The sequence below is a fragment of the Sphaeramia orbicularis genome, chromosome 11, assembly GCF_902148855.1.
Source record: "Sphaeramia orbicularis chromosome 11, fSphaOr1.1, whole genome shotgun sequence".
NCBI classification, from domain to species: domain Eukaryota; kingdom Metazoa; phylum Chordata; class Actinopteri; order Kurtiformes; family Apogonidae; genus Sphaeramia; species Sphaeramia orbicularis.
Window position 1 is genome coordinate 51,129,344 of NC_043967.1, and position 121,896 is coordinate 51,251,239.

The following is a 121,896-nucleotide window of genomic DNA, read 5'->3' on the forward strand; positions in this document are numbered from 1 at the left end:
GGCCACTTATAGAACCGATGGTGTCAACGCAAAGTTAAAGCGAAATGATTAATGACGTTATTAAACAGTTTAGAGAGGTTGTGTGTTCCTCTGGCTGCAGCCAATTGAGAGTGATTTGTGAAGTGAAACAATGAAGTGGAATGAACCAGGCTGCGTTGGAGTGTGTGTGTGGGCGTCGCTTTGTGTTTTAGGAGAGTGGAGTGTGTGTGTCGGTACGTGTAGTGAAAGATGACGAAGGTGTGTGTGTGTGTGTGTGCGTTCGCGGGTGGGAAGGTGTGCGGGTGAGAGAGACAGAGCAAGACATTCAAAGGTCAAACTGGGGACAGGTGGAAATAAGCCAATAAGCCAGAATCTCATTTCCTGTGAGCTGAAGGGGAGAAAGAGCGAGAGCAGGAGAGAAAAGGGGAGGCAGAGGTGGCGAAAACAACTCCGGAGAGAAGGAAGGGCGCCATTGATCGGGTTCGAGATCGACAAAAACAATAGAACAAGAGACAAGGAAAAGACGCAGAAAAGGACAGCGGTAGAAGGTAAGTACTTTCACATAAGTACAAGTATTCCCCTTCTGCTGCAAGGTTAGAATAGTTTTACATTTTTCATTATAGTTTAGTTTTATTAAGTTTTGACTCTTCTCTAAATCAGTTAGTTTTAATTAGTTTTTAGAGCAGGTTTGCTAGTTTTTATAAATTTTCGTTTTTTTCTAAATGCTGAGTTTTAGTTTAGTTTTTTTTATATCTTTTCTCTTCTTCACCGTCGAATTCAAATAAATCTCAGACAGGACTCTGCTGTTTTCTCCCAACTTTATTCTCCATGTTTCCAGGTAGAGTGGGGACCAGAAGACGACTGGAAACCACAAGTGACAAGAAGTGACGGACCGTTAACTATCATACGGTGCCAGCAGCTAAAATTGGTTGAGGGAAATTAATCGATTTCATATCAGTCTGACATTGATAACGACGAAAACGAAGGGACTTTGATCCATAATTTTTATACGTTTTAGTTAGTTTTGTAAACACACAATACAGTTTCAGTTAGTTATTGTTTTTTTCTTTTAATTATAGTTTGGTTGTTTTTTTTTTTTCAGTTAACGAAAAGGTTTTTACAATTCTAGTTTCTGTCATTTCGTTAGTTTTCGTTAACGATAATAACCTTGTTCTGTTGTGTTCATCTACTGAAGCAAATATTGTCTAAAAACCTGAGTTGATTACACTTTTTATCACCTTCAGATGCAGTAAAAACCTCCAAATGTACCGATTTGAGTGTTTGATAAACTGATGCCGAAGTTTTTTTTCGAATGTACAAAAAATACATCATGAATTGCCAAACAGCTACATTTGGACTGAACGTTCCAACATGAAAAACAAGGTTGAATTTAATACACTTTGCTGGAATATCACAGATAACATTGATAATTCTTTCCAAAACTGACAAGTAATGTTAGCCAAACAGCAACACACCATCGCCAGCTCATGCCAAAGAACACAAACACACACATAATGAATAACTGCTTCTAAAACAGTGTCTGGACGTTTGCCATTTACATGGTTTTTTCAGGTGCTAAACTGAATGAATGATAATAAATGGACCTTGAAATGAACCTTGTTTTTGTGTATTAGGGTCGTTTATGTAGTTTTTGTGTCATTATGTTGCAAATGAAGCCTCTCATGTGCATTTCCCTTGGCTTTGGTGAACTCATTCATTCATTTGTTCATTTCCTGTTGGGTCATGGCGAAGCTGGAGCCCATTCTGCTACTATCACTGAACAAATGTTTGCTAGGTTGATTTATACAGAAACAAGCATTTACATCTACGGGTGATTTAGAGTGACCAGTGAACCTATTAAAGTGCATGTCTTTGGACAGTGGGAAGAAGGTTTATTTCTTTGAGTTCTGGAAAAACATACTCAATCAAACTACTCGATCTACAGCACGTGGTGAGTGCAGGATTCTGAGACACAAAACAGCGTTTGCAAATTCAGCATTCTCATGTGTGGCCATGCCACAGTGGAACACATCACCAACAGAACTACCGTACTTTACGGACTATGAGCCGCTACTTTTTTCTCGTTTTGAACCCTGCGGCTTATACAACGATGCAGCTCGAGTATAGATTTATACGGGCTAACAGCCTCCAGGGGGCGCTCCAGCAGGAAGCGCAAAAGTGAGACAGACAGGTGGAAGAGGTGATGAAGAGGAGAAGTTTGAATCTTAACTTTTAACAAACTTTTTTACGGGTCATGCACAAACCCTCATCATGGAAAACACACGAAGAAATGCATCTGATGCAGCTTTGAAGTTAAAAGCAATCGATGTGTCTGTAAAGAAGGAAATAGAGCTGCAGCACGGAAGTGCCATTGAGCAATGACGGAGAATAGACGTAGAAGGAGTGTGACGAAGGCTTCGAGGCTGTTCAGCTCCAACACTGAAGAAGACGACTGCAGTGGTTTAATGAGTAGAAGGAAGATGAAGATACAGATCAATGACTTTTCTGGGTTTTTGAACCAGTTGTGTTCCTGTCGTTTTACTGCCGTGTTCCAGGCACTGTTTGGAAAAAAGCAGTTAAGGTATGGAAGTAAATATTTAAATAACACTGGTCAACAACAAATTTATTGTTGAAGTTTTTTGAGCTGATTTAGGATAATTTTGGTGTGCTGAATCCAAAAATCACATTCATTTTGCTCAATCAGGTCAACTTTCTGAACTATGCTACATATTGGCTTTTGAACATTTTTGCTTACATTTATGGGCATTTTCACATCATATGATACAAAATTCTTTCATATTTCTTGCAATAAACGAGTTCTGAAGATTTTACTTTTGCCAATTTACTGATTAATGTTTTTTTTAATATTACAGGTGAATGAAATGGCTTCGACTAGAAGATCTTGCAAAAATAAGCCTGACGTATTCTGCTACATCTGCGCTGAATACACCATTGTACCTAACAGGAATCCTGTTAGAAATGATTTTTTTTTTCTCTTAAAACCTATTTTGGGTGAGAACTATATAAAAAAAATCAGCTGATAAAGTCACAAAAATGTAATCAATTTTGTGAGAAGATCAAATTTTTCAAAATCAAATTAGCAAAAAAACATGACCTGATTGAGAAAAACAGATGTCATTTTTGGATTTAGCGGTGCAAAATGGTCCTAACTCAGGTGAAAAAACCTAGACAACTTGCAAAAAACATTTCTTGTAACCCAGTGTAATCTTTCTGTTTACCATCTGTCTGTGTAAATATCTCATGTCACAACGTGGACACCTGAAGCTTACAGTCAGGTGCAGCTTATATTCCAGTGCGCCTTATAATACATAAAGTACAGCACTAACAATTACAAACTATCACACATTCTCCCACATGGTGAAAAAACAGTTACTGTCAAACCAAACCTGTAGACATAATGTAATGTGATGTAAACATGTTCAGAGTGTGTGTGACAGACTGCAGTGGGACATAAGACTGAATGGTTGGATGTGAATGAATATTTTATATAAATGGAGTTATACATATGAATTTTTTTACTGTTCTTTAATGTTTTAGTTTTTATTAATGTCTGGGTTTTTTTTAATGATATACAGATGGCGTTATAAATATGCATTTTTTATTTATTTTTTTTTTATTTTTTTACTGTTTTTTAATGTTTTAGTTTAAATTAATGTCTGGTTTTTTGTTGATAACATCAGCCTGCCCAGGGACTACAGGTGGAAATTAGCACTAGTGCTACAACCTCAAACACTACATCTCTCCTTTTTAAGGTTCATGTATATTGTGCATTGTCCCTGTCTAAATAAATAAATAAATAAATAAAATGAAAATGAAAGAAGCTGCAGAACCTGGAGAAATCCCACCAACATGCAAAACACACACACACACACACACATATCCTGTAATTTCTCGCTTGTCCAGGTCATTGTTCATCCTTATTTGTTTTCGAGGTTTAACTGGACTAGTTTTGTTCTTGAAGATATTTTGTCCCTTATCCAGGAGATTTCTGAAGCTCACACATCATACCCACTATCGACTCTAAAAGCATGAACAGGACACCTGACAGCTGTAGACATGATGAGTTCCAATATTTTTATCCTTATACTTTATATACATCAACATTTCCTTCAAGTTTTTTGTATTCAGAAAATCTTTAAGTTAAGAGAAGGACATTATAATTTAAGAGGGATGTTTGTGTTTGAAAAGTGTAAAGTAAGAACAAACGTTAAATATCACAGTGTTTCAGTTATTGGTGTCAAGCTATGGAACGAATTGAAGGATGAAGTGAAATTGTGTAGCTCACTGTTGAGTTTCAAAAAGAATTTAATTGGTCAAATTATGAAGGGCTATGAGAGTAATATGTTTACAAAATAACTTATTACACTGAATGTAGTATAATTCAAGTTTAAGTATTTATCTGCTGCAACTTAAGGTGTGGACATGGACTAAGGGTGTAAATAGGAGAAGCAGAAATAAGCCTCCGGCTTCAGCTTCTTCCTTTTTCAGTTACAAAAAGTGGTTTAATTTAGCTGGTTGTTTCTTTTTTATATGTAGGTGTTTTGTTGTCTTTTTTATATGTGTGTGTTTTGTATCTTGTATTTAACTGAAAATAAACATTCATTCATTCATTCATTCAAGTTTAATGGCAGATTTTTCTTCCTAAGTGAGAGTGAAGAAATAGATGGTTTGTCGAAGATGTGGTTGAAAATTCTTATTTACAGTCAGAGCATGAAAAATATTTTTTGAAATTTACAAGTAGAAACATTTAAAATCATAGTCATAGATTTAAAAAAAAATAAAATAAAAATCAATGTTTGAGAGAATGAAGTAAAAAACACCTTTGAGGCATTTTGGAAGCAAAGATAAGAATTTAAACCAAACTAACCAGTGCAATGCAATGATATTTATCACAACATAAAACTATATTATGGCATTCGTCATTGTTTTGTATCCCAGAACCATCAGAAAAGATACATCTGAATTCAACGTGTCCACATACTTTTGTCCATACAGTGTATGACTTGGGCAATTATACTATGAGGCTAACAATATGGAATAAACAAACAAACAAAAAAAACTTCACAGACCCCTCCCCCACTAACAAAGAGAACTGATAAAGTCTCTTGGATGAGACTAAATATTTTGCAAGACAAAATGACTGCGTTTCCCAGTTGAGAATATTACCTTCTTGATACAAACAGAAATCACACAATAAGACCATAACAGATTAATACACTTATGTAAGACCAGTCAGTAATAAGAACGCAACTGGGATTTTTCTGTCAGTTTACAAACTAAACCAGTCTAGTTGAACTTTGAAAACAACTAAGGATGTTCCTCACACATTTGAGTCAATCCTGAGATTGAACCTAGGACCTTCTCACTGTGAAGTTAGTGAAAAGGTCCTGAAACAACACAAAACAACACTCTTATAATTAGGAAAATTTACATAAACTTTTCTATCATTATTTTACCAATATTAGTGACCCAGTAAAAATTTGCTCCATGACAGTTTCTCAAATCGAGGTCTTGTTCCAGAGTCAGAGAAGGACGGAGCAGGAGGTCAGCAGGTGGGTCAGGCCAGTACGGGTCTGTGGTGGTGATAGAGCTGAACCATAAAAGGTAAAGCTCTCAGTACCAGGGTTCTAATAGTTTTGGATTTTTCATTATAGTTTAGTTTTATTTAGTTTTGAGTTTTTTTTCTCTAATTCAGTTACTTTTAATTAGTTTTTAAGAGCAGGTTTGCTAGTTTTTATTAGTTTTCATTTTTTCTAAATGCTTAGTTTTAGTATTCATTTTAGTTTTGTCATATCTTTTCTCTTCTTCTCTGTTGTATTCACATAAATCCCAGACAGGACTCTGCTGCTTTCTCCCAACTTTAGTCTCCATGTTTCCAGGTAGAGTGGGGACCAGAAGACGACTGGAAACCACAAGTGACGGACTGTCAAGTGTTGTATGGTGACAGCAGATAAAATTGCTAGAGCAAAATAAATCGCTTTCATATCAATCCGACATTGACAAAGGCGAAAACGAAGGTAATTTTATCCATAATTTTTATACGTTTTAGTTACTTTTGTAAGCACACAATACAGTTTCAGTTAGTTATCATTTTTTTCTTTTAATTATAGTTTTTATTTATTTCAGTTAACAAAAAGGTTATAGTTTCCATCATTTCGTTAGTTTTCGTTAACGATAATGACCTTGATCATGATACTGTCAAAAAGGCAATTTTTTTGTTTCTTTTTTTTAAATGATTATTAACTTGAAGAATTGAATTACACCAGAAATCTGCACAAATACTAAACACATTTATATTTGATCCCAACAGGATCTAATGCTATATCACAAAATATTCTGGTGTTCAAACTGAAATGATGTTTTACAGACATTACAGTTTCAGATCCTGTTCAAATGTTCATATTCTATTAGTTCAGAACATTATTTTAGTTCAATCCCAAAGGAACTAACATTATTTAGTAAGAGTGTCAAATAATAATAAATTTAAAAAAAAATAAAAAAAAAATAAAAAAAAAAAAGAACCTCCACAATATCTGCATTTGAATAAATACCTTAAACTATCGATACAGTACTTTTTAATATCGATACAGTATCGTGAAATGAATTATCATCATATATTGCAGAACTGATATTTTCTTACACTCCTAGTCTGTGGTGGTGATAGAGCTGAACCATAAAGGTGAAGCTCTCAGAACGTTCCCAGACTCATCTATGGTCATGGGCTGGAGGTTGTGACCGTAAGAACGTATCGCCTCCACCATCAGCAGAAATGGGCTTCCTCCTCAGCACGGCTGGACTCTGGCTTGGAGATAAGGTGAGGAGTTCATCCATCAGAGAGGAGCTCAGAGTGGAGGAGCCAGAGGAGGTGCTTGGTTTCACTGGAAGGTCTTTATCTCTCAGCTGGGAACACCTCAGCGTCCCTCTGGAGGAACCAGAGGTGGTGGGCTTCACCGCTTAAGAGGCTGCCCCCACGACCTATGAAAGCAGAAGATGGATGGATGGACCCTTGTTGTGACCCTGAGGTTGTAGTGTGTATTTGTGTTTTTCCTCCTCTCCACCTGTGGGAGGATCTCCTGAAGTCCATGAAGTGGTAGATGATTGGATGTGGGCTGAGGGCGAATTTCACTTGATGCCCCCTGGGTTTGTTTCTCTGAACAGATCATGTACTTACTGGGATTTCATGTATCATTGGAGTGAGATTCAACCTCTGTCTTTATGTGCAGACTGTAAAAAAAACGGAAGATTCCTTAGAAATAACCGTTCATTAAGAGCAGGGGTGTCGAACTCATTTTAGTTCAGGAGCCACATTCAGCCTAATATGATCTGAAATGGGCGGGGCAAATAAAATAATAACAGAGAAAAAAAAGTTTAATTACGTTATGAAAGTGTTTCCATCTACAGAGTTTCCTTAAAAATGTGAAAAAACGGAAATATAAAGTAAAATCTGTGCAGTTTTTACAATATTATGTCTGAGTTTATCATTAACACATGTGGATTAAAACTTACAGTGGATCTACAAATACACAAAACATTTAGAAACAGGCAGAATATCGGTAAAATTATACTTATTTCTTTTAAGACGTTTGGGGTTGTTCATATCTGTTCAGGTTATTCACATTTTGTGTGAATGGATAGTTTGTAAACATCAGCATTTTTATGCAATTTTACTTTTTACATTAAAACGAGAAAAATTGAGGTGTCGTTATTTATAGGAAATTATAATAGACTTTTACTGGTCTGATTGACTTTAGATCATATTGGTATGAATGTGGAACCTGAACTAAAAAGATTTGAACATCCCTGATTGTTAATATCTTCAGCGTAATTTTTGCATTTCAAAAATTCATCCCACAGCCCACACTGGACCCTTTGGCGTGTCGGTTTTGGTCCACAGGCCTTATGTTTGACACCTGTGATTTAGAGGTTCAGATGGGAGTTGTTTTTTTTTGTTTTTTTTTTAATTCCAGTTTTCTGCTGTTTTTGGAAGAGAAAGATAAGATTACTGTATTTTATTTTGCATTTCTGTTATTATGTATGTAGTTTTTGTTGCAGTGGTTTTGCCCACCTTGAATCTGTACTTCAATTTTGTTCAGAAATGAACCGTTTAGGCGCCGGAGACTTTTTTTTTTCTCCTTTCTTTTTATTATTATTAAATATTTCAAGATTTCAATAATTTACTTACTAAACCAGCTCAGGATCATGCCTTTAAAACTCTATTTTCTTCTTCACTTTGAACAGAAATGTGCCATGGAATGGTGTTAGGACTGAAGGTGCACATGTCTGCCATCTATTGGTGGGAGGTGGTAACAAGATTTGGCAACTACAGTCTACTCTCGTTAAACCGCCCGCCGTTATACCGCCATTTCCGCCTATCGCCATCCGCCAGCCCAGTTCCATGCACAAACAACACTTATACCATTGATTTCCCAACCGTTATACCGCCAGCGTGATTGCCATCGAGTACACATAAATTTTAACAATGCACTGAAACAAACGCGCCAGACGCTGATCGCGACAAGCTACGAGCAGGTCTACGGAACGGCCACCGTTCATTTATCGCAGAACACTCAGTAGGTCAGGATGTCGGGAAGAGGACGTGGGATTAAGCCAAAGCCTCAAGATGATGGGGTGTCATTTCCCGACACGGTATAATAATGCTTAAAATGTTTCCCCACTTTAAATGATCCCTTACAACATAACAGAATCAAGATTTATTTAGAAACGCAATTAGAACGGGTTAACGGAGGCAGCATAGACATCATATAGTAAAGACATGCACATTATGGACGCAACCCGTTGTAACGCCATTTTCGCTATACCGCCAATTTGGCCGTGAACGGAAGTTGGCGGTATAACGAGAGTAGACTGTATCTGAAACTATGGTCTGTTTTTTTTTTTGTTTTTTTTTTGTCTTTATTTATTTTGAACATGCAAAAAAAAAACCAAAACAAAATAAAACATTCAAATGGACAGAATCTATCTCCAAGCACATACAAGTCTGAATTTTGCATGGTCGAAAAGGAGTAGGAAGAAGTTTATTCTACAAATCAAATACAAATTGAGTGATACACAGCCTTACATTTTTTCATGAGTTAAAGTCCTTTTCAGATGCTTTTTAAACAATGATAAAGTAGATGTTGATTGAAGTTCAGGTCTTAGATTATTCCACAGATTTGGTCCAAGATATTTCAGAGAATACTGACAGACTGAAGTTCGGCAGTACGGAAGAGAAAATTTGCTTAAAAATCGTGTCGGAAAGTTGTGAATAACAGAAGACAACATAAAGAAACTGTGAAAAACTTTAGGAAGAATATGAGTTAAGTGAACATATTTGTACATGAAGACACAGGTCTGGTAAACGTTCACATCAACAACTGAGAGAAGATTGAATTTTTTTGAAAAGAGGAGCAGATGAGTCGAGTCTCCGAGAAAAACTGATCATTCTTAAAAATTTCTTTTGAATTAAGAGAACCTTATTGAGATACGTGGGACAGGTTGCCGCCCAAACAGTATTGCAATAAATAATGTAAGGATAAATTAAGCAATAATAAAAAGTCAAGAAACAAGAATGATTTATCAATGAATGAACTCTGTTCAAAATGCCAATTGACTTCATGACTTTTTTTACAGAGAAGATTAATATGAGATTTCCAATTCAATTTTTCATCTACAATAACACCCAAAAATTTTACGTAAGATACCTGGGTTATTTCAAAGTTATCTATGAATATTTTGTTGTTTTCCTTGTTACACTTCTTATTTTTGTTACAAAATATGATTAAATTACATTTTTGGGTATTGAGAGAGAGTTTATTCTTCTGAAACCATCTAGAAATTTTCCTAATTTTAACATCAAACCACAACAAACACATAATACAGTAACTGAATTACACCCAACAATATGATCATGGCAGTCCAGTCATACAAACAGACTCAACAATTCAACGATTATCTTCAATAATTACAGCAGATTTATCAGTACATCATTCAAAAACAAAAAGGCCTCATTGTCATTCTTAAATACTGTACCTCTCAAGAATAATTTTTTTTAATATCTTTTTTTTAGACTGAATTATGTTTGATATTTGTTTTATCTCCTTTTATCTTTAATTCAGTTATGCTGCTTGTCGCAATATTATGACTATGGTGCTAAAAGGGTTCCTCCTCTTCATCCCCTATGGAACAGAAGGCTTCAATGAGCTCTGTCCATCGTGATATAATAATTATCCCCCGCTAAGAAGGTTGATTATCGTTAACTCTTAGGTAATACCAACAGAGCGGAGTTTCTTTTATGTGAGGCTGTTTCCCCGTAGGCTGAATCTAACACCCTAACTTTGGCGAAGGCAGAACTAAAGCATGGACAGTTCCTGTATGGGTCAGTGAAATCTCCTTCTTTCAGAGTTTTTTCTTTTGGTCATTTTGCCTTCATGGGATAATACAGGGAAGGAGAGTTGAAGAACCCCAGCTGGGAACTGAACCACGGAGCCACCGCTCAGAGCAATTTACCCATGTGGTGAAGGCCCTCCCCAGTCTGCTGCTGGGTCGTCACACTCTCCTTCTGAAGCTCAATAAACTCTTTGAAAACCTCTCTTGGATTCAATGGAATATAATTTTCCACAAAGCTGAACTCATAACGATGTGAGTTTTAGAGACGTCATTCTCACAGGACAAAACTACAAACATGATCAGAAAGAACTTGATGCAAAAGAAGCGGGATAAAATATTAACCCATAAAGACCCAGCGCTACTTTTGTGGCAGTTCCCAAATCCATTTTTCTCTTTTTTTTTTAACCTTAATGTGAATGTATAACCTGAAATTTGACAAAAGATGCTTTGAAAAATGTCTTAAAAGTCAAAAATTTGGCTTAAATGAGTGATATTTTGCTTTTTTAAATGGAATTACGCATTTAAAACATTTCCCTGTGGTCTCCATAAACTGTAGATGCTCTGCTTGGGTCTGAATTCTTCATTAATTTAACTCCACAGGTCCATCTTCAACAATATTTATGACTAATGACACCAGAAAGGTGGTTTTGAGCGCTGGCCCTTTAAATGCACATGAGCCACTTCAGGCCCCGCCCCCTCCAGGTTGTTGCTTTCTGTCCCATTCAGCCACTTGTGTTCGTTAATACAACCAACAACTGAACACGTTAGGTAGTCGGCTCGAAGTTTGGACTACAACCGCTGCTGCTGATCAACAAGAATGTCGTACTCGGAGAAATGTTCGTCGGAAGTCTTGACCTTATATGCGCAAACGTCGTAATGTAACAAGTTATAAAACATAACAAATTAAGCAGGAATTGAAACAGGTTGTAGAAATCCACTCGATATATGAATATAAAGATAGCTTTGCAGCACCTGGAGGGTTCAAATTCAATCTGTATGAACTATTAGGGTCCAAATACACAAATAAATGAAGTGAACAGAATTAAGGAAGATTTCGCTCACTCTGGATTTCTCAAAAAGTGGACAAATTATAATAACACTGGGTTACAAAAAAATGTTTTTTGCAAGTTGTTTAGGTTTTTGCGACTGAATTAGGACCATTTTGCACCGCTAAATCCAAAAATGACATCTGTTTTTTCTCAATCAGGTCAGGTTTTTTTTGCTAATTTGATTTTGAAAAATTGGATCTTCTCACAAAATATAATAATTAATACCAAAATAAGATTGGTAAGCACACTTTATGAAACTTGTGACTTGATTCCTGTTAGGTACAATGGTGTATTCACCGCAGATGTAGAATACGTCAGGCTTATTTTTGCAAGATCTTCTAGTCGAAGCCATTTCATTCACCTGTAATATTAAAAAAAAACATTAATCATAAATTGGCAAAAGTAAAATCTTCAGAACTCGTTTATTGCAAGAAATATGAAAGAATTTTGTATCATATGATGTGAAAATGCCCATAAATGTAAACAAAAATGTTCAAAAGCAAATATGTAGCATAGTTCAGAAAGTTGACCTGATTGAGCAAAATGAATGTGATTTTTGGATTCAGCACACCAAAATTATCCTAAATCAGCTCAAAAAACTTAATAAATTTGTTGTTGACCAGTGTAATAGATGTTTTTGTCACTAACTTCTGAATAAAAAGATTGACAACAGAATTATGGAAGATTTCTCATACCCCTCCATTTGTAGAGTGGTCCTAAAAAACCTCCTTTTCAAAGGCCAAACAGCCCTCCCCCTTAGCCTCATATAGAACCAAGACACCCCTACCCCTTCTCATGAACGTGCAAAATGGAGGGTGGGGCTACATGAGCGGGCTAAGGGGTGAACTGGGATGGGCCTGAATGTTCACCTGCTGCCTTTTCTATCCAACCCAGTGAGATGTACCACTGGAATGAGACAAGGTTATAATACTTTTGGATTTTTCATTATAGTTAAGTTTTATTTAGTTTTGACTTTTTTTTGTCTAATTCAGTTAGTTTTAATCTGTTTTTAGAGCAGGTTTGCTAGTTTTTATTAGTTTTAGTTTTTTTTTTCTAAATGCTTAGTTTTAGTATTAATTTTAGTTTTGTCGTATCTTTTCTCTTCTTCTCTGTCGTATTCAAATAAATCCCAGACAGGACTCTGCTGCTTTCTCCCAACTTTAGTCTCCATGTTTCAAGGTAGAGTGGGGACGAAAAGACGACTATAAACGACAAGTGACGACAAGTGACGGACCGTGAAGCGCTGTATGGTGCCGCTAGCTAAAATTGCTAGAGCCAAATAAATCGCTTTCGTAGCAATCTGACGTTGACAAAGATGAAAACAAAGGGAATTTTATCCATAATTTTTATATGTTTTAGTTTTGTAAACACACAATACAGTTTCAGATAGTTATCATTTTTTCTTTTAATTATAGTTTTTATTTATTTCAGTTAACGAAAATATTTTTACAATTCTAGTTTCTCATTTTGTTAGTTTTCGTTAACAATAATAACCTTGGAATGAGATCATCAATATTAATATGACTTTACCTGTCAGTGGTCAGAATGTTATGGCTGATAGGTGTACTCATCATGCATACAGTAATAGAAAATATGACCATTTATTTAACCCATTCATGCATAGTGGTCATTACAGTGGACAGCTATTCTCCAGTTGTTCTATTGTTTATTCATGGGTTTTGTTGTTTTAGTTCCATATCAGCCAACACAGTGGACTCTTCTGCATCATCCCAAACACTGACATTCATACCAATACTGTAACTTTGCTGCTCTTGATAAACCTGATCTGCAGTAACATGTTTGAGTGTAAATCAATTGCTAACTGTTATTAGACTGTAATTAACAGTTTTCTGAAACAAAAAGGTTTTTTTTTGCATATCCTCCTGAGACCCAGCAATGCATTTTGTCCTCTATAGGAGACAAAAGTTTGACAGTTTAACTTAAATGCTGTCCATTACGAAGGACATTCCATTTAAAAAAATAAAAAAATAAAATAAAAAAAAATAAAAAAATAAAAAAAATGATTTTTAGAATGTATCTGAAAAAACTTGCATAATGCAGATTCCAATCAAGACAATTTTTTACTGTAAAAAAACTAAAATTGTCAATTTCCTGGGTCTTACAAGGATATCATCTTCATGAAATGAGTAATAACTAATATTAGAGTATGATAAAAATGTGTGAAAACGTCAGATTAGTGGCATTAAAAATGTTTTTATTTCATATTTTTCTCACAGTATATCACTTTCTGATGAGTTTTAAATTCACGTTTCTTTGCCTCAAAAATTAAACGCATGGTGTCCAGCTGAGTGGACATTTTTGTAACTCCACAAAAAAAAATTTCAATTGCATAGTTTTTTTTCATGCCTAAAGAGGAATATAAACACTTAGAAAAAAATATTGATTAAGGTTCTCATAATTCATACATGAAAGGGTTAAAGTACATTTTGATGATAATACTCGGCTTTACTTGAATAAAGGGAAAGCAAAGGAAAGGAGGAAATTCAATGAAGAATGGAATGGGAGAGCCAAATGGATGAGAATGGAATAAGCCAGTTTAAAGGAGATGAGGAGACATAAGAAGAGCAAAACAAGACGGTGGGATGAGAAGGGGAGAGTGGAAACCGAAAGAGGCGATGAAAAGATAGGAGACTAAAGGATGGGGAAGATGAAAGAGCAAAGTGGGAAAGTGAGAGGCTATTGGGACCAATCGACAGCTGCTCCAGAGACCCTATTAAAGCTGGGCCAATAGAGAGAGGGACTGGAGTGCACATACACACCTACACTGCACATATACACACACACACATCCAGCCAAACAACATGCCTTTTAACTCACATATATGGAACACACGGAGATGGCGATCCAGTCTGCACACATTAGCACTGTAATACCTGGGACTGCATGATCAGAATGAGTCACGGTGCACAATAACAGGATACAAACACATAAGTGAACTGACTAATGTGGCTCTTTGACTGAGAAGACACTGACGGCAAGTGGAGCTCTGTGATGCACTAAAACAAGTCATATAGCACCATCACCCTCCACTCAAAGCCCACAGTGTCCCACCGCCGCCTCTCACTCACAAGCGTCTGAAATAACATTGGATGTGCTCTGAGTGTGGAATAATGAAAACGTATGATTTCCACTCGGGGTGTAATGTGCAGGGAGTGGCTCTACACATTCATTTGGTGGTGTTCATCCTCTGCTGCCTGCCTCCAGTCCCCATCTATGTCCTGGATTGCACCAGGCCTGCACTGCCCCCTGCTGGTTTGTAAAGGAAGAGCAGCCGAAATCTGGGAAAAGTGCAAAGTTTTCCTTTTTTTTTTTTAATACCTTTTTCCCTTTTTATGTGCCTATCCTCTGGTTGTCTGACATCTCCAATCTTCTAAATCCTAACTTACATGATTTTCTTTATGCATTTCTTTTTTTCCCCCCTCAGTAGCTCTTGGAAAAATGTCAGAGACCACTTCAAATTTCCAGGCCTGAATCCCACTGAAAACCTCTGGAATGGAATCAAGAGGAAGATGGATGGTCGCAAACCATCAAACAAAGCCGAGCTGCTTGCTTTTTTGTGCCAGGAGTGAAGAACCAAAAGCAATGTGAAAGACTGGTGGAGAGCATGCCAGGATGCATGACGGATGAAGAGTGAAAATCAGGGTTATTCCACCAAAATATAGATCCATGAACTCCCCTCAGGTTAAAAAAAACAAAACAAAACGCGTACTGTGTTGTTGAATAAGCATCACAAACTTGTTTTCTTTGCAAATTTGTGCTCTAAATGACAGTATTCAGAAGAACTGTGGTCTGTAGGTTCCACCATAAACCAATGTTCTACTCACATATCTATAAATAGTAAAAGCAGTGGTCTTTTATGTTTTTTTCCAGAGCTGTATATGACTGATGGAGGCTTTGTACATCATGTAAGAACAGAGGAGTGGTTTCACTGAACAGAGAAACACATGGAAATGTTGAAAACGTCCAATAGCCCTGGCCCTGTGGGATTCCATAGACCCCAATTCCATTCCGCCCCAGATATTTGTATTAGGAGATGGATCAGTCTTAACAGAAGGAGACAGACACAGTACCAAAAAAAAGTAGGATTCTCCCCAAAGGTTGGAAGATGAGGTTTTTCCTTCAAGAACTGAAAACTAAAGCCATTACAACAGTATTGCACACACGGAGCCACTTTTACACCATTTTGGACTGAAAGTGATTCTCAGAAGGAACCAGTTTGAGCATTTTCCTCTAATCCCTTTGTCTATAGTCTCTGGTTCTGTCAGAGGATTTGCACTGATAAGAAATCAAAGTGAACTGTGTGTATCTGCAAAGCGAGACCTCCACGTATTAGACTGAAAGCAGTCAAATCTTCTGTTAAAAAAGGTGTAAACTTTTGTGTAGTCTTTTCTTCCTTTCTTCTCTTATTTCTGTATACTATACTACCTTTTTTTTTATGATTTGAGTTTCTTTATCATTATTTATGGTTTCTGTTTTTGATTTTCTTTTATGTTTTTCCTTATTTATTTATTTTTTTTTTTTTGGCCTGTGGGTTGGGTGGGTGGGAAGGGATGGGTGTTGACAATCAGATATGTCATTCTTGATTGCGCATTGACTGTTACGAATTGATATAATGTCTGTTGTGTTAATTGAAAATGTTCAATAAATATAGTTGGGAAAAAAAAAAAAAAAAAAAGGTGTAAACTTTGGTGAAGATTGGACTTATATTTTTATCACCGAGGCATATAGTTAACTTTATGGAGTACTTTTCCATACTCACATTTTTAAAAATCTATTATAAATTTTTCTTTTTGGACGCAAAATATACAGCTTCATCACAATGAACAATTTGTGAGGATGACACCAATGTAAGAGGGCAAAATAGTGAAAAAAAAAACAAACTCTTTGGGCTACATTTTGTGCAGATTTGCAGGTTTTATATATGACCTCTTATTCTACGCTTGGACAAAAATTGGATTTACTGATTGTTAAAACTAGTGGCATTGTACCCGTGGTGCCATTGTACAATAGCATGAGAGGCTAAACTCACCCAGCATACCTCACAACATTTGAATACAGACATAAAATTGTGCCTAGTTGATAGTCAGGTAATGTTTCAATTCATTTGGCGAGTTTGGCGGTGATCGGGCCTGTGAAGGCTGAGGGAAACCCGTACAAACGCCCTCCTGTTCTGCAACATCGATCGGACGGACGTCGGACACAGAACGTGCATTATATCATAGGATTCTGATTCGATACAATGGACTGCAAATAATTAGTGGACAGAAGAACCGTGACATCAGGCATTGGTTTCTGAACTGCTCTTTTGAAGCCTGTAGTATACAGTTGGGCTGCTGCCATGTTGTCTTTTTTGAGCCAAAAGTGACCGTATTTGGACAAAAGGGGGTGGAGCTACAGGAGCCCAGCAGGTCAGAGGTCAGCTAAAGCTAAACACTAGCTTACTGATTGTAAAATGCAAAAACTTCATTACAGTCTAGTTAGTGGAATCTGAAACCACAAAAACAGTCGCTGAGAAAAAAAAGATTTTATTAAACAAACCAAAAGTCGGACAGTCACACACACAGCTGTCATACAGACCTGTCAATCAATGTCAAAGCTTCTGTTTAACCTGAGATCAGATTAACAGGTGAAAAAATAAAAGAGGGAAAAAATTGCCTATTAGATGTTCCAAACAATCCGTAGACTGGAAAGTGTCCTGGAAAAAAAACTACTTACTTCGTACTTTCATAAAGAAGTTAACTGCAAGTCTACAGGAGCCAGGGCTTTAAGGGTCACCCCCAGTGGCCATCAGGGGTATTACAACTTTAAAGGTGCTAAAGCACAGGTGTCAAACTTCAGTCCTCGAGGGCCGGTATCCTGCATGTTTTAGATATTTCCCTCTTCCTTCCACACCTGGTTCAATTAATGATCAGCTCATCATCATGCTCTGCAGAAGCCTGATAACGATGTAATGGCTTCCAGGTGTGATGGAAGAGGGAAACATCTAAAACATGCAGGATACCGGCCCTCGAGGATCTGAGTTTGACACCCCTGTGCTAAAGCATTAGTTTCTTCATGGAGCTCAGGTTCTAGTTCCTTGGCTGATACAGATACTAACCCATAAAGACCCAGTGCTACTTTTGTGGGAGTTAATTTGAATTTTTCTCTCTATTAATTCTTTTTTTACTTGATTTATCACTATTTATCATAATATTATCCTCTCCATTTTGCATTTGTTTCGGTGAAAATCAGGTATTTTTCTATATTTATTTTACTGATCATGTACTTTAATCATCATTCTGAGATTACAGTTGAGGGTTATCACACCAAAAACAGAGAAAACTTGAGAAAAACTGGCTTTTTCAGTCAAATCTATCATTAACTGAACATAAACCAAGTGTCTCCATCCACTATCATTGATCAACTCAATGGGTTTTACAGGTGAATTGATGTTGTAGAAGATGACTGTGTTTCCACGTTCACTACGAAGCCTCTGAACGTCCACATGGGTCATATCTGATGACCATGAAAAAATGAAAAACTGCATTTTACACCAATTATTTACATGTATTGATAAGATTAGTGGATCAGAAGTTCTTAAACATTTTAGATCAGTAGATGCTTTTGGACACTGGTGTATATTTGGGTCTTTATGGGCTAATGGTCAAACTATGATCTGTGATGACTACGAGGCCATCTGACTTTGTTTATTTTGTTTTTGTCTTTACTTACTGTCACAGCTGAGGAAATGATGATCCTTTATGCAGTTTATTCAGTAAAAACAGACAGTAGTGGATAGTAGGTCAAACAATAGGAGAAGGTGGAAGCAGATGAGCTGAAGACTTACCAGACAGTGGTTGGAAAAGCAGTGGAGGTGCAGGAGGATCTGAGGAGCAGGGTTAAACAGGCTGGAAATTCACCAGGAATAATCAGCAAACACATCCACTAAGACGGACGAGGGACAGATGTAGAAGAACTCCAGCATGGGAGGTTTAGACAACTGTCCAGTGAAGCTGACTGGGAACACTGGGGCTTTGAGCTGTGGCTGATCATGATGGAAAACAGGTGTGTCCATCTCCAACACCTCCATAACACCACACCTTCATGGGAAAAGAGGCTACGTTCAGACAGCAGGTCTTAAAGGAGGGATATTTAGCTTTTTTACCTCCAAGGAGGTTATGTTTTTGCCGGCGTTGGTCTGTCTGTCTGTCTGTCTGTCTGTCTGTCTGTCTGTCTGTCTGTCCATGTGCGAGATAACTCAAAAAGTTATGGACGGATTTGGATGAAAATTTCAGGAAATGTTGATACTGGCACAAGGAACAAATGATTAAATTTTGATGGTGATCGGGGGGGCACTGATCTGCTTTGGTGGAAGTCTGCGCTCTCCGGGTGCTTTTCTAGTTTAAAATGGAATTCTTCATTTTCAAACATTTCCCTGTGGTCTACATGAACTCTAAATGCTCTGCTTGGGTCTAAATTCTTCATTAATTCAACTCCACAGGTCCATCTTCAACCTTATTTCTGACTAATGACATTAGAAGGGTGGTTTTGAGTCCTGGCCCTTTAAATGCACATGAGCCACTTCAGGCCCCGCCCCCTCCAGGTTGTCGGCTGTGCTGCTCTGTCCCGTTCAATCAACAACTGAACATTTTAGGTAATCGGTGCAGAGTTTGGACATATTTTCAGTTTTCACTACAACTGCTGCTGCTGACAAACAATTATGTTGTACTCGGAGAAATGTTCCTTTGAAGTCTTGACCTTATATGTGAAAATGTCGAGACATAACTAGTTATAAAACGTAACAAACTGAGCAGGAATTAAAACAGATTGTAGAAATCCACTTGATTTTTGCCAAAATGAAAATAAAGATAGCTTTGCGCAAACTTTATGAACTATTAGGGTCCAAATACATAAATAAATGAACCAAAGACTGATAAAAGTGGGTTTAGATAAATATGACCCCTTTAATGCACAATTCAGATTTTTAGGTGAAATCCAATTTTTATGTGTACTCGTTCATATTACACATTAAATGAGTTTTGAGTATGAACTGAATGCGACCCTGAAGTGACCCGCATGCACAAAAGAGGTCCTGACGTAATACGTGACCACACAGACACACACTGTGTTTACAGAATTAAATCTGCATTTCCTGCCACTTCTCCTCCTGGGAAACAGAATTGTAACGTTTGTCGCATTTCAATGACGTAAAGGTCGGATAAATAAATGTGTCTTGGCCGTTCAGACTGAAGTCGCATTGCAAAATATCAGATACATATTAGATAACAAATAAGACTATTAGTATTATTACAGTATATTGTTGTGTTGTCATTATTATCATTATTATAATAATTATTTGCTCTCTCACTTTTTCTCCCCCCTTCCCTTTCTCACTTTCATTCACCCCCCTTCCCTTTTCCCTATCACCCCTAATCAATCCATATTGTTTACTTGCTCGATTTGCTTTTTATTTATTGTTTTTTTTTTGTTTGTTTTTTTTTGGTTTTTTTGACTATGTCTCATTAACTATATCACTAATAAAAAAAAGTTTTATTAAAATTTAAAAAAAAAAAAAAAAAATTTGCAGCAGATTTGGGACTGAACAGATCGGATACAGGTCACATATGGGCAAAAAAATCAGATTCGGGCCACATTTGTCTGCAGTGTGAACATAGCCAGGGAGAGTAAACACACAGGGGAAAGAAGGGCTGGAAGACAAAAGGGAAAAGACAGAAAAATCGACTAGAAATACAGAACCCTGATAACTTACTCTCCTTTTCCAAAGAAATGAAAAACTCTACATCACTTATTTGAAGCTTTTATTGCATTTGCCGTTAAACGAATACAGAAAAACCTCACAATACGAGCTTTGTTCATTCCACAACAGAGCTCATTTGACAGTTTACTCATTTTACAAATCAATTTTCCATATCGAAATTAATTGAAATATATTATATATATTGCAATGGACAGCCTTTTTTAAGTAAAACTGTCAAACTTTTGTCCCCTGCAGATGACAAAAATACACTGCAGGGTCTCAGGAGGTTAAATTCTCTTATCTTCTCTTCATTTTACATCGTCTTTTTTCAATATTCCTGACTAAAATGATTAAATGTTTTGTTGTGACCTGAAGAAGCTCTTATTTTTATGTCAAAGATGGATGTTCAGCCTGTCAGTGTTTTCATTTTTGCTGTGATTTTGATGTTTGGATTTGTCTGTCATCAAACTATCAAATATGACTGATATCCAAAGGCAGGTGCAGTGGTATTTTTACTGTGTTTTTGTTAATCTTCTGTCTTTTAGGAGCAGACGCCCGCTTCTCCAGCTTTTACTTGAAGCAGAATCAGAAGTAGTGGATCAGTGCAACAACACCCTGATGACAAAGAGAGGAAAAATGATCCAGCGTATGATTGTGTGTGCGTGTGCATGTGTGTGTGTGTCAGTGACAGGCCAAAGAGCTGATGGATGATGAATATGGTCTTTACAGTTTCAGCCCTCAGCTTTCATCTGGCTGTGACCTCTCCCTTTTCGCCGGCATCAAGATAAGATAGAAACACCCCCACTTTTTGGCGGCTGTGTGTCTTGCATGTGAAACACACCACACAAACACACAAACTCACACTGACACACACCTCCACTGTCTCCACCTTGGCTTCAAATGAACAGAATCAGCTTTTCACCTTCTCTCTGTCTCGGGCCATGCATCATCAGGGGAGAGAAGGTGCCGGCTGTTATTACAGAACGGCTTCTTGCAGAACCCCGGCCCAAAAAAAAAAAGAGAGAGAGAGAGAAAGGGGAGTGTTGCTATGGAAACAGTTCGGACAAATGTAATTGTCTCCCTCCATCTTTGCAGGTCAAGGCAGCAGGCGTTTCAGCTCCATAATCTCTCCGTCTCCTCTGTATCTACCCACTGGCCTACGAGGGTATAATAGGTTTCCTGGAGCTGCGACTTACAAATACCCTGTATAATATATGGAGTGATTTCATAACCTGTTGGACTGCACTGTGTGTGTTTGAGTGCGTCTCTCTGTGTATATGATCGTATCTTATTTGCTCTGAAATGAGATACTGTATCTTAACAAGTCTGGACTAAGATGACAGCCAGACACTAAACCTCAAGACAAAACACAGAAGTTTCTGGCCTTTTTATGACTTTTCCATTAACCCATAAAGACCCAGTGCTACTTTTATGGCACTTCCCTAATGGATTTTTCTCTCTATTTAACCTTTCTAAAGTAATTTACCACTGTTTATCATAATATTATCCTCTGTATTTTGCATTTTTCACTGTAAATCATGTAATCATTCATTTAGATCAGGTGTCTCAAACTCATTTTCTTTCAGGGGCATTCATTTGATCTCCTGTGGGCTGGACCAGTAAAATAGTAACATAATAAACTATAAATGATGATAACTCCAAATTTTTGTCTTTGTTTTAGTGTAAAAAAAACAACAACAACATTAAATTATGAAAATACTTACTTTTATTAACTATCCAAACAAAAAAATGTGAATAATCTGAAAAAACTGAAATTTCTTAAGAAAAATAAGTGCAATTTTAACAATATTCTGCCTCAACTTATCATTTCTACATGTGCATTATGGATCAGATCTACAAAGACACTATACACTTGGCAAAACACAGAAAATAGTGAAAACTGAGCTTAACCCTTTCATGCATGAATTATGAATGAATCTCAGTCAGGGTATTTTTATTCCTCTTTAGACATAAAAACAACAATGCGATTGATTTTTTTTTTTACAAAAAGTTACAAAAATGTCCACTCAGCTGGACACCATGTATTTAATTTTTGAAGCAAAGAAACATGTATTTAAAACCTAATATCAGAAAATGATATGGAAAACTATGCAATAAAAACATTTTTAATGCAGCTAATCAGATGTTTTCTCACATTTGAACATACTCTAATACTAGTTATTATTCACTTCATGGCGATAATATGCAAAAAAACAAAAACTTTTCATAAAAATACCTGTTAATTAAAGTCTAATGACAATTAGCTATTGATTTACACTAAAACATGTCACTGCAGATCATGAACAGCTAAGTTACAGTAATGGTATGAATTGCATTGTATGAGATGGTGCCTAAGTGTCCACTGTGTTGGCTGATATGGAAATAAAACAACAAAATCCATGAATATACTAGAGAACAGCTGGAGAATAGCTGTCCACTGGAGTGACCACTATGCATGAAAGGGTTAATTTTCTTTAGACATGTCAGGTTGTTTATATTGTTCAGGTTATTCACATTTTATTGTTTCAGGATAGTTTGTAAATGTAAATATTTTCATAATTTAATGCTATTTTTTGCACTAAAACAAAGACAAATATTTGAAGTTGTCATTATTTATAGGCAAAATCTGGAGTCATTCTTTTTTGTGGGTTCTTCTGCTGTTATTATTTGACTGTAGATCATATTGGTCTGTATGTGGAACCGGAACTAAAATGAGTTCCACAGCTTTGACTGTGGAATTTTTGCACTTTACAAATTCATCCATTGGAACCTTTGACAGGCCACATCTGGCCCCCAGGCCGCATGTTTGAGACCCCTGATTTAGATGCTCATGAAAAGTCAGAGTAAATTCAAAGGTTATTCTATCAAAACAAAGACAACTGAAGAAAAAGAGACTTTTTCAGCAAATATATCAATAACTGAATGTGAAAACAAGTGTGTCCATTCACTGTCATTGATCCAACTCCATGGGTTTTACTGGTGAATCAATGTTGTAGAACATGACGGTGTTTCCATGGTAACTGTGGAACCTCTGAATGTCCAAATGGGTCAAATCTGATGATCACGACCATTTTATTTGTTTTTGTTAATTTTGTGGCTCATTTTCCCATGTTTAATAGTATTTTGTCAATTTTTATCATTCATTTTTGTTCATTTTATTGATACCTTTGGCAGTTACTGTTGATGTTGTTGCTTATTTTATTCTTTTTTTACTTCATTTTAGTGATTTTTTTTTTTTTCCACATTATTTTTATCATTTGTAAAACATGTTAGATCAGTAGATGGTTTTGGTTAAGCTAAGTCCATAAAGCTAAAGTTACATTTCATTTTACCTGATACATTAATTTACTTACTTTGAATTAGATAAATAATCATTAACATTTCTCTTAAATTTTCTTAAACTTAAAATCAGCTGCAACACCCTTAATAATGTAGTATTTCCTATGTGGTTCCATGGATGCATGAGGGCTTATTTGGTGGATTTTTAAAATTAATATCACATTTAATATTGCATTTGTTAGAAATAGTCTTTAGTTTCTACAATTAAGCACTTTCATAATGTAAAATTTGAAGTTGACATGCATGTGCAGCTGTGACATAAAATTAATTTATCATTTCAAGATATTTAATCAACATAGAGACAGACAACCTGTTTGTTCATAAAGTTTGATCACGATTAACTCAATACCTGAAATTTGAAAGGTTCAATATGTAAGACCTTATGTAATGAAGTTTGTGGTGTGTTGGGAGTTGACTGTTTTTTTTGTCATTTACCGACTCCATTTCTCTGGTGTTGTACACTTTAACAGCTGCACAGGAGCAGAAAAAAGGGCAAAAAGAAACTTCCCAGTGACTCCAAAGGGTCACTGTGACCATGGATGTAGGCAACGTGGACAGATGTTAGCTTTGAAATAACACCCACAAAAATGTAGCCTCCAGCTTAAAACAAACTCCAGCATACTGTAGATTTAAGTAAATAAACACATAGTGTCACATAGTCATATAAAAACTTCAGAGTATAAAATATAGTTTGGTTTGGCACAAAAATACATTTCACTGTGCATTACACTATGTATGACTATGTGACAAGTAAAACCTAATGCTTGTGTTTGGACGTTATTATGGGTAGTTATCTGTTAAAACCCTTTTTGGACTATTTTTTTTAACCATAAAAGGCCTAAAAAAATGTCAGTAACCAAAAGCATCTACTGATCTAAACTGTTTAATACCTGTTGATGCACTAATCCTATCAATACATGTAAATAATTCAGGTCAAATACAGTTTGTCATCTTTTCATGGTCATCAGATATGACCCATTTGGATGTTCAGAGGCTCTGTAGTTGCCATGGAAACACAGTCATCTTCTGCAACACTGATTCACCAGTAAAACCCATGGAGTTGGATCAATGACAGTGGATGGACACACTGGCTTTATGTTCACTTAATGATAGATTTTGCTGGAAAAGTCACTTTTTCTTCAATTTTTTCGGTTTCTGATAGGATTTACATTTCTGATTGACATGATCTGTAAATTGAATATAGGAATATACATTGTTTTTAGTGAAATAACACAATATATGGAGGAGAATTTTATAATAAATTGTGATAAATCAAGTAAGAAAGGTTAAATAGAGAGAAAAAAATATTTGGGAAGTGACACAGAAGTGGCCATTGAGTTTGATAATTACAGTGGTTGTAGATGCTTGTTTTTACTTGAAGTTAATGATATATTTTGCTGAAAGTCCCTTTTTCTTCAGTTTTCTCTGTTCTGATACAGTAACCTTTGAATTTACTCAGAGCTTTTACGAACATCTACATGGTCGGTAAATTAAATATGGGAAAATACATGATTTTTACTGAAAAACACAAAATGCAGAGGAAAATATTACAATAAATGGTGATAAATGATTCAAGAAATATTTAATGACAGAATGAAGTTGCTATGAAAGTAGTTTTAGGTCTATGAGGGTAAATTGTCTTATATGTAATGAGCTAATAGGCTAAAATAAAAGCTTAGATGATCCTGTTTAGATCATTATTGTGAGAAACACCTCATTTACTCATGACGAAGGCCTGGTTTGAGAAAGATCCAACTATTGGTGAAATAAGACATGAAAGAATGTAAACTGGAACTGGGAGAAAGGATAAATCTGAAAATAAAGATTTGTGATGATCATACACGAGTTAATTTGCAAATATCTGACGACGAAGGCAGAGAAAATAAAAAAATAAAACACTGAATGAAGTTGTGCATCAGAGGGTTCAGCGCCAACAGAACTTGACTGGGTTGAAATCATGTGTTGTGAACTGTACATATGTCGACATCCGGCCGATGAGCGAACTCGGCAGTAATAAATATAAGTTCATGCATGGCAGACCCAGATAAGACAAACCCATTATGAAGTGAATAAATAAATAAATAAATACAGTGCGAGATAACAGCGTTCGATTATGAGGATCCACTCTTTGCTTGTTGACTCGTTCTACTCTGTGATATTACTTCAAAGAACCCAATAATGGAAACCACGGCCAGATTTATCACATCTCTACATGGTATCGCCAACACAAAAGGCCCAAGAAAAACAAAATGTAAATCTGTTATCAATGTTTCATCAGTCACATCTTTGGTGTATGCCCGCGTATGAATGTATGATTATTAATTGAGGCCTTGTGTTTTAGATCACAGCCTGTTGGAGAAGAAAAAAAGTGGAGTTGTGGATATGAAAAACACACAGACGATGCACAGATAAACCTTTGAATATTCTTTATTTGCTCCCTGACACCTTTGATGCAGATGCAGACGGTGTTAATTCTGTACAAAGTCAAACTGTGCTGTACTCCTGCATTTGATTGTGATAATTAAAGTGAAGACAGTGTGAAGCTCAGACCGAGGTGGAGGTGTTGATGATGTTGACGCTCAAAAAGTGATTAAAAAACTTCAGTGTACAAGTCTAAACAATAAACAAAACCATTAAGTCAGGGCGTGAGTGTGAAATCGTCAGTGTGATGTACTGTAGAGTCGTGGGAAAAAATTATAAGACCATCAGAAGTCATCAAAAACAATGGTTATGCAGTCGAGTACTAACACTTGTGTGTATCATGTGATTAAAACAGGCAAAAGAAAACATGGAATGTCTAAAAACACAAGTACAATGACACAGCTACTGATGTAAGAACTGAAGTGATTTTGGTTATTATCAAGAAAACATGGAAAATGGAGAGATATCAGCTCTGAAATTACACTCTTATCAGATATTTTTGTTGTTATTGTAAGTGACATAAGTGTGTATATGAAGGAATAAATCAGTCAGAACAGGTACAGGGTCTTTCTTATAACGTTTAGTGAGCTCCAACGCACAGTACAATCCAAATCCACTCTCCGTCTACCTCATTAAAAACTGCACCCCCCGAGGCCAGGGGTGTCAAACTCATTTTAGTTCAGGGGCCACATCCAGCTTAATATGATCTAAAGAGAGCCGGACCAGTAAAATAATATAAATAATAGCATAAGAACTGATAAATAATGTCAACTTCAAAGTTTTTTCTGTTTTTGAGTAAAAAAAAAAACAGAGTCAAATTCTGTCCTGAAAATGTTTACATCTACGAACTGTACTTGAACATAACATGAACAAATATGAGCAACCTGAAAATTCTGAAGAAAAATAACTGCAATTTTAACAATATTATGCCTTAGTTTTATCATTTATACAGGGGTTGGACAAAATAATGGAAACACCTTCACCTCAAGATGATAATGCCCCAATCCATACAGCTAGAATTGTTAAAGAATGGCATGAGGAACATTCTAATGAAGTTGAGCATCTCGTATGGCCGGCACAGTCCCCAGACCTCAACATTATTGAGCATTTATGGTCAGTTTTAGAGATTCAAGTAAGACGTCGATTTCCACCGCCATCGTCTCTAAAAGAGTTGGAGGGTATTCTAACTGAAGAATGGCTTAAAATTCCTTTGGAAACAATTCACAAGTTGTATGAATCAATACCTCGGAGAATTGAGGCTGTAATTGCCGCAAAAGGCGGACCTACACCATATTAAATTATATTTTGTTGATTTTTTAAGGTGTTTCCATTATTTTGTCCAACCCCTGTACATGTGCGTCACAACTTACAGATCACAGTGGATCTACAAATACAACATTTAGTAACAGGCAGATAACACTGGTCAACATCAAATGTATTGTTTAAGTTTTTTGAGCTGATTTAGGATAATTTTGGTGTGCTGAATCAAAAAATCACATTCATTTTGCTCAATCAGGTCAACTTTCTGAACTATGCTACATATTGGCTTTTGAACATTTTTCTTACATTTATGGGCATTTTCACATCATATGATACAAAATTCTTTCATATTTCTTGCAATAAACGAGTTCTGAAGATTTTACTTTTGCCAATTTATGATTAATGTTTTTTTTAATATTACAGGTGAATGAAATGGCTTCGACTAGAAGATCTTGCAAAAATAAGCCTGACGTATTCTGCTACATCTGCGCTGAATACACCATTGTACCTAACAGGAATCAAGTGATCAAATGATTTTTTTTCTCTTAACCTATTTTGGGTGAGAACTATATAAAAAAAATCAACTGATAAAGTCACAAAAATGTAATCAATTTTGTGAGAAGATCAAATTTTTCAAAATCAAATTAGCAAAAAAAACTGACCTGATTGAGAAAAACAGATGTCATTTTTGGATTTAGCGGTGCAAAATGGTCCTAATTCAGTTGAAAAAACCTAGACAACTTGCAAAAAACATTTTTTTGTAACCCAGTGTAATTGTTAAAATTCCACATACTTCTATTTAGACATTTCAGGTTGTTTTTTTTTTTTAATATTAAAACCAAGAAAAAAGTTTGTGGTTTTCGTTATTTATACTTTATTCTGATAGTATTTTACTGGTTCTGACCCACTTTAGATTGAATTGACCTAACATGATTTTGACACCATTGACTGTTAATATCTTCAGTGTAATTTTTTGCATTTCACAAATTCATCCCAGGGACCGGATTGGACCCTTTGGTGGGCCAGTTTTGGCCTGTGGTCTACCTCATTAAAAACTGTTCCCCCCTAGGCGAATCCCTGATAACAGAATATCAACTTAACATTACCATAAAATGATATATATAAACAATCCTACAGTAATTACATAAGAACATGCTAAAACCATGTCTGTATAACATCGTCATAAACATGTCTTTACTATTACTGTGCTTATGTTTACCCCAGAATATTTGCTTATTATTAGCATTTCCCATTTTCACTCTTACATTATCATTATATTTGTCCAAACAATGCACCTTTAGTTGTACCAGACATTAAAATGAACAAGAAATTGAAGAAAACAAGGAGTGGTCTAATAATTTTTTCCATGACTGTATATTCAGAAGATGGTACAGACTAAATGCTGAAGATAAAGAGGTAAACTGTGATGATCAGAGCATGTTTTTGGTCAAACTTCATCAGTGAAAGTGGTGACAGACAGATGACAGACTTGTCTTTGAGGCAGCGCAAGAAAAAGAATGTAAATGTAGACGTTAGAGCAGAGGGGTCAAACTCATTTCAGTTCAGGAGCCACATCCTCCCAGTATGATCTGAACTGGGGCAGACCAGTAAAATAATAACATAATATATAAATAATGTCAATTCCACACTTTTCTCCTGATTTTACTGTGAAAAAGTCAAATTACATGATGAAAACATATCTACAAACAGACCTTTAAAAAATTGTGAATAACATGAACGACTGTAAATGTATTTAAGAAAAATGTGCAATTTTAATAATATTTAGCCTCAGTTTATCATTTACACATGTGCATTACAATGTACAGATCCCAGCAGATCTACAAATGCACATTAAAATTACACTTAATACATTTCAGATTATTCAGTTTTTGTGAAAAGACAGTTTGTAATTGTAAACATTTTCATGTAATTTTGCTTTTTTTTTTTTTTTTTTTTTACGCTAAAAGAAATAGAATTTTAAGTTATTATTTATAGTTATTATATTATTTTACTGGTTCCGACCCACTTGAGATTGAATTGTGCTGAATGTGGAACCTGAACTAGAATGATTTAATATCTTCAGTGTAAATTTTGCATTTCACAAATTCATCCCACGGGCCACATCGGACCCTTTGGTGGGCCAGTTATGGCCCATGGGCCGTATGTTTGACACCTGTGCATTAGAGTGTTCCTATAAAAGACAGTCTTATTAAATGTGATGATTTAATGAGGTTTGCTTCTTCATGATCTTTCCACATTTTTCCATTATAGTGAGTTTATGATGAGCTTCAGTCATATTCAGTACGAAACCAAACGTCAGATGAATGTAGTGACACAACTGGACCTGCATTTGTACTTAACTGAAATGTTTAATTACCAAAACAGTTAATTCTATTTTTATTGGACTATTAATCAACTAGTATCAGTTATGTTTTAGCCTTTCAAATGGGATAATCTGACCTCTTGTTTTGTTTGTTTTTTTGTTTGTTTTTTTTTTACATCATTTACTTTCATTTAGTGGATGACTTCAACATACAGAACGCCAAAGCCCCGCCCCTTACGCTGTACCTCAAGGGACGCAACTTCAGAAATATATCAATGACAGTCAATGGAGAAACCAATAATACACACATTTACATGTTTGTTAACTTCAAAGATACTTTTACAAGCCAAGAAAGTTGTGGGTTTTGGTAAAGACAGTACAGAATTGTCTAGTTTTGTTAAACAGCTCAATGGACTCTGCCTTTGCAAACATTGCCTGAATCTTTTAGAATAAGGAGAAAAATTTTTTAAAAAAAAGGTGAAAATGCATCTAGTCTGGTCATGATGAAGCTGCAGAAACATCAGACTTTAACAGTTACAATGTCACCTCTGCCACCTTCAGTTTTTGTAATTTTTATATAGGGTGTCCCAAAAAATTTGACATCATTTCATCACCTAATAATTTGTTTAAAATTTGTTTGGTAAAAAAAAAGTGTCATTATTTTTACTGTTCTGCCTTCAGGAATAGACATGAGGTTTACTCCAACAGAAAAGGCCTTCTGTGTATTGAAGTACGCCCAAACTCAGTCAAATGTGAATGCGCAACGTGAATTTGTTTTAAAATTTCATACAAACCGATTGCACTTAATGTATTTATTGCATTTTAACTGTATTTTAACTGCGTTTTAAATTGCATATTAATTGTTTTGTACTGTAAAGCACTTTGTGACTCCATGTCTGTGAAAAGTGCTCTATAAATAAACTGTACTTACTTATAAATAAGCACCAACAGGAAAGCAGATTTGGACATGGCATAAGAAGTTTAGAGAGGAAGGCTGATTGTATGAGTTTCCAAAATAAATCCTTTTAAGTATCATTTCTGCTGACCGTGTAGTCAATCCGATATGGACATCTAAAATGATGTGAATTTTTTTGGAACACCCTATACATGTATTTATGTGTTTTCAGTCTGATATCTCCACGGTTTTATAACAAACTTCAACTTTCTTGACTTTTAAAGTTATCTTTCAAACTGGCAAAATTAATAAATGATGGCATCCAGAAATGATCTCCCTCTCCACTGACAGTTATTCATATTTTTTCAGGTTTGCCTTTTTGAGTTGCCAACTTATTTTGTTACTTGTTGCACATTTTAATCACGTATTTAACAGTAAAACTAATACGAATATTAATCCTGATTAAAAATACTCAACCTTCGCTCCGATTAAAAATGTCATCATAAGAAAATTCCCACCTTAAGAAAATGACAAACATGTACATAACATTAAATACAAGCTCCAAATCTGAAAGATGATTTTTGGGACATATTTTTACTGCCTGATGACATTGGACAGAAAAAAAAAAAAAAAAATCACACACAAAAAAAAACACAAAACAAGTGATGAACATAGATGAAGCACTGCTCAACAGAACCAGACAAGTCCTTAAAACCTGTATTTGATATATTACCTCTACATAATTGATAATGTGTTACTGCAGTGTGATGCTGAACCACATCACCGAAAAAAAATTGCATTGGTTGTTTTTATTGTGATATGCTGTCAAATAAAACTGAGCTTTTTTTTTCCAACACAGGGTCGATACACTCAATTTATTCATGAGAAACTACACCGTAAAGACGTTTTATTTGGGATTTCACCATGAGATTGTGGAATCCCATAAATTGAGAATGAGGTGACCCCAAAGCAGCCACTAGATGCTTTTCTTATGTTGTTTAATGAACCGTCCTGCTGAGGAGGCAGTGAAGCAGCAGGAGAGGCTGCATCATTAGTCTGTAAGCCTCAATGAAGCCAGAAAAAAAAAAAAAAAAAAAACTAACTCCACTGTTTAGGAAGAAGTAATTAGTACGACTCTGCAAAGTTGCAATGCACAATCTGAGAGAAAAAAAAAAAAGGGTATTTGTAAAGATTTTTTGGGGAATTTGATTTAATAAATGTGTGTTAATCATCATATTTTCTACATATTCTCATGCTCTCCCTTCACCTAAAGCAGCTGCAGGTCTAGTGGTAGTAGCAGATGCTTGTACACTAAACAGACCGTCACTAAATCAATCCAAAGAAACGACATTTTTAACCGCGACCATCATGAGAGCGGCTCAGTCGGAGCTATCGAGGAGACTATTCCAGCAGTGCAGGCTTTTAACTGCTCATTTGTTTATCTGGTTTCGATCCTGGTGAGCAAATCTAAGTGGAAACTTTATGTTAAATAAAGGAGAAGGTGCTTGAGTCAGGATAAGAATTTGGATTTCTACACCTAGTTTGATTTGATTCCACTTGAAGAACAGCGCCTGAGTAAAGATCATCTGTTCCACCAAAAACGTCCACTTTGGCCCGAAACTTCAGTCGTCGGAGGATGAAGGCGGAGAGCGAGCGTCGTCCGGATTCACCCCGTAAGACCATCTCCGAGTCTCTTTATCCCGTCACATCAGTGGGTATTTTCAGTGGTAATGAGTCCTCCAGAACTGCTTCAGCCACACTCGGCCCCTCAGACGTCTTCAAACTGTCCCCCGGTACAACTTTCCCCCCTAAAATCCAGCAGCTGTTGCAGCAGAAGTGCCTTGAAATGTTTGATTAGTGTCCCGAGAGCGCCGCTCATCAGCAGCGGCGATGGAAGCCTGCTGACACGTCTCCTCGCTTTTAATTGTCAAGAAAAACCCAACACGGCCGCTCGCAGACAGCTGCTGCCGTCCCGGAAAGCTGCACCAAAATATTTCATCCATTTCTTGTCGTCGCTCAGGTGGGGATCGACCAACCCGGCGGAGTTTTCGTTTACGGGGTGAGTGGGGTTTTTTTGGCCGCGGTAACAACTTGGACAGAAGACTAAAGGTCCACTGAAGGTTTGAAAAATGGTGAAAGAGGCTGCGCTGAGAAAGACTCCAGACATGGCAGCCTCGTTTTTCTTCCTGACAAGCACAGGCCGGCCACAGACTGGTACAGTTAGAGGTTACTCATCCTTTCCCACCTGTAGGGCTGGGTAATAAACTTAGTACATCTACAGCCCAGACTGACATCCTTATATCATCACAAATTCCAAATTTCAGTGAGTAAATCTCATCCACCCATGAGTTAAAAGCAGAACTGTACAAATATCCATTAATGCTGGTGACTATTTTGCCTGTTACAAACACCAGTCTCATTTGTTCCACCAGAGCTTCACAAAGCACCAAAACTATTTCAATTCCTCCTAAGAACATGACAGAACGTTATGTTTTCTGCCACTGCTTCTGCAATTTTATGCTTTTATACATTTTTATTTCTCTCTATTGTGTTCCAAGGTCACGGAAAATAGGTGCGTTTTATGTTGTTGAACTCGTTTTAATGGAAAATCCCACGGTGCAGAAACACACAAATAAAGAAATGAAACATAATTTAAATGCAAGTATTTTTAGTAAATCTGTTCATATTTTTTTACTCTATGAATTTGATTTAAGTGTATAAATGCATAGGAGATGAAAACTAGCACCAAGGGCATGTATTATGTTGTCATTTTCTTTTTGTGCAAAAGGATTTTCAGCGACTACTTTTCAGGAATCAGTGTTTAAACCACAGTTTTTTGGTTGCATGTTTTTGGATATTACCCAGCCCTACTCACACTCCAATAAAACCGGACCTTTTCAGTTCCATTTTATCCAAAGCCTGAGCCATAAAAGACCAGAATGTGATGACAGAGGCAGGCTGGATGTAAAAAAAAGTGTGTGAACTCTTGTTTCAGGGCTGATCGTCGATGCGGTGACCATTAGAACAATCAACCCGACTTGGAGCAAAGAAGAAATAAACGTATCCGTGGATTTGGCTCATTTTGCCGCCCAACGTCAGCGGCAGCCGCAGTGGAAGTCAGCGTTGGGGTCGCGGAGCAGCTTCTTGCGGTCGATGTGCAGACAGTCTATGTGGTACCAGGCGTCGCACACGTCGCACTGGATCCACTGCACCGTGTCCTGCTGGGGCAGCCGACACCGCTGGGCGGCACACGGCTCCACGCCGCCACCCATCACTTCCTCCTCATCATCGTCATCATCGTCGTCGTCTGAGGAGGAAGAGGAGGAGGAGCCGGAGGAAGACGAGGCTGAGGAGGTGGATGAGGAAGAGGAGGAGGATGGAGAGGGCAACGAGGGGCGGGGAGGGAGGGGGTGTTTTCTGGGCCGCCCCCGACGTTTACTGCAAAAAAATAAAAGAAGAAGAGTCGTAAGATTAAAAGGAAAGACTGAGCAGGACAGTTTAATGGGCTTGTAATTACAAAGGATTACATTCTGCAGTAAATACTGGTTATCTGCACAAGTACAAGAGTAATGAATTGTAAGACCTTTTTAATGCTCCAAGAAGGGAAAGTATTAGGCCACACTTTAATACAGTGGTTCCCAACGTTTTTTGGCTCATGACCCCATTTTAACATCACAAATTTCTGGTGACCCCAGACATTCAAAACACAGACATTTTTTTTTTGCTAAAATTAACTTGTTTTTGATCATGTAATGGTTTGCTCTACTATGTTGCAAATAAAGGTTAATTTTAGATGACATTTAGTCTATATAATGTATATTATTATGGACGGAGGCAGTAAATCCAGGTGTAGATTACTGCACAAAGTGAGAATTTTATTTTCCTCGGTCAGGATATGTACAGTCAGTCCATCTTGGATTTCCAAAGCTGACAATTAATACTGAACAAACAAGAACTGAGAATATGAATTATGAAAGAGCTGCAGCATCTGAAACTGACCACAATGAACATTTGACAGATAAACAGAACCACAGTGTTTCAGACTCACACTTTGTCATGTCTTTTATGTATTGTGATTGTTTCTCTCAACTTACCATATATTTTTTCTTAGTAATTTTTTAAATTTTTTTATTAATTACTAGAAATTTTAGGCGACCCTATTTGAATTCCAGGCGACCCCCCCCCCCCCCCCCCCCCCCAAGGCTGAAAAACACTGCTTTAATACAACTACAGTTTTACTGTTTGTCAGTCAGACACAGACATGAAGAAGCAGAGCGTCTGGAAATGACTCTGGTTTTATTCCATGACTTATTTTGTACAAATATTTACCTTCGAGTGTGATTGACAGACTTGAGATTCTCCCTGCATTTGCCATTTTGCAGCAGTTATACATTATACTTTTTTAAAAATTATCAGTATTTTATACTTCTAATGTCTTTAAGGTTCTACTAATTTTGTTGTATCTGCAAAGTACAATGATAATAAAGACTTTTAGTTCTGTGCGTTTCATATGTGTACAAATAGAAATAGATTTTTGAGGCACTGATGGTAAATATAACCCAAATCAAATACCAGCTGAAAAGTCTCCTGTCCTATACTTTCAGACGTTTCAGATATTATATGTTTGTGTTTCTGTTGTTTCAGTTTGAGGCTGTTTGAAAGACTTTATGTCCAGTTTTAACAAAGGGACACTGGATAAATCACATGATCAATGGGAGAAGAAAGATGAGAAAAAGTTGTCAGACAAGGGATTCATTTTCAGTAAGATACCGGATGATCTGAACATTTATTGAAAAGGAAATAATTTAGAGTAAAAGAAGAAGAGCAGAAACTACTGATCTTATCTCATTAGTGGTATTGAATGTGTAAAATATTCACCTGACAAGGAACTAAATGTGTCATATAAAATCATTTAGTGTAAGGAGTACAATATTTGTCTCTAATCCAATCCAAGTTTATTTATAAAGCAATTCAAACAACCACAGTGGACCAAAGTGCTGTACAGGAGACTAAAAGCACAATAAAAATTAATAAAAGCATTTAAAAAACCCATTAAAATCAAATAAAAATAGTTAAATAAAACAAGTTAAAATATAAAACACAAACAAAATACCAACACTGCACGAGTGTTAAAAGGCCAAGGAGAACAGGTGGGTTATAAGAAGAGATTTAAAAACAGGCGAGGAGGAGGCCTGTCTGATACAGAGGCAGGTCTCTGGAGGTGTAGTGGAACAGAACTATAAAGTATCATAACAAGGAAATAATTAAGTAGAAGTATCTCAAATTTGTACTTAACCCCAGTAAAGTTCAAATTTCAGATACTTGAATTTCCTTATTATGATGCTTGAGTAAAAGGTACTCTGTTAATCCATCACTGCAATGTGATTCTACTTTTGACATAGTTTATGTAATTATAGGACACTGGGTTAATGACAGAGTTGGTTAATTACATCTGCATCTATATGTTAAGTCAGAATTTACACATGCTGTTAATTCATAATGGTCTTTATAGTAACAGCAGAGTAGAAAACACTTCTAGAAAATGTCATTAAATGCCACAGTTAGAGTCATGTGCATCTATACGAGGCTTCTCTGATGGAATAGAACCATGTTTGATAGTGTACCTGGTCTGGTGGTGGAACCTGTTGAACTGCACCCTCCCTCTGTCCTCAGTCCGGATCCTCACCGAGGGCGAGGCCAGGCTGTAGTTCTCCCCTCCGACCACCAGGGGGGAGAAGACTGGGGAGCTGTTGGCCCTCCGCCTGCCCCTGGGTGCTGACGGGGAGCTGTGGGCGCTTTTCTGTTGTCTGAAGGCTGTGATGTTCCCGTGCATGACGGTCTGGACCCGGTACGTGGTCTCCACTTCCTGTCTGTGTCCGGCGGGGGCGGCGTGGTTCACGTGCAGCAGGTGGTGGTTCAGTCGGCTGTTGGTCATGGCTCCGTGGAAGCTGCCGATGGTCCTGATGCCCACGGGGAAGGGCTTGGCCTCCAGGGGCCGCCTGACTTCACTGTGTTTCTGCAGCGGCAAAGCCTGAGGCGAGTGGAAACCCTCCGACTCCGACTTGTAGAGTCGCCGCCTCTTCTTCCCCCTCGCCCTCTGTCCGTCCTCCACGACTCCTCCCAGAGCTGTTTCAGAAATTAAAGATTGACTTGAACTCAAGGCTTGACACATCAATTTCTGTTTTTGTTTACATTTTCATTTGCTTTTATTTGCTCTAGACTGGGTTTTTGATTCCAGTTTTACAAGTCACTTGAGTTTTCAGAATGGACTAGTTTTAGTCTTTCCATATTTTATGAGGAATGGTTTATAGAAGCAGAAAACAGGGAAGGATGAAAGAACACATGATATAAAATATTCACAAACTACTGATAATCCCATTGTTGTGTACTGAGACCCCAAGTACACAGTTATGCTCCTCCCCTCTGTGTTAATCTCATGTCAGTGTATTCTCTACTGAACTCAAACGGAGATACATGCACATGTGTGACTCTCACTGGTCTCTGTTCCTTCATTAGTTGTAATCACAACGAGTATAGTGAGTATACAACACCCGCTACTCAGCTGCTTTGGCTAAAAAGCTACGAAAACTTAATACATTTTATTTTCTACTAATGTTTAAGTTAATGTACTTTAAAGATGAGATGAAAAAAAACTTTCATGTAAAAACATTCAAAGTTCAATTTTACTAAAAGTTACGCAATCCAATATGGCCACCACCCTGTTACACCACAATATGCAAATTAGATGAGTAAATTCACTCCCTTCAGATCAGGGGTGTCAAACTCATTTTGGTTCAGGGGCCATATTTAGCCCAATTTGATCTCAAGTGGGCCAGACCAGTAAAATAATGACTTAACTATAAATAATGACAAATCCAAGTTTTTCTTCTTGTTTTAGTTCAAAAAAACCCCTATTACATATGAAAATATTTACATTTTACAAAAAAGATGTGAATAACCTGAAAAAAACAGAAATTTCATTTGAAAAATTAGTGCAATTTTAACAATATTATGCCTGGACTTATTATTTATACATATGCATTACACACAGTGTTACATAAACATTTGGTAACAGGCAGAATATTGTTAAAATTTTGGAGTTTGGAACTAAAATTTGAACAGTTACTACAATATTAGATCTTATTATTAACACAACTACAGAACACAGTGGATCCATAAATGCACAAAACATTTAGTGACAGGCAGAGTATTGTTAAAATTGCACATTTTGGGTTGTTCATCTTTGTTTTTATTTATGCATCTATTTGCATTTTATTGTGAAAGAATCGTTTTATAAATATAAATATTTTCACAGTGTAATGTTATTTTTTCACTTAAATTTTTTCCACATAATTTTTCACAAAGAAAAATTGTAGTTGTCATTATTTATGGGTTATTGTGTTGTTATTTTTACTTGAGATCATGTTGGTCTGTATGTGGAACCTGAACCAAAATGATTTGGACAACCTTGACTGTTCAGGTTAATTTTCGCTCTTTCATCCCATGGGCCGGAATAGAACCTTTGGCGGGCCAGATTTAGCCCCCGGGCCGCATGTTTGACACCGGTGCTTTAGATCATACCCAATATTTTTCTCATTTACAGTATGACTTTATCTCCAACCACTTCCAAGATACAGCATTTTGAAATCTTAATATTAAACTGTAATAAAAAACTCTACTGCCTAAAGGGTAAACACTGCTGACAACTCTTAAACACCTTTATAAAACTTGCTTTTACTTTCACACACCTACATTTTTCTAAGTGTATTAAATCCCTTCTTTCCTATAATAAACCACCAGCTTCCATGTGTTTATCTAACCCTCCGTGGGTCATCGTAGTGTCCGTTTCACGGTTCCGCTGATCCTCACTCACCTCCTCGACTCCTGGGCTCGTCTGAACTGTCGTCTTCCAGCAGAACCGTGTGAGCAGACTTCCTCCTGCTCCTGGAGGCAGCGGGGAGGGATTTGTTTGAAGGCACTGACACTGCAGCGGAGAAGGCTGGAGGTGTGGAGGGAGGGAGCAGGGAGGAGAAGCCCACGGCGAGGGGAGGCGAGGACGAGGAGCCGGGGTCGGAGACGGTCCCCTCGTGGCTGTGGCTCCTCTTAAAGGTCCAGGCGCTGCCCTTCATCTTGCTCAGGCTGCCGATGGAGTTGAGGATGACCGTGGCCCGGTTGATTGACAGCTTGGACAGGTCCAGGTTAGCCGCGACTTTACGATCCAGGTTGGTTCTGATCCGATCCCGGATGTCAGAGGAGAACGTTCCCGCCTTTAGAGTCAAAGAAACAACGATGAAACGGAGGTACAACTTACACCTGTGACCAAAAAGGACTGTTTGGTGGTGCATGTGTCATTTAATAGTTTGTGAAGAATTACATATAGAATAGAATAGAATAGAATAGAATAGAATAGAATAGAATAGAAATTGTGTGCAGTGACATTAAGAGCGCTACACCAGTCAGTGCAACATTGTTAATAAAAAAAAAACAACAATACTTCAGAAAATAAGAAATAAAGTGAGTATAAAATTACAAAACCTAAAAAATAAGATAAGAAAGTAGAATATACAATTTAACAAAAGCAAAATAAGAATAAACCTCGAGTAGAAAAAAAGTTAAATACACATAAAATATTAATAGACACAGTATTAACAGTATGTATGGAAACAGTATATTTTGATAAATATTATATTGTTATTGCAGGATTATTGCATGACATATGTGAACTCATGAATGGTTCTATCACAAGAACATATTTGTATTTTTTTTCTAGTTTGATGCATCAATTATAACGTTACGGTAGTGATAGAATTACTGACCTAGTACAGTGTCCGTGAGGCAAGGATGTGTTTTATGTCAGGTTTTACACTGACAGCTTAACACTGTGTGGGAGTGTTTTAGAAATTATTGGACCCACTCTTTCATCTCCTACGCACATATCTCTTTCACGGATATGCAAAGAGTTTTACTGATCTGAGTCTAAACTTTGAAGATGGAAACGGAAAAATTTGACTTTTTCTTTACAATTTGATCTGTGAGTCTGAATGTCCACAAACCCTGGATTAACTACAGAAAATTTACACAAATCTAACTTCATTTGATAGGTTAAACGTTACACCATCAACACATTCAGATTGTTTCCTAGTGTAAATTTCATTTAAATGACAATGAAAGTGAATTTGTCAATAAATAACTTACATAATAAGGACTTATGGACTTTACTGGTGAGTCTATATGTGCAAAGAGAGCAATTTATTTTTCACATTTAGAATTCAAATCTATGTTTTACTGCAACACTCTACATTCGGATTTCAAAATGAGAAATTATAATTCCAAATTATATTTTAATTGTGCATTCATTGTTATTTATTATTGTGGCTCAATTACTTTCACTGTTTTAACTGACTTGTTTTATTTTTTTTTTAATTGATGAATGACTGAGCAGCACATACACCTGAAGTACCATCTCATCTAATCTTATCGTTTTACTGTTCAGTCTCTAGTTTGAAGATGAGAATCTTTGTCTCTGATAAGCTAATGTATTTTATGCCTTTTCGCTCATATTTGCATTGTCTACACTTGACTGAACTGGTTAAATGGTAAAGAAACACATTTCTGTGCTCAACAGGTAAAAAACTGTTTTTATTCCGTTTCCACAGCTGTGAAATTAGAACAAAATGTTACCACTTCAGACAGTCTGATCTGCATTTCTGAATCCCCATATGCCTCCTTAATCGCTCTTAAATACAGTGCATTAAAGCAGAAAATGCACAGATGCACAGTTCCACAGTATTTCTATGAAACAGGAGAGTCCATGATTTATTCAGACACACTGAGCTGAGGGGATGGAGTTCGACTGAAGAAATGACCCAAAAATAGTCTTAAAAACATAACACAAGATGACATTTTATGCAAGTCTGTAACTGTACTCTTCAAACTGCACAGATGGATAAAGTATTACCTTAGGAATTGTGATAGCATCAAAGTCCAGGGGGCGAACTTTGACTTTCTGAAAGAGAAAGTAAAACTCTGGGCTCCCTGGAGCAGACTGTCCGCCAAAGACCAGCGTGTCGCCATCCGAGAGCTCCCATTGGATGCCCGGCTGGAGGCGGACCTCATTGACCCAGGTGCCTAGCAACGAAACAGCTCTGAAGTTAGCTCTGGTTTAACCACGGCCGAATGAAAGTCGTGACAGAACACACTTTTATGATGAGTCCAAACACGTCGCCTACTGCAGAACCAGATCATCAGAGAACTTTTAATGCAACAAACAACCTTTTATTCTAACGTGTTGCAAACAAGGGAGAATAAATCAGCAAGCAGATCTGCAAAATACTGACATTTGCCGCCTCTCAGTGTGTTTACAGCTTCCAGAATTGAGGGAAAATGTAAAACAGTCTGTGAAATGGACCTAGAATTGGGGAGCGGGAAGGCTACGAGGCAATCAAACGGCCATGACAGCGCAGCACAAAATGAGAAATGCACTTTGAATACTAAGATGTAATTTTAATGGCAAAAATGAAAAATGTGTGAAACAGACTGTGAAATTACTTGAAAAATTAGGCGGTAAGAGCACAGTTTAGATTTGGAGGCTGTCAGACACAGTCCATCGCCCTTAAGTGAACTTTTTACTCTTAATCTCCACCCTCACCTTATAGCGGCTCCTTTGCTCCGCAGGTTTGGAGTATACTTAGATAAGAAGATATACGACCACTACATACATATTAGGGGTCGACCTACGGTTCTTTGGGGGATGATACAGTACGATTATTCATCAGATGACTCAGATTACACATATTTAGAAATGATGGAGAGTTCCAGTAAAAACCTCTAATATAAAAACTTTTAGAAATGCCTTTAAACTGACCGTCAGGGCAAATGAAGCATAATTTAAGCAGTATTTCAACATTATTTAGGGTCAGATTTCACATTAAACTAGAGGACGAATAGGAAGGTTAATAAATGTTCAGTCATTTTAATGTTTTTATGTTGATAGGCTATTTATCTCAATATTACACACTTTCCCAAACTCTTAATTTCCAAACTCAGATTTTCACATAATATTTGACATTTGGGCAAACCCAGCTTGATTTTTATTATGTAAATTGTGGCTTTTTTGCCAAATAATTTCCCGACTGTGCAGCTCCAAACGCCAAGAGACGCGCTCTGTTTGTCTGATCTCTTTTACAAAGTCACAATTTTACATTTCAGAGAGCATTAATTGTGTGGAACAGAGCTGCAAAGATGAGTTGATTTATTATAATGTATGAACTATTAACATAATCACCAACTATTTTGACAAACAATCATTATTTTAGTAACTATTAATGTATCACCATTTATTATGTTTTATCCAGGTCAAACTCCACTGGTTTTGTCACTAAATCAAATGTTACAGACGATATACTATGGAGCCTCTAAACGTCTATATCTGATGGAGATGAAAAAATGACAAACTACCTTTTACATCAATTATTTACATGTATTAATAGGATTAGTGCTTCAACAGGTTTTAAATATTTATCAGTAGATGTTTTTGGTCGCTAGCGGTTGTTTAGGCTTCAGATAAGAGGTAAGACAAGACTTCATTTATCCCACCATGGGGAAATTTCACAGTTAACAGCAGGCTTGTTTAGACTTATACATATACAGTGCAAAAGTAACTGAACTAAACGTGTTGTTAAGGTTAAAGTCACTATTTAGTGTGACCTCCGACCCCATGAAAAGAAGTAGCACAAACTTTTAGAAATATCTGACGTGTTGAATAAAACATCAGAAAATTAATGCCATAAATCTCATACTGTCTGAACTAAAGGGTTAAAGACATGTTAAGTGCAAAGGGAAGTCGCACTAAATACGATCACTTTGGATTTATAGATGACGATGAATGAAACCCAATTATTTTGTTCATTTTGTTGATCATTTTGTTCACTTTCATTAATTTGTTGATTATTTTGCTCATTTTTGTGTATTTTATTGATTATTTTGTTAACTACTTTTTTATTTTTGTTAAATTTGTTGATTATTTTGCAAATTTTTACTCATTTTGCTCATTATCTCATTCAACTTGTGATTAACTTGTTCATTTTGTTGTTTTTTTGTGTTCATTTTTGCTTCATGTTGATTTTTTTCCCCTCAATTTCTGGCTCATTTTGCTTATTTCCACCAGATTTGTTACTGGTACACAATATATTCATATTGTCTAAACAAAAGTTTTAAGACACATTAAGTGCAAAGGGAGGTCGCACTAAATATGACCACTTTGCTTTATAGAAGGGGTCTTTTTCCCTGAAACTTTAGTTTTTCCTGCTGTACATACTTCACATATACCCAGGTTGGATCTTAATACAGAGACTGACGAATGCGTATGTGTTTAATGACGATGAAAGTGCATTTTACATGAATTATTTACATGAACTGATAGGATGAGTGGCTGAAAGGTTATTAAATATTTTAGATCAGTAGATGCTTTTCGTCTGCGGTGGCTGTTGAGGTCATGAGTTAAGTATCGTGTAGTCGTCAAGGTTATTATTGTTAACGAAATCTAAGGAAACGACAAAAACTAGAATTGAAAAAACATTTTCATTAAAGGAAATGAATAAAAACTATAATTAAAAGAAAAAACGATAACTGAAATTGTATTGTGTGCTTACAAAACTAACCAAAACGTGTAAAAATTATGGATAAAATTCCCTTCGTTTTTGTGGGATTGATATGAAATCAATTTATTTCGCTTGAGCAATTTTAGCTGGCGGCACCATACGACACTTAACGGTCCGTCACTTGTTGTTTAGAGTCTGCTTCTCATCCCCACTCCACCTGGAAACATGGAGACTAACGCTGGGAGAAAGCAGCAGAGTCCTGTCTGGGATTTATGGGAATACGACAGCGAGGAAGATAAAAAATATGAAAAACTAAACATAATACTGAAACTATTCATTTATTCATTCATTCTCTGAACCTCCTGTATCCTCACTAGGGTCATGGGGGGGTCACTTGGAGCCTATCCCAGCTACTTATGGACGAAGGCGGGGTACACCCTGGACATGTCACCAGTTCATCACAGGGCTGAACATATAGAGACGAACAATCACTGTCACATTTACACCTATGGACAATTTAGATTAACCGGTTAACCCAGGGGTGTCAAACCTATGTTATTTCAGGGGCCACATAAAGCCCAATATGACCTGCAGTGGGCCGGATCATTAAAACAATAACATAATAATACATAAATAATATCAATTCCAAAATTTGTATGTCTAATTTCTTTGTTTTAGAGAGAAAAAAAGTAAGATTATACTATCAAAATTTCTACATCTACAAACTATCTTTTTAAAAAAATATGGAAAAACATGACCCATGACCAAAATGAAATTTATTAAGAAAAAAAGTGCAAGTTTTACAATTTATGTCATTATTGGGCCTCAGCTTCTCATTTTTACATGTTCATTACAACGTACAGATCACAGTGGATCTACAAATGCACAAAACATTTAATAACAGACAGAATATTGGTAAAATTACTCTCAAATCTCTTAAGACATTTTAGGTTGTTCATATTTGTTCAGGTTTTTCACATTTTTTGTAAAAGGCTAGTCTGTAAATGTTAACATTTTTGTGTAATTTTACTTTTTTTACACTAAAACAAAGAGAAAAATATGTGGTTTTCGTTATTTATACTTTATTATGATAGTATTTTACTGGTCTGACCACTTTAGATGGAACTGAACTACATTTATTTTGACATCCTTGATTGTTTATATCTTCAGTGTAATTTTTGTATTTCACTAGTTCATCCTGCGTTTGACCTGCATGTTTAACACCCCTGGGTTAACCTATCAGTGCATGTCTTTGGATGGTGGGAGGAAGCCGGAGTACCCAGAGAGAACATGCAAACTCCACACAGTAAGGTCCCACCCCCATCGACCGGTGTTGGAATTGAACCCAGGACCTTCTTGCTGTGAGGTACGAGTGCTATCCACTGCACCACCGTGTCGCCCAAAAAAACTAAAACTAATAAAAACTAGCAAACCAGCTCTAAAAATGAATTCAAAGTAACTGAATTAGAGAAAAAAAAAACTAAATAAAACTAAACTATGATGAAAAATCCTAAACTATTATAACCTTGGTAGTCGTGTTCATGAATGGCCCCTGTTCTCACCGTGGCTGCTCCGGTCCTTGACGTGGACCCTCCATCCTTCCTCCTGTGACACCGTGTCATCAGAGTTCCCCTCCCTCTCGGCGTGCAGCTCGGCGTGGATCCTGGACACGGATGCGGAGTCCAGAGTGACGTCGCACAGCTCCGCCGCCCTCCCGAGGCGAAACACCGACTGGCTCAGCGCCGGCCGGAACGTGTACAGATCCCGCGCCGAGTCCCCGCCCGACGACCCGATCCGAAGCAGCTGGAAACACGGCTGCACCTCGGACAACATGACTGAAGGGTCTGATTGTCTGACACCCCCAACCTGTGACGGGCCCCGAATTACAGGAGGCTGTGATCCATTGTGGGATACGATTAAAAGCTACTGGTCTGGAGTTGAACTTAATACATTTGTGTTTGACCAGTGAGTGTTGAGTGCAAGCATTTAGTTATATGGAGAGATAAAATATTCACAAATGGTCTAAAAGCTCTGAGTGAAGGTTACAGGCAGGTACAAGCAACAGGTATTTGCATTAGTATGGGAAGCTGATGACTTGTGCCCTGCTGTGAATACATGAATAAATAAAGAGGATATGGAGAACTATATAAGCTGGTGAAGTGTGGAAATGAGATTCTGCACTCTGTTACAGACCTAAGCTCAAACAGACTAAATCCCCCTGCGGAGTGGAGGCTTGAAGACGGTGTACACGAGAATAAAAAGCTTTAGTAATGTGGCCAGTCCGTTTGTTACACCGCTGCTAATTCTTCAGGTGCGACAGACACTCAAATCATGAAAAGTAACCCTGACAGCTGCGACTTTAAATGACTTCCTGTGTCTAACATGGGGTCAGATGAGTCTGCATGGAGGACTGAGTTTAAAATCCCAGGGTATCGTCTCACTGGTGGGAAAATCTGACAGGATGTAATGGCTGAGGACTGTCTGATGTCTGATCTGAGAGAGAAAAACAACAGAAAAATACATTCAGAAAACACGACTTTTGCTGAATTGTGTTTACAAAAGAGTTCGAGGATAACACGACACTCAGATTCGTAGGGGTGTGTATTAGCATGAATCTGGTGATGCGATACAAATCACAATCCTATGATCACGAAACGATATATCCTGATACTGTTAAAAAGGCAATTTTTTGTTTGTTCCTTTTTTTTTTAAACATTATTTCCTGGAATAATTGAATTACACCAGAAATATGCACAAATACTAAAGACACTTTTATTTGATCAGAACAGGATCTAATGCTATGTCACAAAATTGTTCTAATTCTCCTAGTTTCCAAATAAACTAACATCAGCCACTCTCAGACAGTAAAACGTGCTTTTAGGATGCTTCAAATAACTATTATTTAATAAAACCGTGTTAAATAATAATAAATAAGATATAAATAATAAAGAAAACCAAAAAACAAAAATGAACCTCCACCATATCTGCATTTCACAATACATACAGTATTGTGAAATTAAATATCACGATATATTGCAGAACCAATATTTTCTAACATTTTCTACAAATTAGGCTTAAATCGAACCAAAATGTACTAAAAAAGCAAAAGAAACCAACCACTGACAACATATATTTGTACATGTATTTGAGTTTCATTGAAAAAACTCATTTCTTTTTAAAACAAAGGTTTCTATAAGTTTTAAGTTTGTTTTTAGTTCTGACTTTCATCGTGTTTATTTATTTTAGTGTAGCTGTATGGCTGCGATTTCCATTTTGTGTAACTTCTTTAACTCTAACTTTTTTTTCTGGTTAAATAAAGGTTATAATAATAATAATAATAATAATAATACTGTTTTTAGTTGAAGCCCACATTGTTAAATTCAGATACAAACACTGAAGGATCTAGTGTCATATTTACGTAAAATGCCACATAGTCACACCTCAATCCCAGACACATGTAAAACTAGACAAAATACACACATAACTAGTTTTTAATACGATGCATTTTGTATTCAACACCCAGGACGTCCATGTACTTTCATTTATCATTCACATTTCGTGCTCCTTCATATATCTCCTCCTGCAGAATTAATCAAATTGCAATTTTAGAATCGTCCTGTGCAATTATGTAATCACAAAAATGGTCCAGATTAGGAGGATTTAGGGTGATATGACTGAAAAAACTAAACACAATCTCTGTGGGATGGTGATTTATTGTATTTACCAAAGAGAGGTAGAAATTATTATTGAGAATTAGGTTTTTTTTAAATGGTAATAGGGGTTTTATGTTTGCCTTGACATTTCTAAATGATTTAGCCTATCTTCTTTCCTGGTATCAGGCACTTAAGGGCGACATTTCAAATAAGAGGCTGATTTTAATATCTTACCTGTTATAATAAAGGTTAAAAATAATAGAACAAGCAATCTCAAGTCAAAAATCACAATATTAGCCTCAATAATCACAATATCTCATGCAGCCCTACACTCTGCATTATGAAGCAATGCAAAGTATGTTTGTGCCACTACTTTTGTCTTTTTCTCTTCATGCACTGACTTTAATATTCTCTTCCTTAGCCTAAATAAACTACTTCAGTCATAAACTTCTTAGATTAGCGGACAGCAACACTACAAACATGGTCATTTCATAGAATATAATAATTTGTTATAAAATAATCTACCCAGCAATTTATGTACAGCAGTTAAAAACTTTAACAAGTGCAGCAGGAAAATGAAATAGAACCATTGAATGCAGCAGTAAAATAAATACAAACACTATGAATGACAGGAACACTGTCAATAGGTCATTCCTGGTGCATTATGGGTAATTTATCTGAGAGTTTAAGCAGGTTTTCATGAAGGAAGTGGACTTGTTGTGGATTCTTTTCACAGTATGGTTGTTGTAGGTGAAGTAAATGAGTCTTAAAGTGTGTGTCTGTCATTTTGTCCACATTAGTGTAAACAGTGTGTGAACCGCATGGAGGCTGAATGACACATCATGAGACCCGGACACAAAGCACCGAACCCCGGCTGAGCTCCGAACACATTTACAGCCAAATAAACCCACACATGCGGATAAAGGTGCACATATTTACACCAGCAGGGCAAAAGAAGACGGACAGCAGTGAGTTCAAGTCAGAATTCTGCTTTTAGCCGTTGGCTTTAGCTAGCTGATGTTCCTTCAATGCAGGACGGAATGAAAAGTCACTTACACCAGAAACTGCGCATCAACGACTGCGTCAATCCGCAAAAACTCTGCGCAAAGTCCAACCAGAGGATGCGACTCCTCAGCTTCGGAAAAGTGCACTCTTTCACGGGTTTTTCTCCGCCGTCCTTCTCCGCTTTTTCGGGGATTCTTCTTTCCTCCCAGGAGGAAGTGCTTTGAAATTTGGCGCGCCACTAGCGCCAGTCCCGGGGCTTCCTTGCGCTATAACATACGTCACTTCCTGCTCCGCCCTGATTGGCCCGAGGCCAGGGCGCCTTTCTGCGGAGCAGCCCCGAGGGAGGAGCGGGTGTGGGGCCCGGGGTCAGACCCACAGGCCTGGGGCTGGAGTCCACCAAGGAGGGTTATGTACAAGTACATGTATGTATGAGGTACAAATATATGTATATAAGTACAAATGTATGTATATAAGTACAAATATATGTATATGAGGTACAAATATATGTATATGAGGTACAGATGTATGTATATAAGTACAAATATATGTATATGAGGTACAAATATATGTATATGAGGTACAAATGTATGTATATAAGTACAAATATATGTATATGAGGTACAAATATATGTATATGAGGTACAAATGCATGTATATAAGCTACAAATATCTGTATATAAGGTACAAGTGTATAAGCTACAAATATCTGTATATAAGGTACAAGTGTATAAGGTACAAATATCTGTGTATATATGACAAGTATCTCTATATATGGTGCAAATATCTGTGTATTTATGGGCCAAATATCTATATATAAGGTACAAATATCTATGTATATTAGAAATATCTGTATATAAGGTACAAATATCTGTATATATATTACAAATATCTGTATATATGGTGCAAATATCATTGTATATGTGGGCAAAATATCTGTATATATGGCATAAATATGTGTATTTATGACAGAAATATCTGTATAAGATACAAATATCTGCATTTATGGTGTAAATATGTGTATATTTGGTACAAATATGTGTATATATGGTGCAGATATCTGCATTTATGGTCCAAATATCTGTACATATGGTACAAATATCTGCATTTATGGTGCAAATGTGTGTATTTATGGCACAAATATCTGTATACATGGTACAAATATTTGTATATAAGGTCCAAATATCTGTATTTATTGTACAAATATCTGTATATATGGCACAAATACCTGCATTTATGGTACAAAAATCTTTATATGTGGTGCAAATATATGTACTTATGGCACAAATATCTACATGCATGGTGAAAATATTTGTATATATGGTGCAAAAGTATTTATTTGTGGCACAAATAGCTATATTAAAGGTGATAACATCTGTATGGAGCAAATATTTGCATATGTGGTGCAAATAACTATATATAGTGGTGCAATTATGTGTGTGTGTATGGTGCAAATATATGCATTTCTGGTGAAAATATGTATATTAATGGTTAAAATATCTATTTATTTGCCTCTACAGTACTCTACATAACTAATTTATGCTATTTTGTGACCATTTTCGCTATCGTACTAAATCAGTATCATCTAAAGACATTGGTGATAAATTATGAATATACTGGGCAAAACTAGCACCGTTGCCATGGTGATGCTTGAAATATTTGGGCTTTTTTTTGAAAAATTGTTTCTATTATTCATTGTGAAAAACAAATGGTTCTCAGGTACTTCATCCAATCTGCTCCAAATTTTACACACTTCACATCGGTATTGAGGCCGTTGTCATGGCAGCGCAGAGAATTTCAAGCTTTCATAGTGCAACAGGAAGTGGTAATTTCAACATTCTTTATGGAGTCTGCTCCAGATTTTATATGCCAGGTTACAGACAAAGTCTCAACATGTGCAGATGTTAATAATGCACCCGCTGCCATGACAACAATGTGAATATCAAAAATTTTCCATGAAACAGGAAGTCATTATAGCTCCATTGTACTTTATCCAGTTTTTCCCCAATTATCGCTACTATCACAGCATACATTATTACTTTTTACACCCATTGTCATATTATCTGAACCTCAACATACATGAACATAAAATAATAATAATGTAAGGCTTTTAGAGGCAGTGCTCACAGATAGGCCATGGATTCAGAATGATATAAATGACTGTTTCTTTACTGTTTAATTGTTTTTCAATATTTGCCCCAGGGACAAGTTTCATTCAGTGAAGTGTGAAGAACATCATAGAGTCCACTCATTTAAATTACAAATTTATTCAACTTGTAGCACTGACCTTGTCTTTAAAGAGCTCAGTTTTCAGATCAGGATGTGAACTCTTGAACTGGTTTATCAGGGAAACAATAAAAGACTCTCCCAGATCTACTCTGACCTACTCCTTTCCTGACATCATCTAAAAATGTCTTGTTAACCTCCACTGAAATTCAGATTAAGCAGGATCAAAACTGAAGCTCTCAATTCATTCTCTGTTGAAAATTCATTTAATTGGAATTATTCATTCATCACAGAAAAAGAGAAGCTTTACAAAAGTGTGCAGAATGACAAAAAATCCTATTATAGAGTATATAAATAATCATCGACATATTCTTAGAGCAAACAAGAGCGTTGTCGCTTGTTCCTGACAGTACAGTGAAGTATTGTAAAAGTCAAAGATGGCATGTTTAAGATGTCAACGTGAGATTTCATTAAAAGTGAAAGAAATAGGTAACAGATAAACAACCGACCAGATTAAAAAAAACACAGGTATCTCCTTTTACTTTCACTTCCACATCTAAGTGTGCGTGGTTGTTAAGAATACACACCTCCATTCACTGAACATGTTGATTGATTCATGACAAAGTTCATCTATATTTCAACAAATCAGTCAGAACTTATATGCAGAATTAAACAGCAAACAGGCAAGTTAAGGTTGATGCTGTTCTGAAAACAAAAGATGGAATGTGCATCAGTATGAGGAACTAAACATTAATAGTAATAATCGTGCATACATTCTTTGTCTGTGTCAGTTTTAATCCACTTTTAGAGTTTATACAGGTCTGGAAAAAAGTAAGAGACCACTAGTTTGAAGTAAAATGAACATTTTTGCTTCTATAAAAACCTACTGGAAGCATTTCTCCCAAACTGCATAAACTATAATCATCTATTTGCAGAAAATGAAAACAACGCAGCCTTTCCAGACGTTGTACAATGCCAAGAAAACAAGTTCATACTCATTAAAAAACACACAAAAAGAATGTTGCACAAATTAATTCTCAGTGCAATAACCCTCATTTTCAGTCACAGCTTTCATGTGTCTTGGCAAATTCTGCTCCAGTCTTTCACACTGATTTTTTTCCCTGTTTTTTTCCGCTTCTGGAGCTGAAATACAAGCAGTTTGGCTTTGTTTGATTCCTCGTGCTGATCTTCCAGTGTTTATCAATGAGGTTCAGGTATGGAAATTTGCAGTTGTCTCTTAATTTTTTTTCCAGGAATGTATATTTAACCCATAAAGACCCAGTGTTACTTTTGTGGCTGTTTCAAAATATTTTTTTTATTTATATTTAAGTTTTCTTAAGTGATTTATCATAATTTATTATGACATAATCCTCTGTATTTTGTGTTTTTTCAATGAACATCAGGTATTTTCCTATATTTAATTCATTGATCATGTAGATGTTCATTAAAGCTCAGAGCAAAGTTGAGGGTTGTTGTATCAAAACCAGAGAAAACTGAAGAAAAAGTGACTTTTTCCGCAAAATAAATCATTAATTGAACATAAACCCAGCGTGTCCATCCACTGTCATGGATCCAACTCTGGTGAATCAATGTTGTAGAAGATGATGGTGTTTCCACGGTAACTACAGAGCCTCTGAACGTCCAAATGGGTCATATTGGATGACTATAAAAAGATGAATAACTGCATTTTACAACAACTATTGACATGGATTGATAGAATTAGTGGTTCAGAATAGAGCTGCAACCGATTAATCGACTCAAAGTGATCCAAAAAAATCATTCAACCACAATTCTCCAGAATCAAAGCTTTGTTTCCTTCCTTTCTCTGCTGTTAAACATTGGTTCCACTGTTGTGTTTCACACGGACGCTTATTGTGACGCACAAAGAAGCTTCATTTCAGGAAAACTGCAATAGAATATCTCCCCTCAATCAATTCGAGTCAATTAATCGAATCGGGAATTTTTGCATTGACTTCAAGCACCTAGTCGATTAATCGGTTGCTGCTCTAGTTCAGAAGTTATTAAACATTTCACATCAGTAGATGGTTTTGATCACCAGTGGATGTTTGGGTCTTTATGGGTTAACTCAGGCTTTGTAATTCTAGACAGTACATATTCTATAAAAGAAACAAAATGAGCAACATCCTGAAGGTATAAGTCTGATCTCATGTTTGTTAAAAAGGCAGATTCTCCTTTATAGTACAAGTCGTCCTAGCACTATAAGGATATACTGAAATATTCTAACCCATTATCGTCATCTCTGTCTGTAGTTAAAACAGAAATATTATTCCATTACAGAAAAAAATCCAGACACAAAACAAATTCAGTGAGAAGCGAAGCAAGCAACTGAATAATAATATTGACAATAACAATACTTCTCTTCACTGAGCCATGGGTTAAAACAAGCATTAGGATCTGCCTCTGGGTTTCCAAAAAAATAGTTTTTACATTTAGAGACATTAATATGATGTTAATCAAAGTGAAATAACCACTGTTTCACTCAGTATTTTGGATTAAATCCTTTAAATATCAGCTTCATGTCTGAGAAAGAGGCTCTTTTCTGCATTTTAGAGAGAATGAAAAGAGAAATTAAACAAATACATCAGTTTTATTTAAAGAAAACCGATTAATGCCCTTTAAAGTATCTGTATTTGCATGTTTAGTTTGATTCAAAACGGGAATGGCATGATTATAACACAAGAAAGTCAGTTACTGTAGTTTATTTGTCATTTTCCTCTTTTAATGATTAAAGAGTATTTGAATAACTTTTTTTTTTTTTTTTTTTATTATTACTTTTCGGACATGTCACATAATAACATTTGTTATATACGCCACTGTGCAAATGCATACATAAAAAATACTAAGAATTTTATTCATATATGCTTAAAATAACAAAAATATACGAGTAAGTTTGTTTTGTTCAGTCCTATGCAAAAGGTTTAATCTACCATGGGTTTGTTGTTTTAACAGAGTTTTAATGACCACAAATATTTAATTCTCAGGATAAATAAAGTTCAGCTCTTTTGTTCAAATAATATGTGATTCGTTTTTCATTTTCATGTGTTTTATGCCTGATATCATTCAACATGTCGAACATTTGTTACAGTTTCAGTTACATTTCTGACTTCAGCCTGTACAAACCAGTTAGTTCTGTTTTTCTGTTTGCTTTTAAAACTCTGCACATACTTCCTGTATGTTGTTCTAGTATCAAAAGAGAAGGGACTGAGAAATAAACATCTGCTCATTTTAACCCTTTAAGACCTGGATCTATTTTTGTGGCCACTTTCAGAAGCATTTTAGTGATTTATCACCGTTTATTGTACTATTATCTTCTGAATTATGCATTTTTCAGTGAAACTCTGGTATTTTCTTATATTTAATTCACTGATCAGGCAGATGTTCATAAAAGGTCAGAGTAAATCCAAAGGTTATTTTTTTAGAACACAGAAAAAGTGAGTTTTCAGCAAAATATATCATTACCTGACCATAAAACAAGTGTTTACAACCACTGTCATTGATCAAACTCCATGGGTTTTACTGGTGAATCAATATTGTAGAAAATGACGGTGTTTCAGTGTTCTTAACATCCCAATGGGTCATATCTGATGACCATGAAAAGATGACAAACTACATTTTACATTAACTATTTACTTGTATGTATAGGATTAGTGGATCAGAAGTTTTTAAAGACGTCAGATCAGTGGATGCTTTTGGTTACTGGTGTCTGTTTAGGGCTGTGAGGGTTTAAACCGGCAAAAACAACAAAGTTAAAGGTGGTCAGAGAGTTTTTCACTGTCCTGTAGTTTCCTGTTCATTCTTTCTGTTAATATTATTGAGAAGAAACAGACGGTAACGGCTAATTTTGCTGTTTAACCCATAAAGACCCAGTGCTATTTTTGTGGCAGCTCCCAAATTAATTTTTCTCTATATTTAACCTTTCTTAACTGATTCATCTCCATTGATTGAAATATTATCTTCCTTGTGTAAATCATGTATGTTCCTGTTGTTTAATTTACAGATCATGTAGATCAGGGGTGTCAGACTCATTTTAGTTCAGGGGCCACATTCAGCCCAATATGATCTGAAGTGGGCCGGACTAATCAAATAATTACAGTGAAAAAAGTAAAATTACACGATGGAGATGTTTACATCTACAGACTATCCTGTAAAATTGTGAAAAACATGAACAAACTGAAATGGCCTAAGAAAAATAAGTGCAATTTTAACAATAATATGCCTGTGTTTATCACTTATACACGTACAGATCACAGTGGATCTACAGATACGCAAAACATTTAGTAATAGGTAGAATATTGGTAAAAAATACACTTATTTTTCAGGTTAGTCACATATTTTGTGAAAGAATAGTTTATAAATGTCAACATCTTCATGTAATTTCCCTTTTTTTTTTTTACACTAAAACAAAGAGAAAACTGTAGAGTTGTCATCATTTATAGATAATTATGATAGGATATGACCCACTTTAGATCATATTCATTTGTACGTCTTTTACTTTACAATATCTGCAGTGTCATTTTTGCATTTCACAAATTCATCAGACCCTTTGGAGTGCCAGATTTGGCCCACGGGCTGCATGTTTGACACCTGTGATGTAGATGTTCATTAAAGCTCAGAGTAAAGGTAAGGGTTATTATATCAAAAACAGAGAAAACTGCAGAAAAAGTGACTTTTTCAGCAAATATATCAATAACTGGACATAAAAACAAGCGTCTCCATTCACTGTCATTGATCCAACTCTGGTGAATCAATGTTGTAGAAGATGACAGTGTTTCCATGGTAACTATGGAGCATCTGAACATCCAAATAGGTCATATCTGATGACCATGAAAAGACGACAAACTGCATTTTACACCAATTACTGACATGTATTGATAGGTTTAGTGGATCAGAAGTTATTAAACATTTTAGATCAGTAGATGGTTTTGATCACCGATGGAGGTTTGAGTCTTTATGGGTTAAAAATAGAAATGTGAATGTAAAATTGTACTGTTACACTTACAAACACCCAAAGCACATACATAGATATGATGGATGTATAGAATACATACTGCAGTTCTATACATCCTTTGTGCAAATCAGAGGCGTAATAGATGATTGACAGCCAGAAAACACAGGTATTTTCCTTCAACTGTCACTTCAGCTGAACTCCTTTAGTGACAGCTGGACGGTGATGGAAACCCAGAGGCAGACCCCGGCAACAGGTGAAAGACTGATGACATCCGAATGGACCGAGGCCGGCTGTACAGAAAAGTGCAATTTATATTCTTACTATCATTACTACCTACCAGCATCGCTCCTGCTGTCCCACAAGCAATCTACAGGTCAGCATGCTGCACTAACTCTTAGGTATACACTGGGACAGCAGGTATAGGCTATAATATCAGACTAAAGAGGAAATATAAGCTTTTTTTTTTTTTTTTAGCGAGACTAAGCCGTTTTGGTGCGAAATGTGGCACAACAAAAACTCCTGTTGATGAAATGTATTCAAGCGTGTTCGTTCTTTAAAAGAAAAGTGTGTGGTTTGTTCAGTCCGGGATGATTTACTGAAGATTGGTCACAAAGTCAACATTATTTTGTGAAAATAATACATAATTTGTACGAACATTTTCTTTTTTTTTTTTCTGTATAAAACATTCTCAGGTGCTGTGAGTATCATGGTGGGAAGACGTGATAAAATACTTGAAAGCAGATGGAGTATATGTAGTGTAGTTATGAATAATATACACTATGTGGACAAAAGTATGTGGACACGTTGAATTCAGGTGTTTCTTTTCTAACGGGTCTGGGATACAAAACAATAATGACAAACCTTATAATATAGTTTTATATTATGGTAAATATCATTGTATTGCATTGGTTAGTTTTGTTTAAATTATCTTTGCTTCCAAAATGCCTCAAAGATGGTTTTTACTTAATTTCTCTCAACATCTACTTATTTTTTTTTTTTTATCCATGACTGATTTTAAATGTTCTACCTCTAAATTTCTAGAATATGTTTCATGCTCTGATTGTAAATAATAATTTTCCACCCCAACTAACCATGTTACTTAAAAAGAGAACTCTCCCATTAAGCTTTAAGGAAATATTAATGTTTATATCTCAAATCAGCATGAACAGGACACCTTACAGCTGTAGCCATGATGTGTCCCAATATTTTTGTCCACATAGTTTATAAACATCAACAAAACAAACCAATGCAATAATGTTTTTCCGAATATAACACTATATTATGACATTTATCATTATTGTTTTGTATCCCAGACCCCTGTTAGAAAAGAAACTCCTGAATTCAACATATCCAAATACTTTTGTCCACATAGTGTATCTCAGAGTAGGAGTGTTGCTCAGGTGTAACCTCCAAGACAACGTCTGCTGTCATAAAGTGTTTTCACAATAAAATAGAGTTAACCGAGCTTAGGTTCAGGGATCAATGGTTTTCAATTATTATCAGCAATTTTCTGCCTTGAATCAAAAGATAATAAGTACTTGAGCTGAGAGCGTCGGAGTGAATTAAAAGTAATTGATGTGAGAGTCAGAAACTTCGGTTGACAGTTCCTTGAGTATTTTGTGCTAAAGAAAATTCCGATTATAATCAGAGGTATTAGCGCTCTTCCACAGTGCAGACGTTATTTCATGGTTTTTCATCAGATTCTTTGGAGAAGCGCAGAACAGCAGATTAACAGAAGAGCAAATCTACCAGAAAACCAAAGAGTACTTCATTAAATCTCCCCGCTACACACAGATCAGCACTTCTGTTCTGAGAGGCTTCCAGAAAAGCGCCTGATGGGTAATGAAACAAAATGTCAGACTGAGGTGGAATGACAGGGAGTGAAATCCTCTCATGAAGCCTCCTGAGATCCACAGACTTTGACCCGAGGTCCTCTGAGATTCCATTCTTCTCAAAGGTCAGAGAAGTCATGACAAGAACGACTTCATTTCATTGCACTGAATGTTTGGTTCTGTCTCATAGGCTGTTATTAGACTAACAGGGTGTCTACAGGTGTCAAACTCCTACATTCAATGATTTCATGTCATTTAAAGGTCATTTTTAACTCAATTTTAGACTGATTTCTTCGACAAGTCATCTTTTTTAAGCTCATTCATTGCAGGTAAATATAAAGTCAAGTGTTAATATAAATTTAGTCGATATGGTCTGATGCAGAGGTAGGTTTTATATAGGAAAACGGCAACAAATTATATTTTTTATTGAAAATTTTCATGACATCATGTGATACTAAAATTTTGACTATATGTCACTGTGGAGGTGGGACGGAATAAGAAAGGAAGTAACGAATTGAGCTGTTTTCACCTACAATATGCAGATTTTTACATATTTTTCTGTGCATTATTACCAACATTGATGTGTTTTATTACATCTGAGTCTTATGATTCTGTTTATAGGGTGTCTACAAGTGTAAAACTCCTACATTTCATGATTTCATGTCAATTAAAGGTAATTTTTAATAAAATTTTTGGCTGAATTCTTTGATAAATCATCTTTTTTAAGCTCATTCATTGCAGGTAAATATAAAGTCAAGTGTTAATATAAATTTAGTCGATATGGTCCCATGTAGAAGTAAGATTTATATAGGAAAATTAATTCTTTATAATAGTCTGAAAATGGCTACAAATCAGATTTTTGAAGGCAAATTTTCATGATACCGCGTTATACTAAAATTCTGATTCTATATGTCACTGTGGAGGTGGGACGGAGTAAGAAAGGAAGTAACGAATTGAGCTGTTTTCACCTACAATATGCAGATTTTTACATATTTTTCTGTGCATTATTACCAACATTGATGTGTTTTATTACATCTGAGTCTTATGATTCGGTTTATAGGGTGTCTACAGGTGTGAAACTCCGACATTTCATGTCATTTAAAGGCAATATTTAATAAAATTTTAGACTGATTTCTTTGACAAATCCTCTTTTTTAAGCTCATTCATTGCAGGTAAATATAAAGTCAAGCGTTAATATAAATTTAGTTCATATGGACCCATGCAGAGGTAGGTTTTATATAGGAACATTAATTCTTTATAATAGTCTGAAAACAGCTACAAGTCAGATTTTTGAAAGTAAATTTTCATGACATCGCATTATACTAAAATTCTGATTCTATATGTCACTGTGGAGGTGGGACAGAGTAAGAAAGGAAGTAATGAATTGAGCTGTTTTCACCTACAATATGCTGATTTTTCCATATTTTTCAGTGCATTATTACCAGCATTGATCTATTTTCTGAGTCTTATGATTCTTGTAACACCTCAATAAACACATTTGGAACAAAGACAGTGGACTATAGACTGTGGATTTTTAAGATTTCTAACATCAGATATGTGGAGTTGATGCTGAAGAAACAGATAAATGAAAGTAGATAAACTGTTTGCAGAAGTAAAGCTCAACAATTCAGTACCAAATAATAAGTAAAATTTCATTATGAAAATGTTTACATCTACAAACTATCCTTTAAAAAAATGTGAATAACATGAACAACCCAAAATTTCTTAACAAACATAAGTGCAGTTTTAACAATATTCCATCTCCGCTTATCGTTTACACAAGTTCATTACAACTTACAGATTGCATTGGATCTATAAATGCACAAAACATTTAGTAACAGGCCGAATATTGTTAAAATTGCACTTCTCAATGTTTGTTCAGGATATTCATATTTTTTATTAAATGCTAGTTTGTAAATTTACACATTTTCATGTAATTTCACTTTTTTATATATTAAAACAAAGAGGAAAAATTTAAAGTTATTATTTACACATTATTATGATATTATTTTACTAGTTCAACCCACTTAAGACCAAAATAGGACTTTATGTGGCCCCTAAAATGATTGTTAATATCTTCAGTGTGATTTTTGCATTTCACAAATTCACCCAACAGGCTGGATTGGACCCTTTGGTGGGCTGGTTTTGACTCACGAGCTGTATGTTTGACCCCCCTATTCTACAGTAATAAAAACAAAATAGTGGCATTTATATTCTATTCCACATTCGTACTGAACCTGCAGACACCCAGCATGACTAAATCAACTCTGTGTCAGATTATTCATGACTAGACGATGCTTCAACCCTGCTGCAGGAGGCTCTAATGAAAGCATTTCACTCTGACACACACACACACAAACAGACGACTGGAGACGCTTCACATCTGAAGGTATCTCCAGCACATAGTGTCAAGACTTCGACGTACTGTGGACATGTCATTAAAGGATCAATGCAGCGTTTTAAGAGTATAAAATCTTGCATAAGCCTTGCAGTAAGAAATATATTAGTATTTTCACACTATACACATGCAAACCACATACTATTATATTTACAATAGTGGGAAATGGGGTTTAATGTCGACATGTCTGATTTGTTTTTATGAGTCGTGGGTGATACTTCTGTGCTATAATCAATAATATTGCTTGAGATTTCATTGCAATTCCTTCGACCATCACGTCAAGACAGTTTTCAGATCACTACTGTTGCCTTTTAATGTGTATATATATCAGATTAAATCGAGGAGCCCTGCTTTAGCATGGCCTAGCCTATAAAACATGCACAGACATGTACAGATTTCCTGAATAAGAAGGGAACTAGCTAGTCATTTTTTGCAGATTACTATATTTACAATAGCTGCTACTCATTTTTACCACATTTGAGTACAAATGTGAATCATTTCCTTGTTTCAAAATTCAAAATTGATGTTGTGCTTTTCACAAAAAAATCACTCTGTCTGACCGCTTTGGGTAAAGTAGATTTTCTCTGTTGACATCAGTTCAGTTACAGTGAGAGGTAGCCGTACTGCTAACAACTGTCTATAACAGCGATGGGTAAATGGGACTTCAGACTTTTAATGACTACTAATGTGGTTTCATGTTTCTCGGTTGGTGGAGCGTGTCATGTATGTTGCCACTTGTACAGATTTGATCCCCTAGAGGTGCAGATGTGTTTCTCTCTGAATGGGGTTCTCTGCAGGATTGGAATTCTTTCAGCAATTTGTGTCGACTTGCTCCGATTTTGTGAAACGTTGGTGTAAATCAGCTTCCTGTGACCTGAATTAGCCCACAGCCTTGTTCCACAGAGAGGAAAGGAAACTAATTAGCCAAAAACAGTTGTTAGGACTGTGGGAGCTTAATCTAATTGACACTCTTCATGCTTCTTTTTTAATTTGTTTGAACCGATGCCACTGTTTCCACTCCTCTGTGGTCTGGTGTGGCTCTTCTATTATTTTCTTTCCTTTTTTTCACTGCAAATGATGATCACCAGCCTTCGGGTAAATATACTTTAACTTTTTTTGTAGGTCTCTTAAAAAACAAATCTTCACCAAGGATGCTGTTTAGTAATAATAGGACAACATACTACACCATACTGCATTATACCATGCTCCTTTTGCAAACAACACATGCTTAAGAGCTCTTTGCAGGAATATTATGATCTGATTTCCTTTAAGTCGAAACATAATTGCAGAATAGTTTAACATATTTGACCCAAATGTCTGTAAATATTGGGTGTAGGTTAATTTAACCGGTTACCCTGTTAAAAATCTAAGAACTATTTTAATTACTTTCGTATAGTAATGTTCAATCCTTTTCCTGATTTACCTCAGCTCCTATTTAAGCTTTTAACTGAAAAGGATGAACATAGATGCCCTATTCACCAGTTTCTTTAATATTGAGAGATTTTTGCATTTAGATTTGCAGTAAAAGCATGAATGTACGGTGTGTTTTGATTCATCCGTTGTTGAATTACCGACATTGATCAAATCACTAACCCTGACAGTATCCCTCTTTTTTTCCATTTCCTATTTTTCCTATTTTCCTCTATAAAATCATGTCTCCATGCAGAGCTCTGACTGATTATTAATATTGTTGGCAGCTTTGTATAAACTCCCCACACACACACACACACACTCACACACACACCTCATAATCACTGTTATTCAGTCTCATTCCGCTGGGGCTGTAGGCTGCATCGTTATCGCAGATTGATCCAAATGCGTCTTTCCACTCACTTCATTTTGGCAAACAACTGGGCTACAATAATCAGAGCTCTGTCAGATGGATGGAGGCCGAGATGAAAAGAGGAGGCCTTAAATCATGCAAGTCATTTATCTGTTCCCCGAATAGCACCCTGTTCCATCTCTGTCGTCTCTTTTATCACCGCTCCTCACTCCCGGTGTCTGTGAATCGGTCCATCTGCAAAAAAGACCAGGAATCCAATTACGTTCTCGGGAAGTGTTCCAAAAGTCCCAGAAGTGTTGCAAAATATTGTCTGGATTTTATTTTGCTCTGACAGGCCTTGTGATGACTCCACTGGTGACAGAAACTAAAATAAATAAGGATAGTTTCCACTGTTGGCTGTTGTTCTTGGGCATGCTTTTTACTGGCATTCGTCATGACGTGAGTGAGATGAAGTGGACGTTTGGAAACTTTTTTTTTTTGTTTTCAGGTGATGCCTTTTAAATGCGGAGAGGATTTGACAGCAAAGGCGCGAGAGAAAGGAAAACAACAACAGGGATGACACTCAATCTACAGAGCTTGTTTCAATGTGCAGTTTCTTCAAAAATAAGACGCGAACAAGGTTTCTATCGTGGATAGCGGCGAATGAATGAACGCTGAGATAGCACTTCTGTCTGACATGCTTGTACTGTTAATTAAAAGAGTCTGGTAGTGGCTGTGTGGTAGGACGAAATGCAATGAGTGTGTCTGTCTGATGCCTTGAAATGCAGATAAAAGTGCTGTCGGAGGCATCACGTTGAGATTCACCTGAAGGGGAGAAGTTCTTTGTTTTTGTTGTGAGCGGCCTTGGTCGTAAATATAATGTCTGATTCCTTGGAGCGCACTGACAAACCGTTGGACTCCTGTGTAATATTTAATGACAGGAACTGAATCAACTGATCCAATTAAAGTGTTCTCTTATAAGTGCGGAAGTGTTTCTACCCTTTTCACGTCATCATAAATTGAGCCTGTGCTTCTTTGGCCCGTTGAAGCTTGCATGCATTCAGTCTAGCATTTTTTCTGCAGATCGGAACTACGATATCTACTTGGTTTCATTTAAATGCATGCATTCTCCGTATGCACGTGAATAACTTTCTTTTCATTGAGCTTGAGGTTACTCTTTTGCATGTGATTTTTCAGTGCATAGTGCATTACATTTTGTATTGTGCGTTTTGTGTGACTGCCTTATAGTTACGTTCGACTAGGATACGCTGACATCTGGAGCGAAGCATGAATGTTTTAGGTTGGGATGCCGTTTGAGTGATGCAGTGATCAAGGAGTTGTGGTGTTGGGACATGATAGGGTTCCTGGAAACACAGAGCCAGATGGTTGTGGATATCATTACTGTATAAGGAGACATGAGTTTAAAACAAATAAACGACTCCATGTATCCTCTCAGGTACTGGGAGCGGATTCCTCCGTCTTCCCAGCCTTGCCGTTCTCAGCCCCTCCTTCTGTCTTCGCTGTATCTGACCCCGCGGTGCCCCTGGACGCCATTCCCGGAGATGGCGCACCGTGCAGGCTGCCGTCGGGAGTGGCGGCCACAAATGAGCGCGGATTGGAGGCGGGGCTGGCACTCATGGCGGAGTCGGGGGTTCGGCTGGCGCTGAGGTCGCCGTCAGGGGCCGCGGTGACCTCCGGGCTGTCGGCTTGGACCTCTGTCACGGCTGTAGGGGACACGGCGTTGAGGAGGGGTTTGTGGGACGCGTAGGTCATTCCACCGTCAGTGTCGCTGTCTAAAGGGATACCAGAGCTGGTAAACTCCACCCCAGAGTCGCTCATCTCCAAAAAGTTATTGTCTGAGGTCAGAGCCTGGTAGCGGCCTGGTTTGGACACCTCAAGACCCTACAAAGAAAAGAGTGTGGAGATATGAGATGCATGATAACAGACATCCAAATAAGACCAGTGTCCCTGTATGCCACCGACATGTTCAATCAACTATCAATAACAAGTTGAATTTGTGAGGTTGTTAGATGTTAGAGTCCTGTGGTGCTGATGCAGGAGATCAATCTAACAATCGAAGTGGGTGGTACCTTCACTGGAGGAGAACTCAGCTAATTAAATCAAAGTCCATATATGACTTCCCATCAGTGATCAGTAGTAACTATACTGATATCTGTAACCATTTCCATGTTATAAGCCATCAGAATATGGATAATTATAAGTAAAGGCAATTTTTTTTAGATTTCAAAAATTCTTCACAAATAGAAAAATCAAAATTTCTCAAAACTATGAACAAACTTTGTAGACATTGTTTAAAGGAAGATGCATGTAAAATGTAAAATGATGAACACAGCACCTTCACAATAGCTATCAGACAGTGAGCTAAAAAGTACATAACATTGTTTACTGAAGTTGTTGTACACATGTTTATCTAAATAAGACTAACGTTGAAAGTTGTAATGACTCCTCACAGGAAAAAATCAAAATCTTACCAAGTGTATTTTTCTCATTTCTAGTCAAAATATCTCATCACACTTAAAATAAGACATTATCACCTAAAGAGTAACTTTTCAGTGAGATATAAGAACTGATTTTTTCAACAATAGATCTTGAAAATCTTATTTCAGGAAATCTTACCAAGATAATTTTCACTTGTTCCACTGGCAGATTTTTTTTTTTTGCTTAATTCAAGCAAAAAATCTAATTTTCAAAGATTTTCCAGATCTATTGTCTAGAAATAAGTTCTTATATCTCACTGAAAAGTTACTCTTTAGGTGATTACGTCTTATTTTAAGTGTGATGGGATATTTTGACTAGAAATGAGAAAAATACACTTCGTAAGATTTTGATGTTTTTTCAGTGCTGCACCTACACCCCTGTTGCTCCCTGCTCCCCTACCAGTATCACTATCTCACTTCTTCTGTCTTCCCCCTTGACCATGCACTGACCCAGAAAGACCTGAAACATATAGGTCAACAGTGCCATGTAAATATGACGCCTCAACCCCAAATTTGACCTTGAAGGTCAGGGTCAACGCTCAAAGAACTTGCCCAAGAGCTTCACAAGTTGCACCTTAACATGATGGAAATAAGGCGATTTAGTAAAGAATAATTGTGTATGGATTACACACTGATGGACAGACAGACAGATGGACGCCAGAGGGTATAATAGTACCCCTGTGGGTGATGGCCGAGGGGTAGAAAGCAGAAGTACTGATACAACTTCTTTACTGCTGATCTTTTAAAAAAAAAATCATGTAAGCTGCTTGGTGCAAAGAATGCTGAACTTCATTTTACTTTATGTTACTATAATGTGAATATTATTAAACCAGCCTAAATACAGTAAAAAAAAATACTGAAAATGACAAACACTGACTTCCAATGTGCAAATTAGTTTTCAATGCTAAATGTTTTTCTGTGTTGCATGTTTATTGTCATGCTAATCTTCTTATGTTTACAATGTGTGATATATAGTGCCCACCCATGGATAGCTATTGTTCCATTTAGATTAAAATCAGTTGAATAACGAGTCTATCTTGACAATGTGAGTAGAAAGGAATGAATACATAAAGTACAGACACCTGAAAACTTCCTGTCTTTCCCATTTCAAGGTACACCGTGGTATAAAAGTGGATGGTTATCATACTGTGTACATGTAACTAGATGGAGAACGGGTCAGTTCAGGCAATTAAAATGACTTAGCATATTTTTCCATATATAACACTGTGACTTTTAACTGTACGAATGAATAAATAAATGAGAAAGAACATGGCAGAGGAGGAGGTGAAGGTCAGAGATGAAAAGCAGAATCAGGAGGTTTGGCAGGATAAAGAACATGAAGATGAAGCTGAAGCTGATGTGTAGCTGTGGGTGGACGTGGGTTTCCTTCACTGAATTCCTCCACTGTATAAAATATGAACAGCATTCAGTGAATAAGTTTTCAATTATCCACTTACTGAACCAATAGTGTACATGATGATGATGATGATAGTTCAACTTTTGGAGCAGCTGATGCAAATTACACAGAGGCAGCCTACTTACTGCTAAATCAGGATAAGAATAAAGGTGAAATAATGCAGTTTGTTTAAGTTTGTTAGAAAGATATGCAGTGAGGATCTGGAGGAAAAGAATCTAGTAAACAGAGTCTTTCCACCACTTGTTGAAGTCATGTCTCTTTGACATTTCCCAGAATGAATCGTCATCATTCACACAGGCCCTCGTCCATAAACACTACTGTGAAAGAGTCTTTTCAACAGTAACTCTGATAAAAATCAGCGAAGACACATGAACTGAACTCTTTGTCCTCATTCTCTGAGAACTGATTCAACCACTGGACGAAAATTAAATGATTTCAGTTTCAGAAACAAGCGCCTTTGTCTACTACTGGTGCATTTAATCATTGGATCTGTGGTATATTCAGTAAAGCTATAATGGCCTATTTTAATCAGCATACAGCACTGTGTTAAAGTCTTAGTCCAACATTATTTTAGTTGTTTCAGTAAAGTTCTAATATCCACACATATGCATCTCTCAGTCTCTGTATTTAGATCAAACCTGGACATATGTGAAGCATGAAAAGCAGGAAAAACAAAAGTTTCGGGGAGAAAGCTGCTTCTATCAACCACAGTGGGCGTATTTCGTGTGACCTCCCTTTGCACTGAACATGTCTTTAACCCTTTTGTTCAGACAATATGAGATTTATTGCATTAATTTTCTGATGTTTTACACCAGATTTTATTCAACAGATGTCAGATGGTTTTAATTATTTGTGCTGTTTCTTGTCATAAGGCCAGAGGTCACACTAAACACTGACTTCAACCTTTATAACACATTTAGTTCAGTTTTTTTTGTGTGTCTTTTAATGCTGTGCACATATTTCATGTATTTTCTCCTTTAATGTGCATATGCATGCTCATTTCAACCCTGGAAAAACAACAAAGATAAAGGTGGGCTAAGACTCCTGTATGCATTTCAGGACCTATTAAGTATGATGAGGAATGAAAGAAGAGTAAAAAAAAGTATTCCTCAAATCAACGTGGAAGAGATGGAAGACATGTGGAGGAAGGGAAAGGAAAAAAAGAGCTAAGAATTGAGGTCAGTGAAAAAGTAACATGAATAATTTATGCATGTTTCCAGGACCGTATTTATAGCTTTACCGTCTACCAGGAAGGTACAACTACTGATTTTTACATGAATTACATGATGGAAATGGGAATCTATAAATAAGCCATCTGGACTGGGCTTATAATCAGCACTGACAAATAGAGGTTTTGGATGTATGAGATTGAGATACATGCTTTTTTTAGGTTATTACTTTAAGAATTTCAAAATATATAAATACGTATTCTATTTTGTTGACGTACGTATTTACCCACTTCATTTGATCATCTATCAATAGCACCATATGTCTTTTACTAACACTTACTGACAGCATAAATCTGCATCACTAATTCTAATAAAACCTCACTCCATCTCTTCGTCTAAATACATGAGTTCTTCCTGAGTTGCATAAGATGGATTTGGATGACTCTCATGATCCCACTCTACTTAAAACATCACTAACTACACATCTTTTATTGTTGTTTTACAGAGAGACCAAAATAAAATAAACATAAACTATAAACTCAGTGTTTAATTGTATTTGAATTAATATCTTTAAAGTAGCTGTAAAGTAGTAGTGGTATTCCACACTTAGAACGACCAAAACCACCAACAAATCAATGCCATGTATCCACAGACTGTATCACTCACTGAATAATGTATGAAGCTCATTGTTTCCACACATCTGTATTATAGTATCATCAAGTTTTCTTCTTCAACCTAAAACTCAAAGGTGCTTATTTTAACAGTCGCTCAAAATAACAGTGTGTCTTATAATCTTCATGTACTGCATCAGCTGATAGTTTACATTACAGCTCTGTTAGCTTAGCTCTGTTTTTAGTCCGAAAACAGCCACAGTAAAAACCACTAATCACCTCTGTTTTCTGTACGGCAGGGGTCTCAAACTCATTTTCTTTCAGGGGCCAGATTCAGCCCAATTTGATCTCAAGTGGGCCGACCAGTACAATAATAGCATAATAACCTATACAGGGTGGGGAAGCAAAATTTACAATATTTTGAGGCAGGGATTGAAAGACAGTGTATGACCAATTAGTTTATTGAAAGTCATGAGAATTTATTTGCCACAAGAAAACTGACATAATAGAAAATGTTTTTATTCTATGTGTCCTCCTTCTTTCTCAATAACTGCCTTCACACGCTTCCTGAAACTTGCGCAAGTGTTCCTCAAATATTGGGGTGACAACTTCTCCCATTCTTCTTTAATAGTATCTTCCAGACTTTCTCGTAATAGTTTTGCTCATAGTCATTCTCTTCTTTCCATTATAAACAGTCTTTATGGACACTCCAACTATTTTTGAAATCTCCTTTGGTGTGACGAGTGCATTCAGCAAATCACACACTCTTTGACGTTTGCTTTCCTGATTACTCATATGGGCAAAAGTTTCTGAAAAGGTATGGATAATAGTGTTAGGTATGATTATGACATCAATATATGTTTGGTTTCAAAACAATTGACGTAGTGCCTGCTGAGAAAAAACAACTAAATGTTCATTGTAAATTTTGCTTCCCCACCCTGTAAATAATGACAACTCCAAATTTTTGTCTTTGTTTTGGTGCAAAAAAATCCAATTAAATTATGAAAATACTTACTTTTATAAACTATCCAAAAAAACAGTGAATAACCTGAAAAAACTGAAATTTTAAAAACAACCTTTAGAAAATTTAATGCAATTTTAACAATAGTATGCCTCAACTTGTCATTCATACAAGTGCACTACAAAGACACTAAACACTTAGTAACAGGCAGAAAATTGTTAAAATTGTGCTTAATTTTCTTTAGACATTTCAGGTTGTTCATATTTGTTCAGGTTATTCACATTTTATTGTCACAGGATAGTTTGTAAATATAAATATTTCCATAATTTAATGTTATTTTTTGCACTAAAACAAAGAAAAAAAATTGAAGTTTGTATTATTTATAGGCATAATGTGATATTATTTTTCTCACATCAAAGAAAGAAGAAAATGGAGTCATTATTTTTTGTAGGTTATTATGCTATTATTTTACTGTAGTTCATATTGGTCAATATGTGGAACCGGACCTAAAATGAGTTCCACAGCCTTGACTGTGGAATTTTTGCACTTTGCCAATTCATCCCACGGGCCAGACTGGACACTTTGGCAGGCCGCATTTGGCCCCCAGGCTGCATGTTTGAGACCCCTGCTGTGTGGTTTGTGTTGTCAGTAGCTGAACTAAAGATCTGTTTGAATCCAACAAACAAGGTCAGAACTGTCACAGTTTAGTCTGAACCGTGAATCAACAAACAGCAACTTAGCAAAGATAAGAACTTCCCATAATAACTTTAGACCTTCATAAGCCTCAGAATGAAACTGTCGAAGAAACAGTGATTCTACATTTTATCCCTTTGTCACTTTCTTTGACTCTAAAAGTTGCTTCTTAATGGTTCTCATCCCATCTGGTCACTTTCTGATGCTCTAGTCAAAGAGCCCCTGGTGTTCGTTTAGTGACTCACTACTCCCTCTAGTCACATAAGCTCTTTATTCTAAACACTCCGATGATAATTTTAGGTCATTTATTAAATATTTGAAATAGAAATACTACACATAGTCCCTTTATATGAAGTTAGGAGACAAGCTTTAGAACACTGAAACGTCGTTTATTTTACTAAACTGCTCAAAGCCAGACAATTTGACATCATTTAACATTTGATTTGATCATTTATTCCAGTAGAAAAGAAACTGTAGTATCACTGCTAAATGTCATCTGAGTACCATCACAAATTAAAGCCCTGGACCTTGAACGCTTCACATACTTGTTCTTTAATCTTTAATCTTATCTGTTCCATTGTTTGGTGCAGTGTGAAGGTTGATTGTGTTTTAATTACACTTGGCACTGACATGATATTTGATAGCAGGTTATTTCTACCAACCACCCTCAATCACAAGGACAGTCTCTTCTTTAATCTGTGTTTTTCATTGCTTTATTACCTTCATGTATAACTTTATGACCGTTTTGTCGTCTAGATTTCGCTCCTTCTCAGAATCGAAACACAGACTTCACCCTCAGATGCGATACTTCTCACATCTATCTTATCAGAATAATCACAACACATAAACTAACTGTTGTTTCGTTGACCCATTTTCATGATAAATTATAGTGAATGCACAGAAGGTTTCTCTGACTCAAAACAATATAAAGGTGTAGTTTTATAACATTGTCAAGTAGCTTGGGATCATGGGAGTTGTTTTCACTGCTGTGTGCAATGAAAATCTATCCGACAGAAAACAAAATGCAGATGAGGTAATGTATTATAGTCGAAGTCATATTGTGTTTAGTGATGTATATCGCCATGACATCATTTAATTCTGATAAATATAAATCTATGATACGACTGACGTGTAAACAAATGAAACAGTTCATTACATTGAATAAAATTATGGATTTCTTTTACAATTTGTGCATTGACAGGAATATTTGAAATACTGTCAGCACAAAAGTTAACAAAACACATAACATATGCCTCGTAAATTGTACATATTTTAATGTGGAAATGCTACTATTATAGCTTTCGTTAGACTTTTTCTCTGACTAAACGAACACAGAAGGTAACAAGTAGCGCCAGGCCCAACAAACGCCGCCCCTCGCATGTATTGTAGCTTAGTTTGGCATCGATCCAGCTGATGTCATCATGTTCATCCAATTATCACCTCTATATATGTGTCAAGTTTTAAGTAAGTTGAAAAAAAAAAAATAAAAAAGATGTTTTTATAGACTTTTTTTTTTTTATGCTGTTTTTAACAGATTTTAACTTGTCTTTGTTTTTATGATGTTTGTATTGTGTTGTTCATAGCCCACTTAACACCCTGTGTTTTCACTAGTTTTATTTACTTATTTAATCCCTTGTTTTATGTTTGGTGTACGGCACTTTGGCCAGCTGTAAAGTTCTTAAAGTGTTTTATAAATAAAGTTGGTGTGGTATGGTATGGTATCTGAAATTTCGCCCATTATAAGTAAATGGGAGAAGAAAAAAGATTTTAAAAATTCATAAAAAATTTAACTTTGACCTACTTTTCCCAAAATGAAATCACATCTATTCTGGGTCACTGACAATATATAAACCCAATTTGGTATGAATTCAACCAATAGTTTTGCTGCTACAGACATTTGAAATTTCATCCATTATAAGTAAATGGGGAAAAAAAAAGATTTTAAAAATTCCTAAAAAATGTGAACTTTGACCAACTGTTCCCAAAATGTAATGAGATCTTTTCTGGGTCACTGGCAATCTGCAGGGTGTCCCATAAGTCTCCATACATAGGAGACATAATACATCCCATACATATATGGTTCTAACATGTATTTCTTTATATTTCTTCTTTATAGTTCTTCAGCAGACACGCATTGAAATGTGTTCCCGACAAAATGGCAGTCATATAGAGCATATTATATAAATAAAAATGGTTTATGTCAAGAAACGTTTATTTTTCCTCTGTATGGAGACTTATGGGACACCCTGTATAAACCCAATTTGGTATGAATTCAACCAATAGTTTTGCTGCTAGAGTGTTGCCTCTCCTTTCAGAGGTGAGGTAATTATGCTGACAGTGGTATGGAAACATCATGGCTTGGTAAAATAATGGCCTCCAGTTTTCATTTGACATGCATTGTTATCTTGTTTTTTCCATGTGATACGTCTGTTTTTGTCTGCGGCCTCACCTTGATGGTAACCTCTGTGCTCTCTGAGGGCTGATCACACACAGACTGCATCAGAGAGTCCTCAGTGAACCTTGTGTAGGCTTCATGAACCACCTGTACATTCACACACACACAGAAAAACACACAAAGATACACACGCACAAGAAACATGTCAAACCATGGCACCAATACAAGAACATCCCAGCAGCTTCCAGCCATCAAATATATATAGATACTACTAGTAATTACATGAACACACACATACACACACACAGCACATGTTACTGCACAGGAAGCCTCTAAACACGTATATTGTATAGGAGACATAAAAGGACACTGACAGACAGGGGGTTTTATTTATCTTCATGTTGGGATCAGAGGTTGAGAAGAAACAGAGCCGTAGAGACCGCAAGCTTTCAAATACTGTATGACACCAGCTTTGAGCTGCAGGAATTCCAGCATGAGGGCAAGGTAAACGATAGATGGAAGCAAGACGTGTTATGTCTGGAGAGTCAAAAACATGTGGAAAAAAAAAAGAGGAAATGGACAGATTTCTAAAATGCAGGAGACTGAAAAGGTGAGGTAGAAGGGAGGACGATGAAAAGGACGATAGCTCAGATGAATTAATTTAGGTGAAACATGTTTTGCTAACAACCTGTAAAAGTCCAACCTGTGGGAAATAATAACCCTCTTCACTGACACAAACACAAACTGTGTCTCTCACAAAATAAAACATGAAAATGTTTAACCTGCATGATTATTTTTCACTAAAAGGAGGCTGTGAGCGGTGAAAATAACTGGATCCACACATATTTAATACAGATTTTTGCACATGAAAGAGATAACGTATTATCTCTTTGATGATGTTCAGTTCTTAAGATGATGTTTAGTAGGGTGGTCCAACAATCATGGCAAAAAATAAAGTTTCAGATAACCTCAATTAGAACCCTGCATTAGGTTTTAGCATTCAAAAGATGATTTAGGGAAAAATTTGGAAGAAAAAAAGAGATGTTTTAGAGGTTGCACAAAGCCTCTACATCAGAGCATGGTTTGAAGCCCCATCACCAGCGAAAGCCCCTGCAAATGATTTGGCATTCCTTAAAAAGCTGTCACAGTATGAAAATTCAGTTGTCAAGAAAGCAGCCTTAATAGCTTTCAGCCGACATCTGTGGTACTTGAGTGAAGAATTGGTTGTCCTGGCATTCTTCAACTCCAGTGTGACACAAGAGCAGAAGCAGCTGATGGTTCACAACATGATGGAAAATGAAGGTTCTTTGGGTTCCACCAAAGCGTTGGGATGCCCTTAATCCAGCAGATTATGAAGGGAAGCAGATCAGTGATTTTGTCACCACCAGCACCATGTGTTTCTTTGAAACTTTGGATCTGCCACAAACATTCTTCAGAATTCCTCCAGAAGACTGGGCTGATGATGCAGACTTTCAGAAGGCTGCTAAAACTGTGCATTCCAGAAAAGTCGTCAATGATGTTGCTGAAAGAGGGGTGGAGCTTATTCAAGACTTCAACTGTAGGCGAACAAAAAATGAAGATCACAAACAGTACTGGCTCCAAGTTGTCAAAGAACACACAAACATTTTTTGTAATTTCAATAAAGCAACAGTAGCTGCTGGACTTTCTAAGTAACATTTTTATGCAAGTTGCAGTTTGAGTTTGAGAATAAAATTATAAATTATTCTAATTCGTTTATTCATTTGGCTAGTTATGTTATAGTATATAGAGCAATCTTCACGTGTCTTGTGCAACCTCTAAATATTAATTAATTTGCCTAAAATTTGGACCGAAGTAATTTGGCCAGATATGGAACCAAATGCAGGGTTCTAATCCAGAGAATCTTAAAAAAAAATTTTTGGACCACCCTAATGTTTAGTTCTCACTCCCCCCTCCCCCCCCACACACCATATGCATGCACAAATGTAAATAATTTTTAATTCTAAATATATACAAATTTTGATTTAAATACCAGATTTCTAATATTTTCTTCTTTATATTTCATTTTTCATTTGTTGTTTTTGTATGTGTTGTTTCTCTACACTTACTTGTTGTATGTTGCTGCTGTTAACTGTGCAATTTCCCTATGATGAGATAAATAAAATCTTCTTATCTTATTTTATGTGAAAAATCTGCTGAATAAAAAGCCATAAATATGAAAGCAAAATGAATTCTACTCAAAAAGGCCGATGAGTAAACTATAGGAAAGAAGTGGTGAGAAAAATATGAGTGAATATGCCCGAGTATGACAAATAAATAAAGGAAGGAAGGAGGAAATCTTAGACAGGATGTAGAACTCATGTTAAAGAGGCGGTTGGAGAGGATGGAGAGGGAGATAGATGGAGGTAATGAGTGAAAGTAAGTGAGAGCGGCTCAGCAGAGAGTCGGCTGGAGAAGTGTGATTGATCTGTGTTTCATGTCGGTCTCCTGGGTTAAGGCCCGGGAAGCTGCTGACATGCTGTCTTGCATGTTGTCTTTGTGTTCCGTGATCTATGAAGAAATCCATCTAGGGCAACTGCTGTCATCTCAACCTCCTCTGTCAATATAAACAGACATATTAAGCTTCCGCACACACACACAAACACACATACACACACAGACACACACAGGAGAATTTAACACGCTTTGTAAACACCTACACTGACACACACGTACATGAAAACAAAACTACACAAAGACGTACGGTGACAGGTGATGAGCGCGACCGGCAGTTTCAACATTTATTCCATATTGTTCAACAGTCATGAAATTAGACACTAGTATAAATTTACACGTCTGCACTTTACTATAAACTACTTACTCTAACGTATAATAAAACACTAACGTAAGCTCAGTTTGACATTTATTGCTCATGATTAATTTGACTTGTATGGATTTAAGAAGCATTGTATCTAATTTAATTTAATATTACTTTAATGTTATTAATGCACCTTACATTTCATTAGTGATACAAAAATGATTGATCTGACACTGTGAGACAATTAGTCACTGTTTAATAGCTGAGAGACATCGTTACACTGGAAAATATTTCCATAAGGAATAATAAATCACTCCATTTGTCAACAGAAAAGTAGCCTTGGATATCAGTATAAAGATAGGTAATGGTGAATACTGCTGATGGGTTAAAAATAAAAATGAGTGAGTTGTGTTTATGAGGTAGAATTACTGCCTCATGAATGTATGCCATGAATGAATCAGCATACAGTTTTAATCCACATCTGTCAAGACTTGTTTAATATACAGTATGTAGTGAGGAGTTTTAGGAAATTTCATGTACAGTATTAAAGAAGCATGCCCCGTTCACACTAATCCGAATATTTTTGTCTATATTTGGGCCTCTCTGCATGGTTCTATTCAAATTAAAGAAGTTTAAAGGCATGGTCCCAAGTTGGTTTAGAAAGTAAGTAAAGTTTATTTAGTTTTGATAGATAAGGACAGATTTTGCTACCCTGCTGCTTGGCGAAAAAGCTACAAAAACTTATTGCATTTAACTTTCTACTAATGATTAAGTTCATTATTTTAAGGATACGATAACAAAAAATGAAAAACACAAAGAAACCTTCCATGTAAATATGTTCAGTGTTCAATTTTATGTGAAGTTACGCAATCCAATATGGCCACCAGCGTGTGATGTGACAATATGCAAATTAGATGAGTAAATTTCTTCCCATCATAAAGTTTGAGTTATGCCCAATATTTTTCTCATTTATAGTACGCCTTTATCTCTAACCACTTCCAAGATACAGCTTTTTGAAATAATGATAACAAAATTTCATATTTTTGGAAAAAAAAAACCTCCGGCGCCTAAAGGGTTAACCACAAGTAGATGTGAATGGTTGGTCGCCTGTGCGTTTCACACCTGTGATGAACTGGTGACACATCCAGGGTGTACCCCACCTGTGCCCACTGGGTGCTGGGATGAGCTCCAGCGCCCCCGAAATCCTCTTGATGACTCGGAAAATGAATGAATGGCGTCACACTCCATTTTGCTCATGTCTATTACTGCTGTGTGTAATGAAGCTGCACCTGAAACATCAAATCCAGGTGTATGACTCAGTGGATGACCTGCAGGAGACTGAGGTCAGCGCCCATACCTTTGGGAGACGGAATGGACCGGCGTTATACGGGGTGTCCCATAAGTCTCCATACATAGGAGACATAATACATTCCATACATATATGGTTCTAACATGTATTTCTTTATATTTCTTCTTTATAGTTCTTCAGCAGACACGCATTGAAATGTGTTCCCAACAAAATGGCAGTCATATAGAGCATATTATATAAATAAAAATGGTTTATGTCAAGAAACGTTTATTTTTCCTATGTATGGAGACTTATGGGACACCCCGTAGGCAAATCCACATCATGTAAAGAACACATGTCCACAACCAACACTTAAGGTAACACAAGCTTGTAACTGAACTTGTTTCCACTTCACCTTCATGACAGATTAAATCCTTTGCGTCTGCTACAGTCAGTTTTATCCACAGTGTCCACAGGTTGGACAACAATAACTATTGTTTGAGTGTTCTGAGATGTTTATCAATTTTCGCTGTCATACGGACAGAACCATTTGTAAAACGAAGGTTGTGGGGACAGATTTTTTTTTTTTAGAAAGTGAAGAAAAAAATATCTGTTTAGACAAGTGTCTTTGTTACTGTAGGCAGGGCATCAGTGTGTTGTAATTTTTTGAACTGTTTGAGCAAAAATTCTTTAATTACCTTTCAGCATATTGTAATGTCCATTTATCCAGTCACAGGTGTTTTTATTCGGGTAAAGGGGTTCTTGTCATAGAAGCAACACGGTCGTTTCCATGACTGATATTTCAGCTTCACTTTTCAACTGCAACATGAACTGATATAAATCATATAACTTTATATTCAGTCTTTTGATTTGGACAGAGAGGACAGACATGCAGAAATTCCACTGACTTTGGCACCTACAGCTTTAAATACATCCTTAGTGAAATGGAAATTGCCTGTGAATTTCGGCATGCTATCATTGCTAAAAAGTGGAAAAAAGAGCCAAGAAAGTGTTTTTGCAGAACTATTTTAACATTATAATGTCACAGTGACTCTGAATTTTGTTATAAGTGTGAGGTCCTGCTCTGTGTTTTAGTTCTGTTCTTATTTCCTGTGGTATTTTGTTGTGTCTTACCCCTCCTCTCATATCAGAGTAACTTCCTGTCCTGTGCGTAGTATTTACCCTCTACTAGTATATTTAGTCTCCCACTTTCTCTTCCCCTGTGTTCCAGCTTTTTTCCCACTTATCTGAGTGTTTTTTGTCTCCATGTCTGCCTGTTCCTTCAGATTTGTTTCATTTTATTTCACTGCCTCTGTGTATCGAATCATTTTTCACTAAAACAACATGATCTGACAAAGCCCTCTGCATCTGTCAACTGAGTCTGCATCCACTTCACTGTCGCTAATTATAATGAATTCCTTAATTACTGTCTAAAATGAAGGTTTTTGAGGCCACGGCGACTCTGACTTTTGATATTTAATCACCAAATTCAAGCCAGATCATCTTTTTGTCCAAAGAAACTCCCTCAAGGGTTTCCTGAAATACTGCATCATTTTACAAACAGGGAAAAAAAAGTATATGACATAACATTTATTGATATAGTAGCTTTTTAAAACTAAAATTCTTAGAGTAAAATAACTACATACATATTAGTATGAAAAGTTGATGACTGATTAAATGTTTAGTTCTGGCAATTCCAGCTACTGCAGAAACATAATGATGTAATGTCTAATTTCATCCAGTGACAGTATGGAGTAATTGTAGAAACAGCTTGTCATAGGCTCTTCGTATAAAATCCAACAATTTATAGCCTGGAAACACTCTAAACTGTACAGTATATACTGTGAACAGGTAACATGTAGAGCAGACAAACACAGACAAACACTGACACAACACACCCACTGAAATTCAGGGCAAGTAGTTGATTATGCAATGACTAGAACTCTGTGCAAAACACCCATAAACATGTATAATAGAAGGTATAATGTACTGTAGCTTACTCATAGAGGCTAATCACTACTGCCCTCACCACATACACCACACATTAAATCAGCACAAAGAGCCACACATCCACATTGTATTTCCCTTGTAAATCAACACACATATTCTAAGTATGTGCATGTGTGCGCACTTGGCTCGATCAGCGTATTACAGCAGTGAAGCTATAATGTCCACAGTTATCATAACCGGATTGTTTATGAGTAACTGATTGTTTATCAGCAGTGAGAGAAAGAAATACGGCAGAAAATTGGCAACAAAGTGAAACAACAGAAAGATGTTAAGCCGCAGAAAAAGGGACACATTAATGTTAGAGCAAGTATAGACTGATATCATTGCTCAGCTGCAGTGGTAGAGAGAATAAACATGAATACCATCGCAACAGGTCATTTGTCTCTGGTCTCAGTTTTAGCATCGGTTTCTTCTTAAAGCGAGGGAAAAGAAAGGGACACTTGTCTTCACTTGTTTTAAGAAAGAAACCATTTTAAAAGTAAATGTGAGGTTAAATGACGTGTTGAAATGGGGACTTGTGTGCTGCTTCTTGACCTGGGTCAAAACTGTATCTGGAATCCTCTAAGACTGCTGCAAAAAGGGGATTAATACATTTTGAAATGAGACAATAAGCATCGTACACACTTTGCCTGATGTTAATAGAAACATCTTTACTGATATTAAAAATTCCTTCAAAAAATATTTGCAAAATGATCATAAATTCATTGGTTTCTACTGTTGTTTCTCATATTCTTGTACTTCTACACATACAGTCGCAGAAAAAATTATTAGACCACCCTTGTTTTGTTCAGTTTCTTGTTCATTTTAATGCCTGGTACAACTAAAGGTACATTTGTTTGGACGAATATAATGATAACAACAAAAAAAGCTCATAAGAGTTTAATTTCAGAGCTGATATCTATCCATTTTCCATTGTTTTCTTGATAATCAAAATCACTTCAGTTCTTACATCAATATATATGGCATTGTACTGACGAAAACAGTGCTTTTAGGCATTCCATGTTTTCTTTTCTGTCTGTTTTAGTCACATGATACACACAGGAGTTAGTACTTGATTGTTTTTGTTGACTTCTGATGGTTTAATAATTTTTTCCACAACTGTATATAATCTATCACGTGCTTTGAGATACATACATACATTTATTTACCTAAGAGTTTGACAACAGAAATTGTTTTAAATAACTTTGTTTAATGTAAAATATAACTATAAAAAAAGAGTACTTAATGATGAAACAGAATTTAGACTGATATAACCCTCCCCCTCTTCCCACAGAAGTATCTTCATAGATACGTATATTCTACTTGAGCTCATTGAGATAATGAAGAGTCTGTCAAGATCCCAGACACAGTTTGTCCCAAGTCATAGTGACAGGTCCACTTAAAGTAATTTATTGACTTTTTGTCAAATTAGGTCTTCGATCAACTTCTCATTGTTCATTAAGATTGACAGCAGTTTCTCCTCAGTGTCCAGGATTTATTTCGAGCGCTGGTGCTCAATTTCTTTAATTGCGTCTGTATCATCTCCAAAGCACCATGACTGACAAAACACTGAACACACTCCTCTGAAACTGTCACCAAGCATCTCATCACGCAATAACAAGTTGATCAAGGAACTTATTTGCCACAAAAGCAGTTTCACATTTCTACTGACACCGATATAAAGAGAAAGAGCAGAAAAAGAGTCCAGAACACAATTCTCTCACCAAGAAGAGGCTCCTTTTGAGGCTCCTTAAAGTAAGAGGGAGAAACAGTGCAATGCACAGGCAACAGCGTTAGCTGGGCCACCACACATGTTCACCTCTGAACATACAAACACACACAAACGGCTAATTTCACAAAGAGCTTTCACATCAAACTTGTGAATGTCACTGAGGCTTATTTTAGAAACAGAAAAGGAACACATCCTCCTCTTCCTCTTCCTCCTCCTCCTCCTCCTCAGAGTGTTGCATAATAAAAATGACTATGTACAATAAGACCACATAAAAGCTTCATAATAACATTAAGCTAAAACTCATTTAGCTCATAGTTATACTTATGTCTGACAATTTTCAAGGCATCTATAACTCTACAATTCTAAACTTGCCAAATAAATAACAGCATTATCTAATTGCCGCTAAAAAATCACTTAATCTGCTCGACTGTTCTAGTGAGTCATCTATTTGCAGTGGTTTTTAAATGGATCATAAATTCACTCAGTTTAAAACAACATTTACTGTGGATTCTGGGAAATAAAGGGTTAAGGCAGCTACTTACAAATACCCCAATAATACAATCAATAGCCCACTTTAGGTTAAATATGCTCTGAAATGTCAGGCATGAATTAGTCCCTTTAATATCAATTTGTCTGGCTTTTTTACCTGACATTGAAAATTGATCTGATATTTCTTAACCTCCATATTGGACTCTTTTCTCTCTCTAATGCAATCAATGTCAGAGCCAGGCTTGAGGTGTTTTTAATGGGTGAGTCATCTGTTAGTAATGAGTATTTAACTGGTCCATAAATTCACAAATCACCTAGTGCGGATGCTGGGTAGGGGTTTTAGGTAGCAGAAGGCTTAACTGTCAATTCTTCTAAATTATCCAGTAAGTCAGCTAATCAGCCAGTATTGAGTAAGTGAAGAAGAAAGAAGATTTAAGAGGCCACCTGGAGAACAATCAAACTTTTTCATTAAGTTCACATTGGATAAAAAGTTTTTCAATGTGAGCTAATGATAGGTTCAAGCGCACTGCGGTTTTCAGGGCTGTAATCAGTTGTATTTAATGACCGAGGCGGCACCGTTTGTCATGACTGAGACACTTCGACAGACACACACTCATCAGCCATAATATTCTGACAATGACAGGAAAAGTGGGATCAATGTTGATTATCTCATTCCAGTGGGGCCTGTCAGTGGATGAGATGGATTAAGACGCAAGTGAACATGTAGATGTCCAAGCTGACGTGTCAGAAACAGCAAAATGTTCACGGATCTGAGCAACTTTGACAAAGACGCAATTGTGATGTCCAAATCTAAAATGGTGGAAGTGGATGTTACTGACCAAAAGTATCTTAAGAACAACTGCACCTTAACCAGTCCAGCATCTATGGGAGCAGAACATTATAACCATCTGTCTGATACTGTGTAGGTTCCTGTTTATCCATAAAAACAGCTCTGACCCAAGGCCTAGACTCCACCAGACCTCTGAAGGTGTGTGTGGTATCTGGATTAAGATGTTACAGCAGATCCCTGAAGTCTTGGAGGTAAAGAGGTGGACTTCCATACACAACAACTGTGTCCACGCCATTCTAGAGTGGACTATATCCTGCAGATTTTGGCCGTTTTGTTGATTATTTTGTTAATTTTTGTCAATGTTTTACCTTCAGTTCAGTTTCTACGCTACGTATATCTGGAACAAACTACCAGAAAATATCAGGTCTGCTGAGAGTCTGAGTTCTTTTAAGTCAAGGTTAAAGACTCACCTGTTCACTGCTGCCTTTGACTAAAAGGCTTTTTACTTTTTAATTTTATATTCTCCTTCGAAACTCTGCACTGCAGCTCTTACTTTAATGTGTGTGTTTTTACATTTTTGGGTTTTATGTGTTTTCTTACTTGCTGTTTTTAATCACCTTTTACATGTTTCTTTTAGAATGTTTTAAATGTGTCTCTTTGTCCTTTGTCGTTGTATTTCAATGTCTTGTGTGAAGCACCTTGAATTGCTTTGTTGCTGAAATGTGCTATATAAATAAATTTGCCTTGCCTTCATTTTTGTCCATTCTGTTTATTATTTACTTTATATTTATTCATCTTGTTAATTATTTTGCTCATTTTTGTTATTTTTTCGGATTATTTTCCTCATCCTTGCCCTTCATTTTGACCATTTTGTTTCTTTATTGATTATTTAGTTAATGTTTGTCCACAGTGATGATTGTTTCTTCTTTTTGTTCATTTTATTGGTTATGTCGAGAATTCTATTGTTCATTATTGTCCATTGTTTTTTTTTTGGTTTTTTTTTGGAAACTCACTTTTTATTGTTTTTTCTATCTTTTCACCCATTTTAAACATTTTACAGTAATATAACAGGCTGAAATTATAAGACCATTGTCCATTGTTTTGGGGTTTTTTGGATCATTTTTGCTGATTTTTGTAAATTTTGTTGGCTGTTTCTTAATTTTTTACTTTTTTTTGGATATTTTCTTCATTTTGTTGATTATTTTTCTCATTTTTGTTTGTTGTTGAGGTGTAAATAGTTCTGAACATCAAATCAAAGCTTGTAATGTTTGATATAAGTTGAGGAGGTGATACCAGACAAATCAGAACAATCGTCAGTAAATGGACTCTTACAATCCTTAAATCATGCCGTAGAGCGAAGGACATCCATGGATCATATTTATTTGTTTTATTTGTATTTATTCCCACAGATGCTCAATGGTCCTGCGATTAGGATGTTCTTTCTTTGTCCATTTTTAGTCGGTACTAACCACTGCAGACCAGGAACACCCAACAGGACCTGCAGTTATGGAAATAATCTGGCCCAGTCATCACCGTTATAACACCGCCCACGGCAAAGTCACTCACTTCTGTTCGTTGATCATTTTGCTGCTTCCATCACATCAGCTTCGAGAATTAAATGTTCACTTGCTGCCTAATATATTCACCCCAGTAAAAGATGACATTGTAATGACATAATCAATATTACAACCACTTCTCCTGCCAGTGGTTACAATGTTGTGGCTGATCAGTCAATAGCCTTAAACTTTATCTGTAGTTGCTACCAATTGCGGTCATATCTAACTCTAATAAGAAGCATAAGCCAAAACATTTACATGATGCCCTAATAATGACTCTAAAGGTTAAATATTGAGGTCATTTGAAGTGGGGTTGTATGTGGTATTTATCCAGGCTCATCGTATTATCGACAGTAGATGGTGATCACCTATAGGAGAAGGTCCATTTAATTTAAGTGTTTCCTGTTCTATTTTGATAGGTGTCCTTCTAGTGTGTCTTGTTTTACCATCAGCCCTGTCATCTGTCCCAGCTCAGTATTTTTCCATCCTCTAGGCCCCTCCTCCTCTCATTGTGCAGTTTCCCTACATTCCACATTGTCTACACCTACCACTCCCCTTCCCTTTGTTCCCCATCTTCTATTTATCTGTCTTTTATTCAGATATGTAAGTATAGTTTAGGTTATTAAACTAAATTTTTATTGCCATATGTGTATTCTGTATATTTTTCTTCAAAGCCACCAGACATGTATGATTATGAACAGTAAAATTTGGCTCATTCAGCACAACATCCGCGGCACTCCGACTTTTAAGAGACATAAAAATACATTAAGTTTAATGATATGACAGACAACATTTTACGATGTTTGGATTACTGCTTTTTTTTGTTAATTGTGTCTAGAATGACTACTTTTATATCTGCTCATACAGTCACGGAAAAAATTATCAGACCATCAAAAGTCATCAAAAACAATGGTTATGCAATCAAGTACTAACTCCTGTGTGTATCATCTGACCAAAACAGACAGAAAAGAAAACATGGAATGCCTAAAAGCACTGTTTTTGGCAGTACGGTGCCATAGATATTGATGTAAGAGATTTTGGTTATCAAGAAAACCATGGAAAATGGCTAGATATCAGCTCTGAAATTAAACTGTTATGAGCTATTTTTGTTGTTATCATTATATTTGTCCAAACAAATGTACCTTTAGTTGTACCAGGCATTAAAATGAACAAGAAATTGAAGAAAACAAGGGTGGTCAAATAATTTTTTCTGCGACTGTATGTGCATTTAAGCTTTTCTGATTTATTTTAATATTGTGTAAATCAGGAAGGCTAACATGGAGGCTGGAGTATGTCTTTGCAATATGACAACATATACTGTGTGACAACAGAATTATTATTTTTTAAAAATTATTTCATTGTATTTAATTGTTACGCTCTTTACAGCAATATTTGTCATCATTTGGAGGTTTTGTTTTCTTCCACATGGGTACAGGCAGGAATGAGTACAAAAGCACAAATGTGGAGGAAAAACATGACCCAGAAGAGGACCCGTTTATATGTATATCCTATATAAATGAAGAAAATAATCAAATATAATGAGCTACTGTAGGTTATTTGGAAGTATGTCTTTGTTGAATTTAATATATGATGATATACACTGTGACTGAAATATCATGATTGATTTTGGCTCAATCAGGAGATAATGGAGATCAAATAAATATGTCAACTTTGTGGAATACAGGGCTTGAAAGTCTATCTATGTTTTTGTTGATTTTGTTATATTACGATCCTGGTATTTTAACATATTAGAATAGATCCAAACTAACAAACCAACTGATCAAGTCAAGACCAGCAACTCCATGTTCTGTGACACAAAATCAATTCTGATGGCTTTAAAGAGAGAATATTAACTCCAGTTCACTGTCTGGTTGTAGGGTAAAGCAAGAAAATATTCTGAATGTAACAAAGACTCACTGGATTTAGTTTTGTTAAATGGGATTTGTTTAGGTGGCATAGGTAGCTGGGATAGGCTCCAGTACCCCCCTCGACCCCAGTGAGGGTACATTCAGTGTTGTACTGCTACACTGGTCTACAAGAGAAATGCTTCCAGAATAAAAGTAGTGACATTTTATCACATATGAGTCACTCTTAAAGAAAAATCAAGTCATAAATGCTGGTTGGCTCAAGTTTCCAAGATACAGTCTTGGGTCAAAATATGAAAATCGAGAATTAACGAGAGAATGGGTATTAGTCAAAAGGAATATTTGTCTCAGAGCTACCAGATCTACTTCAAAACACTGTCTGTACATGATAATGTATTCACTTTACAGGTTTTATCTAGTGGAAGATTTATAAATCTAACGTATGAATGTACATAAACCAATATATATGTGTAACAACAACAAAAAAAAAAAAGAATTAGATTTATATGGCACTTTTCTATGAACGCACACTCAAAGCGCGTACAGTGGATCCATTATTCATCCACTCCCAAATTCTCAGTCTGGTATGTGTAATAATACTTTATCATACACCTTAAAACTTCACCAAACCAGCACTTTTGCCATTTGTTTTTTAATCAATCTTATTAACATACATAACATTTAGGACATTTAATCTCAGAGGCAGATCATTTCTAAAGAAAAATTCTAGACCAGTGTTATTTGCACCCTTAATTTCCTGAGGGTTCTGCCCAAGGGATCAATAAAATTCAATCTAATCTAAATACAAGTATTTCTGCCACAGTAAACAACTGTTACTCCTGTGTCCTTCTTCAGTTGCCAATCATCAATACAAAGTCTGGCCAAGTTCCTCATATAACCCCACTTCAAAAGCTGCAAACTAAGCCTTTAACAATGCGCACAAACCTTGAATTTTGGCTGCTGCTGCATTTGCCACATGCAGAACTGCAGGGGAATCAGTCGAACAGCTGACCATCCTGACTCCCACAGCAGGAGCTCTACCCTCCCCTGTTTTCATCCACACAAACTCGTACCTCATTCGTCACAATACATGAGTCCCTAATTTCCCTTCAGGCCAAATGTTCCACCAGAGCCTAGTCTTATTCCCACTACAATATTTCCCCTTCAGATGGAAATGCAGAATTACAATACGGTGTGTGTTACCTGTCTGAAAGCCTCGCCGTCTCCCTTGCCAGCCTGCTGAGCGAGGAGTGTTAGTTTCTTGTTCTTCTCATTCCTCTTATGTACTTTATAGAGACAGGACAGCAGGCACACCAGCAACATGAAGGCGAGCAGACCCAGCAGGGAGAGGATGGCTGCAGTCAGAGGAGGCAGCTTATAGGCTATAGAACAGACAAGGATAAAAAAGACACATGATCAGACAATTGTGACGATGGATTTAAATGTATTGTTACAACACTTACTTGTCTCCATAGTTGCAATATTTTATGCCCCAGATCTTGTGTTGATGATGGAGTGTCTGACTGCATGCAAAGTCTTCTCCATCACATTCCAAAGACTTTCATTGGGATGTGAAAATGATGTCTCGTGTTCCTGAACCACTGTTTCACAATCACAGTCAAACCTGTTGAATCCTGGTGTCGTCCAGTATTTTTGCTCTAGAGCAGGGGTCACCAACCCTGGTCCTAGAGGGCTACTATCCTGCATGTTTTAGATGTATCCCTCTCCCAGCACACCTGACGGTCATTATCAGGCTTCTGCAGAGCCTGATGATAGGCTTATCATTTGAATCAGGTGGGTTGGAAGAGGGATACATCTAAAACATGCAGGATAGTAGCCCTCGAGGACCAGGATTGGTGACCCCTGATCTAAAACATGCAGGATAGTAGCCCTCGAGGACCAGGGTTGGTGACCTCTGCTCTAGAGTAAACTGATGGTTGTTTAAGAAATGAGAAGCTACTCATTTCAGTTCAGGTTAAAGAACTTGTTGCAGCTGAAACATTTGCAGTATTTATCCAATGGAAGGTTCTGAGCTACTGGTTGAATTAAATCCAGGTGTGAACTTTTGGTCAGGCTGTGTAAAAACTGGTCAACAAAAACATCCTCATTCCTACATACACTGATGAGATGAATTGATGAGATGAAAACAAATGACAAAAGTGCAGACTGGCCAATGTTTTCAAGGCACATGATAAAGTGTTATTACATATTTAATGTGCACATATTTATGTATATTTATGACTTTTCCAACACAATGACTCTGAAAAATGAACACTTTTAGCAAACAGCAGTATTTTTCAACCTTGGGGTCGGGACCCCACGTGGGGTCGCCTGGAATTTCTAGTAATTGCTAAAAAAAAAAAAAAACTAAAAAACTTACTAATAAAAATATATATGGTGAGTTGAGAGAAACAATCACAGTAAAACACATGACAAACTGTGAAGCTGAAGCTGCAGCTCTTTCATAATTCATAGTTTGAGTTCTTGTTTGCTCAGTATTAATTGTCAGCCTTGTAAATCCAAGCTGGACTGACTGTACATATCCTCACCAAGGAAAATCAAATTCTCACTTTGTGCAGTAATGTACACCAGGCTTTTCTGCCTCCGTCCATAATAATATACATTATATAGACTAAATGTTGACTAAAATTAATGTTTATTTGTAACATGGTATGGCAAACTGTTACATGATCAAAAACGAATTAATTTTCCGTTCTGAATGTCTGGGGTCATTAAAATGGGGTCAATGATCAAAAACAAATGAATTTCAGCAAAAAAAAAAAGTCTCCATTTTGAATGTCTGGGGTCGCCAGAAGTTTGTGATTTTGAAATGGGGTCACGGGCCAAAAAAGGTTGGGAACCACTGGCATACAGTGTCCTGAAGTGGAACAGCTGTCCCACATTAAAAAGACCTAAGTCTAAGTCTGGACTCTGTTCCGCTGGTCAAAATCTTCAAATTGGTCTTCAAAAAACCAGCAGGAGAACTCAGCATTCAAGGCAACCAAGATTTATTGTCGAAAAAAATCCGATAGCAATTCACAGTGTCAGCAGGTACACCAGAACAACTCAGACCAGTAGGTCCAGTTTTACCCTTACATTCATCTCCAACTGTCATCTTCCACACCCACTGATCGTTATCATTGAATTGGAGAATTTGACACCACTGTAATGTTTCCAAAACTTATTGGCCTAGTTTTCTGATTATGCCATTAGCTCCTCCTGTTATCAAACAGCTCTTCCGTTTCTAGATAAGAGCATCTTGACATGTTTTAAATAATGTTTGATGGCTTCACAGAGCTTCTGGCTTGGCTTGAATATTCTACAGAACTCCACAGGGCATAATGCTTCACTCAGACATGTCCTTACATGATGTTTTTCTTTTAAGACAGTCTTACTGCACTTTACACCATTATGTTTAAGTTTGTTTGTATTTCTTTTTTTAATAATATGTTTTATATATGATAGATATTACTTGCAGTGATTAAGTCATATAGTGACCTTTAACATGTATTTTAAATCATCATCATTCTCCTTCCAACACTTAATTATTCCACCTCCAAAATATTCAGTGAATATTAATAATACTGTTTTCAAATAAGTACCAGTACATTTTTAGACATGTTCTCATCACTACTCATAGTTTTGCAGCATAAGCATCATTATAAGTAAAGCATCAAACTGCAGCACATCGTCCACCTGAAAAATTAAACTACAGTAGCTGAACATTCCCTTTTAGTAACACCGATTGCTTAATTAATTAAATAATTAATTAATTCACATTTTGACACAATACTCTCTCCAGACATCTAGAGTCACCTAGCAGTTGTGACGTTTTCTTTAATAGAGACCCAAATTACTTTTTTTTTTTTTTTGCCAAATTGTGATATCTGCGTAACTTTAGTCTCCAAACACTGCTGTTTCATTTTGCATCACTGGCTATGACCTGAAAAAATATGACTTAGGCAGTTATGCTATCAGGCTAACAATATGTGATGAGGAAAACTGAATTAATCACTGCTCAAACCATTAGATATGACCTGAGAAACACCTTGGTCAGATGTTAAAATAAGCATGATGAGAATAGTGTGAGGCATTTTGACAAGATGAAATATTAACAAAAGTTGATGGAGTAACTGGATTTGATGGAAAATCGTTACATCTACATCTTACCATCTACCTCTATGTAGACATGAGCCACAGGGAAGCCAGCCAGGTCGGTCACTTTGAAGACACCTGTATCAGCCATGTGGACCTTCTTCATGGTCAGCTCTGAGCCCTCCACGGTCACCCTGCCCTCCAGCAGAGGGTCCAGCGGCGTCACCAGAACCCCCTGGTCCAGGATGACCCGGTCCCTGTTATCTGACTTGGGCCTGTAGACGATGTTGAGAACGGAATGGTCCATGTAGAGTTTCATCTTCAGGTTTGCTCCATAGGCCAAGTGCATAAAGTTCTGGTGTTCTATAGAGATCCAAAGGGAGAAAATATACAGATATAACAAGGTGGTCCAACGTGAGCCTGCAGACCTCTAATGGAGGGATGAACACCATCCTTCCAAAACATACTCCCTTATTTGGCCTTCTCAGACTTAGTTATTAGTGTCATAACCTTTATTACAGTAATCCCTTTCTGATATATTTTTATCTACACCATTTTCCATACCGCTGCGGTGGCCCATTATCCTTGCAGGCAAATGTAATCTCAAGTGACATTAAGACATGAGCATATTAAGACTTATGACCTTTATTGAGATTATGGTATTAGAATTTTTAAAGGTAATATTCAAAAATGAGATATTATAGAAATTGACTCCAGGCCAAGATTAAAGTTTGCAAAGTTAAAAAAGAGCAGAAACCTTCCGACTGCACTATGCCAATACTGTAGACATAACTTATACTTGGGAAAAACTTCAAGTAGGCAGGCCTAATGGGAGGCCAATTCATTGCAGTAAACAGTTCAAGCAGTGTGGAGCTGTTAACTGCATTTAGATTAAATTAAAACATTCAGTAGGTTAAAAAAAACAGCATGTATAGCACACCCAGATCACTCACTTTAACCCATAAAGACCCAGGACTACTTTTGTGGCAGTTCCCACATCAATTTTTCCCTATATTTAACCATTCTTAAGTGATTTTTCACCATTGATTGTAACATTATCCTCTTTATTTTACATTTTTACAGTGTAAATCATGTGTTTTCCTACATTTAAGTTAATGGTCATGTATATATTCATAAAAACTCAGATTAAAGTTGAGGGTTACTAAATGAAAAACGTGACTTTTTCAGCAAAGTTATCATTAATTGAACATAAAAACAAGTGTCTCCATCATTGTCATTTATCAGACTGCATGGGTTTTACTGGTGAATTACTGAAAAAGATGACAATGTTTCCACGTTCACTATGAAACCTCTGAACTTCCAAACAGGTCAAATCTGATGACCATAAAAAGATGACTAACTGCAGTTTACACCAACTATTTACATATATTGATAGGATTAGTGAATCAACAGATATGAAACAGTTTAGATCAGTAGTGGCTGTTTGGGTCTTCATGGGTTAACGTTAGAGGACGCAGTAGAGCTCAGATCACTGCTCACCTCTGACATTCAGACAGTTCTTCCTCCTCTCATTGCCGTCACGATCCAGAACGGTGAAGCTTCCCTCGTCCGACATCCGGACTGAGTGAAGCGTCACCCGTTTTTCCGACACAGTGAGACGTCCCACGTATTCCTCCACCAACACCATGGTTTGGTTGTAAAGAACGATGGGCGGAGGCTCGGTAGCGTGCTGTATCTCAGTCTGATTGGTCGGTACAAGACTGGGCCTTAAAGTGGTGCACAAATGAATAAAATTGGACAGTATAGAAATAACAATGCCATCTAAATGAACCTGCAATTGATCTGTGATGGTGCATATTTGGCATCACCCCCTTTGAAAGCAAATGAGATGTGGCTAAAATGACTGCAAGATTCTATATTTGTAATATTACAGTTTAATGATAGATGTTTAGTTGAATGTTTATTTATTTCAAATATTGCATTAACCTCCTGAGACCCAGGAAATGTCAGCAAAGTGCAAGCTTTTTTTGTTTTTTATTAAATAAGTGCTTATATTGGAAACGTCATGATGCAAGAGTTTTTTCAGATGCAGTTTTTAAAATTTTTATGGAATGCCCTTTGTGGTGGACAGTTTTCTTTTCTTTCTTTTTGTATAAAGTTGTGAAACTCTTATCCATAAATGTGGACAGAAAACCCGTAGCTGGGTCTTAGGAGGTTAAAATCAAACAACAAAAAAATTATATAAAAGAAAGTCAAACATTCAAAAAGGAGCAGGATGAAGTGTGATTTATAATCTCCCACCCCTTTACCCCATCCTTTACCTACCCTAAATTCTTATGTCAGATTCCCTAAGTAACTCAAAAATCCTCATATATCAGACAAAAATTCTGACTATGCACAAAACACAAAATTGCTGTACATATCAACGAGAAACTGTCCATTTTGCAGCAATATTTCACATTAAAATAAACAGCCTAAATAATGTACCTGAACTCCAGGGTGATCGGGCCTGCCACATGGTTCAGATGGATGTAGTATGTATCTCCATACTTTACCACTTGTTCCAGAGCACAATCTGATCAGCAACAGGAGAGGAAGTGAAGGTTAAATCAGGATTTTTATACCAAAGCAATGGGCTCTCTCACGGTGGAAGTCAACAGCACCTACTTTTCTCTTTCTAAGCAGTGAAAAAAAGTAGAATGATTGGTGTTTTTTTTATTTGTTTCTGAATGTTCAGGTCTGTTTCTTTATTTCCCTGTTTCTCCATAGCCAGATGGACTGCCAGAAAAATACCATTATACATAACTATAAACCTCAAATATCTGTGATTTCAACCTAATTTGTCCTTGATGGAACTGGTGTTTTGTCTCCTGTCCTGTAAATGAGCACTAGATCGTTTGAGTAAACAGAAAAAAAAACAAAACAAACAAAAAAAAAACAGGACTTTGCCATCAGAGACTTGTATGTGCATCCAAATTCCAACAATTGTGAGAATTTATGATGTTTAAAACAAAAAAGATGGTGGTTTGGTTAAATAATTATCACAGACACTGTGATTCCTTTTTTGTTTTTCACACTTTTCTCCATTAAACCACAAGTTTCCAGGTTTTTACAATAAAGGCTCTTTGTTTAGGTTTAGGTTTAGGTTTGGTTTAGATATTACTATACACCACAGACCTAATATATTTCACTAAACCAAACACTATTAATCCAAAACTCAAAAACAAATATAATTTAAAATCCATCTAAAAAAGAATTTCTGCTACATTGGATATTGTACATTGGATATCATGTATGGACAACTTGTTTCTTCCACACTGAGCCACTTCACTGCACATGTCTCTCTAACAATCTCAGGCTAGAAAACACTTTTGTGCTCATATCTTACCCCTGACAATCAGGATGAGGTGTTTGACTGCACTGGTGCTGATGGAGTTCTTGATGACGTACACCCCCTCATCCTTCTCCTGAACATCTTCTAACACCAGGTGACCTAAGGAGTTGATGCGGGTCTGTGGCCCGGCCTGTGATTTCACCAACTGACCGGCCTTCAGCAGAACCACCTCAGCGGTGCGATTGGTCCTGGGTTTGAACACCACTTCTCCAAGATTTCCCGACGGGACATCGATGTGGATGTCCTCACCAAAGAATGCTGTCCTGTGTTCTTCTTTGACTAGAGACAACAATCAAAAAGGTATTTAAGTGCGTTAAATGTAGTGTATTTTATCTCATTATATAATATATTAATCCTAAAAAAGCAAATCCTCTGATTCACAAATGCTTACCTTTTGAAGATGCTGACACAACTGTGAAAGAAAAGACAGTCAATTTAAAAACATGCCTTTAGTTTTTTGCTGTTATGCAGATTTCTAAATACAACATTTCTTTGGTCTTAGACAGTAACTACACAACTTCAATTTAGAATGTAAGTGTTTGAAATGTAAATGCATCACATAATAATGGCTAAAAATATACATGATGTAAACACTGTACCATCTGAGTCCTCAGAAAGGAAAAGGAATGAGAGTAAATGAGTTGAAAATAAATAGATCACAAAAATGTAGGTTGTTTGGTGTGGAAGCAAATTTGCAGGAGGTCTGTGTTCGCCATTCATTTACACAACCTGCTCCCAAGTGACTGATTATATTTGTGCTTACCCGCGCAGAACAGGACGCTAAGCACTGCAGCACCGGTTACTTTCATCTTGAATAGTCTGAATCTAAAAAAAGAACACATACAATACACAACAAATGTAAAAAAAACAAAAAAAAAACTTTTTAGAGCACAAATAGACACGGAAGCAATTAATCAAGATTGTTAAATAATATCTGCAATGTGTTTTGTAATCACATTGAGGTATGATAAATCATTTTGCACGCCTTTTTTAGGTACTTTAAGCAGATGTGTGAGTGCAGCTTTCATTATTTGATTGAAAAACACCACCAGAAGGCATCTCCAATCTGATAAAAGTCCACTCCCTCTCCTGCTGCACAACCCCCTGCTGCACTAAATAGCTTTTCACAAATTACTTCTTCAAATACCTATGGGAAAGCGCTGCCAGCACTTCTTGACGAAGCATTCTACTGTGCCGCTATAAAGTAAAATATACTGTCGAAGCAGGTTTTATAGATAAAGTGTTGGTTGTCAAGGCAGAAGGATGCGTGTCTGAGTCAAAGACACGACGCTGTGTGGTGAGCATCTCCGTCTCCTGCGGTGCTGCAGGTCGATCAGTTTTCCAGTCACGACACATGGCCACAAACCAGAGGGAGCCAACAGAAAGCGAGGGAAAGACATTATAAAAGGAAGGAGGACAAAGAGAAGAGTGAAAACAAAGGAGTAAATCTGAGGATACGAGCGAGTAAATGACATTTACATGCAGAGTGCACAGCTGCCCCTCTGGGACACAGAGATGGACAGGAGCCAGCTGGCAGGAGGAGACTCTTTGACCTTTCACCACTGCACTGGCTTAGACTGCAGTGGTTAATAAAGTGGGATAATTAGGTGGATAGATAGATGAGAAAAGACAGGAAGGAAAACAGCTACAGTAGCACAGAAGAACACCACAGAAGAAGGATGGAATTAGACATGCTTAATTACCTTAAAGAAACAATGTATGAGAACTGATAAGAATGTAGTCCAATGGAGCTTATATGTCTTCTGCTTTTCACTGCTACCTGATTGGAGTCATTTTAAATGTAATTTGCCTGATAACAAAAAAATTATCTGTCTGTATTGACAGTCAGTAGATTGTAAAATATCCTACGGCTAAAATTTACTTAGGGGGTCAAATGAGTGGCCATTTTTGTCAAAAAAAAAAAAAAAGTTGTAAGAAATGCATAGAACTGCGCTGAAATAATGCTAATACATTTGTGCACAGACTACTGATATTATTTGACAGTGGAAGCTCTATTTTCAGAAATATTGGATTTGGAATAGCACGTGTACGTGAAAACTTTTGCTGGTGGACGGATGTGACATTACTCATGATGATCTGGTCAGTACCAGTACTTTATTAGTAATAAACTTATATACTGACTATTGCTAATTCTCCTCTTATTCATAAATGTTAGTATTGTGGAGCTAAAACAATAACAGCTGACACAAAAACACAAAATGTGTCAGTGGACGGATGTGACATGGTTGTTACAGATCCCATTATACTGATGCTCGGCAGCCATGTCACCGTTTACACTAATGATCCCTGTGCAAAAACTAGGATCAGAATTATTTATTGTATAGTTTATCATCATACTAAAGCGTAAATAACAATATAGAATTGTTATTTCTTTTAAAAATGCTTATTATTAGAAAACTGTTGATTTAAAAAGTGACATGACATTCTTCATGTATGTATTGGCGTAACATAAGCAGGATGGATCAGCACCATACTCCATACCGCAACCTGTAAAAATAAAACATGTGATATGTAGTATATAATCTTGTAAAAAAAAAAAAAAAAAAAAAAAGGGGGAATCTAAAAGAATAGAATATTTGTTTTTCAGGTAAATTCAGTTAAAATACAACTTGGCCATTTGTGACATGAAAATATAGCATTAATTGTGATGAAATTGGACATTTTTGAGCTGAAAACATAGTTCATATGACCATCAACATGTTGCAACAGAACTGAAATCCTGTAAATTTGCATAACTTGCATTTACCAACACAAAGTTCCTTTGGGGATTCACTTATATTGATTTCTTATGCACAAAGATATAAATAAGACCTTTAAGCAAATTTTAGCCGCCTAATTCAATGCAAAATCCAGACAAAACACTAAAGTCACATTAAAAAATATTACACTAAAAGTAAAAGCACTGCACTAAAATCCTCAAATGTGCAAATGTTATCAGCAAAATGTACTCAAAGTATGAAAAGTAAAAGTTGTTGCGCAATAAAATGTTTTACTCTAACAGTCAGGTCAGTAAGTATTTGGACAGTAACACATTTGTACTTTTGCCTCTGATGAATGAAGATGTGATTGAAGTGTGGACTTTCAGCTTTAATTCAAGGGGTTTAATAAAAATATTGCAGTAACCATTTAGGAGTTATAACACAAAGAAATCAGGTCACACCTGGCTGTGAAGCAAGTCACTCAGTTGTACAATTACTTTGGAGCCTCTGAAAATGGAGGGACTTTGTTTCAAACGTTTGTAATTCCTAAATGGTTGACGCAATGGCTTAAAGCTGAAGGTCCAAACTTCAATTACATCTTAATCCACTGTGGTGATGTACAGAGGCAAATCTACAAAATGTGTGTCACTGTCCAAAAACACTTACGGACCTGACTCTATATCTGACATTTAGGATTAATTCATTAATGTGTACGTTGCCTTATATCCTCTGCAGGTTTAAAGTTGAGCTCATTTTAACTACTTTATAAACAGTTTGTAGTTTAACCTACAGCAATGCATCATTTTCTATAGGATTATCACATGTTCGTAGTGCCATTGTCCTGTGAGAACCATGTATTTCTAAATATTTTTCATGGCCTCAGAAACATAGGTCTATCTTCAGCTTGTGATAATGTGTTTTCCAATGAGTCCAGGAGTTTATTCAAGATAGATGAAGATTTTAAACTCAAGTCATGACAGAGCACAATTTATCACAAACATTCACAGTCAACATACTTGGTTTCATTGGAGCAGAAGGGCATGAAAAGGTGTATGAAAACCAAAAACTGTCAGACAAATGTATAAAAAGTACTAAATGTGCAGAGTTGTACAGTACAGAGCTGCCAAAAACAGTGCACAGTATCTGAGTATGAAGTTACATAGTTTTGTTTTCTTGCTGAGCTGCAATGGGAGGACAACTTAAGGCACAGTATCTGCATTTAGGTTTGTTCCTCAAACACAACACACATAACAAAATTTGCTAAATCAGATTGATATCTGCTGCCTCATAGTGGCATCTACAGTTTATCATCTGTGCCCTTGTGGTTCCACTAAAAGCCACCACTGAGATTTGAAAGGATTAAAATAACCTGTCACTCTTGAAATGTAGAGATAAGTGCACCTTACAGACTGTTTTATTTCTAAATTTAAACAAAGGTCAAATTTAATGCATTAAGTTAAATATTTGCTGAAATAAGACACTCACAGTTTAATTTTAAGCGTTCAAACTACAGGGAATGAACATTTTTTTGTGCTTTTATCCTCTGCGGCATCTAATACAGCCAATTGAATCCCACCATTTTTTTTACTCTGAGAACAATAAAAAAAAAAAAAAAACAGCATTGAAGTTCTGCCAGCTTTTGCAGTCAAAGAATTAATGCACTATTTAAAGAAGAAGAAAAAAAGAAAAGCCTCTACTTTCCCTCTGCACGTCAACAAACCTAAAGTGATTTCGACTTATGGCCTGGCAGTAAAGTGAGCAGAAAAATTGCTCAAAAGGTCCTCAGCCATTCTAAGAACATAGTAATCATAGCATATTTTCTAATAGGTTCCCTGTGAAGCAGGTCTGAATGGTTTCGTTCTAATGTTCTACAGAGTCATTAGCTTATTGCGTATGTGAATGCTCGAGCCAGCAACCTATAAAGACATAAATCATGGCTTTGGGTGAGTGGAGGGAATTGTACATTTGAGATGGAGATGAATGATTGCTGCTGATTATAAGGTCTAGTACATGCCATGAAGTACACACATACGTATCAACATGACATATGGGAAAGGTTTTTGATTATGTGTAATCAAAGTCATGGATGTAAAGGGTACAGAGGCTGAAACAGAATGAAGGCGACTCTCAATGAATGCTATGAATTAACATAAAAGTCCTGAAAGTACAATGTAAAAAGGCAGAGATACAGATGTAATCATTGTCCTCTCACTGATGATGTCTATTTTTAAAGTCTGACTCTAAATGGGGTCACTGCTCTCATGTCTCCTGTTCTGCCCATTAGATCAAAGTGTATAAGGGGGAGCATTAAGTGAAGTGCCGGTGTCACATCCAGCAGCCTCCTCGTGGCCAAACTGTGATGATCCCATCATTCAGCCTGATCTCATCAGCATGACATCCATCCTGACTGACGGACTTAAAAGCCTGTTTCCCCGCTCATCCCTTCTCTCCCACACAACCAGGAGGACGAGAGGATCATGCTTCCATCCCTCTCTAGTTACAGTATTGTCTCTGTTACGGTCTGTTCGTCAATGCTTGCGTGTCTCTTTTTTTCTTGTTCTCCTTTAACTCCTCCTGACTCTCCCTTTGCTGTCCATCCTGTCTTTTAAAGCCTCTATTTAACTCTGTAATCATCCAACTAACTACTGGTCTGATATTATTTAAGGCCAGTATAAATATTTTTAAGTGACGTGTCGCCCAAAGCTACTGTGATTGTTTGTCCTTGTATAATCAACTTATTATATCAAAACTGTGCACAGGATAACTAGAGTCCAATTCCCTCCTCTGAAGCCATATACCTCCCATTACTGATGCTGACCACTAATTTCATTAGGCTGTGCCATGATTATGCATTCCGATTAGAGGGAGACTGGTGATGTTTGTAAAGCCAGCATGATAATGTTAGTTTGTAGCAGGAAAAAGCTGATGTAAAAATGTGATAATGTCAGATATTATCTTTGACTTTAACTGCTTAGCTGAACAGCTGAAGTTCACTCCATCAAAAATAAAAAAATCCCCAAATAAATCAGCAAATATGGAATTGCACATCAAACTGTACTAAACCTAGGAGGGATGCACTTTCAGTTTTTGAGTTATTTTACCAAAATATCAGCAATCCAGTAAACAAGCCCCATGCTGGAGCTGAGCCTGGTCCTGCCAATCGCTCTATCTCCACATTTGAAGGTCAAAAAGCTGTGTTTTATCTAATACATGTCTAGTTGTGCAGCTAATCTAAGATAGACTCGAGAGACCACCATCTACGCTCGCTGCCACTCTAAATCGAACTCCCCTCTGGACTGACTTGTCCCCTGCACTTTCCTCCACTGAACATTCATCCCCACTCCCCCTCATTCCTGCTGACTCCCCCTCCTCAGCCTTTATGCAGCCCATAAAGCCAGGAGCAGCTGCTGGTGCAACCAAGGGTGTGTCACGACTTACATGAATGGGGCTGTCCATTACACAGCTGTCCAAGATGGAAGACGATGAAGGGGGGTAAAAATGAATGAGGAATGAGATCAAGTGAAGGGGATTTACCAACACAATGTAACACTGTGATGTCAGAGTCTATACATAATTTATATGTCAAGGAATACAGCATGCTGTACTCCTGTCTGCTTTTTTTCTTCCCGGATCCTAACTGAAGGTTTGTGCATTTCCATACCAACACTGGGCCAACAGATGTAAGTGGAGCTGAGGCAGAAGTCAGCACATACCTGTCTGCTGATTTAGAAAAGAAAGCGTTTCTTTTAGGATCATACTTACATAAAACAGTCCAAACCAAGTCCATTCTCACTCCTTACTGCACTCATTTTCACAGCATACTGTAAATGACTGTGTGTGACAAATTCTTAGTCAGCTGCTTTGTGTGCCATAGTGCTCAAGTACATTGCGTAACTATTTCCACCGGGATAGTCCAGAAAATACCTCTAATTCAGACGGGTATATCCCGCACACAAGACATGAAAATGCACCACAATCTGCCCAGAACAGACGCAATTCTTATTATACACAGAATTAAAGACTATTCATGAGCCTCAGAATTGGGGTACTGTGTTTGTAGTCCAACACACAAAAATTGTATGTTATTGAATTTTATTAATAAGGCTGAGACAGAAGGAGGCCATTCAGAGCACACATAATATCCTGTCTGTGTAATAACCTATAAGGATTTTTATCTGAACATCATACATTTTTTATCTTTCACAGAAAAGTTACCCTCTGCAATTCGGTGGGAAAAAAAACAGATTTCTTTTATTCTGTGCGAAGATGCCAGTGATGAGAGGCATCCTCCGCTGCGTTGCTGTTGGTTACACGCCCTAGAGCATCTTTTCCTTTCGTATGGAACCGCTCAACACAACCAAACAGTCAAAACAGCAACGGAAAACTGCAGAATTTAACCCACTCTCTCCCTGATTGAGCGCATTCCTGAAATATAGACCAATTGCTGTAATACATAATTATAACTGGATGATTGTAATTACCTTCGTCAAGCCTTGAATCCGAAAATCACTGGGCTGGGAGGGGCTCAGGAGTGATGGTTTGCTGTAAGTCGCCTTTTTTTTTTCTTTATTTCATTTATCTCGTCCACCCCCTCACCACCCCCAACCCGACAACAACAGACTTCAATGGGGCCAGATCGGGAGTAGCAGGAGAGTTTCGGTTGATGTCGGGTTTGTGGACCAGTTCAGATCGGAGCTGTTCGGGAAACTTCGGCAAACATCGTCATCCTGGCTCGGGTCCACAAGCAGCAGGCGGTCACTCTGCAGTTTGGTGTGACCGAAGATCCTCTATGTTAAAGAGCATCCACTCTGTGCTCTGCCAGTGGTATGAAACTGCACACTGGCAGGTCCTCTAAGTGGACACTGTCTGCGAGATGGGAATGGCTGACAAGGTGTGTGGTTATTAGAAAGTGATAGTACAGACAGGAAGTAAACCGTTCATTCCACTGGCTGAGCGCAAAGTGAGCTATCTTTCACATAGAGGATCTTTGGCTTAACCTTAAGTGACCGTTAGGCTTAACATTTCTGAAGAAACTAGCTAAGTAGGTAAAGCTAATCTAAATAAAGTGGCCTAACTAAGCTTGTGGTTTTTGTAGAATCAATTTGGCGTCAAGTTTTGATCAACTGTGACCCAAAGTTTACTTTCACAGCACTTACACATTTTGGCGCTTACATCCAACTTTTAGCTTGTGTTGCTTTGTTGTGTTAGCTTGGCTAGACACTGACCAGCGTCAAATGAGCATTATTTCATGTCGTTTGTCATTAGGGGTGTGTATTGGCAAGAATCTGACAATACGATACAAATCACAATACTAGGATGACGATACGATATATCACGATACTGTTAAAGAGGCAATTTTTGTTTGTTTCATTTTTTAAAATGATTATTTCCAGGAAGAATTTAATTACACCATAAATAGGCACAAATACTAAATACATTTTTATTTGATCAGAACAGGATCTAATGCTATATCACAAAATGTTCCTGTGTTCAAACTTAAATTATGTCTTACAGACATTACAGTTTAAGATCCTGTTCAAATGTTCATAATCTGTTAGTTCAGAACTAACATCGTAACATTATTTTTGTCCAAACAAAGGAACTAACACCTGCCACTCAGACAGTAAAAAGTGCTTTTAGGATGCTTCAAATAACCATTATTTAATACAACAGTGTTAAATAATATAAGATATAAACAATAAAGAAGTACAAAAAAAAAAAAGAACCTCCACCATATCTGCATTTGAATAAATACCTAAAAATATCGATACAGTACTTTTTAATATTGATACAGTATTCTGAAATGAAACATCGCGATATATTGCAGAACCGATATTTTCTAACACCCCTATTTGTCAGAAATGCAGCTTAATTATATTGCATATTGTCATTACTGTTGAGTTGTCTTTTTTAGTAAATCGACTTACCTTGGAACTAAGGTATCATAAATATTTAACTTAACTGCCAGTGGTGTTCTCTGAAATTTTAGCATTAACTAGCTCATTAGCAAGGTAACTTCCACAATATGCTAACAGTAATAAAAAGAGAGAGAGACATTGTTTGTGTAAAGTGCTAAAAGTCATAGCTCAATGCTCAGAAATTCCCTTCACTGTTACTGTAAATTACACGTTTACTCTAGTTTTAACAGCAGGCATAAGGTACTTACATAAAACAAGATAGCTAGTCCAAAGCTGTGGGCTAACTTGTCTTCTCTTTTCTTACTGAAACAGACAGTGGTGAATGACTCAGAGGTGGAATCAAATGTTGTAAACAGCAGAGGTTTACTCCAAACCAAGGCCGTCCAAGGACATTCCCACCAGACCTATTTCACTGGAACATCCAAAAGAAGGAAAGACTAATTTCCACAGCACTTCAGGGTCTTTCCTTATGTGTTGGAAGGTTGGATGAATAGATGTTAAGAAAATGTGCTTTTTTTCTCCTTACACTACACATATTCAAATTTTAATTTACCTTAATATATATGAATGATCTGCAATAGCTCAGAGTACATGTAATAAATATAATGGTGTGGAAAAAGTTCAATAGTTGCTTCTTGAGCTTGAGGTAGCACAAACTACAAGTAACAAACACTACAGTGCTTGAGTGAATACCTAAGTTCAGCTTCATTTATCATTATCAAAAACTAAACACCTACTTAAGAGGAGTTAACGAACACATCCAATATCCCCAACAACAGACAAGGTGGTTATTTTTTCCTAGAAATGCCTTTATTTCTCCCAAACATTTGCACAGTCACAGGGATCGAAGTCCAACTGTTCAACAGGAATAAAAAAGGTACTAACATAAACACAGACAACACGGCTGTCGATTATACATTGAATACAGTGACATGTCTATGATTTGAGTGCATACTGTTGTGGCTCAGGGTGTAAACAATTACAGTGTAATTTGTGCACATTATATAGGTTGAAACATCCTTTCAAACTTAAGAGTGACTTGAAGTGAGAGTTTTGGGCCCCCAGAGTGAGATGTAGTTGCAGGAAAATACTGATATGGACATAAAATAATACAAAACAGTTCTTGTTCTTTCTATGGTCTGCTTTAAGATGTATCTGCTGCCCTGTCCTGTCAGTCTGAGGTTAGAAAGCGGTATTAAATTGAGGCTTCACATTAGGTAATGTTTGATTTGCAGCGGTCTTAAAATAGAATATTTTGCAGATACATGGTTCCACGACAAAGTTCAAATGTTTAGAGTCTAAGCGAGTGGATGCATGAATAGTAAGCACTGGAAAACTGATTCAGCTAAGACTAATTCTTTGCATGACCTGACCTGGCTTTAGACATCTGACCCTTCTCACGACGTTGGCTGGCGCCTGAGAAAAATCTCACAACTGCTACAGTTACATTAAAACTGAAAATCCATTCGTCAGGAGTTCTATGAAGCAGACCTGTTTTTGACTGACAAACTTGCAGAATTGGCATTTATTGATAGCTGCACACTTTGCAAAGAGGCTGTCTTAAGCTGTTCTTTATTAAATCTAAGACATTTATTTTTAGTCTTGTGCTTTGAGAATAACATTAAAGTTGCACATTCAGAAAAAATGATCATTTTTGTTTAGTGAAGTGATGGGTCCTTTCAGCTCAAAGAAACGCTTTCTTTTACCTAGATTGTGACAAGTAAAAACCCCTGACCTTTGGATTTAAATTACTCATCTGACAGGACTGAATTTACAGAGTGTTTCTTGAGTGTCACCCACAATGTTAAAACGTACATGGAAAAATCAAGCCAATCTTGAACATGTTACATTCACTGAGGCAGCCTCAGTGAGGACAAAATTAGCACTGTCTTGCCTACTTTCTAAATTCACATTGTTTTACTGATAGTGACTCTTTATGACCTGATAAAATAAACACTGATAGAATAAAAGAACACTGATAACGGCATTATCTGATTTTTCCCCATTTTAAAAACCTAACTTTCAGAAACAAATATACGGATGCTTATTCTTGAGATTCTTCACCTGTGTAAATGCTTCAAACTTGGATTGACACAAACTAACTGCACTCCAATGGTCCAGCTAAGAAAACGTGTAGGGAAGCGTTCACTTTTACTGAAAGAAAAATACTGTCTCTCATAGAAGGTGTAATATCAAATGAATACATTTTGGCAAAATTTTCAGAGAATATGAGTAAAAGCAAGTGCAAGTTTCATATTTATATCATTAGTGATTTTGCAGCACGTCTTCCTGGTGAAATGAGGTTAAGGAGTGAACTGCAAGAAATGCTTCCAATATTTGGGAGTCGGCTGAACCAGCCCACATGGCATCACATTAAACTGTAAACCATGGCACATTAATTTGGTCACATCATTTTTTTCCCCCATCGTCGCTTATTCATCTTTTTCTGTCACATTCATTTTTCCATTTCATTCAGTTGATCCACGAACCAATTCAGATCCCCCACATTTTTCTCTCAACCCTCTAAATCTTTTCTGCTACATTCTTTTGTTTCATATTTTCTATTTTTTTAGGTTTTTCTTTTTTTAACTTCATAGGCTTGTCGTTTATTACTTTTTTATGCATCCTCCTCCACCTCCTCCTCAAACTCTCCCTCCTCCTCAGCTGTGGCGTCCTGGTACTGCTGGTACTCGGACACCAGGTCGTTCATATTGCTCTCCGCCTCGGTGAACTCCATCTCATCCATGCCCTCGCCGGTGTACCAGTGGAGGAAGGCCTTACGGCGGAACATGGCGGTAAACTGCTCAGAGATGCGCTTGAACAGCTCCTGGATGGCTGTGCTGTTGCCGATGAAGGTGACCGCCATCTTGAGACCGCGTGGTGGGATGTCGCAAACGGCGGTCTTGACATTGTTGGGGATCCACTCCACAAAGTAGCTGCTGTTCTTGTTCTGGACGTTCAGCATCTGCTCATCTACCTCCTTCATGGACATGCGGCCGCGGAACACAGCTGCCACCGTCAGGTAGCGTCCGTGGCGTGGGTCACAGGCTGCCATCATGTTCTTGGCGTCAAACACCTGCTGCGTGAGCTCAGGTACCGTCAGGGCACGGTACTGTTGGCTCCCGCGGCTGGTGAGGGGGGCGAAGCCAGGCATGAAGAAGTGCAGACGAGGGAAGGGCACCATGTTGACGGCCAGTTTCCTCAGATCAGCGTTGAGCTGACCGGGGAAACGCAGGCAGGTGGTCACACCGCTCATGGTGGCTGAAACCAGGTGGTTGAGGTCGCCGTAGGTGGGCGTGGTGAGTTTGAGAGTGCGGAAACAAATGTCGTAAAGAGCTTCGTTGTCGATGCAGTAGGTTTCATCTGTGTTTTCTACCAGCTGGTGCACTGATAGCGTGGCGTTGTATGGCTCAACCACTGTGTCTGATACCTGAGGACGCAGAGGAAAGACTCAGTTTCAACAGAATCGACACATACTGCATCTGACGTTCTACTTTGTTTTTAGATTGCTTGGAAGCGCTGCAAGATCATGATGTTTTAGTGTATTTCCGTCTCATTACTACATCCATTTCTGATAGATCTTTACTCACATGGAACTAACCACTGAACATAATTTCAGTCTAATAAAGCAAGTGATAAATTACTTAATGTGAAGTTGCACATGTTTTACTATCAAAATCAATATTAACTGCAGGAAGTGACAGAACTGTAAATAACAGTTAACAGCAGCATCTAACCATTTACAATGACAGAGAGACTAGTTTACTGTATATCATCTCGCAAGAAGCAGCAATAAAGCATAGTATTCATTTTTTTATTTGGCAACAGACACATGAATGAATGGTATCAGACAAGTAGAGATCGACTGATTTTTAAAGACCAAATAATAATGATAGTTTGGAGCAGGTGAAAGCCAATATGCAATTATTTATCTCATATTAAATCACACCATCCATTTCCTGGTAGATAGGACACTTTGCAGACATAAAACATATCAGCGACTATTAATCAGGCAAACCAATTAATTTGTCAACCTCCAATAAAAGTTACAGTATGTATTCTGACAGCTACCTTAGGAGACGGCACCACACTGAAGGTGTTCATGATGCGGTCCGGATACTCCTCTCGGATCTTGCTGATGAGCAGGGTACCCATACCAGACCCAGTGCCTCCTCCCAGGGAGTGTGTGAGCTGGAAGCCCTGGAGACACTCACAGCTCTCTGCCTCTTTCCGAACCACGTCCAGGACGGAATCCACCAGCTCCGCCCCCTCCGTGTAGTGACCTTTTGCCCAGTTGTTCCCTGCTCCACTTTGACCTTTGGATTTAATAGAAGAAATATGTTAGACTATGAGACAGAAGCGGTTCATTCTTCAGTCTCAGTGAAAGGGAGAGTGTTGTATATGTTCTTACCAAAGACAAAATTATCAGGTCTGAAGATTTGTCCAAAGGGTCCAGAGCGGACTGAGTCCATAGTGCCGGGTTCCAGATCCACTAGGATGGCTCTGGGCACATACTTCCCACCTGCAAACACACATATATACCACATCAGACTAATGCTACAGGAAACCTATAACATATACAATACCAAAGTTGTTCTTCAGCTAAAATACAGACTTTATTGCACATAAACACACATCAATCCATAATCTTAGTAAGCTAAAAGAGTATTACTCACTCCATCACATTTTAATTTAACATAATGAAATGTAATTAGTAGGGGTGTAAGAAAATATCGGTTCTGCAATATATCGCAATATTTAATTTCACAATACTGTATTGATATTAAAAAGTACTGTATCTCTATTTTTAGGTATTTATTCAAATCTAGATTTTGTGGAGGTTCATTTTTTGTTTTTTCTTTTCTGTTTATATTTTATTATTATTTAACACTCTTTTATTAAATAATGTTAGTTTCTTTGTTGGGATTGCACAAAAATAATAATATGATGTTAGTTCTGAACTAGTATGAACATTGAACAGGATCTTAAACTGTAATGTCTGTAAAACATAATTTAAGTTTTGAACACAGGAACGTTTTGTGATATAGCATTAGATTCTGTTCTGATCAAATAAAAATGTGTTTAGTATTTGTGCATATTCCTGGTGTAATTCAATTCTTCCAGGAAATAATCATTTAAAAAATGAAACAACAAAAATTGCCTCTTTAACAGTATCGTGATATATCGTATCGTCATCCTAGTATTGTGATTTGTATCGTATTGTCAGATTCTTGCCAATACACACCCCTAATGACAAACGACATGAAATAATGCTCATTTGACGCTGGTCAGTGTCTAGCCAAGCATCATGCTATATCGTGATAAATCGTATCATGATCCAAGTATTGTGATTTGTATCGTATTGCCAGATTCTTGCCAATACACACCCCTAGTAATTCGTCTGATGAAGGGCCTCGGCCCAAAATGTCACGTCGGTTAATAAATTCTTTGGGGAGCTCACAGGTTGTGTGGGCCTTCCTTTACTTTTTTCATAAAATTTTTTTGGGATCCTGCACACCTTCATTTATTGGATGTGAGTGTCGATCACCTCTCTTCATGAAATGTAATTAACCACAGACTTCACTCATATCTGGTCCATACATGTAATACCTAATGTTGCCACTAGATGGTGTGAAACACAATAAACCTTGAAATCAGCCATCCACAAACAACTGCAATTAAACAATCATTTCCCATCTTTCAGAGGATTTAATATCAGCTCCTTTGGGAACAAAATTTGTGAAAGTAATACAGAGTGTTCGGTTGACATAATGTCTGTAAATCTCTAATTGCTTTTCTCTTAGTTGCACTTTGAGACATAATCGATTAAATGTTTTCACTGATGCCTTTTAGCTTTTTTTCTCACAGTTACACTGAGCAGGTTTTTCCAAAAGGAGGTCCTTTCATTTAATTTGTCCAACGCAGACCTCATAGTTCTGCAGCTTGTACTCACCAGTGGCCTCATTGTAGTACACACTGATCCTGTCCAGCTGCAGATCACTGTCTCCATGGTATGTTCCTGTTGGGTCGATGCCGTGCTCGTCACTGATCACCTCCCAGAACTACAGAAAGAAGTTTGTAATGTTTAAAGACAGGCCTCACACTTCACAGGAATATCTCAATTTGCCTGAACCTGGATCATCCATTCTGTGAAGTTATTCAGTTCAGAGTTCATGAATCAAACCTAAAGAAAGAGCAGACTGTGTACTTACCAAGGCTCTAACTGCAGGCCTATTTTCCAAAGCTAAAAGAAGAACCCTGTGTACAATCATGCCTCAGTTCTCCATGTTCCCCCTCGCTAACATCTGATTACCTGCTGTCATAGGACCACCTAAATCTTCCCTCAGTGAAGAAGACGTTATGCAGTAACAGGTACCTTGTGGCTATCTGTAATCTGTGTCCCTACTCTTCTGAGCAGATTATACACTTGCTACATCATGTGATTACAAGTATATGTGTGTTAAAAGCATTAAAGCATACAGGCGCAACAGCAACCGGCAATTTTTCCACCAAACGGCTGTTCAAAATGAGAGACGACCACTGTAGCTTTGATCCAATTCACAACTAAATCCAGGAAAAGTGCCTTCGTGTTTCTTGTTGATATAAGTTTACAAATGATCCACAGAGAAATGCCTGACAAACTAGAAAAAAAGCATAATTACTGGTGTGTTTTGCCATTTCTTGTGGCAATAAAGAAGAAAAAACTATGGTGGAGTTCAAAGGTTTTAGATCAGGGCCAGATAACAAAAGCAGGAAAGACTGTGATGAGCTGAAAAACACAAGGAAACGGAAGCATGAAGCAAAAACATTAAAAAATTAGCATCTATGAAAACATTTAACCCTTATTCACCTAGAGCTATTTTTGTGGTGACATCCAAATGCATTTTTATATACATTTAACTTTTTCTTAGGGATTTATCACCATTTAATCTCACTAATATTAACCTCTGCATTTTGCAAAATTCAGTGAAAAGTAGGTATTTTTGTACATTTCATTTATTGATCATGTAGATCACATGTGTCAAACACAAGGCCTGGGGGCCAAATCCGGCCCCCCAAAGGGTCCAATTCAGCCTGTAGGATGAAATACGCTGAAAATATTAACAATCAATGGTGTAAAAATCATTTTAATTCTGGTTCCACATACAGAACAATTAGATCTCAATTGGGTCACACCAAGTAAAATATTATCATAATACCTAGAAATAATTAAAAACTGCAGATTTTATCTTGTGTTAGTGTAAAAAAAGTAAACTTACAAGAAATGTTTATACTAACAAACTGTCCTTTTACAAAAAATGTGAAGAACCTGAACAACCTGAAACGTCTAAGAGAAGTACATGCAGTTTTACCAATATTCTGCCTGTGATTAAATGTTTTGTGTATTTGTAATTGTAATGCAGTTATAATGCACGTGTAAATGATAAACTGAGGGCAGAATATTGTTAAAATTGCACTTGTTTTCTTAAGACATTTCAGGTTGTTCATGTTATTCAGATTTTTAAGGAAATGTTGTAGATGTAAACATTATCATAATGTAATTTCACTTTTTTCACAGTATTATTTTACTGGTCTGGCCCACTTTAGATCATACTGGGCTGAATGTGGCCCCTGAACTAAAATGAGTTTGACACCCCTGATGTAGATGTTCAGAAAAGTTAAGTGTAAATTCAAAGGCTGTCAAAACAGAAAATTTAAGAAAAAAATGTATAGGATTATTGGTTCAGAAGTGCTGCTTTTGGTGTGGTTTCTGTTTGGGACTTTGAGGGTTAACTGGCAAGAAAAACTATAGTCTAGTAATGCGCTAATAACGGGTTAAAACATTAAACAAATGGAACAAAGACTCTGTCGACTGAGCCTTCTGTGATGTTTAAGAGACAGTTATTTATGTCAGTGATCTGGTTTCTAATTAAAGGACATAAAATGTTAGAGAACTGTATGTTTTGAGATAAAAATAAACCTTTTTATGTTGTTTTCCAGGAAGGAAATGCTGTCATTTATCCCACCTGGATTTTTCCAGCGGGTTCATGGAATCAAAAACACATACTTTGGTCTTAACAGCACCCATAAAACTTCAAACTTTAACATTTATGAGTTGTTTTTGAAGACTGTGAGACATGTAAAGAAGAGTTTTCTCAGAGGATTCAGTCGGCCCGATTGCTACGAAGACATTAATGCCAAACTGAGTTAAGAAAGGAGCACAGACTGTCACACCAGCTCAGTCAATTGACCCTAATCTGTGCCACACAGTGTGCCTGCATGTGTGTGAGAGAGAGATTGGTAAGCAAGAAAATCTCATTTTTAATCCTAACTACTGCGCCGTTTTTGGCTGTCCGTCAGTTCACCCCGTTGTGGTCGCCATGGCAACGTGTCACTTGGGTTTGTGAAGTTGTTTGTGTGGAAACCTGTTGACCTAAAAGCATATAAATAGACCAGACGAGCAAGACGTAGCCACTAATGAACAAATGACAGACGTAATTACTCACATTTAAAGACTTTTACCAAATTAACTTTCACTTTAAAAGTACCTCAATATGATGGAAACAATAGCTACATATGCTCCTTGTAGAATTTCTTACACGCTAAACAACGACGTTGCAGGTTTAGGTTGCAGCTACATTGGGTAAGTAAGTGAATTCATGCAGAGTTAATCCATTGTGAACAGGGATGACCTCACTAAGTCTCAGTAAATAAACTTGTCTTCACTGATCAAGGCCATTGAGTGGTTAGGTCTGAGTCAGCCCATATGTTACTCCTGTTACTTCCCACCCACAGGAAAAAGTCTGGTGATAACCGTATAATATGTTTAATACAATTAATATGTGAAGCTGTGTATGAATCCATGACCTTGAAACTATTTCCACAGTAGGATTCAGTGCTGCTCCTCATCACTCCACCTATATTATATACATTTCTTTTATGATGCAATTGAAAGTTTAGTCAGCAGAAATTGCTCTAAATCAGGGATGTCAAAAACAAGGCCTGCAGGCCACAAACAGCCTACCAAAGGGTCCAATCTAGCCCACAGGATGAATCTAAAAAGTGCAAAAATGACACAGAAGAATATATAAAATGGTTAAAATTCACTTATTTTTCTTCAGAAATTTTAGATTGCTTCGGTTATTCCATTATGTGTGAAAGGATAGTTTGTAAATTTAAACATTTTTACAAAGTAATTTTACAATTTTTGCACTAAAAGCATAGTTAAAAATTTTGAGTTCTCGTTATTTAGAGGTTATCATGTTATTAATTTAGTGGTTTGGCCCACTTGACATCAAATTACACTAAATGTGGCCTCTGAACTAAAAGGCTCTAAATAGATAAGTTTTGTACATCTACCAAGACAGAATGTTCAAAAACTCAGTAACAAAATGGCAAAATTATGCATCTTATGTTTCTGGCTTCAGCCTGCATCTACACAAACTCAGAATGAAGATAAAGATCACAGAAACATATTGTGGCTTTGAACAGTTGAACAGCGGCACAGCAGTAAACAACCACCAGATAATCTTCGTTGGAAGTATATGTCCATGTGCAGTGTTCAGGGTCACTATTGGTTTGGGGGCCTGGGGCCTGCGCATATGAATACACTGAAAAGGGCAGCTATTTAAATGACCTCATCTGTGCTTTCAGAGCAGACACTGAGCCACTTGTTATCTTTTCCCCCTCCAGCCCCTCCTGCTGCGTTCCTCTCCTCTGCCTCAGCGAATTTCTTCTTTCTTTTCACCCTCCTCTCCCGGGTTGTTCTGGCCCTTTTCTCTGTGACAAAGAGTTCAGCTCACCAGGCGGCCAAGACAGCAGCTGGTCCTGTGCGTCTGCTCAAGTCTGGCCACCTTCATTAATCATGGATCAATGACTTGAGTCACTGTTTTGTCAACAGTCACAAACGTGTGAAATTTTACTGTATCATCAGCAACATGCAGATGACAAGTTATTATCTCAGGTGAAGATTACCTCCTAAAGAATGGTACACATTATTAGTGGAAGTGGTTCCATCAGACCTTTAAATGAGCCTCTTCATAGTGAATGAATCAATGAATGAATCACCACATAACTAAAAAGTTTGTAACAGCTTAAACAAAGGATGAAGTAAGACTTTTGTCCATTATAGAGGAGTTCAGAGACTTGATTTTGGTGTTCAGCTTCAACAATGATTAGGCAGCTTATCCTAAAAAAAAAACTGAAAAAAGTAAAACATTTTCAACACTAGATAATATTGATATCTTAAATCTTAATAAATAGGAACTACTTAAAGAACTTTTCTGAAGAAACTGAGAACAATTCATCAGGATGGACCGCCCAAACAATGGAATGAATGATTTCCAATTGTTTAAACCTTCATTTATATGTAAATAAGATACATTTTACTTAAAACATTTTTAAAAAGTGGAATTTGTTTACTTAAAGGGTAAAAACATACAGTAAAATTAAAGCCTCTTAGAAAAAAAACGTTTGATATAAAGAATACCATATCAGTAAAAAACGATCAAACAAGTTTCTTTTTTTTTTTTTTCTTTTTAAAAATTATTATTGCGTCTACTTTTTCTTACCTTTGCGCCAATCTGGTTTCCGCACTGCCCCCTGGATGTGCACAATTTCCCATGATGAATAAGATGTGAAGTGATTAAAACTCGGAGGAGCGGAGATAATGAGGCAGCTTGACCCACTGACTGGACACAGACAGGCTGCACACTGAGCACTGGAGCACTGAACCCACTCCAACAGGGCGGGCTTTAAGGATCAGGACCTGTCCGTCACCCAAAACGGTTCACTGATTGGCTGTTGAGGCTTTAGTCCCGGCGCTGATTGGCTGAAGGCCCGTTTTTTTCCAAAGGGGTTTCCTTCACGCAACGGCAAGGACCGGAAGAGGAGAGGGAGTGCCGGGTTTGTCATCAGTGCCCCGTTGGAGTCCCATTAACCCAGATAGAATAGAAAGAATAGAATAGAAAGAATAGATAGAATAGAATAGAATAGAATAGAATAGAATAGAATATTTATCCTGGTCAAAGTGGCAACAAGAATTAGAAAGATAGTTATATTTTATTGATCCCAAACTGGGAAATTGCAGAATTTAGTGTGATATGAAATACACTAAATTAATAAAATTAATATATGGAGCATGTTTTTTAAAAAAACAAGAAGGTAAAAAAGGTCATAAAAACCACATATATTGGCAGAATGTAATGATGTCTACCACCATGATGTATTAAAAGTATAGAAAAGAATAGAGCAGAATAGAATTGAACAGAAAAAAATCATAAAATCTATATATATATATATATATATATAATATATATATATATATATATATATATATATATAGATATATACAGATATATAACTGTAAAGAAAGAAAAGGTCATATAGGCCACAATTAGATATAAACACAAACAATAACTTACATAAAATAGAATAGGAAAAAAATAGAGAATTTATGTACACTTGAAGATCCTGCTGGGATACCGAGTGCCATATATTAATTTTATAAACAATTTCATATAGACAATACACTAAATACGTAAAAGTTAGAGAAAGAGAAAGCTAAAGATTGTAAAATAAGAATAAAGGAGTACGGAAGGAGAGAAAAAGGCATGAAGAAATAAAAAAATACATATGGAGACAATGAATAGATGTGACTGTTTTTAACTACAACACACAGTAAAGTCTACCATCATTACATGTTCCAGGAATAGAATAGAATAGAATAGAATGAATAGATAGAATAGAATAGAATAGAATAGAAGAATAGAATAGAATAATTCAAATCAATTCAATTTTATTTGTATAGAATAGAATAGAATAGAATAGAATAGAATAGAATAGAATAGAATATTTGAGAGTTACCTACAAGGTAGCCCACTATTAAAGAGTCCTACAGGATTTAAGAAAAAAAAAAAAGTGCTTAAAATCAGCACCTCATTTTGAAAAGGTCTTGAAACTATCTGCAGGTACAAACTAGCATCTACATAATTATTTTGTCATCTCTAAGTAAATATGTGAATATTGTTTCTTGGATTCTGTTTCACCACTGATTAGTAAAATTATTACATCATTACATAAATTAAACAGTAAGTGTTGTAAGTAAGTGTAAGAGTTGCTTATATACAAAAGACCATTTATTGTATACAGTAACTTTTGACATACACTTACACACAGGGAGAATGTTTTAACATTTCTATAATTTTATTACCAGGTTGGTAGTTTGTTTCCCCACTTACAGCTTCTATGACAGGAGAAACCTGTGCCCCTGCAGTTCCCCACCACGCCACCAGATGGCGGACGCACACAGTCTGACTGACGGGCATGCGCAGTCGGAGTGCTGAGCAGAACCCCGTGTTGTATGTTAGTGGACGCGTCAGCTGGTGCATATCCGACGGCAATAACCTGAAATAAAAAAAATCATTAATTTCCAGCCAATACACATTTTTTTCGAACATTTAGACCATTTTCTTTGTAAGCCACAGAATATATACAATTAAAGGTAAGTGTGCGACCATTTAATCCCTATATTTACGTCCCTTCTCGATAGTAAACATAAGCGGGTCTATATAATCTGTAGTTGATTAAATTGAAAGATAGCGGTTAGCCGTTAGCAGCAAGAGCATCCTTTCTGCTTTTCCAGAGTTTCAGCGTTAACAGGATTCTATACAGGAGAGTTTTTCTGCTATGTTTAAGGTTTTTCTGTTGGATTTTGCTGCGCAGTATTTGTGTAAATTAGATTTGAGTCCTGCAGGTCTGCTGTGTCCCAGCCCCTCCCTCTTTTAATTATTCTGGAGAAATCTAGACCTCACAGCAGTGATGTTTCAGATAATCTAAGGGTCTTATTGATAAAAGGTGAAGTCATGCATTTATCACAGTGGTGATACTTGGACTTGGCAAAACAAACAATATCATTAAATGAATTAGGGGGACTGAAGGGTGGGCCATTCAGGGTGACTCCTGTTATTTTTATTCATTTACTTATTTTTCATTTATTATTTGCTTTTTGTTTTTTAGTGTGAAGAAGAAAAGCAAAGATGTTCTACACTTGTGGTCCCAATGAGGCTATGGTGGTGTCAGGTAAATGATGACATGGATGCTACAAAAATCATTTTTATCAATGGACAGCATATACTTCGTTGCAAATGCAAAATTAAAGTGGTAATTTGACAATATGTTTCAAAACAACAAGACAAGACCCTCTAGACAGAAGTTACTGCAAGTGTTAGCTGTCCAGTTTTGTTTACATGTAACATACTTTAAAAGTTGAGAAAATTGAAGTAGTCTTTGGTCTAATATGAGATGAAACATTTGGTATACTGTTTTTTTTTCCTCATGTGACTCATATTTAGTCCTGTTTAAAGCTGTGCATATTTCAGTATTTCTGCTTGTCATCCCTTCATTTTCAGGGTTCTGTCGATCTCCTCCACTGATGATAGCTGGAGGAAGAGTGTTCGTCTTCCCGTGTGTTCAGCAGATACAGAGGTAACCAAAAACAGAAGCATGTATTGTTACTTGCTTTTGTCTATCAGTTATTAAGGTTAATTCTGTGTATAACATGTGAATTCAACATTTCCTAGACAGTTTTATTACATGTACAGTTAGCATGCAGTGAAATAAACCAGTCCGGATCCTAATTGGATTTGTCTTTTGGGATCAGGCTACTTCTCCCCTCCTGCTTCTTCCTTCATCATCAACTCCAGTTTGTCACTTGGCTTCATGTCGTATACATGAAGTCTGGAGCCTATATACAACAGAGGGCACTCTCAATTTTTTGGCTCTTTGTTCAATTCTTTTCAAATTTGAACATTTATTTTCTTGAGTATAGGTAGCGGTTCAGTACCAAGTTTAATTGTGGATTTTTTTTTGGCCAATGTTTGAAAATTTTAACTCAGAAAATTTGTACAATTGATTTCTCGAAGACTATTCACCCAATTCGGCAGACAAAGTGAGATCAGATTTGAAGTTAAGAGTTGGGCAGGATTAATGTTTTTCTAGGTTTGACTGAACTTCCCAAAAAGGACAGTAATTTAGTTGAATCTAGTTTAATCTAGTTTACAATTGTCTTACATTAATATTCTAAATAAAGCCTGACCAGAGCAGGATATCAGTGAAACAGGAGGGTGTAAGTGTTGTGGGGGTTTTAGTAAGTGCTGTGTACTTTTTCCACTTATTTGTCTGGTTTTGTAGCTGTTCTTATTATACACCTGTACAGTTCTGCATTCAGTGTGCGCAGCTTAATAGAACTACAGTGCAGAGTTCCTGCCCTTTAATCCATACCATTAGAGCACCGGCATAATCAATCAATAACTGTTTGTTCTTTGTACATCTACCATGCCTGTCTTCAGGATTTTCTCTGAACACGCTGACTCTGAATGTGAAGAGCGATAAAGTCTACACCCGTCATGGTGTGCCAATTTCTGTCACTGAGGCCGCGCAGGTCAGTGCACAAAGAAAAAGCAGAGTTTGCAGAGAGGGAGTGCAGCTACATACAGTCATGGAAAAAACTTATTAGACCCATCAAAACAACAATGGTTATGCAATCAAGTACTACCTCCGTGGTGTATCATGGTGACTAAAACAGACAAAAAAGAAAGACCTGGAATGCATGAAAGCACTGTTTTTGTCGTACAATGCCATAGATATTGATGTAAGAACATAAATGATTTTGGTTATTATCAAGAAAACCATGGGAAATGGATAGATATCAGCTCTGAAATTAAACTGTTATGAGCTATTTTAGTTGTTATCATTATAATTTGTCCAAACAAATGTACCTTTAGTTGTACCAGGCATTAAAAATAAACAAGAAATTGAAGAAAACAAGGGGTGTCTAATATTTTTTCCGCAACTGTAGATAGATAGATAGATAGATAGATAGATAGATAGATAGATAGATAGATGATAGATAGATAGATAGATAGATAGATAGATAGATAGATAGATAGATAGAGTAGATCGATTGTGGTTTGTTCATTAGGACACACTGTGTTTTTTGGAAATGGCTTTCTGTTGGCCTCCTCCACAGAATGTAACTTTGTATCCTTGTGCTTTCAGCAGATTCAGAGGCAGGCAAGCAGTTTATGGTGTTAAGTTACACTACCTGCATTTTGTCTGCCAGTTAGTAAGCCTAACCCTCTTCATGTATACCCTGTGTTCCAATCGAACACTAACAGATCTGCTGTCATACAGTATTTGTTGACCATGAAATAGCTTTTTATCAGACATAGAACTTCAGATGTTTATATATTTGAGTAAAAATGATACAATAAATAAATAAGAGTTTAAATAGGGGAAAAAGTGAAATGGTATTAAAAGATGGCACAGCTTATCAACCTCATTACTCATTTTAAATAGTACGAGTGCAATAAGAACTGTTGTGTAATTGTTTTAACCCTGCCCCTCATTATTGTTACCAATGAACAGGTTTGGTGTTGTTGTTTCACAGATGAAGATCCAGGGTCAGAATAAACAAATGCTGGCTGCTGCCTGCCAAATGTTCATGGGAAAGTCAGAGGCAGAGATCGCTCAGATCGCCTTGGAGACACTGGAGGGACATCAGCGAGCCATCATCGCCCACCTGACGGTTGAAGTGAGGACTGGACGGTTTTCTGTCATTAGATTGTCAAGTTCAAACTTTATTCAAAGCATGTCACTTTACTGAACTACATCACTGTCTTATTTACTTCATGACGTAGATTGTTCTTAAACCGATTCAAGCATTTAGCCCAAAATACATAAAATGTGACTAAACAAAACATATATTTGAGTCATTGTTACTTTTTCCTTGTTCCGTTCATGTTAAATTAAAGACAAAGATTAAGTTCAAGAATTATTTTATTGTTACTGTCATGGTGTGGTTTAGGCTTCTTTTGGTTCTGCACAGCTTTAACTTCTAGATTACTCCTCCCGTCTGCAGGAGATCTACAAGGACCGTAAAAAGTTCTCAGAACAGGTTTTCAAGGTGGCTTCCTCTGACCTGGTCAACATGGGCATCAGTGTGGTCAGCTACACGCTCAAAGACGTTCATGATGACCAGGTAAGCACATATGAAATGTTATTACTGCACAAAGTAAGTTAAAAGCAAAAACTACCTTAAGCAGGAAAACATTTCCAATATTTTGAATCTCAGCTGAAATAACGTTCCTCCTGCTGGTGTTCAGGATTACCTGCATTCTCTGGGTAAGGGTCGGACCAGCCCAGGTTCAGAAAGATGCTCGCATTGGAGAAGCTCAGAACAAGAGAGATGCTGTGATCAGGGTGAGATACTCTACACAACTTTGTCTCCACAGTAGAGATTATTTTATTCTTGCAAAATAAATGCTAAAATCATATCCATCTTGTTTTTTGAAGGACGCATCTTTCACTTTGTTTTACTGTGTCACTGATGACATTTGTATAAACTCTTAAGTATTGTAATTTCTATTCTACTGACCCCTGCTTTCCCACTCTGTCCTCTGTTTCTGGTTTTGTCCTTCCTCTCTACGGAGGCCCATGCACTGCAGGAGAAAGTCTCGGCTCAGTATATAAAATGAGATCGACATGGCCAGGCTCAGAGGGACTATGAGCTGAAGAAGGCAGCCTACGACATCGAGGTCAACACAAAGAAGGCAGAGTCAGAGATGGCGTACCCAGCTGCAGGTGATGGCAAAATAAAATCAGAGCAAGGGAGGGTCGATCTGGTGATTTTATAGGGGAATAGATCTTATACATGTCTGCATCCAGTCATTTGAGTTGTTTCATGTGTCCTACTTCTGTGTCTAAACTCTGCATGACATACACTCTCTGATAGAGTGCCATCCCTAAGAATAGCACACTTCAAAACTGGACAAATGCTTTCATAAGTCTTTCTTTTTTTACTGTAAGTACATCTAAAGAAATGCAGCAATTTCATGGACAAAGACCTGCTTGTAAAACCCCAGCAGTTATCACTACACGAGGCATTTGACAACACCATGGCAGACAACAGAGAAGAGAGGTGACCAAATTACTCAGTTTTATTTATCCAAAGACTAGTTACTTCTGAAAGTAACTTGGAAACTATAGATTTATTTGCATTCACTATATCACATGCCAAACACAAATATTGGGTTTTTTTTTTGCTTTTTCTTTTTGGCAGAACATTGTTGGACTAATGCTTGATGAAGTGTCACAAATGTAAATGTACAAATTGTGATGCCCTTCAGACCTCCTTTTTAAAGAATACTTGAGTTTGCATTGCTTTTCATTATTGAGTGATTGTTCACTGCTAAGAACAATTCTTTAACTCTTCATGTCAGAGAAACCCATCAGTTATTTGTAGTGTCTCTGTTGTCATCAGTACAAAAATTTGAAGGATCACATATTTTAGCCAAATCGCTCGCCCCTTTGCTAGGATTTGCCTATTATGATCTCATCTAGCTTTTATCAGCAGCTGCCAAACTCTGACTTGATCATATGCCATGTCAGACTCAGACTCAGCTTTACTTTCATTCAAACCATGTGATATGATGAGAACAAAGCACAGTTCCCCAGGTCTCGGTGTATGCAGCATTTTATGAGATTTAAATAATACATTTTAAAAATAGACAAGAGCTAAAATAAAATAGAATACAATAAAAACCACTACAAAGTCCTTTAAAATAGAATATAAGTAAACTCTAAGTATGTACAGTATTGCATATTGCACAGCATGAGTGGCTTTAGGTGGTGGTTCAGTAGTGCATGTAGAGCAGAAACAGGAGCAGTGACAACAGTTTACTGGTGGAAATAAAGTGACAAGTGACTGTTTAATGTGTCAGCTTCAAGGCATGTTCTTAATGTGCAAAGTGGTCCATGTATGGGGGGTGGAGCAGTTCAGCAGTGTCTCAACACGTTCGCATTTTTTTCACTTGCCAGGTAGCAAAGACGAAACAACGCATCGAGGAGGAAGAAGATGCAGGTCCAGGTGGTGGGAGCGACTCAGCAGATCACACTTCAGGAGAAGGAGATCACCCGCAGGGAGAAGGAGCTGGAGGCCAAGGTGAAGAAACCGGCAGAGGCTGAAAGATACCGCCTGGAGAAACTGGCAGAGGCTCAACGGTGAATTTACAAGACCCTTTTTTTTTCCTTAGAGGTGTTCTAAAAAAAACCCCAAAAAACGTGGTTGTAACATAAGTGTGAGATAGTGAATATTCTGTCCTGCTGGTGGATGTTACTCTGAGGCACTTTTTTGGTGATGATTACTTGTCTTTATCATAACAAAACTCATCTTGCCAGCTTCTATCACCCCTATTTACTTTATCCATATTTCTACTTGTTGTGTTACATACATACAGATAGTATTTATTAACTTTTTGTGCAACATGTCAATTTTGTCATTATAGGAAATTATTGAATATGATTCTTCTTCTTTGAGATGTAAAATGGTGTCACAAAATCCAACTAGAAATAGCTACATTACTACCTGAAACCAGTTTGACAGCAGGTAGATGTATACAGGTTCAGACGTATCCAACTTAGATATCTGATGAGAATATCATTCGTATTGTCTGCAAGACTTGCTGAACTATATGTTGTTCTGTTTCTGTCTCACCAGCCTTAAACTGATCATGGAAGCAGAGGCTGAAGCTGAGTCCATCAAGGTGGTGCCAGCTGAAAAACCCAAATCACACAGCACCTGCCGCCCACAAGTGCCCCTGTTTAAGATGAATTTACTAAACATCTAGAGTAGGAGTTGCCCTATTTTTATGATGAGGTGAACTTGTCCCGTTCTTTCCACCAGATGGAAAGGTGAGGCTGAGGCGTTTGCAGTGGAGGCCAGGGGTCGCGCTGAGGCAGAACAAATGGCAAAGAAAGCAGAGGCCTTCCAGCAATATAAGGATGGAGCCATGGTGGACATGTTGCTGGAGAAGCTGCCTCTGGTGAGAAGCAAGACATTTCACAGATTGACATATAGAAGCAGCGGTTACAAGATTTTACAAGCAGGCTAGGGGTGAAAATGCAGAAGTTACTTTAGTGGAACATTACCGCATGAGGAAATTCTCATGTTATTGAAATGACTAAATCCCGACAAAAGAAAATGGCACATGTCTTTGTCATTACTTGGCATTTTCAGGGTCTTGCTGCAGCTTGGAGATTGTTCTTGAGTGGTAATGCACTGGGTAATGTGGCTCTACTGTGGAGCCATGTGGAGCTATAACCTGAGCTTGCATATTTAGTGTAGTGTTTACAGGATTTAGATAAGCCTACACAACAACATAAAATAATAATTGCAGATATAGTTCGTGAAATGTACAGGCTAATGCTGTTTAAGAAATTTGAGAAATAGGTCATGGTATTAAAATAGTAAATCCTCCAGAAGAAGAATGCAATTGTCTTTGTTGTTCCTTGCCGTTTTTAGGGTGTAGATGCAGCTTGGAAGTTGTTTCGTGTAGCAACAGGGTTTGTTAAAAGCACTAATGCACTAGTAGAGAAGGGAAGTCTGATAACCTGTCCTGCTGCTCAGTACTTTTGGCAGGGTATTTCAGCACCAGCTACACTTTAAATAAGTCTTTCTTCCACTAGATGGCAGAAGAGATCAGCAAACCTCTGTGTGAAGCCAACAAGGTGACCATGGTGTCCAGTGGAGGTGGAGAGGTGGGTGCAGCCAAAACTGTCAGAGAGGATCCCTGGACATTATGACCCGCCTACCGGAGGAGACGGTAGAGAAACTGACCGCGTCAACATCTCCAGGTATCACACTCACATTTTTCTGTAAATGACTACAGTTTCTTCCAGCCTAAACCTAAGAGGGTGATACCTGAACCACACTGTTCTCTGATCTGACTCTCATCTCTCCATTTTCCAGCGTGACCAGTCGTACAGGTTAAAAAGAATCCACTTAAACCGGTCTGTGGTCCCATTTATCAGCTGCTGCCCGGACCTTCCGCATTAGTCTGTTAACACATTTCCTCTACTGCCATCTCTGTCTTACACCTTCTCTAAACTGCGTAGCTCTGTCAGCATCTTACTGTGTTTTTGTTGTGTATTTTGTCAGAGACTCAGCTCTTTCTGGGCCTGTATATTATGTTTCTCTGGCTACAGTTCCTGTTGCTCTTTCAGAAACAATTAACCCTACATTTCACATCAATATCATCTGATACTGCTTTACATTCAGTGTAAATGTCCAGGGATTGAGCAAACTGTCAGGATCACATTTTTAATATTGTGTTTGAACAAGCAACAAATCAACACAACTGTAGCCAGTGTGTGTCCTGTTCTTGAATGTCACCAGTCTTAATGTCCGGTCTTACCTTCTACCCTCTACATCACGTTTTGTGTGTGTTTAACACTAATGAACATAGTCATCTCTTGTCCATAACTGCCTGTGTCTGCTGCCTTGCTGCCAAACCTTAAGTGCATCTTAACATGAAAATTGAATACCAACATTGCATTTAAAAGTTTAATTTCCTAATACTACTAACACAAGATTGTCGGGTTGATGGCTTGGAGTGAGTAGATTGGAGAAAAAAAAAACACTGGTATTGTATTTTTGACAGAATTTAGTGTTGGGGATAATCATTTTGTTTGTCATTAACTTTCAGGTGATTGTATTCACAGGTAATCAAAACTTAGATGTCATTTTAGAGCCCTACTATTTAAATTCTGTCTTGGGTTTCTGTTTTTTAATAGTATTCTCCATCTCCATTGTCTGCTAATATCTCCTGGTCTTATCCTGCTGAGCCAGTGTTAACCATTATTAGTTTAGGTTTATGACTTTGGATTATTTAAGGCATACCACTACTGTATATTAATATAGTCTCAGGCATTAGAATATTAGAAGCAGCTCTATACTGTGTTTTTCTCAGACAGTTAAAATGCATGTCCACTAACACAGTCTCTTCTCTGACTTTAAGTTGTTCAAATAGTATTAAGCACTTACATACATGATGTATATGATTTTATGTAATTGATTTTAATTTATTGTGAGTGCACTAATTGTCACTTTAGACCTGTTGGTCTGCTGTCATGGAAACTCTTAAGTCACTGTAAGTCCACACAGACAACAGCATCAGATATATAGTACATAGAATGTAAATACACATTATGTTACAAGGAAATGAGAAAGCTTCCAAATAAAATAATTTACTCTGCATCATATCAACACTCCACTTGACTTTGATGATGTGTTGAGACCAGTGATGGAAAACACATTCGGTCATCTATGTTCCATTGTCTGGTCAGTAGTCCGAGTCGACAGTTCTGTATTTTCCCAGTGACCCTGAACATAGCAGATCAAGGCCAGAGCAGGTGTATGAACCTGAATCTCCTGGTTTAAGTAACACGAAGTTCAATTATGTATATTAGATACTAGTTTTTTGTCATTAGGGCCAATTATGTAGCATCTTTGGTAAAGGTTGTGGCTTTTGAAACACAACGTAACTGTTACTAAATGGATAGTATTAACCCCCTTTTGTAGCAGTGGAACAACCAGTGTAACTGAGAAATTAATCTAGATATAAATATGGAATTGAGAAATAGGATTTAGTGACCTGAATCAGGAAAAGTAGAAGAAAATGGGGGGAAATTATTATTTTACTTGTTTACTCCTTGTTAAAAATCATACTATTACGCTGTATTTATTTAACTGCTGTTTTCACTTACAAAGGTACTGTATATTGTTGAAATCCCTGCAGTTGTATATTAGTTGTTTATCACAGAGGATGCAAGTCACAGAGGATGATATACTAATAAAAGTTTAAGCACTACCACTGAAATGCTAGTTCCAATTTGCCTTATACAATAATCTTATAACATTGTTGCCCTCTACCTCACCATCACCTTTTTGTCTGAGTCTTTAAATGAGACTTATGTCAGCTGTAATTTTCTCTTTCAATCTGTTATTATTTCTAATGTTTGTTTTGATTTATAGCTGTGTCTTTGGAAATCAGTTACATTTCACACTTTGTTTAGTTTAGCTGTGTGACGACAGCCTAAATCACCTCACTGATGATCTGTATGTGACTATTTTCTCTGCATGTCAAGTCTAACAGACACATATATTTATTCAGTTTCCCAAAGCTTTGATTGTTTGTTTTTTATATATATATTAAAAAAAAAAAAAAAAAAAGAACACTCCTGTTATGGCTGAACCTCAATTTATTCTTTTTAAATATGCTGTCAGTCAGGACACTATAGACCTGTGTGCTGCTTCACTGTAGAACCAAAAGAGGAGAAGGAAAGTGTAATCTGTGCTTCTGTCCTGGATGTTTTATGTCAATGATATTCTATTGTGGTACTGCATATGGATATAAATGTACTTCAGGCATATATAGGCCATACACCATTATAACAGTGTTGGCTTCACAATCAGAAGTCTACTTACTCCTACTAACAACAGTTCCTGTGTTTCTTTTGTTGTCTCCACTTAATTTAATAGAGTTTTAGTGTTAATCACTGTATTTCAGAGGTAAAACTTGCAAAGTCTTATTATTCTTAGATGCTCTCTGTGCATTTCAGCGAAAATGTGTTGTAATTTTACAATCGTGTATATATTTGTCATTAAATTGCAACAGGGAAACTACCAGATGTGTCCTCTACTGTTTCTGAAAATAGTTACTTTTTATTTTTTCCTATAATTTTCTCAGCCATATTCATATTAATTTTTTGTGCATGTATACTTAAATACATAAATATTTTTTGCAACAATGATACATTGTGCATGGTACCAGGTTATACCTAATAACCTAATAAGACCTTATAAATTCTAATAAAATGCACCTTTTATTA

The 121,896-nt window shown here is 36.8% G+C and overlaps 4 protein-coding genes across 5 annotated transcripts; 1 reads left to right on the forward strand and 3 right to left on the reverse strand.

Moving 5' to 3' along the window:
* Positions 1 to 32,677: 32,677 nt before the first annotated feature.
* LOC115428882 (transcription factor 19-like) lies at positions 32,678 to 47,880 on the reverse strand. Its single transcript, XM_030148115.1, has 6 exons — positions 47,740 to 47,880; positions 44,593 to 45,523; positions 40,390 to 40,559; positions 38,305 to 38,698; positions 36,056 to 36,557; positions 32,678 to 33,869 (listed from the first exon to the last, which is right to left on the reverse strand). The coding sequence occupies exons 2-6, from the start codon at positions 44,861 to 44,863 to the stop codon at positions 33,527 to 33,529; spliced, it is 1,680 nt and encodes a 559-aa protein (XP_030003975.1). The 5' UTR covers positions 44,864 to 45,523; positions 47,740 to 47,880; the 3' UTR covers positions 32,678 to 33,526.
* Positions 47,881 to 59,536: 11,656 nt separating this feature from the next.
* Positions 59,537 to 98,152, reverse strand: LOC115428289 (uncharacterized). 2 transcript variants are annotated; one of them, XR_003936599.1, is made up of 12 exons: positions 97,753 to 98,151; positions 91,315 to 91,376; positions 90,943 to 90,963; positions 90,546 to 90,830; positions 89,645 to 89,732; positions 88,697 to 88,923; positions 87,272 to 87,559; positions 84,305 to 84,483; positions 78,394 to 78,418; positions 70,991 to 71,153; positions 70,671 to 70,763; positions 62,665 to 62,774 (listed from the first exon to the last, which is right to left on the reverse strand). XR_003936599.1 is itself a non-coding variant. In XM_030147199.1 (10 exons), the coding sequence occupies exons 2-10, from the start codon at positions 91,358 to 91,360 to the stop codon at positions 62,325 to 62,327; spliced, it is 1,677 nt and encodes a 558-aa protein (XP_030003059.1). In that variant the 5' UTR covers positions 91,361 to 91,376; positions 97,753 to 98,152; the 3' UTR covers positions 59,537 to 62,324. The 2 variants fall into 2 exon arrangements, 1 of the variants encoding a protein (XP_030003059.1); XM_030147199.1 differs by lacking the exons at positions 70,991 to 71,153; positions 78,394 to 78,418 and having other exon boundaries at positions 59,537 to 62,774; positions 97,753 to 98,152.
* Positions 98,153 to 99,977: 1,825 nt separating this feature from the next.
* Positions 99,978 to 109,891, reverse strand: LOC115428290 (tubulin beta chain). Its single transcript, XM_030147200.1, has 5 exons — positions 109,740 to 109,891; positions 105,143 to 105,251; positions 103,601 to 103,711; positions 103,261 to 103,505; positions 99,978 to 102,619 (listed from the first exon to the last, which is right to left on the reverse strand). Exons 3-5 carry the CDS (start codon positions 103,659 to 103,661, stop codon positions 101,807 to 101,809), a joined length of 1,119 nt encoding a protein of 372 aa, XP_030003060.1. The 5' UTR covers positions 103,662 to 103,711; positions 105,143 to 105,251; positions 109,740 to 109,891; the 3' UTR covers positions 99,978 to 101,806.
* A 1,601-nt stretch (positions 109,892 to 111,492) lies between these two features.
* Positions 111,493 to 121,690, forward strand: LOC115428177 (flotillin-1). The gene is given in 15 exon segments (XM_075353498.1): positions 111,493 to 111,531; positions 112,608 to 112,653; positions 113,517 to 113,608; positions 114,617 to 114,760; positions 115,088 to 115,207; positions 115,332 to 115,364; positions 115,366 to 115,428; positions 115,659 to 115,795; positions 117,033 to 117,078; positions 117,080 to 117,228; positions 117,725 to 117,775; positions 117,911 to 118,049; positions 118,693 to 118,791; positions 118,794 to 118,866; positions 118,983 to 121,690. Coding segments are annotated over 15 exon segments (1,311 nt in total). The 3' UTR covers positions 119,063 to 121,690.
* The last annotated feature ends 206 nt before the right edge of the window (positions 121,691 to 121,896 follow it).

Bases quoted from the DNA above. Each gene is read 5' to 3' on its own strand.
- LOC115428289 (XM_030147199.1), bottom strand. From the start codon at position 91,360: ATGAAAGTAACCGGTGCTGCAGTGCTTAGCGTCCTGTTCTGCGCGG. The intron at 90,964-91,314 runs GTAAGCACAAAT...TTTCTTTCACAG, and splicing joins TAGCGTCCTGTTCTGCGCGG to TTGTGTCAGCATCTTCAAAA. The intron at 90,831-90,942 runs GTAAGCATTTGT...TGTTGTCTCTAG, and splicing joins TGTGTCAGCATCTTCAAAAG to TCAAAGAAGAACACAGGACA.
- LOC115428882 (XM_030148115.1), bottom strand. From the start codon at position 44,863: ATGTTGTCCGAGGTGCAGCCGTGTTTCCAGCTGCTTCGGATCGGGTCG. The intron at 40,560-44,592 runs GTGAGAACAGGG...TTTCGTTGCTAG, and splicing joins CAAGGACCGGAGCAGCCACG to GCACCTGGGTCAATGAGGTC. The intron at 38,699-40,389 runs GTAATACTTTAT...TTGACTCTAAAG, and splicing joins ATGCTATCACAATTCCTAAG to GCGGGAACGTTCTCCTCTGA.
- LOC115428290 (XM_030147200.1), bottom strand. From the start codon at position 103,661: ATGGACTCAGTCCGCTCTGGACCCTTTGGACAAATCTTCAGACCTGAT. The intron at 103,506-103,600 runs GTAAGAACATAT...TTAAATCCAAAG, and splicing joins ACCTGATAATTTTGTCTTTG to GTCAAAGTGGAGCAGGGAAC. The intron at 102,620-103,260 runs GTAGCTGTCAGA...CTGCGTCCTCAG, and splicing joins GTGTGGTGCCGTCTCCTAAG to GTATCAGACACAGTGGTTGA.